The 142,861-nt window shown below is 42.1% G+C and overlaps 3 protein-coding genes and 3 pseudogenes across 13 annotated transcripts; 4 read left to right on the forward strand and 2 right to left on the reverse strand.

Annotated features, from left to right (window-relative positions):
• The first annotated feature begins 5,351 nt into the window (after positions 1-5,351).
• On the forward strand, positions 5,352-36,411 carry SMU1 (SMU1 DNA replication regulator and spliceosomal factor). Of its 2 annotated transcripts, XM_003830110.6 has the most exons (12): positions 5,352-6,634; positions 9,405-9,615; positions 11,318-11,470; positions 14,274-14,384; positions 21,068-21,196; positions 22,662-22,781; positions 25,529-25,645; positions 26,278-26,405; positions 27,003-27,129; positions 29,970-30,137; positions 34,704-34,856; positions 35,567-36,411. In XM_003830110.6, exons 1-12 carry the CDS (start codon positions 6,609-6,611, stop codon positions 35,663-35,665), a joined length of 1,542 nt encoding a protein of 513 aa, XP_003830158.1. In that variant the 5' UTR covers positions 5,352-6,608; the 3' UTR covers positions 35,666-36,411. The 2 variants fall into 2 exon arrangements, with proteins under 2 accessions (XP_003830158.1, XP_034823182.1); XM_034967291.3 differs by lacking the exons at positions 9,405-9,615; positions 11,318-11,470 and having other exon boundaries at positions 6,548-6,634.
• Positions 36,412-38,450: 2,039 nt separating this feature from the next.
• Positions 38,451-110,353, forward strand: APTX (aprataxin). 10 transcript variants are annotated; one of them, XM_063594452.1, is made up of 8 exons: positions 38,516-38,536; positions 93,054-93,190; positions 94,814-94,860; positions 95,097-95,399; positions 96,902-96,961; positions 98,095-98,321; positions 108,400-108,503; positions 109,317-110,353. In XM_063594452.1, exons 2-8 carry the CDS (start codon positions 93,058-93,060, stop codon positions 109,469-109,471), a joined length of 1,029 nt encoding a protein of 342 aa, XP_063450522.1. In that variant the 5' UTR covers positions 38,516-38,536; positions 93,054-93,057; the 3' UTR covers positions 109,472-110,353. The 10 variants fall into 10 exon arrangements, with proteins under 10 accessions (XP_063450524.1, XP_063450522.1, XP_003830163.1 ...); XM_003830115.3 differs by lacking the exon at positions 38,516-38,536 and adding an exon at positions 81,285-81,368 and having other exon boundaries at positions 109,281-110,353; XM_003830112.4 differs by lacking the exon at positions 38,516-38,536 and adding an exon at positions 81,285-81,368.
• On the reverse strand, positions 43,643-58,163 carry DNAJA1 (DnaJ heat shock protein family (Hsp40) member A1). Its single transcript, XM_003830111.5, has 9 exons — positions 57,563-58,163; positions 56,335-56,476; positions 55,961-56,138; positions 52,980-53,084; positions 52,303-52,530; positions 48,629-48,743; positions 46,261-46,376; positions 45,835-45,935; positions 43,643-44,274 (listed from the first exon to the last, which is right to left on the reverse strand). The coding sequence occupies exons 2-9, from the start codon at positions 56,464-56,466 to the stop codon at positions 44,056-44,058; spliced, it is 1,194 nt and encodes a 397-aa protein (XP_003830159.1). The 5' UTR covers positions 56,467-56,476; positions 57,563-58,163; the 3' UTR covers positions 43,643-44,055.
• Positions 62,821-66,740, forward strand: LOC106635103 (EKC/KEOPS complex subunit LAGE3-like; annotated as a pseudogene).
• Positions 102,054-104,942, forward strand: LOC117981668 (transcription elongation factor A protein 1-like; annotated as a pseudogene).
• A 25,035-nt stretch (positions 110,354-135,388) lies between the features above and the next one.
• On the reverse strand, positions 135,389-140,185 carry LOC100982721 (argininosuccinate synthase-like; annotated as a pseudogene).
• Between the last annotated feature and the right edge of the window lie 2,676 nt (positions 140,186-142,861).

Consider the following 142,861-nt stretch of genomic DNA (forward strand, 5'->3'; position numbering starts at 1 on the left):
GCAGGCTCTGTTTTCCTTGGCTGAGATCCCCTGGGGCACCATTTGAGCCAGAACTACAGTTCCAGGAGATGAAGGTAGGACAGGCATCCTGGACTGGTGAGCCAGGGCTGGGCTGTGCCAGGGCCTTTGTTTCTAACTTGGTAGAGGCTTTGTGCTTCTGTCCTTTTTCTAAGAACTGTGGATGTGCCACGTGGGCACCACAGTGACCAGAGTCAACAAGAAAAACAATACCCGGGGGAAAATCTTACTTCCTTAAGCCACAGGATTGTGGGGGTGTGTGTGTGTCTTTGTGTGCGTCAAAGTTTCCATGTCTGCCACATTATTTTATGTGTTTCTGTATAGGCATGTCTTACCTGTGTATGTGCACATGCCTATATGTGTATTTCTTACCTGTTCCTGTGTGTGTATCTTTAGTGACCACAGGGTGGGGTTGCCGAAAGCCACATTTTATCAAAGTACTTCTCTTCTCACTATACATGATAGGAAGGAAGAAAGGGGAACTGTGAGCTTGCCAGACACCCCCAAAACTGTTCATTGCAATTAGAGAATGGAGGATCCCAGACTGCTCCAAGGGTAGGGATAAAATGGGGAACGAGGCTGGAACCCTCCCCTCTGTCTTGTGAAAGAAAGATCAAGCATCCCAGGCATACAAATTTAAGACTTATTCTGTGCCCTAGAGTCCCTGGAAAGTAGAAAAGCAGTCTGAGTAGGGAGATGAGAGATGCTATTTTAAAAAAAGGACAACAGTGGGAAAGCACTTTCCCTGTGGGGAAAGTGCAGGTAGCTGCTGGCACTCTTGCAGCCTGGCCCTGTGTATTCTGTTTGTACAGATCCCAGATCAAAGGTGTGCTAAGGGAAGCCTCTGGAACCACAAATGCTAACAAGTCGTGATGTGGGAAACAGGCCCCCATTTGAGCCCCAGCCTTGAGGGAGGAACCCTTTCTGTGTAAATAAAGGAGATGCTGGCTACACACACCATAGCGGCTTTGCATCACAGAGGCTGAACTGGCCAGTGAGACATGGACAGGGATTTCAGGGGTCCAGACAAAGTGGACTACTGGAGACCAGCCAGCTTCCAGCTGGTGGAGCATGAGCAGGGTACAAGCCCATCTGTGACAGCAGTATCACACTAAAGAGAGGAGTTCCTCACTCCAAAACAGACCAGTTTTAGACTTTATTTTGACTTATAGTATTTATTTTCTTATTGTGGTAAGAAGCATAAATAATAGAAGGGCTTTGACATCTTAATATATAATAATAGGCCAGGTACGATGGCTCACACCTGCAATCCCAACACTTTGGGAAGCCGAGGAGGGAGAATGGCTTGAGGCCAGAAGTTCAAGACCAGCCTGGGCAACATAGCAAGACGCTATCTCTACAACAACAACAACAACAACAACAACAACAAACTCTTACTTAGTGCTCACTACATGCCAGGCACTGTTGTGTTTTGTATGAATTAACTCATTTAACTCTCATAACTTAAAATTCATGTTCTGCAAAAAGCACATAGAATTATGTGATTTTTTTCTCTGCTTTGCCTTATTATATCCTGTTAGAAGAAACTGGTCTAGTTTAATAGAAAATAAAACCAACCTTTTGCCCCATTTTGGCACTCAAATATTGACTTTCCCTTCTACAGTACTTCCTTTACCCACAGGACCAAGAATCTCTCCCCCCTCCACCTCTTTTCCTTAACCAGTTAGACATTTGGAGGCTAGGTTTACAATGGTAGTTTTTCTGTGACTGTCCTGCCCTCTGCTGGATTCAAGAGATAGATTGCTGATACACGGACTTATGGGAGGGGGCCCATTTACAGGAAAGCAGGGCGGATCAGGAGACCGGATTTCCCTCGGGGTTACTTTTGTTCACTAGAAATTTGGTCTAGGAGGTTGTGATCCAGCCTGTGAGTATGCGGTGGAAAGATTCTTGGTGAATACAACTGCCTGGTTTAGAGTTTAGAAGTTGTCTGTGTGCCTGCTTGTTTCTTTATTTATATATGGATGGAGAGATGTGAGAGACCTCATTTGTCTAGTGTTAAAAACAAAATTTCCTATACAAATTGATCTTTAGGAATTGGCAAAATTTATCAACTTGTGAACAAGAGATCAGCAAGGTGACAAAAGCTATACTTTTGGGTATGGGAAAAGCATGGAAATGGATGGATTGTTGGAATACAGAATACTTACATAAGCAACCAGTTCAGGAAGGAAAAAAATCCTCCCCAACTAGGTAAAGATTGTAATTTCTTATACATGGTAACAAAAACATCATATTCCACTTTTTTATTACAGAATAAACATGAATGAGGAGGGTTTGCAATGCCAGCAGCATCGACTGTCAATCAGGGGTTAAAAATCCAATATATCGAAGAAGCGAAGGATAGGTATACCTCTGTGGCTGCTTGCTAGTCATGATAAAGTTTCATTTCTCAAGAATGGTGCCCATGATCACATTGATGTGAATGCATAAACCACAGGCACAGCAGCAAATAACAAGTTCTGACTTGAAACAGGCTACTTGGCACCAGGGATTATCTCAAGCAGCATGTGATGCAGACAGAGTATAGTTTACACTCCCCACCCTCCACTGCCCCACGTTTTCTTTCTTTCTTTTTTATTTTTATTTTTATTTTTTGAGACGGAGTCTCACTGTGTCACCCAGGCTAAAGTGCAATGGTGCAATCTCGGCTCAGGCCAAACTCCGCCTTCCGGGCTCAAGCGAATCTCTTTCCTTAGCCTCCTGAGTAGCTGGGATTACAGGCATGTGCCACCATGCCCAGCTAATTTTTGTATTTTTGGTAGAGATGGGGGGGGTTTCACCATGTTGGCCAGGCTGGTCTCGAACTCCTGACCTCAGGTGATCCACCCACCTTGGCCTCCCAAAGTGCTGGGATTACAGGCGTGAGCCACCATGCCTAGCCTATTTTAATTTTATTATTATTATTTTCTTTAGAGACAGGGTCTCACTTTGTCTCCCAGGCTGGAGCGCAGTGGTGCGATCATGGCTCACTGCAGCCTCAAACTCCTGGGCTCAAGCCAATCCTCCCGCCTCAGCCTCCCAAGTTGCTGGAACTACGGGCGTGTGCCACCATGCCAGGCTAATTTTTCTGTGAAGAAGGGGTCTCTTGCTATGTTGTCCAGCCTTGTCTTGAGCTCCTGGTCTCAAGCAATTTTCCCACCTTGGCTTCCCAAAGTACTGGGATTATAGGTGTGAGCCACCACACCTGGCCAATATGTGCTATTTTTTAGAGAAAAATTAATCAATTTAATTGTACCTGTAATTGACTGAATAAAAGGAAACTGAAGTGAAACCAAAAGAATTGTTGAACTTATGTAAATGTTTCTTTATCACAAAATATATTATTTTCTAAAAGATCTTTCCAAGGTTAAAAAAGGAGAGTAAGAAAAGTATTAAGGGATTGGAGTTATTATTTTGGAACAATGGCTAATAGGCATCTCTTTAACATGTTCTTGTCAATACTATTAGGCTCAAGGACCTCCAAATCTCTTGTAACATCCCTTTTAGTGTTCTGAAATTCATAAGTAATATAATCTACTTACACATTGGGAGGCCAAGGCGGGCGGATCACTTGAGGTCAGGTGTTCGAGACCAGCCTGGCCAACATGGCAAAACCCGTCTCTACTAAAAATACAAAAATTTGCTGGGCATGGTGGTGCGTGCCTGTAATCGCAGCTACTTGGGAAGCTGAGGCAGCAGAATCACTTGAACCCAGGAGGCAGAGGTTGCAGTGAGCTGAGATGGTGCCACTGCACTCCAGCCTAGGCAACAGAGTGAGACTCTGTCTTAAAAAAGAAAGAAAAATCTACTTACGCAGATAATGAAAAAATCAATATAATGCTAAATATATAGGAAAAATAAAAATAAATTAATTTGTTATAAAATAAAGTAATATGTATTTCAATATCAAAATCCTAGGATGTTACTACAAAAGACATAATGAAGCAATAAGATGCTCACATCTATAAATAATGAACAACCTTGGATGTAATAGGAGTCATAAGAAGAGAAGCCATTCCATTCAAAATGAAAGCAGAGGTGTGGTGGATATTAGAATAAAACCTGGTGTTAAGTAATCATAGAGAAGATTTATTTGTATAAACAAAATAGAGAAGTAACCTGAATTTAAGAGTAACATGACAAGTACTAGGTAGAGAAAATGAGGACATATGCTATTGTTGTGATGAGCTGGGTCTTCTTTTCAAGGAAGAGGTTATAATAATTTTGTGCTGTTATGGGATAGAATAGTGAAGGAGTATCTCATAAACCGTATAACCCATGTTGATATCTCACTACATGTCAAGGCAAGCATGGAGACTCTAAAACATTTGAAACCTTGGAGACCATGTCCTTCAAGAATTGATAGGAAATAGAGGATGATTTGAAAAAAGAAGCAGTATTTAAGAGGTTATGGACAAGTTGCATGGCAGACCTTTAGGCACAGAATCAGATAAGACTGAAAGCCATCAGGAAATCTCCAAATACGTCATTTCAATATGTAATTTCGGAACACAGATTTATTTTATTTATTTATTTATTTATTTATTTATTTATTATTTTTTGGTCACTCGGTCACCCAGGGTGGAGTGCAGTGGTTCGATCTCTCCTCACTGCAAACTCTGCCTCCCGGGTTCAAGGGATTCTCCTGCCTCAGTCTCCCGAGTAGCTGGGATTACAGATGCACACCAATCTGCCCGGCAAATTTTCTTATTTTTAGTAGAGACGGGGTTTCACCATGTTGGCCAGGCTGGTCTCCAACTCCTGAACTCAGGTGATCCACCCGCCTCAGCCTCCCAAAGTGCTGAGATTACAGGAGTGAGCCACCACGCCTGGCCAGATTTATTATTATTGTGCTGCAAATAATTTTTACAATTTATATACAACGGCAATAAAATATTTTAAAATAGGTTTTATGTATGAAGTTCACAGATATCTCTACATTTCATTTGTCACTACAAATGTAATAATGTGTTTGACCTAAAGTCCCGTGACAGGGCGTGGTGGCTCACGCCAGTAATCCCAGCACTTTGGGTGGCTGAGGTGGGAGGATTGCTTGAGCCGGAGGGGTCGAGGCTGCAGTGTGCCACAATCGAGACACTGCACTCCAGCATGGGCAACAAAGCGAGTCCTTGATTCGGAAAAACGCAAAACCAACCAACCAACCAAAATCCTCAATTAACTCTTCCTATAAATTTTGGCTAGTGTTATGTTGGTTTTGAATGTATTAATATCCCATCAGGTATTGCATATTCAGCCTCATCTTAAATCTAATCAACTAATTACATCAAACGAAAGCAACATTGGCTGGGCGCAGTGACTCACGCCTGTAATCCCAGCACTTTGGGAGACCGAGGCGGGCGGATCATGAGGTCAGGAGTTCGAGAACAGCCTGACCAACATAGTGAAATCCCATCTCTACTAAAAATACAAAAAATTAGCCGGGCGTGATGGCAAGAAACCTGTAATCCCAGCTACTCTGGAGGCTGAGGCAAGAGAATCTCCTGAACCCGGGAGGCAGAGTTTGCAGTGAGCCGAGATCGCGCCATTGTGCTCTCCAGCCCGGGCGACAGTGCGAGATTCCGTCTCAAAAAAAAAGCAATCTTTCCAAACCAGTGCTCTTTCTTTTCTTTCTTTTCTTCTTTATTTCTTTTCTTTGCTTTTCTTACTACAATCTGATCACCACTACTTTTCTTTTCTTCTTTTGAGACGGAATTTTGCTCTCCTTGCCCAGGTTGGAGTGCAATGGTGTGATCTCGGCTCACCGCAACCTCCACCTCCCGAGGTGAAACGATTCTCCTGCCACAGATTCCGGAGTAGCTGAGATTACAGGCGCCCCCGCCACCACGCCCGGCTAATTTTTGTATTTTTAGTAGAGACGGGGCTTCACCATGTTGCCCAGGCTGGTCTCGAACTCGCGCGCTGGGAGTACAGGCGCGACCCACCGCGCTCCGCCCCAGCGCTTTTCTTTTCAGTACATTTGTGAGCTGTATGGCGCCCGGTGCTTTTTTTCTTTTTCTCTTCTATCTTTCTTTTTTTTTTTTTTTTTTTTTTGAGACGGAGTTGCGCTCTTGTTTTCCATGCTGGGGTGCAACGGCGCGATCTCGGCTCACCGCAACCTCCGCCTCCTGGGTTCAAGCGATTCTCCTGCCTCAGGCTCCCGAGTAGGGATTACAGGCATGCGCCACTACGCCCGGCTTATTTTGTATTTTTAGTAGAGACGGGGTTTCTCCATGTTGGTCAGGCTGGTCTCGAACTCATGACCTCAGGTGATCGCCCGCCTCGGCCTTCCAAAGTGTTGGGATTACAAGCGTGAGCCACCGCACCCGGCTCCGGCCTGCTTTTAAACAGTCTTCCTCCTGATGCGTATTTCTCTGGGGCAGGGGCATAAACTCCGCCCTCTGACAGCCCCTGAGGGCTCCGCCCCTACGCGAACCTCGCCCCTACTCTTCGTTCACTCTATCTCTAGAGCGGGAGCCAGACGCCGACCCAAGCGGAAGTGACGTTAGGTGTCCGCCGGAGGTGTCGTTGGTGTGTTGCGCGACTGGCCTTGAGGGAGAACTGGTGCCTGCTCCCGGAGAGATACAGCTATGTCGATCGAAATCGAATCTTCGGAGTGAGTCCTGCGGTGGGGATGTTCGCGCCTTGCCGGGGGCCTGGAGGTTAAGGGTGTGGGGCGGAGGGTACTCGGGAGAAGGCATCCGAGAGGCCAGGGAGTGGAGGGCCATTTCCATGCCCCCAAAAAAGCATCTTGGATCTCGCTACCTCGGAGGTGGGCCCACAGGAAAGTAGCAGCTCTCAGACGTGAAGCCCAAAACCTCGAGGGAGGTGGCACGGGTGGGGAAAACACACCTTGCAGACCTAAGTTCTGTCCTTGGCCGACTGCTGGCGCGCTGTGATTGACCAAATTAAGGATCCACTCTGGACTCCAGTCTAATTATCTGCGCAAGGGGATAGGTCTCTTTAAGCCTTGCTTCTCTCCCTGTCCAGCTTATGCAATGTGATTCGTTGTCTCTGTGCTTATACGGCCCCTTTGCTTTTCTCTGCCTAGCGTTTCTCACTCAGTATTGTCACTGTTTGATAACCTCACCCCAAACTAGCCTTTGTCGGTGCCTAGGAGCTCCTTTTCCTTGTGGTCTCAGTGTCTAGCATACCTTAGAGGAAGAGTTAATTGCTTTTGGAATAAATGAACAACTAGCTTTTGGAATGAATGAACAACTATCAGGCCCGATCTGGCACTGAATTTTGGGAGAGACAGACTGGAGACTGGGCTAGAAAGAAAAATTTTCAAGGAATAGGGGATGAGAATTAGTGACTAAAGAAGACCTTAGTGTGCTTTTCCAGAACTCCATCCTCCACCTGTCCTTGCCAACACTTAATAATAATTAAATTAACAGACATAAAAATTGTGTCTGAGTGTAAGGGAGGGAGAGGACCTTTTTTGGAGACTTTTCATAGGAGGAAGGGAGGTTTATGCATTCAGCAAATACTGAAATGATGTTAACCTACTTGTCCAAGGTCACATAACTTTGATTCAAATCCCAGACTATCTTCAAAGCTTCTAGCTCTTTATGTATTCATTTCTGTTTGAGGGTAGGGAATTTGATTTTGGCTATGTCAAATGTGAGCTGTTTGAGGAGAGAGATGACTTATTTTGGGAGTGTAAAATGGAAGTCAACGGACATGTGCTAAGGAAGATAGTATCATAGCAGAATAACAGGGGTCTAAGTCTGGATACCTGCATACCTCATAAAGGGGCCATGAGAGAAAAAGACTACTGCAAGTAGCAGCAATCAGTTCCCTTTTTTTTTTTTTTGAGACGGAGTCTCACTCTGTCACCCAGGCTGGAATGCAGTGGCGCGATCTCCGCTCACTGCAAGCACCGCCTCCCACGTTCACGCCATTCTCCTGCCTCAGCCTCCCGAGTAGCTGGGACTACAGGCGCCCACCACCATGCCCGGCTAATTTTTTTGTATTTTTAGTAGAGACGGGGTTTCACCGTGTTAGCCAGGATGGTCTCGATCTCCTGACCTTGTGATCTGCCCGCCTCAGCCTTCCAAAGTGGTGAGATTACAGGCGTGAGCCACCGCGGCCGGCCTATAGTTGTTTTTAAGAAGAGGGGCCAGGTGCGGTGGCTCACACCTGTCATCTCAACACTTTGGGAAGCTGAGGTGGATGGATTACTTGAGCCCAGAAGTTTGAGACCAGCATGGTCAACATGGCAAAACCACGTCTCTACAAAAAATACAACAATTAGCCAGTGTGGTGGTGCATGCCTGTGGTCTCAGCTACTTGGGAGGCTGAGGTGAGAGGATCACCTGATCCCAGGAGGCCGAGGCTGCAGTGAGCCACAATCATGCCACTATTCTGTCCAGCCTGAGCGATGCAAGTGACCGTTTCTCAAAAAAAAAAAAAAAAAAAAAAGAGGATGTTTGCTTTCTCCTCAGGAATACATGCTCTAGAGCCACACTGCCAGTTTGAGTCCTGATTTTTCCACTTATTATCTCTATTATCTGATCAAATCCTCATCTGTAAATTGGGGATAAAAGTAAACTTACCTCATAGGTTTTATTTTATTTATTTTTTTGAGACAAGGTCTTGCTCTCTTTCCCAGGCTAGAGTGCAGTGGCATGATCACGGCTCACTGCAGCCTCAACCTTATGGATACAAGCAATCCTCCCACCCCAGCTTCCCAGGTAGCTGGGACCACAAGCACACACTATCATGCCTAGCTAATTTTTTTTGTGTGTGTGTGTGTGTGTAGAGAAGGGGTCTCCTTATGTTGCCCATGCTGGTCTTGAACTCCTGGGCTCAAGGGATCCTCCCACATCAACATCCCAAGTAGCTGGGACTACAGGCACATGCCACCATGTTTGGCTAATTAAAAAAAAAATTTGTAGAGATGGGGTCTCACAGCTGCCTGATCTGGTCTCAAACCTTCTGGTTTCCGCAATCCTCCTGCCTCAGCCTCCCAAATTACTGAGATTACAGTCATGAGCCAGCATGCCCAGCCTCATTTAGATTATTTTGTATAAATAACTAGTCTAGTCATTTAAAGTATTTCAGTGAAGTGTGCTACAATATAATTACAAGAATGAATAGGAAACTAGGCTCTGGATTAGGAAATAAGATAGTCACCTTGATACCAACTCCCTTTCTAGCTGACTGAGACATTAGGCAAATGATTTCCCTTCCTTGAACCCCAGTTCTGTCTCTATGGTTGGGGGGGTCCCCTTATAGTTTAGATTCCGTGATTTTGGAAAATTTTATTCACATGATAAAGAAATAGTAGTGAAAGGAAGATGATTGAGTAGGAGCTTGGTAGGCTTTATTTTTTACCTCTGGTGAGTGAGAATCCCTGAGCTGAACGATTTGTTTTCTTTCAGTGTGATCCGCCTTATTATGCAGTACTTGAAGGAGAACAGTTTACATCGGGCGTTAGCCACCTTGCAGGAGGAGACTACTGTGTCTCTGAATACTGTGGACAGCATTGAGAGTTTTGTGGCTGACATTAACAGTGGCCATTGGGATACTGTGTTGCAGGCTATACAGTCTCTGAAATTGCCAGACAAAACCCTCATTGACCTCTATGAACAGGTAAGAGTGGTGGTGATGCTGATCCCCATGGGTTGGTTCGTTGTGGGCCAGCTCCCCAACTAAAAAGCGTCAGTGAGCATTCCTTCAAGCACTGTAGGGCTGCATCAGCCCATACAACAATGGCAAGGCTTGACATTGTATTTTTTCTCCCTTCTTGGAAAATCCAGGATTTCCCAAATTAAAATTCTTTCCTTTTTTTGAGACTGGATCTTGTTCTGTTACCCATTCTGGAGTGCAGTGGCAAGATCACAGCTTGCTGCATCCTCCATTTCCAGGATCAATCCTTCCTCCTGCCTCAGCCTCCTGAGTAGCTAGGAACACAGGCACGCACCACCACGCCTGCCTAATTTTTGCATTTTTCTGTAGAGACAGGATCTCACCATAATACCCAGGGTGGTCTCAAACTCCTGGGCTCAAGCAGTTCGCCAGCCTTGACTTTCCAAAGGGCTGGGATTACAGGCACGAGAGAGCCTCAACTTTCTAATCACATAGTTAGTCTTTCTGATAACTAGCTCCTACCTATCCTGAGCCATTTCCTTTGCACAAACCCAGGTGTGATTCAAGGGGCCCAGGAGTAACAAAGATACCCCTATCACTGGTCAAATTCCAAGAAGCTCCAAGCCAAGAACCTAGGACAAAGATCAGACAAATTTGTGATTATAAAACAGCAGAGTAGACTTTCTGGAAATAAGATTGTAATTTGAAGTAAAAGTAGTGAAATTGGTTTTTTGTTTTTGTTTACTGGTTGTTTTTTTTTTTTTTTTTGAGACAGAGTCTCACTCTGTTACCCAGGCTGGAGTGCGGTGGTGCGATCTCTGCTCACTGCAACCTCCATCTCCGGGGTTCAAGCGATTCTTCTGCCTCAGCCTCCCGAGTAGCTGGGATTACAGGCGTGCATCACCACGCCCAGCTAAGTTTTATATTTAGTAGAGACGGGGTTTCACCACATTGGCCAGGCTGGTCTCCAACTCCTGACCTCAAGTGATCCACCTGCCTCGGCCTCCCAAATGCTGGGATTACAGGTGTGAGCTGCCGTGTCTGGGCAGTTTGTTTCTTTACAATCTGTATGAGTTCAATAATTCCCAAAGAAAATTTTGGTAACTGGAGAAAGGTTTCTCTGGATCCCATGGGTATATTCCCATCTTTAGCTTTCTTTGGCATCTACATTCTGAGCAAGAAGCCTGAGAGGAGGGGAGATTGGTAGATAAAAATGAAGGATAGAGTTTGAAGGATTGAAATTATTATTTATTTATTTATTGAGACAGATCTTGCTCTGTCGCCCAGGCCAGTGTACAGTAGCATGAGCTTGGCTCACTGCACTCTCCGCCTCTCGGGTTCAAGCAATTCTCCTGCCTCAGCCTCCCAAGTAGCTGGGATTACAGGCATATACCACCACACCCAGCTAATTTTTTTTATATTTTTAGTAGAGAGTCGGTTTCACCACGTTGGCCAGGCTGGTTTCGAACTGCTGACCTCAAGTGATCCGCCCATCTTGGCCTCCCACAGTGTTAGGATTATAGGCATGAGCCACCAAGCCCACCAAGTCCACCTGAAATTGCTAGTGAAAATGGAAAGGGGCACTTCCTGGTATTGGAAATCCTTTGACAGGCCATATCTGTGTTAGATATTTTACCGAAAAATATTAATAAGACAATGTGTTGAAACATCTGGGGTTTTTTTTGTTTTTTTTTTAATTGTCCAGGTTGTTCTGGAATTGATAGAGCTCCGTGAATTGGGTGCTGCCAGGTCACTTTTGAGACAGACTGATCCCATGATCATGTTAAAACAAACACAGCCAGAGCGATATATTCATCTGGAGAACCTTTTGGCCAGGTCTTACTTTGATCCTCGTGAGGTATGACTGTGGTAATGAAAAGGAACTTTTTGTTAACTTTGGAAATGGAATAACATGATCTTTTTTTTTTTTTTTTTTTTTTACCATTTTATTGTATACTCTTTGTGATTTTAATTTTTTAGAATGATGCTTCTCTGTTTATATATGTTGGCTGAAATTTGCGTATGTTAAAGAGAATAATTTTGTTCAGTTTTCTGATTATTTGAGTCTTCTATACACCTCAGTTTAGAGGATTGCGTGTTGGTTAGTAAAAAAAGCAGAAAATTTTATTCTGATGTCATTTCCACATTAGCCCTCCCCGAAGTGCTGCCTAACTGCTGGTATGTTCACTGATCATTTGTGTGTCTTGTCCCTAACAATTGCAGTTTCCTTCTAGCCTTTTTAGTCCCTAGAAGCTTGTGCTTTTGTTTCTTAGCGGATTATGCTTACCAGTAGAGCATGATGATAGTCTTTTATTCTTCCAAAACCTTATTATCTGTATAGTTTCATTCTTCCTAAACCTTATTATCTGTATGGTTTCATTCTTCCTGCCCACCCCCCCAGCCTTTTACTAGAGGTTTGTCAAAATAGGAGGAAAAAGGATTAAAAAAAATTTTTTATGGGTACATAGTAGGTGTATATATTTATGGGGTACATGAGATATTTTGATATAGGCATGCAGTGCATAATGAGAGTAAATGGAGTATCCATCACCTCAAGCATGTATCCTTTGTGTTACAAACAATTCTTTCAGTTATTTTAAAATGTATAATTATTATTGGCTATAGTCACCCTGTTGTGCTATCAAATACTATTTCTTATTTATTCTTTATATTTTTTGTATCTATTAACCATCCCCACTTTCCTTCTTACCCCCGCCACCTCCACCCTTCCCAGCCTCTGACAACCATCCTTCTACTCTCTATCTCCATGTTTTAATTTTTAGTTCCTGCAAATAAATGAGAACATGCAAAGTCTGTCTTTCTGTGCCTGGCTTATTTCGCTTACCATAATGAGCTCTAGTTACATGCATGTTGTTGCAAATGACAGGATTTCATTCTTTTATATGTCCAGCTAGTACACCATTGTGTACATGTACCTCATTTTCTTTATTTATCTGTTAATGGTCACTTATCGTTGCTTCCAAATCTTGCCTATTGTGAACACTGCTGTAATAAACATGGGAGTGCAGATATCTCTTTGATATACTGATTTCCTTTTGGGTGTGTACCTAGCAGTGGGATTGCTGGATCATATGGTACCTCCATGTTTAATTTTTTGAGGAATCTCCAAACTATTCTCCATAGTGGTTGTACTAATTTACATTCCCACTAATAGTGTACGAGGGTTCCTTTTTCTCCACTTACTCACCAGCATTTGTTATTTCCTGTGTTTTTGTATAAAAGCCATTTTAACTGGAGTGAGATGATATCTCATTGTAGTTTGATTTGCATTTCTCTAATGATCAGTTGTGTTGAGCACCTTTAAATAAACCTGTTTGCCTTGTGTGTGTCTTTTTTTGAGAAATGTCTATTCAGATCTTTCACCCATTTTTAACATTGGATTATCAGATTTTTTTCCCGTAGAGTTGTTTGAGCTCCTTATATATTCTGGGTTTTGTTGTTGTTGTTGTTGTTGTTTTTGAGACAGAGCTCTGTTACCCAGGCTGGAGTGCAGTGGCGTGATCTCGGCTCACTGCAGCCTCCGCTTCCTGGGTCCAAGTAATTCTCGTGCCTCAGCCACCAAGTAGCTGGGATTACTGGTGTGTGCCACCACACTCAGCTAATTTTTGAGTTTTCAGTAGAGATGGGGTTTCGCCATGTTGGCCAGGTTGGTCTCAAAGTCCTGGCCTCAAGCAGTCCACCCGCCTCGGCCTCCCAAAGTGCTGGGATGACAGGCATGAGCCACCGCACTTGGCCCTGTATTCTGGTTGTTTATTTGTTTATTTATTTTTCTGAGACAGAGTCTTGCTGTTGTCTCCCTGGCTGGAGTGCAATGGCACGATCTTAGCTCACTGCAACCTCCGCCTCCCAGGTTGCAGGAATTCTCCTGCCTCAGCCTCCCGAGTAGCTGAGATTACAGGCACCCACCACTATGGCCTGGCTAGTTTTTCTATTTTTAGTAGCGACAGAGTTTCACCATGTTGGCCAGGCTGGTCACAAACTCCTGACCTCGGGTGATCTGCCAGCCTCAGCCCCCGAAAATGTTGGGATTACAGGCGTGACCCACCCTGCCCAGCCATATTCTGGTTATTAATCCCTTGTCAGATGGGTAGTTTGCAAGTATTTTCTCAGGAGGAAGAAGAACTTAATAGGCACTGGATAATAGAATGTTAGAGTAAACCTACAAAATCTATGAGGATAAAGGAAAGGATTTTAGATTACCAGGACAGGATTTAACTTATAGGTGGTGAAGCACTTCTGTGCTGGGAGCCATTTAAGAAATTACTAAAGAGTATAAAAGAATTCTTGGTTCTGCAAATTTTTCAAAAACTGGAAGAACAACTCTGGGTTTAATGTGGTTTACTTGGACTCTTTTCAGAAAAATAGCAGTGTGTCCTTTGGCCAGGAACTCAATGAAAAAATAATAATAGTGTGGATTGGCTGACCTCAGTTTTCTCCCAACTCATACTTTTGAAATGCAAGCGGGCAGAATTGGGAAGTCATTTTCAAAAACTAAATTAGTTCAACTAATCCCTTCTTTAACTGGGTAATTTCTTTTCACATTTTCCTCTGTGTATGCTTCTGCTTGTTTGTTTTAAATAAGCACACTCATATCTTGTTGTTGCTTCTTGGAAATGATGCTACACCCTCTCCTTTTTCAGGCATACCCAGATGGAAGTAGCAAAGAAAAGAGAAGAGCAGCAATTGCCCAGGCCTTAGCTGGCGAAGTCAGTGTGGTGCCTCCATCTCGTCTCATGGCATTGCTGGGACAGGTAATTCAATTCCTGTAGAGGCCAGGTGTGGTGGCTCACACCTGTCATCCTTGCACTTTGGGAGGCTGAGGCAGGAGAATCACTTGAGCCTAGTAGTTGGAGACCAGCCTAAGCAACATTGTGAGACCCTGTCTCTACAAAAAGTAAAAAAATCAGCGGGGTATGGTGGGGTGTGCCTGTGGTCTCAGTTACTTGGGAGGCTGAGGTGGGACGATCACTGGAGCCCAGAAGATTGAGATGACAGCTATGATCATGCCATTATACTCCAGCTTGGGCAACAGAGTGAGACCCTGTCTCCAAAAATAAAAATAAATTTAAAAAGTGAACTCCTGGTACAATTTCCTAATTTCCTATGTATAAACTATGTCTTAGCTGAAGAAATTGTACACCCTAAGAATTGGGGACTACCTACAGAGTTGCTTATTCCAGTAACTGTGCTGTTCCACTCTCCCTCTTTCCTGGGAGAGGCAATATAGATTAGTGGTTAAGAACAAGCTCTGGAGTCAGTTAGAATTAGGGTTACCATAGAATTTATCATCCTGTCTGGAATATCGTTGAGAGTACAGTTGATCCCTATGCCAGAACACCAAGTGCAAATAGTAACTGTCCTGGAAAGATTGGAACAAATGCCCACCCTAGTTAGAATCCAGGCTTTCTCATTTACCAGCTATATAGTCTTGGCAAATTACTTAACTTTTCTGGTCTCATTTACTCGTCACAGTATTGAGAGTAAGGATTAAGAGAAATAATGTTCATAAACACTTTATACATTTCCTGGCACCTTGTAAATAGTAAATGGTAGCTGCTGGTGATGATTTTTTAAAAAATTACTAATAGTGTTGCCAGCATGGTCATTATTATAAAGCTACTTAGAGTAATAGATATATTATAAATAACAAAGGGCACAAGTGATTAATAGGGATGTTAATAACCTTTTTGCACTAAATCTGCATTTAGAAAAGGACCAAAAAGCTATTTGTTGCAGGCCTGCAGTGACTCTGAGATTCAAAAGTAAGCTGCTTTTTGGCCTGGCGTGGTGGCCCATGCCTGTAATCCCAGCACTTTGGGAGGCCAAGGTGGGTGGATCACCTGAGATCAGGGGCTCGAGATCAGCCTGGCCAACATGGTGAAACCCCGTCTCTACTAAAAATACAAAAATTAGCTGGGCGTGGTGGCAGGAACCTGTAATCTCAGCTACTCGGGAGGCTGAGGCAGGAGAATCACATGAACCCAGGAGGCGGAGGTTGCAGTGAGCCGAGATCGAGCCATTGCACTCCAGCCTGGGAGACAAGAGCGAGACTTCATCTCAAAAAAAAAAAAAAAAAAGTAAGCTGCTTTTTGATTTTTTAATCAAACTAATAGCTGTGCATTGTTTAAGTAGTACTTCAGGGCTTACAGTGAAAAACAGTCCCATGTGCTTCCCTTCTCCACCTCTGATTCTTAACTTTCCTGACTTAGCTCCATAGCTGAATACCATGTTTATACTGTTATTACCTGATTTTTTTTTTTTTTTTTTTGGTCATTAGCAACTAACTTTCTTCAGCGAAAAATGATTTGTCTTATACCCACTCTCCTCAATACACACTTACTCTTCTTCTGGATTTTCAGTAGAGCCGTATCACAACTTTTGGTTCAATCTGTATTCAATGTTTACATAGTTATTTTTATATAGCTATTGTTCACAGCTAAAAAATAATTACATGTAATTTCTTACATAAATTTTTATGATTTGCAATAATTATTGCTTATTTTTTCTTTTGCCTAGTTTTCTATGCACTTCTGCTAGTCCAGCCTGAGTATTTCTAGTAGAACCGTCAAAAGTCCTTTTTTTTCCGCTTGCTGATATCTTTTCTGAGGCCCTTCTCTTTTTGTTCCCATCAGGACTAGTTCTCTTGCATTGCTGCACAGTTACTGTACCAGGACTTCTCTCATCTTCATACTGGGAATTTTGGGTCTCTTATTTTTTTTGTAGGTCTTATTTATAGATTCCTCATTTTTCTTTCTTTCATAGTTAGACCTTTTTTTTTTTTTTTTTTGAGACAGAGTCTCACTCTGTCGCCAGGCTGGAGTGCAGTGGCACGATCTTGGCTCACTGCAACCTCCACCTTCTGGGTTCGAGCAATTCTCCTGCCTCAGCCTCCCGAGTAGCTGGGACCACAGGTGCCCACCACCATGCCCAGCTAATTTTTGTATTTTTAGTAGAGACGGGGTTTCACCATGTTGGCCAGGATGGTCTCGATCTCTTGACCTCGTGATCTGCCCACCTCGGCCTCCCAAAGTGCTGGGATTACAGGCGTGAGCCACCGCACCCGGCCTTTTTTTTTTTTTTTTTTTTTTTTAATTAAATGGAGAACAGAGCCTTGCTGTGTTGCCCAGACTATCCTGCCTCTGCCTTCCTAAGTACTGGGATTACAGGTGTAAGCCGCTGAGCCCAGCCTAGACCCTCATTTTGTGGGAGTACTGAGTCCAGTAACTTCCTGAGAAAGGAAGCATAGAAATAAATTTTTGAGATTTTATTTGTGTCTGTAATACCGTGTATCTTTCTTTCTCTTTAAATGTTTAAAGTTTTATTATCCTTCCAGCATTGTCCCTGTATTCCTATTTTTTCTTTTTCTCTGAGTTTTCCCCTTCCCTGTTTGTTTTGCTGACCATATGTGGGAGTTTTCCTCAAATATTTAGAGCTCTCTGCTATGGTATGTCAGGTTGGGTGGTTGGAAAGAGGAGTTTGAGAACTGATAGACTTCAGCCTGGGATGATAGGATGGGGATCCTCATTTGTCATTCTCTGCAGAAATGTTCTCTTGGGCTGGTCAGCTTTTCCAGAGAGTAGTTCCTGCTTGGAGAATAGTTCTTGCCTAAACCATATCTTGAGAGTGAGCTGAGAGGATGCAGGTAGGAGTGGAGGATAGAGAAATCTCACTGTTCAGCATACCAGTGTACACTGAAGCCCCCAGTTTTCATTGTGGCTTCTCACCTCCACCCTGTCCTCAGCTCTACTGAGATTTTCAGAGCCTAGGGACCTCAACCTTTCCAGAATATACATCACCTGATTTCTCTTGAGGCTAAGGCGAGGTAGTTGCTCAGGGTTGGGAGAAGTCGTGGTAGCTAAATGCTCCTTGTACAGACTTTAATATTGCCCCTGTTTTCAGCCTTGAAGCATGCCTTGTCCTTGAAGGGTATGTGATTCCTCCAGTTCCTAAGCCTTTTTGGAGTTTTGCAAGGTAGTTTGGCTTGCTTCTTGTGGCTTCCCCTTCTTCACCTTGTACAATTAGGTTTCAGTTTTCTCTGTTTTTGGTTTCCACTAGTCCATTCACTTTTCACCTTCTAAAATTTAACAAACATTTTTTTCTTGCTGTTCTCCCATTCTCTTTGTCTTTTGGGGCATGTATCTTTTTTATTCCTTAATTACCATCACTCAGTGGATTTTCTAGAGACAGTGGAAATAAACTCATGTGTTCTACATTTAATTGGTTAGATGTGAAGAGCAAGTGAGGTTTTGGTTCTAGGTTTCGTTTCCCTTTAGTTTCTGGTTTGAGTGACTTGGTAGAAAATATAAGAAGGACAGATTTGTTGGGGGCTGGGGTAGAAACTAGGGATAGGGGAAATGATCCGTTTTTAGATGTTTTGAAGTTCCTGTGGGACATACAAGTGGAAACTTGCAGTATAGGCCCTTGGATCTGTGAATCTGGACCTTAACCTAGAGGTTTTGGCTAAAATTATAGATTTGGAAATTATAGTAGTAGTTGAAGCTGTAAATGTAATTACCTAGGGAAAGCATGTAGAAGAAGAAAAGTAAAATGTGGCCGGGTGTGGTGGTTCACATCTGTAATCCCAGCACTTTGGGAAGCCCAGGTGGGCGGATCAACCGAGGTCAGGAGTTGGAGACCAGCCTGGCCAACGTGGCGAAACCTCGTCTCTACTAAAAATAGAAAAATTAGCTGGCCATCATGGCGTGCGCCTGTAATCCCAGCTACCTGGGAGGCTGAGGCAGAAGAATCACTTGAACCCGGGAGGCAGAGTCTGCAGTGAGCCAAGATCGCGCCACTGCACTCCAGCCTGGGTGACAGAGTGAGACTCTGTCTCAATTAAAAAAAAAAAAAAGAAAAAATATATTTAGCAAAGAAACTTTGGAAAGGAAGAATGTTGAGAGCATACTAGTCTTAGAAATACTGCATTTAATAAAGACCTATAATTTGCATCATTTTGGTAGTGGACACAAGAATATCTGTTGGAACCAGTGCAACCACAGTGCAAAAACCCAATTCTGTTATTTATAATAATTCCACGGATGACAATGGAGAATACCACAAAACCTAGGAATAAGAGAAAAATACATTTAGTATATGATGTTGGGACACTGACTTTAGAATTGCGGGGGAGAGGTCAGATCAGAGCCTGCTCCCATATTTTATGTAGCATAATTTCAGATAGAAAGTTAGATATTTTAAGATAATAGAAAAACACTGGGAGATAATATAATCTATCAAACCTGATAGTCTTCCCAAGCTTAGAGATTAAACACCAAGGAAAAGGTAAACAGATTTCATCACTCGAGAACGGAACTTAAGATGAAAAGAAACCTATAAAGCTATAATCCAAAATAGACATAGTCACAGCTACTTGGAAGGCTGAGACAGAAGGACTGCTTGGGCCCAGGAGTTCAAGGCTGCAGTGAGTTGTGATCATGCCACTTTTCCAGCCTGACAGAATGAGAACCCCTCTCTTTAAAAAAAAAAAAGTTGGTAAAAGAATTCTTTGCAGCAAACATAAACAACAAATACCTTTATCACGTTAAAGCTCACAAATTGGTGAGAATGGTAAGACTATGATAGATAAGTGAGCAAATAACATGAATAAACAGTTAACAGAAGAGGAAATATATCTAATGAATACAGAGAAAAGTTCAACTCATTAATCAGAGAACTGACTAAAGTAGGGTATTCTATTTCTACTTATTAAATTAGCTAAAATTTTAAAATCAGTGGTCCCCAACATTTTTGGCACCAAAGACTGGTTTCGTGGAAGACGATTTTTCCACAGATGGTGGTGGGGGTGTCAGGGGGGTGGGTTTGGGACGAAACTCTTCCATCTAAGATCATCAGGCATTAGATTCTCATAATGTGCATGCATCCTAGATCCCTCGTATGCGCATTTCAAAATAGGGTTCATGCTCCTATGAGAATCTAATGCTGCGCAGATCTGACAGGAGGTGGAGCTCAGACTGTAATGCTTTTGCTCCCTGGCTACTCACCTCCTGCTGTACAGCTGGGTTCCTAACAGGCCATGGACCAGTACTGGTCTGCAGTTCAGGGGTTGGGGACCCCCGTTTTAAATGATACCAAAAATTATTGAGTTTTCTTGGAATAACAAAAGGAAAGGGGAATAAACATTGATTGTGTGCTTATTATGTGAACATGTGCTTATTATACAGGCTTCACTTATATTATTTTGTTTTATCCTCTATGAATTAGGCTTTTTTTTTTTTTTTTTTTTTTTTTTTTGGAGACAGTCTCACTCTGTTGCCCAGGCTGGGAGTGCAGTGGCGTGATCTTGGCTCACTGCAACCTCTGTGTCCCGGGTTCAAGCAATTTTCCTGCCTCAGTCTCCCAAGTAGCTGGGATTACAGGCATGCACCACCACGCCTGGCTAATTTTTGTATTTTTAGTAGAGATGGGGTTTCACCATGTTGACCAGGCTGGCCTGGAACTCCTGACCTCAGGTGATCTGCCCACCTTGGCCTCCCAAAGTGCTGGGATTACAGGCGTGAGCCACCATGCTTGGCCCCCGAATTAGGCTTTTTTTCCTGACTTTTTCAGTTGGCAAAACTGGGAGTCAAAATGACATAGCTGGTGAATGAGTTAGCCTAGGACCATCTGTCTCCAAAGTTCATTATTTCACCCCTCATAATGCAGTTGTGAACACTATTGCAACTGCAACTTTTTTTGGAAAGCAGCTCTTTTGGAAAGGAGTTTGGCAGTATATATCAAATATATCAAAAGCCTTAACCATTCATGTTCTTTTTTGGATTTGGTAATTTCTTTTCCAGGAATATACCCTAGGAGGGGAATATCCCCAAAATAGAAAAAGCTTTATGTCCAAAGATGTTCATTGCAGCATTATTTAGGTGATTGAAAAATTGGAAGCAGTGTAAATGTCCACTAATATATTGATTATGTTAACTGTGAGACATCTACTAGATGGGATATATTTTACAGCCATTAAAATGATAGCTGTGACTAATATGACCTGTTGATAGGTGAAAACAGGAGAAAATAAAATTTTACATATAGTATAATTACAACTAGGTTAATGAAACACATATGTGGGGGGGGAAGATTGGAAGGTAGTATATAAAATGTTAATAGTGGGTGTGTTTGAGTGTTAGAACTATGGGAGATTTTTGTTTTCCAAGTTTTGTTTATAACAAAAGAGCCACTCCTATAAGAAAATAGGTGGATGATAGACTTGTTGGCTCTCAGGTCCCCTTCACCCTTAGATCAGCCTGTGTTCTTGGACACACAGGGGAGCACAGATTACTTTATGTTTGGATGGCCAAAAATAGTTGGGGTCTAGATGGCTCACAGCTTTCTCTGAACCTCATCCTTTCGGGCTTGGTTTCTGAGCACTTATGACCAGATCTTAAAAGCACCTGAGCAGATTGCTATATATTTTTTTTCCTCATAGGCACTGAAGTGGCAGCAGCATCAGGGATTGCTTCCTCCTGGTATGACCATAGATTTGTTTCGAGGCAAGGCAGCTGTCAAAGATGTGGAAGAAGAAAAGTTTCCTACACAACTGAGCAGGCATATTAAGGTAGGATCCTAAGACATTCAGCCAGTCAGTAATCATTTGTTGAGGACTTGTCATGGGCTCAGCCAGGCCCTGTGCCAGGGGCTTGGATAATTGAGGGGGAGAACTCATTCTCCAGCTCTGACAATATTCAAGGTTGCTGCAGGTGTCCACTGGGATACTGCTGTGGCCTGGGAGTGGTACACCTCAGATGTGTCATCTAATGGATGGACATCTAGCTTGACATCTAGCCCACCATCTGCCCTTGCACTTCTTCCCAAGAAGCCTGCATTTGGAAGAATGGTTAGTTCTTTTTTGGTTACACCTGGGACTGTGAACTTTGTATGTACTTCTCCTGTTTACCATTTTTATTTTGCCTGCTATGTGTCAGGCAGAGTGCCAGTGAGGGATTACAAAGTGGGCTTATGTGATGTTTGAGGAAAATGATTTTATCTTCCTATGGTGTGGTTTTTAAAATTTTTTTATTTATTTTTTATTTTTTTAAATCTGAGAGTTTTCTAGGAAAAAGTGTTCTAGGTAATTCCCAGAATTACAAGTGTATTTGCTACTTTAGCATCTCTATATTACAGTTTCTCTGGATTTGTGCTCTAAATTCCTGGATTTTAAAATACTTCATATTCCTCAAATCTTTGACTTTGGGTTAACATTTTGGGTTTGCCTTTTCTGGATTATATATTCTAACTTGCAGATAAAGATATTTTTAAGCAGCACCTTTATTTACTCTGCCTGAAACCTTGAGACAAATAGAAATCCATCATTATTATGCTGCTGGGCTAAGATTTTCTGTTATAAACACTTTCCTTTTTTGGCATTTAAGGTGAAATCCACATTAGAGCTTTTCTTTGTTCTTTCTACCTAATTTTCTGTAGTTTTCATCTGTTATTGGGAGCGTCCTCACTAGCAAATGCTCAGAATGCATTTATCAGACAGTATATTAGCTTTAATTAGTTCTTCTAAGTTTGGTCAGCTACACATTATCACTTCATTAAATGAAGGTTATGAAACACTGATAGGAAGTTTATTTACAAAATAATATAGGGAAACATACATTTACTTTGAAAAAATGAGTTTTTTCCCCCTGAGATACACAACAGGAACATATTAGGCCATACTGAGTGTGAAAGTCACGCTAACAGTGGCTAATTCTAGCAAAACATTACAGTCTGAGCTAACAGGATTACTTGTTCTAAGTCCCATGTTAAAATAGCTTTTGTCCTTTCCTTTGGAAATATCAATCTCACATTCAAAAAACCAGCTTCAACTTAGTGCCTGGACTTAAAACTAAGTCAGAGAAAAATACATCCACCCAGCTCCCTGCGTCCAGGTACAGAAATACCCCTCCAATACTCTATAATATGGGCCAGCTATGACTTTATGCTAGGGCAGGGTTTCTCAAAAGGTTAAAAAAGGAATTGTTTTAAGTCCACTAGATAAAAATGCATCTGTTTCATTGTTTCATTTGAAACAGTTTGGTCAGAAATCACATGTGGAGTGTGCTCGATTTTCTCCAGATGGTCAGTATTTGGTCACTGGGTCTGTTGATGGATTCATTGAAGTATGGAACTTTACTACTGGAAAAATCAGAAAGGTAAAGTATTTTAAATGTGTTAACCTTCCTAGTGGAAAAATTACCTACTTTGAATTACTTACCTATGGCCTCTAAATCAGATTAGTTGAAAAAGGATCTGTATGTAATGAACATGTATTACTTTTGTAATTAAAAAACTCATTTAAAGCTAGGGACAGTGGTGCACACCTGTGGTCCTAGCTACTGAGGAGGCTGAGGCAGGAGGATCACTTAGTTGAACCCAGGAGTTCAACCCAGCCGGGGCAGCATAGTGAGACCGCGTCTCTACCAAAAAAAAATTTTTTTAAATTAACCATGCATGCTTGTGTGCACCTATAGTTTTAGCTGCCTGGGAGGCTGAAGTGGGAGGATCCCTCAAGCCAGGAGTTTGAGGTTGCAGTGAGCCATGATTATGCTACTGCATTCTAGCCTGGGCAGCAACGCTGTCTCAAAAACAAAAAGCAAAAAACGGTATGTTTAATTAAATTCCAATTTTATTAACCAAGGGAGGACCTTTATGATCTGTAATTGTTTTATTATCTATTATTTTTACAAGTAAAAAATTTTTTTTCAGGCTGGGCGTGATGGCTCAGGCCTGTAATCCCAGCACTTTAGGAGGCTGAGGCGGGTGGATCACCTGAGGTCAGGAGTTTGAGACAAGCCTGGCCAACATGGTGAAACCCCTTCTCTACTAAAAATAAACTAAAAAAAAATTAGCTGGGCCTGGTGGTGGGTGCCTGTAATCCCGGCTACTCGGGAGACTGAGGCAGGAAAATTGCTTGAACGTAGGAGGTGGAGGTTGCAGTGAGCCGAGATCATGCCACTGCACTCCAGCCTGGGCAACAAGAGCGAAACTCCATCTCGGGGGAAAAAACAAAACAAAACAAAACAAAACAGAGTTTCGCCCTTGTGGCCCAGGCTGGAGTGCAGGGGCACGATCTCGGCTCACTGCAACCTCCGCCTCCCGGGTTCAAGGGATTCTTCTGCCTCAGCCTCCAGAGTAGCTGGGATTACAGGGACGTGCAAAAAACAAATTTTTTTTTCAAGGGGTTATATGTACAACTGATACAAAGTTCAAAAAAACAGAAAAAGTTACTCAAGTAGTGTTTTGCTCCTACACTTGTACCTCAGCTAGTCATTTGCCTTCCTTGGGCCAGCCAGGATTACCAGTTTCTTATGTAACTTTCCTGGAATATCCTGTGTGTGTGTTACTTATTATGTATCCTTTTCAAAATTTTGTAATACAGATGATAGCATACTATATACCCTGTTATACTTCTTGCTTTTTATAGCGTATGTTGGAGATTATTGCTGTATTATATTACATTGCATGGATTGAACCATGATGTATTTAACCACCCATTTTATTTAAGATCATTTCCAATCTAACCTAATTGTAGTACTAATTCTATTTCTCTTATAAATGAAGTTAAACATCTTTTTCTATGTGAAAAGCCACCAATTTTTTTTTATTTTACCGAAGTCACTAATATTTCTTACACTATGAAGTCTCTTAATATCTTTTGCCCATTTTTCTGTTGGATTGTTCTTTATTGATTTGTAGGAGCTCTTTATATTTTAAGGAAATGAAGTTTTATAATATACATTACAAATATTTTAAAATTTTGACTTTTATCTCTTGATTTTGCTTGTTTTGTTTTACAGACTTGAAATTTTTTTATATCATCAAATTTATTCATCTTTTTTCCTACAGTTTCTTCTAGTACTTTAATCTTTTATTTTATGTTTAATTTTTGACCCTTCAAGAATTTGTTTAGCGGGATAAAGTTGGTATAGATCCAAGTTAGTTTTTTCCCCATATAGCTATTTACTAACTTTTATCCACTGATTTAAAATGTAATTTTTTACTGGGCGCAGTGGCTCATGCCTGTAATCCCAGCACTTTGGGAGGCTGAAGTTGGTAGGTCACTTGAGGTCAGGAGTTCGAGGCCGGCCTGGCTAACATGATGAAACCTTGTCTCTACTAAAAATGTAAAAATTAGCTGGGTGTTTTGGTGCGGACCTGTAATCCCGGCTACTTAGGAACCTGATGCAGGAGTATTGCTCGAACCCGGGAGGCAGAGGTTGTAGTGAGCTGAGATTGCATCACTGCACTGCAGCCTAGACGACAGAGCAAGACTCTGTCTCAAAAATAAATAAATAAAATGTAATTTTTATCGTAGAGTACCAAATTCCATTCTATGGGTAGTGGATTTATGAGTGATTTTTACTTTCTACTTTATATATTTCTTTATAGTTTGCTTTTATTTTTTAAACCAGGAAGCAGTCTCACTTTATAATTAGAAAAAAATAAGAAAGGTAATCCGTTTGAACAATAATGGATAATAAAAGAAGCATCACAAATAAATAGATTAGTCAGTAAACTGTTTCAGGAAAGGTAGCTGATCATTTGGAAAAAATATTAGTTTAGTTTCCCACATCATACAAAAATAGGTAAATTCAGGTTTATTAAAGATGTAAAATATGAAACTAGAGAAATTTTGCCTAGAAAAAAATCAGTAAGGAAAAGATCTATAGTAGTATGTGGGTATTTTTTATAATACCAATTTGAATTGTATAAAATTATTTATCCCCAGCAATATCACTGGGAACTAGTTACTTACTAGGAACGTGTATGCACGGCACTTCTGTTTACTTTGGGGGTTTAGAGTAGGTACAATCCATTGCCCCTGGTTTTTGTGAGTTTGTAGAGAACTGGGGTCTTGGCTTTGTGTTATTTTGATAACTGCTAACCATTGTTTCTTTAGGATCTTAAGTACCAGGCCCAAGATAACTTTATGATGATGGATGATGCTGTCCTCTGCATGTGTTTCAGCAGAGATACAGAAATGTTAGCAACTGGGGCCCAAGATGGAAAAATCAAGGTATGGATTAGTGCCACAGCCTCTCATATGTAGACATTTTGAATGTTCTGCTATGGGGTAGTGTCCTACATATGATATTCAGCATAATAATAGCTACTGATTATTGAGCATCAGCTTTATGCTAATCACTTTACTTTTTCTTATGTAATCTTAGTAACTCTGTCTGGGTGATCCAATAACATATTTAAGGTCACATACTTGGTAAGTGATAGATCTGGGACTTTAGTTCATATCTGCTTATGCCCTTTCTATTGTACCACCCTGGCTTGCTGTATAAAAATCAAAATAACTAACTTTTTTTTTAAGGGGATGGTCTAATAGCCAATTTGTTGTGGTTTGTATTTAATGCTAGAAATACATCCTGGGCTACAGAAATTGCAGAAATGGTCTCTGCTAAGTGAACTTAGAGTCTATATTTTTGTTTTAATAATTTACAAGGAAAGAGTTTTAAGTTTCAAAGGATTCAGTTACCATTGTACTATGTGAACCAGACATCATATTCAGCTATTAGCATGCATTTTTAATGCTGTTTCAGTACATTAGTGAGCATTGCATCTTGCTTGGCTCTGTGGGCTATTAATAGTAGGACACTTAACAAGGTTTTTTTAATTCTTTTTTTTTTTCAAATAAAGGTATGGAAGATTCAGAGTGGACAATGTTTAAGGAGATTTGAGAGGGCACACAGTAAGGGTGTCACCTGTCTAAGCTTTTCTAAGGATAGCAGTCAGATCCTTAGTGCTTCTTTTGACCAGACAATTAGGTAAGTAAAAATCCCAAAACTGCTCTCACTTGAGTTTGATATAATGAGGCCATGGAGGGAGGTACTAGTGATTCCTTACGCTTTTACCATGATGCTTTTACCATGATGATGTGATATGGAGAGGGAAGGTATGTGAGACCTTATGTCCCCAAAGTACAACTGACACTTGTTGTTGTGTCATTTGAGTTTTTACCCAGAAGAGACATTTGAAAGGGGGTAGCAGTGCTTCATGTTTCTCAGAGTATGGTCTTATGGACCTACCTGCATCATAATCACTTTAGAGGGTCTGTTATACTCTAAAGGACCCAGCTGAGACCCACTGATCTCAATCTCCTGCTAACCTGTTTTTTAGAGGTCTATCCCTGAACAGAAGCTTGTGGTATTACTGGCATATTTTCTTCCAGCCTCTTTCTTTGCAAAGCTTTTGTTTGATTGTTTGATATAGTGAAAATTACACCGTATACACAATCACATAGCCCTCATCACTTAATATTATAACATGAGCTTCTGTAATTTATCTAAAATGCATTCAATCATTGGTCACAACCATAAGATATTAAATATTTATTGTTCTTTTCATTTACTTTCATTTGGTAGAATTCATGGTTTAAAATCTGGGAAAACCCTGAAGGAATTTCGTGGCCATTCCTCCTTTGTTAACGAAGCAACATTTACACAAGATGGACATTACATTATTAGTGCATCCTCTGATGGCACTGTAAAGGTTAAGTATTTGCTATCAGTTTATTTTGGGTTGTCTACCCCATCTTTGTCCTTTGAGGAGTTTTCAGTGGTGATAATGGGAATGATTGTGCTGTAGTAAACCTCTTTCCTGGCTATTTTAGCCGTAATTGAGGTGAGTCTGAGACAACAACAGTATTCTGTGGGTAATTCCCATTGGCCTTGGGACCCCAATCTCAAACCTTTTCAATCCAAACAAACTTTATCATGTGTAGGAAAAGAAGAAGGGTGAAGAGTCCTAAACTTAAGCCATCCCCCATTCACAGATACACATGGTGGTTAAATCTGTTTTGCCATAGGTATGGTCCACCTGCTAACAGTCAAATTCACGAAAGTCTCAGTGGCCTAATAAATAGATCTCTTTTTTGTTGCACAGCCTCACTGCACTCCTGGTCCCCAGATTTAGGGCCTTCCTAGTAGCATTTATAGAGGAATAGAAGAGGTGTTGAGTAAAACTAAGCCTTCTCCTAGATAGTTATTTAATAAGTAATTTGCTGAAAGTAATGGATCTTCAGTACCTTTAAAGATTTAGTTATTTGAAGAGAGGTTCTCATTTCCTAGAAAAGATATGAGAAACCCAAATGGAAAATTATTAGAGATCTTTGAGACACTCTATTTACATTCTGGACCTAATCTTTTTGAATTGTCTTATATGAGTGAGTACTTTGTGGCAGAAGATCTAGACATTTTAATAAAACATTTTAATACAAATATCTAGATATTTTAGATACATATTTAAGTATCTAAAATTCAGACAGCCAGGGGTGGTGGCGTATACCTGTATTCCTAGCTACTTGGGAGGCTGAGGTGAAAGGATCACTCGAACCCAGGAGTTTGAGGCTGCATTGAGCAATTTTCTTACCACTGTACTTCAGCCTGGGCAACAGAGCAAGAACCTGTCTCACTCAATCAATAAATGTATGTATATATATATATATATATATATATATATATATGTATATATGTCAGACCACTGTCTGAAATTGCTGTTCATGATTGGAAATCGAACTGGAAACCCGAAGGCAGGAGATGTATGCTCTCTTGGGATGTATGGGGAAATCACACAGAGCTGTTAGTACTTCAGTCATGGGATTTGCTCTCATGCTATGCATATGGGCCTCACAACTTGTAAATGCCACTGGAAGATGGCTTATCTAAGGTTCCTTACTTTGTGGTCTTTCCCCCTTAGTTCTGCAGTGAGTGGGGCAAAGCGTGTCACTGACCTTTTGAATGGAAAACACTGGAAGCCTTAGCGTTCTTAATTCCTGAAATGTTCATTTTTTCTTCTAAGCAACTGGGCTTCAGAGGAGATTAGGGCAGGCAATAACAGTGTCGACACCAGGGCAACTGTTTTCTCCTGTTTATGGGTATTTATTCAACATCTGCTTTGTGCCAAGCTCCATGGAAGGCACAGAGGAAACACAGCAGAGTCCATGCCTTAGAGACTTTGTACCTGATGAATTGAGTGGTATCAGGACAATGCTATTTAATGTTTGATCCATCCCTTCTCTAAGCACATCTCAGATTTCTGTGCTACCTGATTTAACCCTTTCAGTTCATAGAACCCAGAAGGATAAGGTGAAAAGATAGACCGGGAAGAGTCATACAAGTGGCCAAGAGTAGCTTCCACTTCAAAGTTCCTCATGTGTGTGCTAACATCGTGACTTCTGTTCAGTCATTGTCAGTATAAACTGTACATTGGAATCATTTGTAGCTTTTTAAAAAATGCCTATGCCTCACCCTAGACCTGCCACATCAAAATCTCAGGATAGAGTCTCAAGCTAAAAAGCCTCTATTTGAGCCAGGCTTATTGGCACCTGCCTGTAGTCCCGTACTCAGGAGGCTGAAGTGAGAGGATCGCTTGAACTCAGGAGTTTAACGCCAGCAGAGGCAATAGGGCAAAATAGCGAGATCTCATCTCTTTAAAAAAAAAAAAAAAAAAAAAAAGCAGTTTTTGTTTTGTTTGTTTGTATTTTATTTTAATTATTTTAAATAGAGACAAGATCGCACTATATTGCCCAGGCTGGTCTTGAACTCCTGGCCTCAAGTGATCCACCCGCCTTGGCTTCCCAAAGTGCCGACATTACAGGCGTGAGCCACCATGGCCGACCCCCTGTTTGGTTTTGATATCCAGACAAGGGTAGCTTTCTGGTTGTTTATGACAGTAGCAGTGTTGACAAACAACTAATTTTAAAGAGAGAGAGCTCTATTGGCTAAGGAAAAATGTATGAGAAAAGATCATAGATTTTTAAAAGTTTTTAAGTTTTAGTTTGTGACTTTGGCTTTGCCAATAAATCAACAAATACATGATGAATGCTTACTCTATTACAGTTGGTCCTCTGTATCCGGAACATGGATTCAACCAATCACAAATTGAAAATATTTGGGGAAAAAAAAGAAAATTCCACAAAATTCTAAAAAGCAAAACTTAAATCTGCCCCATGCCAAGTACTACATTGAATCCATACAAAGGAAGTGGGGTGCGGGCATTGTATTAGGTATTATAAGTAATCTAGAGATGATTTAAAGCATACAGGAGGATGTGCATAGGTTATATGCAAATACATCATTTTATGTATGGGACTTGAGTATCCTTGGATTTTGGTATCTAAAGGGGATCCTGGAACCAATTCCTCACAGATACCGAGGGAAAACTGTATATGGCAGTGCTGGGTATTTGATTGGACCTAAAATCAAGTAAGAAACTTTTTTCCCCTGAATCATTTCTATTCTTTTTTAGTAAACTGTTAATATTTTAAACCCTAAAACTTTAGAAATTTTTATACCTAAAAAAGGTTTATAACTTAAATTTCTGTGTGGTAGATCTGGAATATGAAGACCACAGAATGTTCAAATACCTTTAAATCCCTGGGCAGCACCGCAGGGACAGATATTACCGTCAACAGTGTGATTCTACTTCCTAAAAACCCCGAGCACTTTGTGGTGTGCAACAGATCAAACACGGTGGTCATCATGAACATGCAGGGGCAGGTGAGTATTCAGAACGTACCCTTGCACAGGACCTGTGGGCCATTCCCAAATCAGCACTTCCTGGTCCAGGCCCACCCTCCCAATAACCAAATTTGGGTTCATTTCTCTGTAAACCGTGTAAGCTGTATTTGTTTTTCAGATTTATTTATAGCTCCATAAAACATCTGTTTGGTATTTCAAAAGTGATCTCCTTTCCCCTGGATGTTTGTATATTAAGCACTTTCATCCTTTGGATAAATGAAGCTCCTATCTGTCTGTAAGCCTCCTTCAGAACCTCACTGAAGATTTTAAGATAACAGTGTTTGTCTGAGTTAGGGGGATACAGTGTAGTATGGATTACCAACTCAGGACATCTCCTAGCTACCACGATCTAAAGTGGAACACTAATAGGAGAAAGGCAGCAGCAGTGTCCTCAGTGCATTTTTAATCAGAAAACCTGCAAGGTTCTCAAGGAATCTCACTTTTGTGGACTGTGAAGTAGCACTGGGGGTGTCAGAAGCATCAAGTTTGAGGACTCAAGCCCTAGGTATGTATGGTAGTGCTATTGGATTATTGGCCTGGACACTTGGGGATCTTGCTGACCATAGAGAAGACCCAGGGGCTGGTGTGTAGTACTCTCTTTCCATTCTTTGAGTTCTGTAACTGATGGAGTAGTAGTTGAGAATCCATAGCTGAGATGGCTGGTCCGCAGTATCTTTTGGGCCACTGCATAATAGCTACAGCTGCCCAGTGCATCTGCTGAGCACACTTCACAGTTCTGTGCTTGACTTTTAAAAATACTTTATTTTGAAAAAATAATTTTAGATTCACATAGAGTTGCAAAAATAGTACAGAAGAGTTCCTGTGTTTCACTCTTCAAATTCCTCCAATGATAACATCTTATATAATGATAATACAATGATCAGAACTAGGAAATTGACATTGGTACAGTTATTAACTCTATTACAGATCTTATTTAGATATAACCAGTTTTTACATGCATTATTTTTATTTATTTATTTATTTTTAAGCAGGGATATAATCATTCTGTAAAGTTTCATTACATATATAGAGTCATGTAACCACCATTACAATCAGGATACAGAACTGGTTTGTTTTTTTTTTTTTTTTTGAGATGGAGTTTTGCTCTTGTTGCCCAGGCTGAAGTGCAATGGCGTGATCTCGGCTCACTGTAACCTCCGCCTGCCGGGTTCAAGCAATTCTCCTGCCTCAGCCTCCCGAGTAGCTGGGATTTCTAGTAGAGACGGGGTCACTCCAAGTTGGTCAGGCTGGTCTCGAACTCCTGACCTCAGGTGATCCACCTGCCTCGGCCTCCGAAAGTGCTGGGATTACAGGCGTGAGCCACTGCGCCTGGCCAGGATACAGAATGGTTTTATTCCCAAAGAAACTCTCATGCTACATCTTTATAGTCACGTCTTCCCCATAACCCTAGCCCCTGGCAACTACTGATCAGTTTTCCATTGTCATAATTTGTTGTTTTTTAAAAAATAGACTTTTAAGAGTAGTTTTAGGTTCACAGCAAAATTGAGCAGAAAATACGGACGGTTCCCATATTTCCTCTGTCCCTCCCATGGGCACAGCCTTCCCCACTCTCAGTATCTCGTGCCAGAGTGGTACGTTTGTTACAACTGATGAACCTGCATTTGGTACATCATTAACACACAAAGGCCATAGTTTACATTAGGATTCACTCTTGGTGTTGTATGTTCTGTAGTTTTGGACAAATGTATAATGGCAGGTGTCTACCATTAGAGAATTGTACAGAGTAGTTTCACTTCCCAGAAATTCTCTGTGCCCTTTCTATTCTTCCTCCTTCCGGCAACCACTGATCTTTTTCTGTCTCCATAGTTTTGCCTTTTCTAGGAAGTTATGTAGTTGGAAACATAAAGTATGTAACTTCTTCATTTTGACTTCTTAATAAGATGCATTTTTCTCCTTGTTTTTTCATGGTTTGATAGCTTATTTTTTATTTTTATTTTTTGAAATGGAGTCTCATCTTCTCCCCCAGGCTGGAGTGCAGTGGCGCGATCTCAGCTCACTGCAACCTCCGGCCCCCGGGTTCGAGCGATTCTCCTGCCTCAGCCTCCCGAGTAGCTGGGATTACAGGCGCCTCCCACTGCACCCTGCTAATTTTTGTATTTTTAGTAGAGACAGGGTTGCACCATCTTGGCCAGGCTGGTCTTGAACTCCTGACCTCGTGATGCACTCGCCTCAGCTTCCCAAAGTGCTGGGATTACAGGCCTGAGCCACCACACCCGGCGTTTTTTTTTTTTTTTTTAAGTGTTTAATAACATTTATTTATCCAGTCATCTACCGAAGGACATCTTGGTTGCTTCCAAGTTTTGGCAATTATGAGTAAAGCTGCTATAAACATCCATGTGCAGATTTTTGTGTGAATATGTTTTCTATTTCTTTGGGTAAATGCTAAGTAGTGTGATAACTGGATTGTATGGTAAAGTATGTTTAGTTGTAAGAAACTATCAAACTGTTCCAAAATGGATGTATCCTTTTGTATTCTCACCCTTGGTGAATGAGAGTTCCTGTTACTCCACATCCTCACCAGCATTGAGTGTGGTCAGTGTTCTGGATGTTGGCCATTCAAATAATAGGTGTGTAGTGGTATCTCATTTTAATTTACATTTCCACATGTAGCAATCTTTTCATATGCTCATTTGTCATCTCTATACTTCTGGTGAGGTGTCTGTTTCAGGTATTTGACTCATTTTTCAATTGGGTTGTTGTCTTACTGTTGAGTTTTAAGAGTTTTTTGTATATTTTGGATAATAGTTCTTTATCAAATCTAGTTTTTACAGATATTTTCTCCCAGTCCATGGCTTGTCTTTTCATTTTCTTCCTTTTTTGTTTTTGAGGCAGGGTCTTGCTCCATGGCCCAGGCTGGAGTGCAGTGGCATGATCATAGCTCACTGCATCCTTGAGCTCCTGGGCTCAAGAAATCTTCCGGCCTCAGTCTTCTAAGTGGCTGGGACTACAGGCACGTGCCACCATGCCCGACTTTTGTGTGTGTGTGTGTGTGTGTGTGTGTGTGTGTGTGTGTGTGTGGAAATGGGGTCATGCCATGTTGCTGAGGCTGGTCTCAAACTCCTGGCCTCAAGTGATCCTCCCACCTTAGCCTCCCAGAGTGCTGGGATTACAGGCATGAGCCACTGCATCTGGCCTCATTTTCTTGACAGTGGCTTTTACAGAGTAGAAAATTTTAATTTTAATGAAGTCTAGCTTATCAGTTATTTCATGGATCATGTCTTAGGAGTTGTATCTAAAAAGTCATCAAACTCAAGATCATCTAGATTTTCTTTTTTGTTATCCTCTAAGAGTTTTATATACAGTTTTGAGTTTTACATTTAGGTCTGTGATCCATTTTGAGTTAATTTTTGTGAAGACTGTAAGGTCTTTATTTTATTGTGTCTAGATACATTTTCTTGCATGTAAGTGTCGAATTATGGCATCTCTTGTTGAAAACACTATCTTTTCTCTATTACATTGCTTTTGCTACTTTGTCAAAAATCAGTTGAGTGTATTTCTGGGCTTTGTATCCTGTTCCATTGATCCAATACCACACTGTCTTCATTACTGTAGATTTGTAGTAAATCTTGAAGTTGGGTATTGTGAGCCCTCCAACTTTGTCCTTCTCTTTCAACATTGAGTTCACTATTCTGGGTCTTTTGCCTCTTTGCGTAAGCTTTAGAATTGGGTTGTCAATATCCACAAAATAATTTGCTGGGATTTTGATTGGGATTGTATGAAATCTATAGATTAAGTTGGGAAGAACTGACGTCTTTACCACATTGAGTCTTCCTGTTCATGAACACAGAATATCTCTGTGTAGTTCTTTGATATCCTTCATCAGAATTTTGTAATTTTCCTCATTTAAATATTGTATGTATTTTGTTAGATTTATACCTAAGTATTTTCACTTTGGGGCTGCTAATGTAAATGGTATCATGTTTTAAATTTCAAGTTAATCCCAAGCCCTAACCCTTGGCAACCAGTGATCTGTTTTCCATTATTATAATTTTGTCATTTTGAAAATGGTATAGAAATGGAAGCATATAGTACGTAAACTGTTCGCCTTTTCAGATTGGTTTCTCTCAGCTTGGTTTATGATGATTTTAATGTATCAATAGAGCAAGCGAAGTCTTAGAGACTGAGTGTCATCCTGCATGGGGAAAGCTTCTCATTCTGTTAGAGGAAACTGGAGAGCAGACATCCAGAAAGCTTTGAGAAATACTGGTATATTGATTTAGAAAATTGTTTTTTGTATGGCAATGAAATTTGCTTAAGGGTAATATGTCTCTTTAGGGCATGATTGGTGACGTGGGATGTATGAATTCTAAATTTTTGTCTGCCACTTAGTTTAGATTACTTATCTATTGAATATTTCCCAGGCAAGGGGAGTTAGCACATGATGAACAGGACTGGAGATCTAATTACAAATGATAGTAAACCAAAGTGCAAAATAACAACGTAAAAATGTCAGTTTAAAATGCTGCACATGGTTGAGCTGCTACTAATCCTGATGTTTTTGTCTTGGGGTGTGGTGTGATCTAGATTGTCAGAAGCTTCAGTTCTGGTAAAAGAGAAGGTGGGGACTTTGTTTGCTGTGCCCTCTCTCCCCGTGGTGAATGGATCTACTGTGTAGGGGAGGACTTTGTGCTCTACTGTTTCAGTACAGTCACTGGCAAACTGGAGAGAACTTTGACAGTGAGTATTACTTACTAAGTTCATCTAAAGAAATATGGTAAGACTTGTGTCTTTCTGAACTCTGAAGTATGTGCCTTTTCCAGAGCTATCAATGTGACCCTCAGTATAAAATATGTTGTTTTAAAACATTTAGCTCCATGTCAAATTCAAGAAGTAAAATTAATGTCAGCTGCTATGATGATCCCCAAATCTCAGTGGCTTAACACTATATAAGTTTATTTTTATTTTATTTTATTTTATTTTGAGAGGGAGTCTCACTGTGTCACCCAGGCTGGAGTGCAGTGGTGTGATCTCGGCTCACTACAACCTCTGCCTCCTGGTTTCAAGTGATTCTCCTGCCTCAGCCTCCCAAGTAACTGGGACTACAGGCACATGCCACCACTCCTGGCTAATTTTTTATATCTTTAGTGGAGACGGGGTTTCACCCTGTTGGCCAGGCTGGTCTTGAACTCCTGACCTCAAGTGATCCACCCGCCTCTGCCTCCCAAAGTACTGGGATTGCAGACATGAGCCACTGCGCCCAGCCTAAAGTTTATTATTATGTCACAATGTGATGTGAGTTGGAAAACCCTCCTCCATCTTTCTCCTATGCCATTTGGAATATGTGGCCTCCCAAGATCTCTTTTTCCCTTCCACCCACCTCTGGAAGCCTCATCAGAGTGATTTATTGCAGATCTGTACACCCTAACCCTGTGCTTTACGTGTTCCAGGTGCACGAGAAGGATGTGATTGGTATTGCACATCACCCTCATCAGAACCTGATTGCTACCTACAGTGAAGATGGACTCCTAAAGCTCTGGAAACCATAATTCAACTTTTCTTTTTAAATGAGCTTGAAAGCACGTACTTAAATGAAGGCATATTCATGTAATGTGCTTTTTTTTTTTTTTTTTTGCCAGCTTTTCTAAGCAAATAGATTGTCTGAATTAGTCACAGAATAATTTTGTGAAAATTCATGTTTAAGTAGCAACTACCCTTTCTTTTTTTATATATTTTTAAGGTATTAGTTTATCTTCTTCTAACTGGTGCAGTCACTTAATGTTTTCATTAATCTTCGACCTGGAGAGTGAAATACTGATATTTCTAGAAAAAAATTCTACTCCTTTGATTATTTGAAATGCTGAGGAAAATGTCCCTCCCATAGTAAAACTTGTAAATAAGGAACTATATCATATTCAGTAGCTGTGTTCTGTTCCATCTTTTTTTTTTTTTTTTGAGATGGAGTTTTGCTTGTTGCCCAGGCTGGAGTGCAGCGGCACGATCTTGGTTCACTGCAACCTCCGCCTCCCAGGTTCAAGCGATTCTCTTGCCTCAGCCTCCTGAGTAGCTGGGGACTACAGGTGTGCGACACCATGCCTGGCTAATTTTTTTGTATTTTTAGTAGAGATGGGGTTTCACCATGTTGGCCAGGCTGGTCTCAAACTCCTGACCTCAGAGGATCCACCCGCCTTGGCCTCCCAAAGTGCTGGGATCACAGGCGTGAGCCACCATGCCCGGCCCATCTTTTTTTTTTTTTTTTTTTTAAAGATGTTAATAAACTTTATACCTTTCTGGAGACTTTGTTCTAAAATGTACATAAATGCTCATCTAGTTAACATATTTACTTAGAATGTGGGAGGAGGAGTGACATTATTATCCCTGAATCTCAAGTACAGCAGAAGTGAATTCCTGGGATAGTAGGATAGACTAACATGTAAAAAGGCCAGGTGATGCATAGGTTCTCATTTCACTGCCCTCAGCCTTCCTCTCCTTCTGAGCTGTGCCTTCTCACATGTTCAGTCAACTCCAGGGAATATTGTCTCCATCTTCTGGATAGAACTAGTTGCAGGATCCGTTACAAGAATTCAGAGTTTTGGCATCTCCCCTTTGTATGTTGTAGGAGAAGGTTTGGCATTGAAAATGTGCTGTTGTTCCAAAGAAAAATTAGCAAAGGACTTGAGATTTAGAAAAGTCTCCTTTGTAATGTGCATCATTACCAGTTATCTAAAGAAAAACATGTAAAAGCCAACAAAACCCTTGAAAATATTTTGCATATGGATGTCTGTTTCACGTTTCAACTGAAGATGTATAGAGCACCTCTGATGATGAGGAAGATACCATGCTAGGCAGTACTTTCAAGAACGTGAGTTCTTATTTCTGCAGGCCTTTTGTGCCCCCTTTTAAATGTTAGCATTTATTAGGTACAAACTAGTGGGGAAGGTTTTTTAAAAAAGTTTTGCAGTCTTGTAATTTACCTTTTCAAAAAATTTATTTTATTTTTCTGAGATGGAGTCTTGCTCTGTTGCCCAGGCTGGAGTGCAGTGGTGCCATCTCAGCTAACTGCAACTTCCACTTCCCAGGTTCAAGCGATTCTCCTGCCTTAGCCTCCCAAGTAGCTGGGACTACAGGCGCATGCCAGCATGCCTGGCTAATTTTTGTATTTTTAGTAGAGGGGGGGTTTCGCCATGTTGGCCAGGCTGGTCTTGAACTCCTGACCTCAGGTGATCCGCCTGTCCTGGCCTCCCAAAGTGCTGGGATTACAGGCATGAGCCACTGCGCCCAGCCTTGTAATTTACCTTTGATGGTGACCTGAAATGCAGTATGATCCTATATGTGGCACGTAGTAATGTTCAGTGTTTGCTGAATTAATTCTGGGCAGCACTAAGAAATCCCTCTTTCCCAGTCATATTCTATAACACATTTCCCATTTGCCACAAAACCTGCAGCTTTTTGGTCCAGGTAATGACATTTGCTGCCATTTTGATTATTTAAAAATGGTCGTGGGAGTTGAACATAGTCATGGATTCAGGATTCCTGAGCATGTAGACAGTCATCCCAGTGGAAAGACACGTTCACTTAAGAGAAGTTTAAGTTAGAGGAAACAGTTTATGCTAAAAAAATTTTTAGAAAAGTCCTTGAGAATTTTTGATTTAGTCTTGACCTCATGAAGCTGGTAGTTATGATGTGCATAGTTCGTACCACCGTTTATGAAGATGGAGAATCTAGTCAGCACGTGTTGGTTTATTCTAGGAATTTTTATGGAACACTTCTGTTGCTGGCACCAGGTGCTGAATATGGTTAAAAAAAAGACTCGTTTCTGCCTAAACATAGGGAAGAAGAGCAAATTAAAAGGAGTAATTAAAACTGATAAAAGCTCCAGTTACCTTTGTGATGATGAGAGGCGGGGCAGTTAACGCGAAAGGGTTGGGAAAGGCTTCCTGGAGGGACTAGGGGGCGGTCTAAGCACAGGGAACCTAACCGGGGACTCCACTGTGGCACAGCGGCAAGGTATGTGCTGGGCAAAATGATAGGTGTCTTGGGAGACCAGGCAAAGAGAGCTGGATTAGGAGCCGTTAGGTATATATTTTTCTTCTTTTTAAATAAAATAATGCACTGGGTGAACATGTAAACGCTAAGTTGAAAATCTGCCTTTCCCAGGTAACCCTTGTTAATCTTTCTACAACTTCATTTCGTACAAACCTGAAAAACACACTGATTTTGTCTTTAAATGGGCACACGCTGCTTACACTCCTCGGCGCCTAGCCTTTCTGAGCCCCACGCGGCCGTCCCTCCAGCACTGAAGGCTGGGACAGCCCAGCTCCCCTCCAGCGCCCTCACAGCCAGACCGCGGCGGGGTCGGGCCGCGCACGCGCAGGGCGGACGGCCGGATCTGGGGCGCCGCTGCTCCGGGTGGTCGCGAGGTAGGAATCCCATCTTGGGTCCAGGGCCGGTAGAGCCCCTTACCGGGGGTAGGGAGACTGCGCATCCGCTAGAGCCAACTGTCAGGGCCTGCAGACGTCGGGTGACGTCACTGTTACAAAATTGGCCCTCACATCGTCTTAAGGGCCGGGGGCAGCGGCTGCGCGAACGGGAGTTGGCTGCCGGGAATCAGTGCGCACTTCCTTCTGAATTGGGCGTGTGCAGTCGGTTCCTAGGGAAGTGCTCTGCTGCAGCCACCAGATTTAACGGATGCTGTTCTCTAGCACTTAACATAGAAGCTAAACTACCGGGCGTTAAAATTAATTCCATGAGCATAAGGACATTTGTCCTATCCCCTATTCTGCTGTTGAATTAATGACTGGAAAACATTGCGCGGAGGTATTTGGGAGTAGTATGGCTTTTTTTTTTTTTTTTAACAGCAAATGGTATAAATCTCAGGTACAATTCAGTATCTTCTTCACCAGTTGTTTTTTTTCAGCATGTATTATTACTACCACTAACAGCCTCTGTTGAGCCCTTCCTTGCTATGTAAGCAGCCATATTTAATTCTCAGAACAATGTAATGAGGGTGCGCAAATGCACATGAAGAAACAGGTTTCCAGACGTGAGGCACCTAACTCAGTCCAACTTGCACGAAGCTCGCATTGAAAACCAGATGTGACTCCGAAGCTAGGTTTTTTTCTCTCTTGCCTCACTCTCAATATTGCTGTCAGTTCCTCCTAAATCTTTAGGTTTGGGCAGGGACAAAGAATACATGGGTTGTTCCTCCACATGCTGCAAACACATTCACCTAAACAGAGCACAGGTAGTGAGATGAGTAGAGAGAACTGAATTAGAGGATTCTGGATGTCAGTCTTTGCTGTCACTTCTTTTGGCTTGTGCTAGAACAGTGGTTCTTAAAGTGTCACCTGATAGACACGTTCTAAGGTCCTATCCGAGACCTACAGAATCAGAAATTGGTGGTGGGGCCCAGCAAGCGTGCTCAAATTTGAGAGCAGGTAGACTACAGGGTAGTTTCCGCATATACAAAAGGTGTTTTAATTCTTGCTGTCAGTCTCAGAAGTTTCATGCTGAGATAACCAAATTTAAATGATAAAGGTGCAAGACTGACTCTTAAAATCACATTTTTTCAAATTGCCATAGCTTGCTAGTGTTCTCATTCACTGTGCTTTTACAGCTTCATTTTCCACTATTTTAAGAGAAGAAATTGCTATGAAGTATATGTCCAAGTGAGGAAGTTCCCTGGTCTGAGGTTGTTTAAAACTTACAATAGGCCGGGCACGGTGGCTCAAGCCTGTAATCCCAGCACTTTGGGAGGCCGAGGTGGGTGGATCACGAGGTCAGGAGTTCAAGACCACCCTGGCCAACATGGTGACACCCTGTCTCTACTAAGGATACAAAATTAGCCGGGCATGGTGGCACACGCCTGTAGTCCCAGCTACCTAGGAGGCTGAGGCAGGAGAATAGCTGGAACCCGGGAGGCAGAGGTTGCAGTGAGCTGAGACTGTGCTACTGCACTCCAGCCTGGGTGACAGAGCAAGACTTGGTCTCAAAAACAAAAAACAAAAAAACCAAACTTGGAATAGCAAGGGCTGCCCATTATTTAACCTTCCACGGCAATTTTAACAGTGGTATTCTGTTCCAAGTGGTTAATATTAAATCCATGTGTCAGTGTTGGTGGCTTTCAACCTTGGCTGCGCATAATCATTTTGATGCTTAGGCTACACCCAGCCGAGTTATACAGAATCCCTGGAGGGTGGGACCTGATGAGTGTTTTAATGTTTCCCGGGTAATTCCAATGGTAGCCAAGGTTAAGAACCAGTACCGTATGTACAAAAAAGTTGAGAAGCTAATTTCACGTACAGAAAATTTGCCGCTGTTCCAAGAGCACTCTCAAGCGACATAATTGGCCTCTACTCCTATTCCCTACAAGTATGAATGGGCAGGAGAAGCATCACAGAGAAAGCAGAGTATTTTTGTGGATGATGACCTTGGTTAATGTTTTTTCATAGGCTCTGTTTCATAGGCTTTGTTTTTTCATAGGCTCTCCCTCATTACATTGTTCTGAGAATTAAATATGGCTGCTTACATAGTAATGAAGGGTTCAACAGAGGCTGTTAGTGGTAGTAATAATACAAGCTGAAAAACTACACAGACAAACCTATCAGTTTCTGCCTCTTCAGGATATAATTATTAGGTTAGTGCAAAAGTAATTGCGGTTTTTGCCATTAAAAGTAATGGCACATTACTTTTGCACCAACCGACCTAATATGACTTTCTTTTAGTGTTCTTAGGATTTTTAATTGTAAAACATGTAACAAATTTTCCTAAACAATTGTGCAATTCAGTGGCATTATTTACGATGTTACGCAACCACTATTGTATTTCCAAAATGTCATCACCCTAAACAGAAGCCCTGTAACATTGTCAATTAACTTCTCCTTCCCTTCCCCTCAGCCTTTGGTACTGTTTCTGCCTCAATACATTTGTCTAGTTTAGTTCATATAAGTGAAATTATACAATACTTGTCCTTTTTTATCTGGCTTATTTCATTTAGCATGTTTTAAAGGTTCATCCATGTATCAAACAGTGAAGTGCTTCATATTTGGGGGAAGTATAAAAAGTATTCCTTTTAATGGCTGTGTATTTCACAGTGTATGTACACATGTATATTGAGAATTGAGAGATTTGTAGGTACACATTAACCATTTGTTGGTGGACAGTCAGGTTTCCACTTTGGGCTGTTGAGAATGCACAGTAAACACTGACCATACGAGTTTTTTTTTTTTTTTTTTTTTTTTTTTTTGAGACAGTCTCCCTCTTGTCGCCCAGGCTGGAGTACAATGATACAATCTCGGCTCACTGCAACCTCCACCTCCTGGGTTCAAGCGTTTCTCCTGCCTCAGCCTCCCAAGTAGCTGGGATTACAGGCGCCCACCACCACACCCGGCTAATTTTTGTCTTTTTAGTGGAGACGGCGTTTCACCATGTTGGCCAGGCTGGTCTTCAACTCCTGACCTTAGGTGATCAGCCCGCCTAGGCTGCCCAAAGTGCTGAGATTAGAGGTATGAGCCACCGCGCCCGGCCTTCATTCGTTTTTAATTCCTTTTGTATAGTCATCCCTCAGTATCCATGGGGGTACTGGTTCCAGGACTTTCCATGGATACCAGAATCCGAGGGTACTCAAGTCCCTGATATAAAACAAGATGGTTATTTGCATGTAACCTACACATCCTGCGTAATTTAGCCATCTAGCTCTAGGTTACTGGTAATACCTAATACAATGTAAGTACTATGTAAACAGCTGTTATACTTTTAACAGCTGAAGTCTGTACATGGTCAGGAAACAATTTTTCCCAATTGTTTTTGATCCAAAGTTGACTAAATCCATGGATGTGAAACCCAAAAAGGAGGGCCAGCTCTGGGTCATGTGGTAATTCCATGTTTAGCTTTTTAAGCAGCTGCCAGACTTTTCTACAGCAACTGCAACATTTTACATTACCACCAACAAAGTACAGAGGGTTCCAATTTCTCCATATTCTTATTTTCCATTTTTTGGATTAGAGCTATCCTATTAGGTATGAAGTGGTATCTGGTTTTTATGTGCATTTCCCTTATGACTGACAAACGCTGAAAACCTTGTGTGAGATTTGTAAAAATTTTTAAGCGTCCTATAAACAATGCTTTTTTTTTTTTTTTTTTTTTTTTTGAGACGGAGTCTTGCTGTCACCCAGGCTGGAGCGCAATGGTGCGATCTTGGTTCACTGCAACCTCCGAACTGGGTTTGAGCAATTCTGCCTCAGCCTCCCGAGTAGCTGGGACTACAGGTGAGTGCTACCACACCTGGCTAATTTTTGTACTTTTAGTAAAGTACACCACGTTTTCACCAAGTTGGCCAGGCTGGTCTCAAACTCCTGACCTCAGGTGATCTGCCTGCCTTGTCCTCCCAAAGTGCTGGGATCACAGGTGTGAGCCACCATGCCCGGCCTAAACAATGCTCTTAAATGCATTAAAATACAGGTTGAGAGATTTTTAGAATTTGTACATAAACCCAGTGAAAAGTGAAATCTGTCACAAAGCACTTTTTTGAACACCGATCAATTATACTTTCCTGAACATCTGCTTCACATCTCTAACTTTAGGGTAGCTGTGGGTGGCTGGCACAGACTAAAAGGAAGTTGACAAACACTGATGGTTTGGGAACCTTATTTTTTAAAGTTTTTCTCCTTTTTAAACTTGTATTCTTTATGAGAACTTGTTCTCTCATGCTCACTCCAATGTTTGCAGTTTTCTAAGTCCCCTTCTTCTTGGCTCATTACCCAGTCCTCCACTTTTACTCTCCATCCTATTTAATATTATTTAACTATAGTTCAATAGTATTTTTGTATCACTCATTCAGACTAGCTAAAATCAAGCTATGTATCTTAGTTAAAAGCCAAAATTTGATGATCTGGGAAAAAAAAGCCTGTAGTGACACACATTGGAGATGCTTTGTAATTAGTATATTAAGGAGACAATACATTTCAAGAATTGCTTAAATTCTGATACCCAGATTTAAGCATGTGAACATATGAGACTTTTAAACATACAATTAAAGCTATTCATCATAATTTGCTATACTACCAACATAACTTTGGAGCGAAAGTCAAATGGTTTAAAGTAATCCTGTAACATACCTAAAGAACACCTTCCTATATTACGCATGCAAATTCTCCACGTAAAGGTCTTTTCACTTTAATTTCTGTTACCCAGCTCTGAAGTCACTACTTGGGCTTATCATGGTCCACAGACAAGGAGGGGGGCAAATGACCAGGACTGGTCAAGATATATATGGATATATATATATATATATATATATATATATATATATGAATGGCACAGCAGAAGGAAACACAATTCTGGAAGTGCAAGCCTTCAAGAAGCAGCATATTATGATAAACCCCTCCTACAGAAAGGTATTTTTATCACTGATACCACAGGATAAATTATATATTACGCCATCTTCAAGTAACAGTTGAGGCAACAGAATAAATGCAGAGGCATTACAATGAATCCCACTTAATATAAAGAACTATACAGACCAACACTTCTCTACAAAATTTTTTTTTCCTCATTGCCAGTTAAATACAGAGTTTTACTTTCATAGCTTAACAATGAAGGGTCATACACTGAAGCCAATACATATACCTAGCATTTCAGTCTAAGCTTGTCCACGTACATAGCTGAAGTCAATTACAAGGTTTGGCCTAGAAATGCTAGGGGAACTTCTTTGTAGTTTTTACAGGTATTAAACTTCATCTTGCACACTGAAGTCATCATACATACAGGGCAAAGTCAGAGCTTTTATATTTGCGTTTATTCTTCATTTAACTTTTTAAAACACTACTATAGTTTATTAAAACAAAAACAAGAGCAAGTAGTGAGCATATTATGATTACAGTCCTTCACTCATTCACTACTGCACATTAAATGCCAGCAGTGAGTGTTATTCACTGGCCCATTAAGAGGTCTGACACTGAACACCACCTCTGGGATGATGTTCATCATCCTCATATGCTTCTCCATTGTAGTGGCGCCGTCTTTCCTGATTTGGATCAAAGTCCACCAGTTCTACTTGATCCATCTCATCAGTCTCTTCCACTTCCTTCCTCTCGGGTAGGAGTTTTTCCAGCAAAGACAGTTTATCAGGAGAGAGAAAGCCATTCTCAGGAAAGTTTACCTTCAAAAGAAACTTTCACTGTTCAATCTGATTTCATCATTAGCTCCCTTAGAGTATCATGGACCCATTTTCCCCAGAAAAACACATGTAAACACGTAATATTTAGGTGAATCTGCCAATCTCAGGTTAGAACAGGCTCTTAAAAGGCACAGTGCATAGCACACTCTGAACTAGAGTTCAAGGATTATGACCAGAAGTCAGGCTTTATTAAAAATGATTGTATTAAATAAAACTGCACTTTAACAACCATTGTTCTATCCAGCAAACTGACTTTTTAATACCAAAACCCATCCTGCAACAGCCTAACCCTTCTTACAACATATTTAAACAAAGCTATTCTTACTCTCAAAAGGGTAGTTCTTCCTTACCAAAGATGTTTTTAGGCCAGGCGCAGTGGCTCATACAATTGGGATTACAAATCCCAACACTTTGGGAAGCTGAGATGGGCAGATCACCTGAGGTCAGGAGTTTGAGACCAGCCTGGCCAATATGGTGAAACCCCATCTCTACTAAAAAGCCCAGCGTGGTGGCGGGCACCTGTATTCCCAGCTACTCAGGAGGCTGAGGCAGGAGAATTGCTTGAACCCAGGAGGTGGAGGTTACAGTGATCCAGGATCGCACCACTGCACTCCAGCTTGGGTGACAGAACAAGACTCCTGTCTCAAAAAGGAAAAAAAAAAAAGTTTTAATTAATATTTTTATGGTGACAGGCCAATTTAAGACTCAGGAAAATGACTGGATTGCTTTATACCTATTAACAAATCAAGCATTACACGATTTTGCCAAGAAATCTGCAATTTTTATAAAGCACCTCTCAACTTTAAGATGCCAGTTACAACCTTTCATTAGTAAAATACCCACTTGTCCCACACACCCTTCCCACAACCTATCTTTAAATATCCAATTAATGATGCAAAAAACCCCATCCTCAACTTGTTAACAAAGAATGCTCAACATGACAGGAGTAAGTAGTTATTAGGTAAATTTTCTTTTTTCTTTTTTTGAGACAGGGTCTCATTCTGTCACCCAGGTTGAAGTACAGTGACACGATCTTGATTCACTGCAGCCTTGACCACCTAGGCTCAAGCAATCCTCCCACCTCCTCAGCCTCCCGAGTAGCTGGGACTACAGGTGTGTGCCACCATGCCTGGCTACTTTTTGTAGAGATGGGGTTTTGCCATGTTGCCCAGGCCGGCCTTGAACTCCTGAGCTCAAGCGATCCACCTGTCTCGGCCTCCCAAAGCACTGGGATTATAGGCGTGTGACAGTGGCACGTGGCCAGATCCATATATTTCTTGCTGTGGAAAGATGTAAGTTTCAGGTTCTTTGGCATTCAGAAATTTTATTTTATTTATTTTTATTTTTTAAAGAGACAGGGTTTCACTATGTTGTCCAGGCTGTTCTCAAAACTCCAGGGCTCAAGGGATCCTCCTGCCTCAGCCTCTCAAAATGCGGGGATTACAGGCATGAGCTACTTGCACCTGGCTGAAATTTTACTTTTTTATCAGATTTTAGTAAGCCAATTGTTCTCAAGTATTCTTAAAGTACATTACAGCTTACCTTAAATTCGATGATTAGGCGACCCTTTTCATATGGTCTACGATAAATTGGCATGCCTTCATTTAGTACACACTTGATATCTCCATGCTTGACAATCTGACCTAAAAACATTGAAGCCAAGTTCTTCCTTAAGTATGGTCACATTTTTATGAGGCAGGGAATATAAAGAACAGAGCACTGTCCTAGCTCATTGGCAAGAGTAAAACTTACATGGCAAAGCAATCCTGTTACCTTTCACTTATGGGTTTTCCAAGGGCTGACAAGAGAGCCAAGACCTTATAACTTCATCTAAGCCCAGAGAAGGATATGTAACCGAGAAAGAAAAACAATGGGTTTCCCTCAGTGCCTATACTACACTTTCTTATCAGGAGACAAGGAAAATACTAGAATAGAAAAGAGAAGCTTAAGCTTGCCTAGTTCCCATACCTGGATGAGAGGTGATGACGATGGTTCGGTTGTCAAGAGTAGATATTGGCTTCTGGAAGCCACACAATGCTTCAACGAGCTGTATGTCCATACACATGAAAAGGTCTTCTCCTCGTCTGCATAAAATATGACACATATTTATATTTTTCAAATCACCAATCAGTAGATGTACCAAAGCAGGCTGTTTTTTTGTTTAATAAAAGCAAAGAGTCTTTTACAAAGACACCCTTTTCTTCCCCCATTGTAAAAATCAAGCAGAGCAAAGATCTGGGAAGGGCAAACATGTGGAACCTGCCAGCCCCTTTTCCTAGATAAGGATTCAAAGTCATTCCACACACTCTAGGCAGCCTTTACCATTTACCATCAGTGAATTGTTTCATTACCTAGTTTTAAATCTGGTTTCTCAGAGGGGGAAAAAAAAAAAAAAACAACTCACAAGAGTGAGGGTTAGGCCAGCCACTGTGGTTCGCATCTGTAATTCCAGCAGTTTGGGAGGCTGAGGAGGGTGGATCACCTAAGGTCTGAAGTTCAAGACCAGCCTGGCCAACATGGTGAAACCCCATCTCTACTAAAAATACAAAAAATCAGCCAGGCATGTTGGCGCGCACCTGTAGTTCCAGCTACTCGGGAGGCTGAGGCAGGAGAATCACTTGAATCTGGAGGCAGAGGTTGCAGTGAGTTGAGATCGTGCCACTGCACTCTAGCCTGGGCAGGGTCCTAGATAATTTAGGCTGTATGAAATTAAACAATGAGGATATGTCCCATTTAAAGGGACTCTAACAATTTCCTCATTGATGAACCTGAAATATTATTTCCTGGCATATTGTGAGTGAACACAGCCTTTCATATTTAACGTTAACAGCCCACTTCCTCCTTCTCATGCTTAGACTTTCCTTTTCCAACCCACATTAATAAAACATCTTTAGGCTGGGCGCGGTGGCTCATGCCTGTAATCCCAGCACTTTGGGAGGCCGAGGCAGGTGGATTGCCTAAGGTCAGGAGTTCGATACCAGCCTGGCCAACATGGTGAAACCCGTCTCTACTAAAAATACAAAAATCAGCTGGGCGTGGTAGTGGGCGCCTGTAATCCCAGCTACTCGGGAGGCTGAGGTGAGAGAATTGCTTGAACCTGGGAGTTGGAGGTTGCAGTGAGCCAAGATCTCACCATCGCAATCCAGCCTGGGCCTGTTGAGCGAAACTCCATCTCAAAAAAAAAAATAAATAAAACATCTTTAATACCCTTATCAAATGACAGCATCAAAAGCCTGAGCTTGACAACATTTCCCATTATCTTCAGACATTTGTAAAATATTAGTCTTTTTTTTTTTTTTTTTTTGAGACCAAGTTTTGCTCTTTTTGCCCAGGCTGGAGTGCAATGGCGCCATCTCAACTCACCGCGACCTCTGCCTCCTGGGTTCAAGTGATTCTCCTGCCTCAGCGCCTGCCACCACGCCTGTCTAATTTTTAAATTTTTAACAGAGATGGCATTTCACCATGTTGGCTAGGCTGGTCTTGAACTCCTGACCATCCACCTCGGCCTCCCAAAGTGTTGGGATTACAGGTGTAAGCCACCAAACCAAGCCGAAATATTAATTAATCCTAAACTAGTTTAAGATGTTCCCAATTTCACCTCCACTCCATTTAAAAAAAAAAAAAAAAGGTGGGTTCTTACTGTCACCCAGGCTAGAATGCAGTGGCATGATCATAACCTTGAACTCCTGAGTTCAAGCCACTCTTCTGCCTCAGCCTCCCCAGTAGCTAGGACTCCTGGCCTCAAGTGATCCTCCCACCTCAGCCTCCCAAGTTGCTGGGAATATAGCATGCACAGAGGGTGTTATGTTAGCCATGGATCACAAACATTTGCTGTTAATCATCCATCTTTCTTGTGCTTCAGTGTTCATCATACTTGTTATTTAGCTCAAAATGGTAGACCTGAATTTATACTTAGTATTGAGTTCCAATTTAAATTTCCTACAGAGATGCTTTTGGGTATTTATAATTAAAAGCAATTCAATTTATCATAAATGAGATTGAAAACTGGTGAGAGCTTTAAGGCACTTAAATTGCTTTACAAAGATTGAGGGCAAATTTTTGTCCAGGGATGTTTTCCCCACCCATCTGCTGCTTAGGTTCACACAAAACATCTAATTGAAACACATTTTCAACGTTCCATACTTAAGAGACAAAAAGCTAAAAATCTGATCCTATGTATTCAACCTCTTATGATCTGAACAATGGTTAACAATCTTCCTGAGAAATAGGTTCTAAGAGTAATGGAAAACACTTTAAAAAAAACAAAAAAACAAAAAACAAAACCAACAACCCAAATATGTAAGATATCAATTTGAGTGGTTGATAAAGTCTTTACCGAGTAAAAACAGCATGGTCCTTCTGATCTAACACAATGATAATATCGCCTGGCTCCAGTCCTGGTTCTTGGTCTCCTTCACCATGGAATGTTATCTTCTGGCCATCTTTCATGCCTAAAAACAAAACATTAATTTTGTACTTTTATTAAATATCCAACTAAGGTCAGAATCATAAAATCTATACATAGATGTTTGTTTATGCATAAAAATCACAGAAATGACTAAGAAAGCCCACTTAAGTAGTTCAGTCCAATTTGCTCCTGAAGAAAGGTATCATAGTGGAGAACACAAACTCCAGAGGCAAAGAGACTAGCCTTCAAATCTCAGAGCTGCTATTCACTGGCTGGATTACCCTGGGGAAGTAAGCTGCATATCCTTTCCAAGTTTCAACTTTCCCACAGACACCTACACCTCATTAGCAATATTTAGAGTATTAACTCAACAGGTATATGCTGGTACTAAACCATGACTGGCAAACACTGGTTATAACCAAAAAATGTTAATTAAGTATTTCAGTTTCATTACTTCTATCAAATTACTTCTATTAAAAGTCTAACAGCAATGTAAATCAAGACCCTTCTATTGTAGTATTTATATACAAAACTAAAAAAATTTTAAATCTATTATCTTCTCTTGAGATAGGATCTTGCTCTGTTGCCTAGGCTGGAGTGCAGTGGCACAAACATGGCTCATTGCAGCCTCCATCTCCTGGGCTCAAGTGATCCTCCCACCTCAGCCTCCCGAGTAGCCAGGACCACAGACCAGCTAATTTTTGAATTTTTTTTTTTTTAATAGAGACGGGGGTTCTCATGTCGCTCAGGCTGGTCTTGAACTACTGGGCTCAAGGGATCCTGCCTCAGCATCCTATAGTGTTAGGATTACAGACCTGAGCCCCTGTGCCTGAAAATCCGTATTTTAAAGAACTATTCAGTATAGTCCCCTTAAAAAAAGGGTAATTATACTTTGAGAGGCCGAGTCAGGAGGATACCCTGAGGATAGCACCCTGGAGCACAGGAGTTCGAGACCTTGTCTCATTTAAATTAAAACAAACAAGCAAACAAAACAATCAGTGCTAGACACTCCCTTAGCCCATATGGTCCGTAAAATACAAGGGGAGGAGTATTTTCTAACAGGGCAAAAAAACACGCCTTTTTTTTTTTTTTTTTTAAACTGAGACTTCATGCCCCTCACCTCTGACCCACATATTTTAGTTCAGTAAGGGTTTGGGCAACGTCTCTTAGAACATAACTCATGTAAGAAAACCTGTGTTTGTAGAGTATTACACCAAAGCAGTTATCTCCTGATTACTTCCCAAGATCACTCTGGTTACCTAACAGAGCAATCATGTTTCACCTTTACGTATGGAAAATATTAATCCTGTATAAACAAAGCCAACAGTACAATGAATTCCTACATATCCATCCAATTTGGCTTCAGCAGTTACTAACTCATGACTAATATTTCATGTATTACACCCCTACGCATGCCCCCCACATATACTTTCAAGCAAACTCCAACTATATCCATTAACCCACAAATACTTCAGTACGTACCTCTTAAATAAGGACTTAAAGCGCTATCAGTATCATACACTGACAAAATTAAACAATCTGTCTTTAATCATGTATTGAGGCAAAATAACTTGTTGTGCTAGGGAAGCAATTAAACTCAGCTAGGTTTTCCTGAATAAAGAGCAAGGGTAGGCATAGCACAAATGCCTTCACTTGCTATATAGTTAGGGCATTAATTTCAAGTTCTCACTTACAGTCCATTGTTGATAGGTTCTTGGAAATTGCTTTAAATGAAATGACACATAACAAGACCAATTTTTTTCCCCTCAGCTGTGTTATAGTGACATGACATTATTTGAGGACCTGCATGACATTATTTGAGGTCATTCTGCTAGAAGTCCCAGTTTCCAAGAACCTATCAACAACGTTAAGACTTACTCTATATGCTATCGGTATCAAGAACACCTCAAAGTATAAACCTTAGGCATGGGCCCACTAAGGGGGAAACACAGATTTATTAAGTTCAACAACTGGCCAAGGAAACTTATTTTTACCTTTCAATGTACTACATTCTTGGGTGGAACCCTGGGGGTCAGAGAGGCCAGTATCATGAGTCACATGATAGAATCCTATTGCAGCCACTTATGTTAATGTAGATTTGTATATTAATATGGAAATATGTTCAAATATTAACAGTTCCAGATTGGTATCATACCATAGTACAGTATAATAGTAGACCCATTTATAAACAGCAAAATCTGAAAAGAGATTACCATAATGTTGATTTAAGTTTCCTTCTGGGGTTATATACATTTCTTAAAATTTCTGCAGTGTATTGCTGTAATACATTTTAAAATGTTTTTGCAAGTTGACAAGAGTAAAATTTAAAAATTGACAAATCAATCAAATCCCGAGAATACAAAAAAAAGGTTATATAGTTATTTCTAAATGTGGAGCCCAATGGGTAGGGAAGTGTCAAGTCTAAAAAAAGGAAAGGTAGTCTAAATTATTTCAAATCAATTAACGGAGCATTTAAATATAATAGATGGGCAAGTAAGCCAATTAAGTGGGCCAATACGCTTATTTAAACTAGCCCAGGCCAGGTATGGTGGCACACACCTGTAATCCCAGCATTTTAGGAGGCCAAGGCAGGCAGATCATTTGAGGTCAAGAGTTTGAGACCAGCCTAACATGGTGAAACCCCATCTCTACTAAAAATACAAAAAAAATTAGCCAGGTGTGGTGGTGCACACCTGTAGTCCCAGCTACCTGGGAAGCTGGGGCAGGAGAATCGCTTGAACCCAGGAGGCAGAGGTTAGAGTGAGCCAAGATCGCATCACTGCACTCAAGCCTGGGCAACAGAGCAAGACTCTACCTCAGAAAAAAACAAAAACAAAAACATGCCCATTGGTTTAAAAAATAAACATGAGGCGGGGTGCGGTAGCTCATGCCTGTAATCCCAGCACTTTGGGAGGCCGAGGCAGGTCATCACCTGAGGTCAAGTGTTCGAGATCAGCCTGGCCAACATGGTGAAACCCCGTCTCTACTAAAAATACAAAACATTAGCCGGGCATGGTGCTGGGTGACTGTAATCCCAGGTACTTGGGAGGCTGAGGCAGAAGAACTGCTTGAACCCGGGAGGCAGAGGTTGCAATGAGCTGAGATCGTGCCACTGCACACTCCAGCCTGGGAAACAAGAGCGAAACTCCGTCTCCAAAAAAACCATGAATTTTAATGAGACCCAATTCTTCACCTAACTCCCCTTTCGAATCCTTAAAAGTATGCCTATCCCTTGATCTAGTAACTCCTAATTAAGAATGTGTACAATTAATTCTAATTTTTTAAAAGATGGAAGAACTGTGGTTTAACAGGAGAGAATTAAGTTTGGAACACTATTCAATCATTTACAGGACCACAGATTTCAAAAGATGATCCTGTTATATTAAATGAGGAGATTTCTAATATATTCTGTATCAGTAATATACCAATGTGCAAAATTATGTCTGGATAAAAGAACATTATTTACTAAGCTGCTAAGAGTTATTTCTGATTGATAGGATCATATATAACCTAATTAAGAATGATTTTTAAACAATTATAAAATGTTAATAATAAATCTGCCACAGCATTCAAGACTTCAGAATAAGTAACTCAGAACTCACCTTTGTCAATATGAACTTCTAAAATTTTCTTCTCTCGAACTATCTTCCTTCCGTTGCAGCTTTTACATCTATCTTTAGGACTGATCCGCTCCCCATGGCCCTGGCACTCCATGCACACAGACTGAATTTGCTGAACCATTCCAGGTCCTATCTGATGAATTCTTATTTGCATTCCAGTACCTCGGCAATTGGGACAGCACTCTACTGCTCCTTTCTTACCTCCTCTACCTAAATTTAAAAAGAAAATTAAATAATGTATGAATTAGTAGTGTATACAGTAGTAAATGTTTTAAGAAGACAATTCCTAAATGCTATACTTTTAATATTTTCGAAGTCTGATGGAATGCTACCCTCTGAATGTACAACTGATGAGATCATTCCAATGAGTTTCATTCTTATTAGAACACACTTTCCAATAAATAACTTTTACTTATTACAAAAAAGATACCAAACTAGCTTGATCCCAACTGTATTTAAAATATACACAGAAAAAAGTGCTGATATTTCTTTAGGTGGGAGGTTTTCAGTTGGTTTTCTTCATATCTGCCCTCCCCTCCCCCAAAATCTAGGTAGTGTACATGAGTCAATTTTACATATCTATCTAGAAGTCTTAGCTCCATTTTCAGGTGTCATATTAAAGGTGCTTAAAAACAAAACAAAACAAAAAAACACCGTACCTTCACATTTGTCACAAATCACATTCTTTTGCAGAGCCAGTTTTCTTGTTGCACCATTATATAAGTCTTCTAGGGTTACTGAGAGCTGATGTACAACATTTTTACCTAAAACAAAATATTTCTCATTGCAAATCTGTTTAAGATGCTGGATCTTACTTGTGCTAAAGGCACTATAAAGAATGTGGCAAAGAATAATAAAAGATGAGCCTCACAGGGTACATCTGTTGACTACCTACTATATACACAGAATGTTCACGTTATCACAGATGATCCTCAAACTGTGATGTAATCACAGATGAGGGAAAATCAGGTCAGAGATTAAATATTTGCTTAAGGGCACAGACGTGGCCATCTTGGAAATATGGTAAGCAAAAGCATTACCTTCAAAGTCACTTGAGAAAAACCAGTGTTATTTAAAAGGGCACATTTCACAATAATCCAAACATTCATTTCTGTCACAATATATTTTTTGAAGCTTTCACTTCGTACCGTATTGAGCAACATGGCCAATTACTTCATCCAAAAATTCTGTAGCACAGTAAATTCTCATTAATCAAGATTGGCCAGGGAAGCTGATGTATTTATTGAGTCACCACAGAAGAGTATCAATTTCTACTTCTTCCTGATTTAGTAGAAAACAGCCCATTTACTGCTGGGCCAGCACTGGTTGTTTTGAAGGCCAAATTTCTCATACCTTTTATAATAGCATTGCCCAACAGAACTTTCTGCAGTGATAAATGTTTTATATCTGTTCTGTCCAACATAGCAGCCACCAATCACATGTGCTTATTGAGCATGTAAATGTGGCCATTTAGACTAAGAAACCGTATTTTTGTTTTTGTCTTAAATTAATGGAGCCACACATGGCCAGTGGCTACTAAGGAGTGCCTTACTTCACTTAAATCAGAATAGGAAATGGAAGGTCAAGACCTCATAAGGACACTGAGGTTAGAAGTATGAAGTCACCTGCTAATAAGTTAGTAAGTTCCTAACTAGTGATCCTTCCACAAGGACTTATTCACAACAATATTATTGCCTTTCCACCAACTGAAAAAAGTTCTCAAACTCGTTTCTGTACAATATGCCTAATGAACATTTTAACTTTCTAATCAAGCATGAAATACCATTAATTATGTCCTTCTGCTTATAGTTCCACCTTTAGTTTTGGCACGCTAAAATCTAGCTGCCCTTATTTTGAACAGTGTTGAGTATAAGGAAGGAAAAATAAAGCTTCTAGAGCTTGATGAAGCGCATTTCCCCAAAAATAACCTCTCAGTATGATCATAAGCCACATAAAAGAGCTTGCCAATGTTAACCTGCAGGTTCTTTGTAAGGTAAGTGAAAAACCACCACTACTTTTTTGTGGACAAATTCTAACAATTTACTAAGCAAGTCATTTGGATTGTGGACTTTCTTTTTAAGAAGTTTAAGTATCTTAATAAAAACATAATCCTTTCCTTGAAGATCTTTAAAGAAAAACTGAATAAACAATTTCCCAGATCTTTCTGAACCTTAAGAAGCTCAAAGTGAAATTTAATGGCTTGGCCATTCATTCTAAAACTGGTTCTGCTCATCAGCCCTTATTTGTATACACTATACTGGAAATAAAGTGAGACTGATTTCTCTTGAACATTTTACTCCTATAAGCAGTATTTCTAGAGCCCATAGGCCACTTTCCTGATAAACATATTAAATACATAATTTTGACACAATAAAGCTGAAACAAGATTAGATAAATGGCAGGCAACGAACCAGTTTTCAGCCCTGGCTCTGTTGGCTTGCTATATGAGCTTGAAGAAGTTTTAGGTTTCTGAACTTTAACTTACTCCCATTTGAAAAAGGCCACTGTACCTACCATCAAATTCCTTTGGGAAGTGAGGGAACACCAAATAAGATCTGTAAAAAGGGCTTGGAAAATTATATTGCTATATACTTTGTCCTTTTTTTTTTTTGAGACAAGAGTCTCGCTGTGTTGCTCAGGCTGGAATGTAATTGGGCGATCTCAGCTCACTGCAACCTCCACCTCCCGGGTTCAAGCGACTCTCCTGCATCAGCCCTCCTGAGTAACTGGGATTACAGGCACGCACCACCATGCTTGGCTAATTTTTGGATTTTTTTGGTTTTTTTGTGACAGAGATTCACTCTTCTTGCCCAGGCTGGAGTGCAGTGGCGTGACCTCCGTTCACTGCAACCTCTGCCTCCAGGGTTCAAGCGATTCTCCTGCCTCAGCCTCCAGAGGAGCTGGGATTGCAGACGCCCACCACCACGCCCAGCTAATTCTGTAGTTTTGTAGAGATGGGGTTTCACCATCTTGGCCAGGCTGGTCTCGAACCGTGACCTCAGGTGATCCACCCACCTCGGCCTCCCAAAGTGCTGGGATTACAGTATGAGCCACAGCACGCGGCTGTTCTCATAATTTGTTTGATAATATCTAAGATTTTTGGAAGCAGTCATTTGCTACCACTCTGTTGGCTATTTTTTAGGCCCCTTAAATCTCATTTTAAAAAAAGCGACACCACTGGCTGGGCATGGTGGCTCACACCTGTAATCCCAGCACTCTGGGAGGCCAAGGCAGGTGGATCACCTGAGGTTTGCAGTTCAAGACCAGCGTGACCAACATGGTGAAACCCCATCTCTACTAAAAATACAAAATTAGCCAGGTTTGGTGGCGCATGCCTGTAATCCCAGCTACTTGGGAGGCTGAGGCAGGAGAATCGCTTGAACCCGGGAAGTGGAGGTTGCTGTGAGCTGAGACCACGCCGTGGCTCTCCAGCCTGGGCAATAAGAGGGAAACTCCGTCTCAAGAAAAAAAAAACAAAAAAAAAACTACAACAAAAAAACACGACACCATAAATCAGAGGCAATTTGTGGTCAGTTTGCAACATTATACTAACAAGCATTTAAAATGGGTGATTTCTCAAAGATCTGCTCTGACCAACAGCTAACTTTAGTTAGCTGCACAAAGACTAGATTCTTCTTACCTCTCCTTTCTCTCTGCATCCTTCCTCCTCCTCCAAAAAACATATCAAAGATGTCCATGGGGGAGCCAAAACCGCCACCTGCTCCACCCTCTTTAATTGCCTGTTCTCCTCCTTTGTCATATAATTCCCTTTTCTTTGCATCAGAGAGAACTTCGTAAGCTTGAGAAATCTGTTTAAACTGTTTGAGAAAAGAGGAGTGAATTTCATTTTTTAAAAAACAAGTGTTACCAAACTACATTACACTTGATCTTAGCTAAAAAGGCCGAGAAGTGATCATAGTTACTATATTAGATACTCGATTTCAGGCCATAATAGAAATACCATACGTCTGGCAAAGAACTATTCAGATATGTTTAAGAGTAGATACTATTCACCTTCTCTCCTTCATTTGGATTCTTATCAGGATGGTACTTCAAGGCCAGTTTCCTATAAGCCTTTTTCAATTCTTCCTGAGTAGCATTGGGTTTGACCCCCAAAACATCGTAGTAAGTTGTTTCTTTCACCATCTTCTACTGCCTGAAATAAGAAAATGCAACTTTAACCGGCTTTCAACTGGTAGCTTTTAATAAAAAAGAGAGCTAAGGCCGAGCAATCTCTTCGCAAAATCCGATAAGAACACCACCTTCCCTAAATTTCACCAAAAAGGTAACAATTCCTGCGATAATTCAGCTATAAACTCGAACAGACAAAACAAATAATCATTATCGAGAAATAATCTGAGAGCCGCCTTCTAGCAGCTGGTTCCAATTTTCCTACACCAAAGCTTCCATACTAATATAACACAACTATTATCTGGATTCTTCACGTTTGCCCTAGAGGCGGTGACAGTTGTAACCAAAAGAAACACTGATATGTTCAGTCTATCGGTCATTACACTATCACTGTCTTTGGCAAATGTGATAAACTCCATATACTCTCCAGAAAAAGACGTCTGGGCACACAGTGGTGGGGGGGAGTGGTTTATAGAACAGGTTACTGGCTCCACACAGCAAGCCCTCCACCGCCCACGGCTTACAGCTTCTCCAGCCGAATCCCTCTCGCCCCTCAGGCTGGCAGAGTTTACCTGCCAGGTTTCCCCTTGCATTTGGCGCTGACCGGTTTCCTTCCTTTCTCCCTCCCACCCTGGACCCAAGTGGCGGTGGGGAAAGCCCAGCCCTCAACAAACAAAGGGAGGGGAAACAGAGAAAGCGAAACCAAAAGCCGCAGTCTCCGCCCGGCTCCCCCCGCAGCCCCTCGCCCCTGCCTCCCTGTGCGCGTGCGCAGGGTCGCCAACCCCACTCCCCCCCAACCCCGAGCGAGCACGGACGGGGAGGGGGGCCGCGGGGGCGCGCACGGAGGGGCAGCCGAAGACAGTAGCTCCTTGGAGATCCCAGGCTGGGGAAGGAGGGAGGGCTAGAAAAGGTCTCGGGCCCATTCACTGTGCGTGCCGGGGATGGGTTGCCAGGGCACCACACCAGCCCTCCAAAAGGGAAATCGTGGGCCCAGGAACTGACAGCGGTCCTACCCACGCGGCCAACTGCCTCCCGACCGCGGCTCCATCGGTTTCCCGGCGCCAATGGCGCCAGCCAGGGGACTAGGGGCAGCGCGAAGGCTCAAACTCACCGGTGCGGGCTGAGGCCGGTGTGTGAGGGAGCGGGAAGGAGCGCGGAACTGTGCGCAGCTGGGGTAGTTACCGCTCCTCCGCCTCTCACCGAGCGTTCTGGAAAGTTCCGCCCGGCGCGCCGCAGCCGTCGTCTTTTGTAGCCGAACCCGGGCGCGTCACCCGCCGGAAGTCCCGCCCTTCTCGGCCGCTGCCACCGCCCCGCCGTTACCTGGGCAACGGCGCGGGGGCGCACGGGTCGGGAGGAGCTGCGCCGAAAGGCCTTGTGGGGGTTGGTGCTAGCGCGGCTTCCCGGCGCTCGTGGAATCTTCTGGAGCCCTTTTCCTCCACTCAGCGAGCCTGAGAGTGCGGAAGTCTCCGGCTGGTGGGGCATGGCCCAGGAGCAGTGCAAGTCCTAGGGTTCCCAAACCTGTGGGGTGGCCGCCTCGGCCCGCGAGGGCGGGAAGGGCTCATGTACAGTGACCCAGCGGGAGCTGTGTGTGAACGGGAAAGCTCTTGGAACAGTCTTGCCACCACCCCCCCCCTTACGGGCGCCTTTTCTCTTTTTGGGAACGTGGCGAGCAAAAAATGCTTGAGCCAGGTGGGTCTAGTCCCCAGACCAATAGCATAGGCCTTGGGTCTTGCTGTTTTTCACGCGTGGTCCAAGGCGGCATAATTAATCAAATTGTGAAGTTGTTAAGGCTTTTTGTGCAAGTCCAGGCCCCTAGACACATGTTATCTGCCCTGGACCTCGCAGATTCCTGCAGATTGAGCTCAGTGTGTCTGGGACTGAGCTAAACAGTGAGACGTTTGGACCGTGTTTGATGTACAGAGGGCCGTGGACTCCTCTGGTCAGGTTTTCACCCAGTTTGGCTACAGAGTAGCAGCAAGAGTGTCTAACTAAAACAATTTGTTTAATTATTTGACCTAATTTTTAAATCCTACGGGTCAGGGAACCTGGATGTACAATCTGCAACGTAAGACCTCGGACTTGAAAATGGTACCACGGGGGCTTCATGGGAATTGGGGTCCGCTTCTTTATCCAGGGACACAGCAGGTATGTCAGTATCTAGCACCAAGAAAGATGGAGTTTGCCACGCTTGGTGGCTCACGTGTGTAATCCCAGCACTTTGGGACGCCGGCGTGGGCTGATTGCATGAGCTCAGAAGTTTGATACCAGCCCAAGCAACATGGTGAAACCCCGTCTCGATTTAAAACAAAAACAGAACTGGAGATGCAGAGTTGAAAAGCCCCAGTTAGACTTTAGTGAGAAGCCAAACAAGTCAACAGACTACCAGAGAAACCATGAGGTAGAAGTCAGTAGGGGAGAGCCTCCTATATTAACCTGATAGATCAGAGAGAGTTTCTTTGGGAAAGTGGCAATTGAGCTGAGTTTTGAAAATGGGAGGAGAGCAGTGGACAAAGCACAGGGGAAGGCTATGCTAAGGTGTGGAAGAATATGATGTTTTTAGGAAATTGCAACTAATTGGATATAGCCATAGCTAAGGGAGCTAGAATAGCCGGAGGTGAGGCTTCAAAGCTAGTTAGGGCATGCCTTTGTCTGTTGGTATATATGGTACCCTAAGAATTTTGAACTTTATCCTTGGAAGCATCCTCATGCTGCCTCTTCAGCCTTTTCTCTTTCATTAATTTTAACTGTGCATTCCAGTCACAGAACTATCCGCAGTTTCCCATATACACCTTTTCACCTTTGTATGCTTTTGCATTGGCTGACAGACACCTGATTTTTTTCAATCTTAGGTGTTGCCTTCTCAAGTATCACCTCTGGTATAAAGTTTTTTGTTTAAACCAACCGTTAATAAACGTCTAATATTACCAGGCAGTGTACTAGGGCTTTGTAATACAAAAATCACGTGAGTCAGGCCGGGCGCCGTGCCTCACACCTGTAATCCCAGCACTTTGGGAGGCCAAGGTGGGCAGATCACCTGAGATCCGGAGTTCTAGACCAGCCTGGCCAACTTGGTGAAACCCTTCTCTACTAAAAATAGAAACAATTAGCCAGGTATGGTGGCACGTGCCTGCAGTCCCACCTTCTCGGGAGGCTGTGGCAGGAGAATCGCTTGAACCTGGGAGGCGGAGGTTGCAGTGAACAGAGATGGTGCTGCTATACTCCAGCCTGGTTGACAGAGCAAGACTCTGTCGAGTCTCAGAAAAAAAAAAAAATCACATAAGTCGTGGTCCCTGCCTTCAAGGAGCTCACAGCATAGGGAACCAGAAACAAACAGTTGAGTGTTAAATGCTAATAAAGGAAGAGCAGGGGGTGCATGGTGGCTCAAGCCTGTAATCCCAGCACTTTGGGAGGCCAAGGCAGGCGGATCCCTTGAGTCCCGGAGTTTGAGACCAGCCTGAGCAACATAATAAGACCTCGTTTCTACAAAAATTAGAGTTAGTGTGGTGGTGTGGGCATGTACTCCCAGCTACTTGGGAGGCTGAGGCAGGAGGATGGACCTGGGAGGTCAAGGCTGCAGTGAGTGGTGATTGCACCACTGAACCTCAGCCTGGACGACAGAGCAATACCTTGTCTAAAAACGAAACTAACAAAAAAGTTAACACTTTTAAGAAGCATTCTTACGTAAAATAAAATAAACTAGCAATAACTTTGTATGTGGTCTTCGTTTGTACAGAAATGGGATCATTATACAAGCTGTTTACAGCTTGCCCTTTTCACTTTGTCATCTTACTATGTCAGGATAAATAACTAATCTGCCTTGTTATTTTTAATGGCATAGTATGTAGGCACCGTAATTTATTCTCCTACTGATGAATATTTCAGCAATTTCCAGTGATTTACAAACTGCTGCAGAGAAATTAGCAAATACAGCTTTGAGTACTCATGCAAGTATTTCTGTTGGATGGACAGCTAGAATTGAAATTGCTGAGTCAACATGAATGTAGATTTAAAATTGTAATAAATAAGTTTCCATACTGGTTTGTAACTGCTTCCAGCAGTGTGTGAGTGGGCCTTGCCAATATGAGGGCCTTTTGTTGTTAAATCTTTGCTAAGCTTGGAGATAAAAAGTGATATCTTATTGTTTCGAGTTTCTTTGTTAGTAAGTTTAACCGTGTTTTAAATGTTTACTGACTCTCCTGTCAACTGTTCATATTATTTTACCATTTTTCTGTGGTGTAATTCCACTATTTTAATAATAGCCCTTTTAGGGGTAGATATTAGTCTGTCATGTGTTACAATTGTTTTCTTTAGTATATTCTTCGCTTTTTACTTAGTGTCTATATATATTTTTTTCGGCCATATAAAGATTTTAATTTTTATGTAGATAAATTGTGACTCTTCCTTTTTGGCCTTTTTCTTCTCTCCACCTTCCCCTTCATCAGTCCAGCATTATAAATATAAATCTGTTGTCCCAGGTTTAACAGGTTACGTCTAGTACTTTCATTGTTTCCCTTTTTTTTTTTTTTTTTTTTTTTAAATTAACAGCCTTGATGTGTTGCCCAGGCTGGCCTCGAACTCCTAGGCTCAAGTGATTCTCCTGCCTCAGCCTCTTCAGTACTTGGGACTACAGACACCTGCCACTGCATCTGGAATCATTGTTCCATTTTAAACTTAAATTTTTTATTCCATCTGAAAGTTATTTTGGTGTAAGGACTGAGGATTATTTGTAAGTAACTGATCTTTATTTTTCTCCAAATGGCAAACTAGTTTGTCTAACACTAATCTTATTTTTCCTGACTAATGTGAAATCCGCCCCCCAACCTTCTTTTTGTATGTGCAGAGATAGGGTCTTCCTATGTTGCCCAGGCTGTTCTTGAACTCCTGGGCTCAAGCAGTTGTCCTGCCTTGGCGTCCCAAAGTGCTGGTATTATAGGCGTGAGCCACCACACCTGGCCACCACTTTTAATGTATACTTAATTTCCACTGAAATACATGGTACTACTTCCCTTCATTGTTCTTGCTTTTTAGAATATTCCTTGTATTTTTTTAATATGTTTATTCTTCCAGAGGAACTTAGGAATATTTCTGGCAGATTCCCCCCAAATCCCATTGTGAGTTTTATTGTGATTACAGTGATTTTATATATCAGTTTGGAGAGAATTAACACATTTAAAATGTCGAATCTTCCTACTCATGAACATATAACTGTATATTTATTTTCTTCATTTTTTAAACTAGGTCTTCATCATTTCTTCTTAAATGTGTTACTAGGCATTTTTTGTTGTTGCTGTCATGGATGGCCTCTTTTCTTACCATTATATTTTATTTCAGTGGGATATTTCATACTTACTTTTTTTTTTTTTTGAGACAGAGTTTCTCTCTTTTTGCCCAGGCTGGAGTGCAATGGAGCCATCTCGGCTCACTGCAGCCTCCGCCTCCCAGGTTCAAGCGATTCTCCTGCCTCAGCTTCCCAAGTAGCTGGGATTACAGGCATGTTCCACCACGCCTGGCTAATTTTGTATTTTTTAGTAGAGACAGGGTTTCTCCATGTTGGCCAGGCTGTCTTGAACTCCCAACCTCAGGTGATCTGCCCGCCTCAGCCTCCCAAAGTGCTGGGATTACAGGCGTGAGCCACCACGCCTGGCCAATAACTCAATAACCACATGGCCGTAAGTGTTCATAGAGGTAGCTGGAGATGGCTGGAGGCCTGGCAGGAGCAAAGTAATAAGGGCTTGGGCATTATGCTAAAAAGTTTGAATTTTGTTTTGAAGGCTCTTGAGAGACACTGGAGGATTTTAGGGATGGGGTGATGTAACCTGTGACAGCTGACTTTTTGTTTCTTTTCTCTTTCCTCATCTGTTCTTTCTTTTGTGAGGACCTGCCAGGCACTGCGCTAAACACTCTACAAACGTTGCCATATTGTTATCCTCACAGTAACCTTGTTTTAGAGCTGATTTGATTACATTTAAATTTCACAATAATCACTTGGGTGCTAATGCGAAGGTTGGATTCTTAGCAGGTTGTTATGGTGAGCGATCAGATCAGAAATGATGAGGCCTAGATAGAAGAAATGGAGAGGGAGAAAAATAAATACAAATATAAAAACATGTAAAGTCTTCAGGTAGAGTCATGGTGACTTGATGCAGAGGTAGGGAGGAGGAATGACTTCCAGCTTTCTGGCTTGAGCAACAGGATGGTTGGAGATGCCCTTCCTGGGGTAGAGAGCCCAGAAGGAGGAAGAGGAGGAAGAAGCCAGGGTAGGAGCAAAATTGGGTGAAGGAAAAGGTGAGTCCAGGTTTGAATGAGTACAACTACAGCTATACTTTTTTCTTTAGTTTACAAAGAAAAGGAGTCGGAGCCAGGGCGGTCATGTGGGACGTGGATGCAGACGCAGGCGGAGGCGCCAACTGCGGGGATGGCTAGGGTGATCACAGCTGCCCCGGGGGCGCGGACACCCCGGCAGCTCCAGCCAGCGGAGCTCCCCCACCGCACGTGTCAGGTCCTAGCAGAAACGCAGCGTCTGTGGCCAGGGGCCAGGAATGCGGCCGCACATAGTCACCCTCAGCGTGCCTTTCCCGACCCCCTTAGAGGCGGAAATTGCCCATGGGTCCCTGGCTCCAGATGCCGAACCCCACCAAAGGGTGGTTGGGAAGGATCTCACAGTGAGCGGCAGGATCCTGGCCGTCCGCTGGAAAGCTGAAGACTGTCGCCTGCTCCGAATTTCCCTTATCAACTTTCTCGACCATCTTTCTCTGGTGGTGCGGACCCTGCAGCACTTTGGGCCCCCAGTTTCCCGCTAAGCCTGGCCTGGGAAAATGGGGCGAGGTCTAACCTTGCGTCTCCTCCTAGGCAGTGCATCCATCCTCCCTAGGGCAGGGAATTCCCACAGTTGCTACTTTCCCGGGAGGGCCTCATGGTCGGCCTGTACTGCCTTTGTGTGCTCAGGGGTCCCTTGTTTTCTCTGGTTCTTAAATGTTTGTTACCACAGAAAATAAAACTGAGCTACTATTAAAAAGAAAAAAGAAAAATTTTTATCGGCACAAAGTGGAAAGTAAATCCTAACTAAAATGCTATTTTTTATGTTTGTATAAATTAATTTAAATTTCTTGGAATATTTAGTTTTTAATTAACTGGGGCCAGATTTTTATTTATTTATTTATTTTTTGAGTAGCACCAATTTGTTGTGGTTCTTCTCTTCTGACTACGTACAATTTCAGTCTTTTTTATGAACTCTCTCCTTCATTCCTACCTCCACTCACCACCCCTCATTTTTTTAAACTGAACTTTATATTTAAGAATAGTTTTAGATTTGCGGAAAAGTTGTCAGGATAGTAGAGTTCCTGTTATTCCGCACTCAGTCTTAACCTATTGTTAAAATTTACATTAAAATGGTACAGTTCCCACAACTAATGAATCAACGTTGATACATTATTATTAACTAAAGTTCGTTCTTTATTTGGGTTTCCTTAATTTTTCCCTTTTCTGTTCCAGGATCCCACCAAGGACACCACATTACTTTGAGTTGTCATATCTCTTTAGTCTCATCTTGACTGTGACAGTTTCTCAGACTTTACTTATTTTTAAGGACCTTGACAGTTTTGAGTACATATCTTTCTTTTTGAGACGGAGTCTCGCACTGTTGCCTGGGCTGGAGCGCAATGGCGTGATGTTGGGTCACTGCAACCTCCGCCTCCCAGGTTCCAGCAATTCTCCTGCCTCAGCCTCCCCAGTAGCTGGGATTACAGGTGCCTGCCACCACGCCTGGCTAAGTTTTTGTATTTTTAGTAGAGACGGGGTTTCACTATGTTGGCCAGGCTGGTGTTGAACTCCTGACCTCGTGATCCACCCGCCTCGGCCTGCCAAAGTGCTGGGATTACTGGCATAAGCCACAGTACCTGGGGAAGTACAGTCTTTTTTTTTTTTTTTTTTTTTTTTTTTTTTTGAGACGAAGTCTTGCTCTTGTCCCCCAGGCTGGAGTGCAATGGCGCAATCTCGGCTCACTGCAACCTCCGCCTCCTGGGTTCAAGCGATTCTCTTGCCTCAGCCTCCCGAGTAGCTGGGATTACAGGTACCTGCCACCACGTCCGGCTAATTTTTGTATTTTTAGTAGAGATGGGGTTTCACCATGTTGGCCAGGCTGGTCTCAAACTCCTGACCTCAGGTGATCCGCCCACCTCGGCCTTCCATCGTAGTAGAGATGGTGAAACCTCATCTCTACTAAAAATACAAACATTATCCAAGGTGTAGTGGCACGTGCCTGTAGTCCCAGCTACTCGGGAGGCTGAGGCAGGAGAATCACTTGAACCCAGCAGGCAGAGGTTGCAGTAAGCTGAGATCGTGCCACCGCGCTCCAGCCTGGGTGACAGAGTGAGTCGTCTCAAAAAAAAAAAAAATTAAATAAAAAATAAAATTTTGGTTTTCATTTCTGACTCCTGGCCAGAGGTCCTAAAACCGTTGAAATTTCCTAAGTGATAAGAGTGAAAGTGGTATCTTGTTATTCATAACAAGCCCCTTTCAATCACATCTGAGATTATATTAATGAAGTGACTTTTGGAGAGCCCGAAAATGGGAGGGGTGGGGGGGCGCTGGTTGCTAGGGCAACTAACCAAGTGATAGAGGGTTGGAACTTTCAGCCTCACACTATGACCTCCAGGGAGGAGAAAGGGGCTGGATATTACCAGTGGGCAATGGCCTAATCAATCATGCTTACATAATGAAGCCTCAATAAAAAAAACCCTAACCAAAGGGGTTTGGAGAGCTTCCAGGTTGGTGTTGGAAGGATTGAGCTCCCGGAGAGGGCCTTGAAGGTCCGTATCCCTTCCCCAAACTGAGAAATGTAAAAATTATTTCTAAGTTCTGTGAGCTGTTCTAGCAAATTATTGACTCTAAGGCGGTTGTGAGAACCTCTGTGCTGTGGTCTGAATGTTTGTGTCCTATCAGAATTCATAAATTGGAAATCCCCAAGTTGATGGTATTCAGAGATGGGGCCTTTGGGAAGTGACTACGTCATGGGATTAGTGCCCTTACAAAAGAAACCCAGGAGAGCTTGTGAGTCCCTTCTGCCATGTGAGGACACAGCTCTGTCTACAAACCAGGAAACAGGCCCTCACCAGACACCCATTCAGCTGGTGCCTTGATCCTGGACTTTCCAGCTTACACAAATGAGAAATAAGTTTCTGGTGTTTGTAAGCTACCCAGTTAATGGCATGTTATAGCAGCTCAAATAGTTGAAGACACCCCGATTCATAGCCAGTCTATCAGAAGAAGTACAGGAGACCCTGGACTTGCTATTGGTATCTTAAATTGGAGGTAGTCTTGTGAGACTGAACCCTTAACCTGTGGGATGTGCAATAATGTTGGATAATTAGTGTCCACATTGAATTAAATTGTAGGATACCCAGTTGGTATCTGCAGAGAATTAGAGAATTGTTTGGTTTGAAGCCCCTCCACCCCCAACATTTGGTTCAAAGTATTATGAATAGAGGAACAGTTTTATTTTTAGGCAAAGATTTTTGTCTGTTTTGTTTTATAATATATCCCAAGCATCTAGAACACTGCCTGGTACAGAGTTGGTACTCAATAAATTATGAATGAATATGCATTTTGCCAGAATTTGTGCCAGGTACTGGGCATATAGTTGTGAAAAAGTGGAGATGGTTCCTGGCCTCTTAGAACGTCCAGCCCAGCACTACACAGTCTGGTGATTTTTCTGCCTGCCTGGGCTGCCCTCCTCTAACATCAGAGTGCCTAATTGCTGAGCTCAGAGTAGACTTTCCTCTGAGCAGTGAGTACTTTTCAGATAGTTTTGTTTTTCTGCTTCTTTTAATTCTAAAAAAATGGGGGGGGAGTGTAATGCATTCTATTTAGTCACTCTAAGTTAAAAGTCCACAATTTTCCTCAATACAGAGACAAAATAGTGTTGTCTTTAAAGCTCCAGCCTGGTAGAAAGCCAAAAGAAGTCGCGAGGTACATTCAGTTTACTTTTTCTTTCCTTTATTTTTTTAAACCTAAAGGAAGATGGTTGTAATGTTTTATACTACCGAAGAGTGAAAGGATATGCAGTAAACATGTTTATTGCTGTCTTTTTTGTAAACTGGATTGCCCATTTATGAGATCCTGACCTATTTCTTGAGATCTTCTGTGTGCTGTTTGTTGAAATGAATTTTTACATGGCTAAAACGCTTAAGAAAAAAAGCTAAAATTGAGTGTATTGAGAGAGTATCTGCTGGTTCAGCACACTTCAGATGTTGTGTCAGCAACAATACTTTCTCTCACCCTATTCTCACACAGGCAATCACACCATCACGGGAAACTCCAAGGTTGGGAATATACCTGAAAAGTGGAAAGAATTCGGGAAGAATACTGCTGCACAGATATGAGACTGAACAAAATGACTTTTAATAGCCCTTCAAAATCTCAGACTCTTGGTCTAGATAATACGAACTCCTAGATACCATTTGGCATCGTTTATTTAAAAAAATTTAGTTGATAACATTTTGTGTATATACATCTTCTAGATAATTATTTTAATTCTTCACCTCACCTTGTTGTCAAATGTATTCTAACTTAAGTTTGATATTTCATCTGAATTTCCTTCCCTGCACAAAAATTCAGATGCGGATATGAATTGTTTTGCCCCATAATCTTGTTGTCAGAAAAAAATTGATGAAAGGAAACTCTCATGGAAATAGCTTTGATTAGTTATAAACAACTTCAGTGTGTCCTATAAGCCCATGATATGACACCAAGATCTACTCTGTAAGATTAAAAAAAAGTTTTCTTGCATGCATGTGGCAGCAACCTTGTTTTAAGATTGGTGTATTGTGACATTCTCAACAAAACACAGAACAAAAGAAAATACAGGCCGGGCGTGGTGGCTCACACCTGTAATCCCAGCACTTTGGGAGACTGAGGCAGGCAGATCATGAGGTCAGGAGTTCAAGGCCAGCCTGGCCAACATGGTGAAACCCTGTCTCTACTAAAAATACAAAAATTAGCGGGGCATGATGGTGTGCGGCTGTAATCCCAGCTACTCGGGAGGCTGAGGCAGGAGAATCACTCGAACCCGGGAGGTGGAGGTTCAGTGAGCTGAGATCGCGCCATTGCACTCCAGCCTGGGCAATAGAGTGAGGCTCCGTCTCAAAAAAAGAAAAGAAAAAATACAACTCAGGCAATGACCCTTATGCAAGATTTCTCTAATGCCTTTGATAATTTATAAGGCGTTATTATTTGTGTTCCCACATCACGCAGTGTACACACTTCCATCATAGCATTTGTGCAGATGTGTATAATGTATTATAAACATTGAAGGCAATGCTTTCTTCCAGAAGGGTTTACAGCCACTTCCGAGGATACAACAAACAGAGACAATATACCCCAAGATGCCATACATTAAAAGTGTGGAGAATGAAAAAAATAAAAACATGGGTAGTAACAAAATGGAACCAGAGACAAAGCTAAAATGCATACAAGAATGACCTTCACATTTGATACAGCTGGGCCATGAATTTGTCTCTAAACTGACAACCTCATTGGTCCCACAATTCATGGTATCTGAAGATAAAACATCAATCCAGTACTCTGGAGAAGTAAAACTATTCCTAGAATGGAGATCAGATTGGAATGTCTCCCAGGGATGCTTATAAAGAGCACATTGTGTTATGTGAGGAGCAGTGTCCTTGACAGTATCCCTGACCAGGTGACCAGTGTAGAGGGATGCCTTTGATGGCAGCACAACAAAGGGCAATTTGCTGAGCTACAGCAGTACTTCTAGGGTGGAGGACTGTCTTGGTGATCGTGGCTTAGCAATGTTTTATCTCCAGCACCTAGTAAAGTAATTGGCATATAGCAAGTGTCAAGAAGTGTTTGTTGAGTGAATGTCTAACGGACAAGACCCAGTTTAAGGGCCCCCTTTAGGGCGGCTCCCCTGATTACCAAGACCTGATGTCCTGCTCCCCAGCTATGCATCCTTTTGTTAAGGATGTCCTGCTGCTCCCCAGCTATGCATCCTTTTGTTAAGCTGTTAAGTGGTACAGCTATGGAATATTTATTCTACTGTTGGGTTAAACTGCCATTTTCTACCACCTACCATGATTTCTAATAAACTGCCCTTTAGATATTTTTGTGTTAAATTTCCCACATCTTCTCCAAATATGGGAGTGAGGCCAGGGGTGTTTGTTCATACACACTTGCTGGTGGTGTAGTGGTGGTTCATCAAGAAAGTCCTGTACTTACCAGACTGAGAGGTCAGTCCTCAGGTAACCTTATGAGTGCTATTGGCTTAGATTCCTACATCCAGGTTGTCCCTCAGAGCGGAGGCAGGGCTGGTAATGGTGCCAGAGTAGGCCTTTGCCATCAGTTTCTATACTGAGCATTGGGAAGACCTAGGCATAAGCCACAGTGGTATCAGCATTAAAAGGGACTCTGCACTGAATTAGCAGCTACTGACTAGGGTCTCTTTACACTCCTGTTGGGATATTGGAGTTGGGTTGAGTGCATAGGTTGGAGTTCAGTTATTTTTAGCTGCCAGAGTTAGAGCCCTAGGGGTGAGGCCTGATGTAAAAGTCTTTCTTCCTGGTGGTTGCCCTCACCTGTCATTTCTTTCATCTCCTGTTATCATTGACATTGAAAAGGCATTTTAGAGCAGGAGCTTGGTCTTGTTTTTGTTTTGTTTTTTAGACGGAGTCTTGCACTGTCGCCCAGGCTGGAGTGCAGTGGCGCAATCTCGGCTCACTGCAAGCTCCGCCTCCCGGGTTCACACCATTCTGTCTCAGCCTCCTGAGTAGCTGTGACTACAGGCACCTGCCACCATGCCTGGCTAATTTTTTTGTATTTTTAGTAGAGACAGGGTTTCACCATGTCAGCCAGGATGGTCTCGATCTCCTGACCTTGTGATCTGCCCGCCTTGGCCTCCCAAAGTGCTGGGATTACAGGCATGAGCCACCACGCCTGGCCCTCCATGAGCAGCTTCCTACCTGCCTAGTCATGATGTTGTCTTCATCGTGAAGAAGTTGTGATGAAGATAACTGTTCATCTGCTGTGTAACTTTACCTTTTTCTTTTTTTCAACAGCAATGGCACTGTCAGATCTAGGACGGGAAACTGGGAAAGGCATTGTAGTGGCTAACAATACAAATTCTGGAAACTGAATCCTGGCCACGCCACAAACAAGTTACTTATTTTTTCTGTGCCTCAATTTCCTTGTCTGTAAAAGTGGATAATAATAGTATCTAGCTCATAGAGTTATTGTGAAGAGTAAATGAGTTAACATGTACAAGGTGTGCAGAAGAGTATCCACATGTAAATAAACATTAGTAAATGTTTGCTAATAGTAATGGTCATAGAAATTATCCTATTCAAACAGAGGAAATAGTAGAGCTAGTAAATCAATATTACATTGATTTACTAAAATATTGATTGAGTACCTACTATATGTCAGGGTCTTTTCTAGGTCAGTAAAACAATGTTGACTGTGACAGACACAATCCCTTTTCTCATGGAGCTTACGAATGATTGGGGCACAGACATTAACATTTACACAAGTATATAAGGCAACTCTTCTATTAGGAAGTTGAGCCTTGACCCAGATTTCAGACAATCTTATGACTTCCAGAACGTGGTAGGAATAGTGCCCCCACCCTTCTTTTAAAAGGGAGTGTTCTGGTTATCTAATGCTGTTTAGCAAGCTGCCCTCAAAATTGGTGACTTAAGGTAGCAATCATTTATTTAATCAGAATTCCGCAGTTGGGGCAGGGCTTAGCAGGGATAGTGCATCTCTGTTCTGTGTAGCAACTGCTAGGGTGGCTTCCCTAGGGCTGGAGGACCCACTTCCAAGCTGGGTCACTCATATACTGGCTGTTACTGGCTGGGAGCTCCGCTGGGACCTCTCCTTCATGTGGCTAAGTTGGGCTTCTTACAGCATGGCAGCTGGATCCTTTGAACAGGAGCACCCCAAGAGGATAGGCCACAATGTGTAAGCAGTTATTAAGGTTCTGCTTGCATTGTACTTGGTAATGTCCCATTGGCAAAAGCCAGTCACTCAGCCAAGTCCAGTCAATGTGGAAGGGGACTATGCAAGGGTAGGAATTCTGAAAGGTGAGAATCAATTAGGTCTACTAAAGTAATTGGCTACCACAGAGAGAAAGGCTAAGTATACATTTTCTAAAAAATTTTGCGTTCTTTTTTTTTCTTTAATCATGTATGCTATATCCTCTCTCTCTAAAATATCCAAGAAGTCATACAGGTGAAAAGTAAGGTCTCTTGTGAATCAAAGCCCTTTGGAGGGTGGTTAAAATTTTTGTTACAGGGCTCATAATTTAGGAGCAATATTATTCTATGAAAGCAGAAGTTTTACTGTGGTTAAACGTATGGTGAAGACAGTTGTTGAAATAGTATTATTTTCACATAGACAGCTGGAGCTTTGCTTGTGAAAAGAATGACAAAGTAGAAGTGTCTCGGGGTTGTCTGAATGGTGTAAATGTGTAGACATTCAAATTTGTTGTCAAGAGGGACCAAACCATGCTCAGGAAAATGCCACTGGACGTCCAGTCTGAAGTGCAGTAAGAAAGACAAGTGGGAGAAAGAGCAGCAATGCAATATTGGAAAGACTAGCAGTAAGGAGACTGCAGGTTCAGGAGAGTGGGCTCAGCACTGAGGCTGTGAAAGGTGAGCGTGTGCTGCAGCTGTCCTCAGTAGACTGAAAGCTCCTTAAGGGGAAGGGCTGTGTCTGGCTTGTTGACTCAACATGGACCCCACTGCGTGACACAGAGAAGGCACTCTTAAGTGTTTGATGAATGGATACATTTAAAGAAACGCAGAATTGGAAACCATTCCCTCTCTTTAAGATTCTGGTGCCATAAAATAATTAGAGTAACCTTTTAAAAAATATGGCACTTCGGGCGGGCGCGGTGGCTCACGCCTGTAATCCCAGCACTTTGGGAGGCCGAGGCGGGTGGATCACAAGGTCAGGAGTTCGAGACCAGCCTGGCCAAGATGGTGAAACCCCGTCTCTACTAAAAATAAAAAATTAGCCGGGCGTGGTGGCAGGCGCCTGTAATCCCAGCTACTCGGGAGGCTGAGGCAGGAGAATTCCTTGAACCTGGGAGGCGGAGGTTGCAGTGAGCCAAGATCGTGCCACTGCACTCTAGCCTGGGTGACAGAGCAAGACTCCATCTCAAAAAAAAAAAAAAAAAATGGTGCTCCACTGATTAAAATCCTTTAATGGTTTCTCATTTCACCCAGATATCCACATGACTTTTTTCTTCTTTCAGGTCTGTGCTCAAGAGAGGCCTCCCACACTACCAAGACATCCTCACCACTTTTTTTTTTCTTTTTTTTTGAGACGGAGTCTCACTCTGTCACGCAGGCTGTAGTGCAGTGGCACGATCTCAGCTCACTACAACCTCTGCCTCTCAGGTTCAAGCAATTTTCATGCCTCAGCTTCCCAAGTAACTGGGATTACAGGCGTGCACCACCACGCTCTGTTAATTTTTGTACTTTTTAGTAAAGATGGGGTTTCACTATGTTGGCCAGGCTGGTCTCAAACTCCTGAGCTCAGGCAATCCACCTGCCTTGGCCTCCCAACGTGCTGGGATTACAGGCGTTAGTCACCACGCCCGGCCATCCTCACCACTTTCTATATCCCACTTGTTTTTTCTTTATAGCATTTATCCTCACATGACCTGTATCTTTCTTTTCTTATGATCTGCCTCACCCATTTAGACTGTAAGATCCTTGAAAGCAGGAACTTTTTTTTTTTTTGGAACGAAGTTTCACTCTTGTTGCCCAGGCTGGAGTGCAATGGCATGATCTTGGCTCACTGCAACCTCTGCCTCCCGGGTTCAAGCGATTCTCCTGCCTCAGCCTCCTGAGTAGCTGGGGTTACAGGCACCCGCCACCACGCCTGGCTAATTTTTGTATATTTAGTAGAGACGGGGTTTCACCATGTTGACCAGGCTGGTCTTGAACTTCTTACCTCAAGTGATCCACCCGCCTCAGCCTCCCAAAGTGCTGGGATTACAGGTGTGAGCCACCACGCCTGGCGAACGCAGGAACTTTGTTTTGTTCACTGTGGTAGCCCCAGCTCCTAGAGTGATTCCTGACATGTAGAAGTTGCTCAGAGTTGAATGAATGAATGAATGCACCAGCCAATGGAGAGCTAGAGTTGCTTTGGTTTCATCTGACTGGAGGCCAAGACCCTGAGACTGTGGGATGTGGGTATCCGTGTGGGCTCCTATAGCCATGTCTCTCCCACTTGACTAGTAAGAGGAGCTGGTCTGACGGTGCCAAGAGCCCAGGCCCTCCTGTTCTGGGAACTACTATTGCCTGTTTGTGATTGTGAGATTGAGGGCCCGGATACCGTAAGGTTCTTATGGTTTGGAGATGGTGCAGAAGGCAGCCCCATCAGTCTTTAAAGTAGCCAGAGAAGTTTTCTAAGTTTCAACCCAGGACTCTTGACTGAATGGGTTCAAGAAATTGAAGGAAAGGGCCTGTGTTTGGGCAAATAGGCGAGGAGAGAGTGGTAGATGAGATTAGACAGATGGACAAGAACTTCTGTAAAACTGACCAAACAAGGGAGTTTATTCTTAATTTGATGAGCATTGGTAAAAGATTTAAGCAGGGGAGTGACATGATCAGGTTTGTTTGTGTTTTGAATTTTTTTTCCCTTTTCTTTTCTTTATTATTATTTTTTTTAGAGACAGGGTATCGCCCTGTTACCTGGGCTGGAGGGCTGGAGTGCAGTGGCATAATCATGGTTTACTGCAGCCTTGGACTTCTGGGCTCAAGCAGTCCTCTTTCCTCAGTCTCTCAAGTAGCTGGGATCACGGGCACATACCACCATGCCCGGCTAAGTTATTTATTTTTTATAGAGACAGGGTCTCACTTTGTTGCCCAGCCTGGTCTCAAACTTCTGGTCTCAAGCAGTCTTCCTGCCTCGGCCTCCTAAAATGCTGGGATTACAGGGATGTGAAATATTTTCTCTAGTTGCAGTGTGATTGGATTGGAGGGGACAAGAGTGAATTAGGGAGAAAAGAAAGAATAACATTCCAGAAAGAATAGCACGAACATCAAGGAACTCAATATACTGATGTATTGGGGTGGGGGAAAGGGTAGGAAGTTCAATATTGCTGGTACAAGGCTGGGACTAAAGAGGTGGTGGAAGGCAAGGCAGGTTAAGTAAGTTAGAAGGCATTCCTGTGCCTTTCTTCTTAATGTTTATAAGAAATTTCAGGATAGACCACTATAAGATCTGTGATTTACACAGATCAGCATTGCTGAATTGAAATAAAATTTTCCACAAACCACCAATGATATGAATGTCAGTGCTTGGGATTACAGTAATCATCTCCTAAACTCTTAAAAATTAGATCCTTGAAAGTGTTAAGAGTTAATTAGATTCAAGAAATCAGCACATAGTGGGAGAAGTTAACCAGTCCTAAAAGCAGGAGTTGAAAATAATAGAGGGTAAATTATAGTTGGAAGATTTTAAAGTGAATTTACAGGGTGTAGTTTATGAATACCTCATCATGTTTACACTGTAATGTATAGAACAGAACTGCTCAACTGGTGTCCCAATTACAGGTATGATTACCAAGAATTTGAAAAGATTATCATTAAAAAAATCTTAATCAGGCCAACGCGGTGGCGCACGTCTGTAATCCCAGCACTTTGGGAAGTAGAGGCGGGTGGGTCACCTGAGGTCAGGAGTTCGATACCAGCCTTGCCAACATGGCAAAACTCCATCTCTACTAAAAATACAAAAATTAGCCGGGCATGGTGGCACATGCCTGTAATCCCAGCTACTGGGGAGGCTGAGGCAGGAGAATTGCTTGAACCAGGGAGGTGGAGGTTGCAGTGAGCCAAGATTGTGCCACTGCACTCCAGCCTGGGTGACAGAGTGAGACTCCATCTCAAAAAAAAAAAAAAAAAAATCTTAATCAGAAGCTGTGTGTGGTGGTTCACACCTGTAATTCCAGCACTTTGGGAGGCCGAGTTTGGAGGACTGCTTGAGGCCAACAGTTTGAGACCAGCCTGGGTAACACAGTGAGACCCTGTCTCTAATTAAAAAAAAAAATCTTAGTCAGAAATTGTATAGCTATTTTATCATGAAACCTTAATATCATAAAGGTTATATTTACAGAAATATGCTCAATTTCCTCATCAAAAAAATCTAAAAATATTTTACTTGGATATGTAGCCAAAATCAATGTTATTTTCCCCAATACTTTGTTGTTTATTTATATTATTATATATAATTATAAAGAAAAAATAAGGAAATTTTTTTCACCAAGCTCCTCATAGGCCTCCCCTCAGATTTACCCCCATGTGTTCTGCAAATATTAGAATTTTATCTTTGTGCCATGACATAACGAAGTTGGGAAGCAGTAGGAGGTTAACTTATCTAAAAATAAATAAAATGATATCATTAGAAAATAGGAGGAGTGCATTAGGTTGGATTCCCCCAGAGCAGACAGTGTCACAAGGATTTGGAATGCTGGTACTTTTGAGATGATCCCAAGAATTACCAGCAGGGGAGTGAAGAAGTGAGACAGGGATGGGAAGGAAACCAGCAGAGGACGGGTTGATAGGCAGAGTACCCCTCTGGGCAGCCTGGGCTCAGTCTTGGTGGGGAGCGTTGGGGAGACAGTGTAGTACACACATCAAAGTTGTTTCACCCTAGGGGTGAGAAAACATGTTTACCTACTTTTTTTTTAAATATCGTTTTCATTATGCTTAGTAGCATAAATCCCCTCACTTTAGACCTGTGTATGGTCAGAGAAGGCAGTGTCGCAGTTCTTGCAGTAAGAAGTTTTTGGATATATGAAACATGCAACTAAATTTATGTTTCGCTAGATTTTCATTCTATCACCACTAAATAACTTTTATGATTTGGCATCAGACCTAGGACTGCCTATAGAAAAGAGTATGTTTTGTCTTGTCCAGTTGATGCTGCCCCCAAATATCCCTTGAGTCAGTGAACTTCTGTCCCTTTGTTCATGGCTGCCAACGTCCTTTGCACTGCATCAGTAAACTGCTAACTGCTTTCCACTTTTCTGCTTTTGCCTTCCCCACTAGTCCATTCTTGCTCACAGCAGCCACAATGACCTTCATAAAATGAACATCAAATATGTCACTTCCTAACTAACTCTTCAGGGGTTTTTCAATGAATGATGAATCCACATACGGTTCTTAAATGGTTTACTATTGTCCTTGCTCAGGCCTCCTTATCTTCCTTTCACTAACTCCATTGGATTTTCACCTCCACTGGACTTCTAGCAATTCTAAAAGAATAATCTAAAAGCCCTGCTATTGGGCCTTTGTACATGCTCTTTCCTCAGTTTGGATCACAGACCTAGAATATTTTTCCATCAAGTCTTCATGTGTTTGTTTCCTTTCTGTCTTTCTGGACTCAGTCTAATTGTCTTTTCCTCAGATAGGCCTTTCTTTCTTTCTTTTTTTTTTTTTTTTTTTTTTTTTTTTGAGACAGAGTCTTGCTCTGTCGCCCAGGCTAGAGTGTAGTGGCGCAATCTAGGCTTACTGCAAGCTCCGCCTCCTGGGTTCACACCTTTCTCCTGCCTCAGCCTCCCAAGTAGCTGGGACTACAGGCACCTGCCACCTTGCCCGGCTAATTTTTTGTATTTTTAGTAGAGACGGGGTTTCACCATGTTAGCCAGGATGGTCTCGATCTCCTGACCTCGTGATTCGCCTGCCTCGGCCTCCCAAAGTGTTGGGATTACAGGTGTGAGCCACCGCACCCGGCCAGATAGGTCTTTCTTGACGCCCTCACAACCCTCTCCCTCTCTACTGTTTCTCTGGAGAACTCTGACTAATACAGCTTTCCCCAAATGCCAAAACAAAATGAGGTGTCCCAGCTATACTCTCTCTCAGAATTTCATATTTTTCCTTCTGAGCAAGTCTCTGGAGCAGGCAACCACAGCCTCTGGCTTCACCTGCTTTTCCCTTAGATCAGGTAGGTACTCTGCCTCCAACTGCTTTTCCCTTAGAGCAGGAGTCTCAAAATCTTAAAGAAAGAAGGGCTTTCAGAGGGCCAGACAGGTTATATAAGTGAGTGGGTGGAAACAGTGGCAAACTGGAGAGCACATGGCAGCTATTCACAATTCTAGCTATTTGTTGTTAGACTTGGCTAGATTTATTGATTTTTCCCCCAAGAGATCAGGAATCCTGATTTTTAAAAAAAATTCTTTTTATTAAATTTTTTTTTATAGAGAGAGGGTCTTGCTATGTTGGCTGGGCTGATCTTGAACTCCTGGCCTCAAGCAATCCTCCTGACTCATCTTCCCAAATGCTGGGATTACAGACATGAGCCACTGAGCCCAGCCAGAATCCGGGTTTTCATGTGAGATCTCATTTCTAACTGTTGGAATTAAAACAAACAAACAAACAAACAAACAACAAAACCCTGAGCAGAGTAGCCAAAAACAATCTTGAAAAAAAAAAAGAATAAAGTTCTTATACTTCCTGATTTCAAAAAGTATTACAAAGCTATAGTAATCAAAACAGTGCAGTACTAGTGTAAAGACAGACATACAGACTGATGGAATACAATAGAAATCCCAGAAGTAAATCCTTGCATAAATGATTAAATGATATTCAGTAAGTATGTCAATACCATTCAGTGAGGAAAGGGCAGTCTTTTCAACAAATGATATTGCTAAAATCTGGGTATCCACATGCAAAAAATTGAAGTTGGAGCCTTACCTTACATAGTACAGAAAATGAACTCAAGGCCAGGCACAGTGTCTCACACCTGTAATGTCAGCACTTTGGGAGGCTGAGGCAGGAGGATTGCTTGAGCCCAGGAGTTCAAGATCAGCCTGGGCAACATAGCAAGACCTCTGTCTCTATTAAAAAAAAATTAGCCAGGCTTGGTGGGACATGCTTGTAGTCCCAGCTACTTGGGAGGCTGAGGTGGGAGGATTGTTTGAGTCTGGGTGGTCAAGGCTGCAGTAAGCTGTGATTGAATCACTGCACTCCAGCCTGGGCGACAGAGCAAGACTCTGTCTCACAGAAACAAAAACAAAAACAAAAAACAAAAAAATAAAACCACACCTCAAAAATGGATCAAAGACCTAAACATAAGACCTAAAACTATAAAACTCTTAGAAGAAAACATAAGGGAAAAGTTTCATGACAGATTTGGCAATGTTTTCTTGGATATAACACCAAAAGACAGGCAGCAAAAGTAAAAATAGGTAAATTGAAGTACTTCAAAATTAAGTTTTGTGCATCCAGGGATACAGCCAGCAAGCAGAGTGAAAAGCACCCTATGAAATGGGAATCTTATATTTGATCAGAGGTCAATATCCAGAATATATAAAGAACTCCTACAACAAAACAAAAAAAAAACCCCATTAAAAAATGGACGAAGTACTTGAATAGACATTTCTCCAAATACATACAAATAGACAGGAAGCTTATGAAAAGATCAACATCACTAATCATTAGGGAAATACAAAGCAAAACCACAATGAGATACCATTTCACACCCATTAGGATGGCTGCTATCAAAAAAAAGTAACAAGCGTCTGGGCGCAGTGGCTCACACCTGTAATCCCAGCACTTTGGGAGGCCGAGGTGGGTGGATCACAAGGTCAGGAGTTTGAGACCAGCCTGGCCAATATGGTGAAACCCCATCTCTTCTAAAAAAAAAAAAAATACAAAAATTACCCGGGTGTGGTGGCAGGCACCTGTAGTCCCAGCTACTCAGGAGGCTGAGGCAGGAGAATCGCCTTAAGCCGCGAGGTGGAGGTTGCAGGGAGCCGAGATTGCACCACTGCACTCCAGCCTGGGTGACAGAGCGAGACTCCGTCTCAAAAAAAAAAAAAAAAAAAAAGTGTTGGCAAGAATGTGGAGAAATTGGAACTCTTGTACACTACTGGTAGAAATGTAAAATCATCCAGCTGCTATGGAAAACAGTGTGACAGTTCCTCAAAATATTAAAAATGGAATTACCATATAATCCAGCAATTTCACTTCTGAGTATATATTCAAAATAATTGAAAGAAGAATTTTTAAAAATTGTTTCACATTAAAAGCAAATTTCAATGGCTTTAGGGGTACAAATGGTTTTTGGTTTCATGGATGAATTGTATAATGGTGAAGTCTGAAATTTTAGTGTACCTATCACCCGAGTAATAGTTACACCCAATATGTAGTTTTTTAAAATCTCTCATCTTCCTCCCACTCTCTCCACTTCTGAATCTCCAATGTCCATTATACCACTCTGTATGCCTTTACATACCCAAAGCTTAGCTGCCAATTATAAGTGAGAACATGTGGTATTTGGTTTTCCATTCCTGAGTTACTTCACTTAGAAAAATGGCCTCCAGTTCCATTCAAGTTGCTTCAAAAGACATTATTTCATTCTTCTTTATGGCTGAGTAGTATTCTGTGGTGTATATGTACGACATTTTCTTTATGCATTCATCAGTTCATGGGCATTTAGGTTGGTTCCATGTTCTTGCAATTGCAAATTGTGAAAACGGGATCTCAAAGAGATATTTATACACTCATGTTCATAGCAGCATTATTCACAATAGCCAAATGGTGGAATATCCATGGGTGGATGAATGGATAAAGTATGGTGTGTACATGCAATGGAGTGTTATTCAGCTTAAAAAGGAACTTTTTACACATGATACAATGTGGATGAAACTTGAGGACATTATATTAAGTGAAATAAGCCAGTCGCAAATGGGCAAATACTGTCTGATTTTACTTATATGAGGTACCTAGAGTGGTCAGACTCATGAAAACTGTAAGTAGAATGGTGGTTGCCAGGTGGGGGAGGGAAAATAGGGAGCTATTTAATCGATACGGAGTTTTTTTTTTTTGAGGCAGAGTCTTGCTCTATCGCCCAGGCTGGAGTGCAGTGGAGTGATCTTGGCTCACTGCAACCTCTACCTCCCGGGTTCAAGCAATTCTTCTGCTTCAGCCTCCCAAGTAGCTGGGACTACAGGCGAGTTCCGCCACGCCAGGCTGGTCTCGAACTCCTGACCTCAGGTAATCCACCTGCCTTGGCCTCCCAAAGTGCTGGGATTACAGGTGTGAGCCACCATGCCTGGCCGAGTTTCAGTTTTTCAAGATGAAAAAGTTCTGGTGATTAGCATGGCAATATGAAGTGCCTGAAAGTCTTCACTGCCTGCCATACCTTTAGCTATGCATTGTGCCATGTGATCTTGCTTTTCTGGCCACTAATACACTATAGACAATGGACTAGGCCTAACAAGCAGGACATGGAAACTCTGCCCAATTTTGCACATTATATAGTGAATGATGTAATTAGAATGATCCAATCCAACTTTTGGATGCAAGACACACAAAGGCAGGTCAAAGAAGCACCCTTAACCGAGAGGGATGCTTAATTGAGGGAACAACAAAACTGGTCAGGTCACCAGAGTTGCCTCTTTTTATCTTGGGCAGTTGTGAACAACATTCCTCAGCTGTAAGGCCTGTGTGGCTGCTGAGATGCTGCTTGTGTTTTCCCACTTCCTTATATGACCCTAATATAAACCTGCATCTTCTCTGCTGACAAAAGCAAGCCTGTCCTCTGTGTTTCTTGGAAGATCCTCCCACCTTCTGTCTTGAAGGCTCTGATAGCTTCATCATACCATTAAGTCTCTGCTTTTCCATGGAAGGAAACAATACTCCACCTTGATGAAGAATGTGACTCCTTAAGTCTCAAATTTGTTAAAGAAAAGATTATTCAATGATACTTGCTGAAGCATGGTAAGGAAGACTTTATTCAGGAACTTCATGATAGGTATATAGAGCTCACTGCAACAGGGTTTTGCAGTGGAAGAGAGATTAGGCTCAACTCCAAACAGCAGCATGGGCAAGTGGGCATTTATGGCCAAGGAGCTGTGTAGGGGTCAGTGGATGGAAAATTACTAAGAGGAAACATCGGGGTAAAGGAGTTTCTGGCTAAATATACCTAACAGGATTCTTGCTGGAGACAGGCCGAGGTAATCAGACATCATCTGGGGGATAGTGGAGAATAAGGAACCTGATCAGATATTGAGAATAACCACATAAGGCGAGGTGGTGGTGGTGGTTCTTGGTAAACTGACTTAGCCAGGGTCTGTGCTAAAACTGGATTTTACAGGGAAGTGCACAGATGGGCCTAGCAGAAAATTCAGAAACCTAATTCAACCAAAGAATTTTTGCCAGTGTGTTGTACTTGAGAAAAATTATAAACTATACTTTTACCCCCGAGATAGGGATTGTTCCTTCTGCCAAAATGCCTTTGAATAACTGCAATATGATTCTTAGGGAACTTTCTGGAATTGCTGTAAAAAATCAGTACAGGCATCTTATGCCTGCATCTTGCTTTTTTTCTCCCGGATTGCCCCTCAGTTCATTTAGTGTACACAGCACTACAAAAAACAGGTTTCCCTGCCTCTTACCCCTCCATTCTTTCCTCCCTGCACAAAGGAGAAAGCGGACTGTAGTTTAAAAAGCAAGTGGCAGTGCTACAGCAGGTTGTCTGCAGCAGGAGAGATGGCCTTAAAGGTTGTGAACGTCTCCTTATGGAGTATCGAGAAGCTGCACAGCCACCTAGAAACGTCCACAGAGGGATTGGGTCTGAAATGTCACCCAATTCAGAGACTGTGAGGCAGTGACAGGCGAGTGGCCCTCAGGCAGAGAGATGCTGAGAGAGCTGGTCCCCACAGGCATAACTGCCAGGATCCTCAGTTGGACCACGGCCCAGAGAGAACCCAATTGGGGCGCACGCTTTTTGATCTGGGAACTGGGCAAGATTCTTTCAGCCAATCCGTTAGAGAAGTGCTGGTGACGTTACTGGTCGCGATACAGCCGGCCTCTGACGTCATCCCGCAGCGCCGGAAGCGGTGAGGCACAGATGAGTAACGTGAATTTGTCCGTCTCCGACTTCTGGAGGTAAGGCGGTCGTCAGCCTATCTCTTCTGCTGGCTGGGCTCAATGCCGCGGGTGAGCGTTCGGCCGAGGCTGCTCCTACCCTTGAGTGATGTGCCTTGAATGACGCTGCTTTCATTCGCTGCTCTCACGGCTGCTTTCTCCGTCCTCCCCTGTTACTACCTTGGGCTGTTTCAGCGGGCGCTCGCGTTGGTCTTCGACCCACTTTGCGTTTGTTCACGTGTGCTCCCGACACCTGTATGTACCTTGGTCGCAACACAAGCCGAAAAAATATTAGAGAATGGGCCCTGTCCAACCAAGGAGGCGGCCCAGCTTGTCGGGAAGGACAGCGTTTCCGCCAGAAATGCTTCGTGAAAGGCACTTGAGGGACCTTAGCAGCATCCTCAACAGGCCTTGTAGGGAATGCCAGAAGAAGCAGTCCTTGGCCGGGCGGGGTGGCTCATGCCTGTAATCCCAGCACTTTGGGAGGCCGAGGCGGGCGGATCACCTGAGATCAGGAGTTCCAGACCAGCCTGACCGACATGGAGAAACCCCGTCTCTACTAAAAATACAAAACTAGCCAGGTGTGGTGGCGCATGCCTGTAATCCCAGCTACTCGGGAGGGTGAGGCAGGAGACGTTCTTGAACCCGGGAGGCGGAGTTTGTGGTGAGCTGAGATCGCGCCATTGCACTCCAGCCTGGACATGCCAAGAGCGAAACTCCGTCTCAAAAAAAAAAAAAAAAAAGAAAAAAAAAAAAGCCTTTCCCCATACATACCAGTGATAGTGGCTTAACAAAGCAGGGATAAAATTTCTATTTGGAATTGCTGTGGTCTAGGTTTGGAACTTTTGGGGATTGTTCATATGTGAGACAATACAGATTTGTGCTCGTTCTTCTTAGTTACACAGTTATTACTTTCTTTTTTTCTTTTTATTTTCTTTTTTTTTTTTTTTTTTTTTTTTTTTTAGACAGAGTCTCACTCTGTTACCCAGGCTGGAGAGCAACGGCGTGATCTCGCCTCACTGCAACCTCCGTCTCCCGGGTTCAAGCTATCTCTGCCTCAGCCTCCCAAGGAGCTGGGATTACAGGCGTGTGCCACGACGCCTGGCTAATTTTTTGTATTTTTAGTAGAGATGGGGTTTCACCATGTTGGCCAGGCTGGTCTCAAACTCCTGACCTCAGGTGATTGGCCCCCCTCGGCCTCCCAAAGTGTTGGGATTACAGGCGTGAGCCACTGTGCCCAGCCGCAGTTATTGCTTTCAAATGATCTTTTTATATGTCCACAGCTCCTGCTTGCCCTACCTTCACTATTAACAAGAGTGATAATAGTGTTGAATGCTTTTTATCAGACACTGAGCTTTACATACTTTGTCCTTTAGCTCTTGTGACAACCCCATGGTGTAGAGCATTTGTTAATACCGCTTGACACTTGAGGGAATGAAGGCTTGGAGAGGTTAAATAACTTGCCTCAAGTCACACAGCGAGTAGGTGGTAGAACCAATGTTTGAATTCAGGCAATCCAACTTCAGAGACCTTGATCTTCGCCACTGTTCTATATTGTTTTTCTTCGACTGTCCATTAAGCTCCCAGACACCTACTCTTTGTTACCTTTTATTTTTATTTTTATATTTTTTTGAGACGGAGTCTCTCTCTGTCGCCCAGGCTGGAGTGCAGTGGCGCGATCTCGGCTCACTGCAAGCTCCGCCTCCCGGGTTCACGCCATTCTCCTGGCTCAGGACTACAGGCGTCTACCACCACGCCCGGCTAATTTTTTTTATTTTTTAGTAGAGACGGGGTTTCACCGTGTTAGCCAGGATGGTCTCGATCTCCTGACCTCGTAATCTGCCTGCCTCGGCCTCCCAAAGTGCTGGGATTACAGGCTTGAGCCACCGCACCCGGCCTGTTTGTTACCTTTTATTTTATGGAGAAAATTAGGGTCATGAGATGTGCTTTCCCTCACATTTCTGCCTCTGCTTTCCCTTTTAAAGTCATCAAGATTTATACCCTTTTCCTTTTGTCTCAGAGGATGAATTGTCTCTCTAATCAGAGCAGTTTCTTTATGTTTGCTTCTGATATTTTATGCTGTCACTTATGAGACCTTGTTTTCATTTGTCATTTCTGTTTCCCAGTCGTGTATAAACAAGGCCAGGTTTCTCAGATCTCTGACACTTCCCCTTGCCGAAGAAAGAAAAACTCCTTGGTGATCCATTATAACTTTAGCTGTCATCCAATAACTTTCTTTCTCTTTATATCCAAACTGTTTTAGTGAGTATTCTGAACTCTGCCTCCATTTCCTCACCTTTTGTTTCCTTCTGTATCTAGCTCTCAGACCCATCATTCCCCTGAAATTTCACCCCAAGGTCACCAGTGACTATCGTCAAACCAGATAAAAATTTTTTGATTATTACTGGATCTCTTTGCTGCTTTTGGAACTTGGTCATCCCTTTACTCCCTTCTTCTTTGCTTTATGTGTCAGTGCTCTCAGATGATTTATTCAACAAGTATTGATTGGGATACAGAGATGAACAAGACAGATAAATTGTTTTCTCTTAAGGAATTTACATTCTAGCTGTTCTCCATGTGCCTTTCTTACCAGTCATTTCTGCTATGGGTAGTCATTTTCCTCCTTCCCTAAAATGTTGGGTGTTTCTGTTGTTTGTGACTTTGGCATATGAACAATGAAAAACTGGTCTTTTTTTTTTTTTTTTAGCTTGACCAATTTTTTTTTTATACTTTAAGTTCTGGGATACATGTGCAGAACGTGCATGTTTGTTACATAGGTGTATACTAAGTGCCATAGTGGTTTGCTGCACCCGTCAACCTGTCATCTACATTAGGTATTTCTCCTAATGCTATCCCTCCCCTAGCCCCTCACCCCCTGACAGGCCCCAGTGTGTGATGTTCCCCTCCCTCTGCCCATGTGTTCTCATTGTTCAACTCCCACTTATGAGTGAGAACATGTGGTGTTTGGTTTTCTGTTCCTGTGTTAGTTTGCTGAGAATGATGGTTTCCAGCTTCATCCATGTCTCTGCAAAGGACATGAACTCATTCTTTTTTATGGCTGCATAATATTCCATGGTATATATGTGCCACATTTTCTTTATCCAGTCTATCATTGATGGGCATTTGGGTTGGTTCCAACTCTTTGCTATTGTTAATAGTGCTGCAATAAACATACATGTGGATGTGAAGCTTGACCAGTTTTTATAAAATGATTATACCTATGTGACCACCATCCAGATTAGGATACAGATACATAATATTACCAGCATTCAGAATGAAAACTGTTCTTTTCATTCTGTACACATTGCCTGAGTGAACCCATCAGCTGGCTTGGTTTTAACTACCTCCTACATGCTCCCAAATTGAAATTGTCAGCTTAGACCTCTCTGAGCTTTACCCTCACATCTGACTATCCTCCTGGACAGCTCTGCCTGCAAGTCCCACAGACACTTCAAATTCAGATGACTGAAACTGAACTCAGTGTCTTTCCTGGACTTAACTCTTATCACATTCATCACTAAGTCCTGATAGTTTTACCCCCTAAACATCTCTCAAATCTGTGCAGTCTTTTCCATCTCTACTGTTGTCCTTTTACCTGCAATATCATGGCCTTCTAACTGATTTCCCTGCTTCTAGGCCTGTTCCCCCATATCTTTTCTTCACATTACTCCCCTCCACCCCCAGATGGTCTTTGGAAACAAGTCTGTATCAAATTCCTGCTTAATCTTTAAAGATCTGTCCATGCATTCATCCATTCTTTTCTCTAATTCATTCAGCAAACATTCATTGTCTACTGGCTTGCAAAATCCATTGAAAGTTCTAAAGTTTGAGCTTCTCAGCCAGGGCTCTGCCTGTTCTGAACCCTGCCTGTATCTCCAGCCTCTTCTCTGCCTCATGCTTTAGGTTCCAGCAACACTGAATGGCATCTTCATGGATACTGTGCTATTTCTTCTTTGTGTACTTGCCCTTGTTGTTCTCTTTGCTTGGAATCTTCTCCCTGTTTCCTTTCTCCACCTCCTGCTCCTCACCTAATTAGGCTGCTCCTTTTCACCTAATTAACCCAGTTTATAAATGGGACTCAGTTATAAAGTTTAGGTCCACCTCCTCCAGGAAATTTTTTCCTGACACCTCCTTTCTCCCAATCTCGGTTGGGTACTCTAGCATTGTGCTTCCACCCTTTGCACAGAGCAATCATCATGTTTACCACATCTACTATTAATATAATTGTTTCTGTGTTTTTCTCCTCTACAAGATTTATTTTTTTTAGATGAGGTCTTGCTGTGTTGCCCAAGCTGGACTTGAACCCCTAGGCTCAAGCAATCCTTCCACCTCAGTCTCCCAAGTAGCAGGGACTACAGGTACGTGCCACCATGCCTGGCTAAGGCTGAGTTTTTTGAAGGCTGGGCTCATGTATTATCTCTTTATTCCCAGTACTAGAATGGCACAAGATACACAGGAGTGTAGTAATTTTGACTGAATGATCAAATGAGTGAAGCCAAAAGTTATATGATGCAGTGGTTAAGAACCCATTCTTTGGAATTCAAATCGTAGTTCTGGCACATATTGGCTATGTGACTTGAACATGTTACTTATCTTCTCATCCTGAATTTTCTCTTCTCAGAATGGAGTTGTGAGTGTTAAAATGAGACCATGTAAGTAAGACATTTAGCATAGTGCCTAGCACATAGTATGCACTTGATAAAGGTGCTGAAAACCGGGGGATCCTGGAGTAAAGACCAGGCCTGGCCCAGGACAGTGATCTCCCGAAACTCCTCCTCATTGTTTTGTGAATGTGTAGGCAGTGATGCAGTCTGTTAGTAGGGAGATTATAATCTTGTTTGGAAAGTAGAATTACATCCATGTTAAACAGTCAGAGAACTGTGAAGGTAGTTTGACCACATCCAATAATAAGATGTAGAGAAGAGAAGACAGCTCAATGAAGGCTTTAGGGAGGAGGTGAGGCTTGAAAGTTAAATAGGATTTGGGTTTCAGGAGAAAGGAATACCAGGAGACCATATTAAGAATGACTTAGGCCAGGCGTGGCTCCTACCTGTAATCCGTGCACTTTGGGAGGTCAAGACAGGAGGATTGCTTGAGGCCAGGAGTTTCAGACCAGTGTAGGCAACATAGTGAGAACCCCATCTCAAAATAAAATAAATTAGCAAGGCATGGTGGTGTGTGTCTGTAGTCCGAGCTACTCCGGAGGCTGAGGCTGGAGGACCACTTTAGCCCAAGGAAGTTGAGGCTGCAGTGAGCTGTGATGACGCCCTGCACCCAATCTGGGCAACAGAGTGAGACCCTGTCTCAGAAAAAAAAAAAAAAAGAGCGATTTATTTGGGAGATGCTGTTCAGTATATTATACTTGAAGGGTATACATACAGGCATACCTCAGAGACGTGGGTTTGGTTCTAGACAACTGCAATAAAGTGAACATATGAATGTTTTGGTTTCTTAGTGCATATAAAAGTTATGTTTATACTATACTGTAGTCTGTTAAGTGTGCAATAGCATTATGGCTGAACAAACAATGTACATACCTTAATTAAAAGTACTTTGCTAAAAATTGCTAATAGTCACCTGAGCCTTCAGTGAGTTGTGATCTTTTTGCTGATGTAGGGGGGGTCTTGCCTTGACGTTGGTGGCTGCTGACTGATCAGGGTCATGGTTGCTGAAGGTTTGGATGTCTGTGGCAATTTCTTTTTTTTTTTTTTTGAGACGGAGTCTCGCTCTGTCGCCCAGGCTGGAGTGCAGTGGCGCGATCTCGGCTCACTGCAAGCTCCGCCTCCCGGGTTCACACCATTCTCCTGCCTCAGTCTCCAGAGTAGCTGGGACTACAGGTGCCCGCCACCACGCCTGGCTAATTTTTTTGTATTTTTAGTAGAGACGGGGTTTCACCGTGTTAGCCAGGATGGTCTTGATCTCCTGACCTCGTGATCCACCCGCCTTGGCCTCCCAAAGTGCTGGGATTACAGGTGTGAGCCATAACACCCAGCCCTTTGTTGGCGTTTTGGTAATGTTCATTACATCTTCATCAGGAATAGATTTCATCTCAAGAGACCGTTTTCTTTGCACATCCATAAGAAGCAACTCCTCATCCATTAAAGTATGATCATGAGATTGCAGCATTTCAGTCACATCTTCAGGTTCTACTTATAATTTTAGTTCTCTTTATTTCTGCTATATTGGGAGTGACTTCCTCCATTGAAGTCTTGAACCCCTGAAGGTCATCCATAAGGGTTGGAATCAACTTTTTCCAAACTCCTGTTTATGTTAATATTTTGACCTCCTCCCATAAATTACAGATGTTCTTAAGGGCATCTAGAATGGTTGAATCCTTTTCAGAAGGTTTTCAATTTACTTTTTCCAGGTCCATCAGAAGAATCACAGTTGATAGCAGCTATACCCTTATGAAATGTATTTCTTAATTAATAACACTTGAAAGTCAGAATTACTCCTTGATCCATGGGCTGCAGCATGGATGTTGTTTTATCAAGCACGAAAACAATATTTATCTCCCTGTGTAATATATCTCCATCAGGGATCTTGGGTGCATTGTCAATGAGCAGTAATATTTTGAAAGGAATCTTTTTTTTATAAGCAGTAGTTCTTAACAGAGATCTTAAAATATTCAGTCAGTCATGCTGTCGTCCAGGCTTTGTTGTTCCATTTATAGAGCACAGGCAGAGTGGACTGAGTATAATTCTTAAGGGCCTTAGGATTTCTGAAATGGTAAATGAGCGTTGGCTTCAGTTTAAAGTCTCCAGCTGCATTAGTCCCTAACAAGACAGCCTGTCCTTGAAGCTTTGAAGTCAGGCATTGACTTCTCTCTACCTGTGAAAGTCCTAGATGGCATTTTCTTCCAGTAGCATCAAAGATCAAAGATCACTGATCACAAATCATTGTAACAGATATAATAATAATGAAAAAGTTTGAAATATTGTGAGAATTACTAAAATGTGACACAGAGACCTGAAGTGAGCACATGCTGTTGGAAAAATGGCACTGAAAGACTTGCTTGACACAGATTTGCCACAAACTGTCAATTTGTAAAAAATGCAATATCTTTCAAATATAATAGAGCAGAGCACAAAGCAGGTATGCCAGTATGTATGTGTTTCTTGGGGAAGAGAGGAGAGAGAGGGATGGGCAAGTGGGACTAGTTCTGTGAAGAGGAACGGGAGGTGAAATACGTAAGCACTGTGGAGTTACAGTATGATGAGCTTAACTTCAGGCCTGAGGGACTTGAGATGGATCAGGGCAGGGCAAGTTTCCAGGACTGTGGTGGATATTATGGTAGCCCCTCAGCCACGTGGAGTTATTTAACTATTAAGTAAAAAATGTAGTTTCTCTGTTGTACTAGCTACATTTTAGATGCTCGATTGTCACGTGGTGGGTAATTTATTGGACAGTTCAGGTTTAGAACATTTCCGTCATTGCAGAAAATTCTATTGGACAGCACTATTTGAGGTTACCTGATTTCTGGCCTTGTGTGGTCTATCAGATCACTTGAGTTCTTTAAGGAATAATCAGAATTTCTTTCTGATGGATCCCCTCAACTCTAGAATGAAAGATATAGAGCTGGGCCGGGCGCGGTGGCTCACGCCTGTAATCCCAGCACTTTGGGAGGCCGAGGTGGGCAGATCGCCTGACATCAGGAGTTCGAGACCAGCCTGGCCAACATGGTGAAACCCCGTCTCTATTAAAAATACAAAAAGTAGTCAGGTGTGGTAATGCACCCCTGTAATCCCAGCTGCTCAGGAGGCTGAGGCAGGAGAATCGCTTGAACCCATGAGGTGGAGTTTGCAGTGAGCTGAGATTGCGCCACTGCATTCCAGCCTGGGCAACAGCAAAACTCCGTCTCAAAAAAAAAAAAAAAAAAAGATATAGAGGTGAAAAATAGAGAATTGGGATTTATCCACCTAGATGTGAGAATGGATGGGATTGCCCAAAGAGAGGAACAGAGCATTCCATCGTAAGAAGAGCCATAGAAGGAAGGGAGAGAGAAGGCAGGAGAGAAAACTGGGATAATTATTACTCTCATGCAGAGAGTAAATAGCATTTGATAATTCACTTGTAAATATTTATTGTATGCCCGCTGTATGTCAAGTGTTAGATTAGGTGCTAGAGATATATTGATAAGCGAAAATGGACATGACCTCTATTGTCATAGTTTTCAGTTTATGGAGTTTTACTGGAGGGACTGGGTTGAAGATTCAGGAACACCCATCCTTCTGCACTTGCCATATTGTAAAACACTCCATTTCTAAAAGTTGGAATTGGAGGCTGAAACGGGTGAAGTTACTGTTTAAGGTTGGTTACATAACCGTTGTGCAGTCACTACTTCAGCTTCTCAGGAAGTAGTAAAAAGGAACACCATAACTTGAGAACTTTGGGGGAATAAAGTATCTGTATTGATGGAGGGCAGAAAGGGTAGTTCTTATTATCCTGCATCTGCCAGCCATGCTCTCTGCTGCTCACTGGATTCCTCTCTTGCCCTGCTCTCAAAATCTGTTCTCTTCTGGCTTCTCTTATTGTCAGTATGAGTAGTCAGTCACCACATATTTCCCAATGCCTAGTGAAGACATATTTCACTCCTCAGTCTGTTACCTGCTCATTCATCTGTTTCCAGCAAGTGCAAACAGAGGCCCCTTGGAACGCATAGCATTTAAAAGTGGGACCTGCCGATAACACCATCATCATTTGAGGCTCCAGGTTTAGGATTTTAGATTTATAGCTGACTCTTCATGCACCTGCATCAGCTCCTTCACAGAGACTTGCTGAACTGCCTTTTTGACCTCTCTGGCCCACGTTATATTAACAGCCTCCTCACTAATCTCTGACTCTGGATTTCTCCATGCTAGACTGCCTACACACAGCTGTTAAGTGTTCTTTGGATGCTGTTGTTTTATCTTACTGTGAAGCTCAAAACCTGGCAGTTGTCTCCTCATGATTATGGTAAATGTAAACTTTTCAGCCTAGTATTCTTTCAACACCTCTGTCTTTTTTTGTGGCTCTCCGAGGCAGCTCCTCTGGTTCAGCCAACTAAGTCTGCTTTTACCCCGACCTATGGCTTGCCCTTGCCGAAATCTGTGTTGTCACTTGTGCTTTTTAAAATGGAATGGCCCCTCCCACCCCATTTCTTCTTTATCAGTCCCCTTGGCTCCTAGCCATCTCTAACCAGGAGGTTTCTGGAAGCCTGTACTGGCTAATACAGGACTTTTTACCTCCTCAGTACTCATATACTCGCACTAATCTTATTCATTTGAATTTGCATCTCCTCAGCTGTCATTTGCTCACTTTGCCTTGCATTGTCTTGTCTTTGCAGATGGTAATGAAACTGATTTTTAAAAATCGGGTTTCTTTTTTCTTTGCTTATGGACATGAAACTTGTGCAGAGGGCATACGTGCTGCCTTGACTATAGGCAGGTTTCCAGGAGAGGCGTGTTAGAGGCTTGAGCACTGATAAGAGTCTGGAGTCTAGAGAGGCATCCTCTCTCTGCCCATAATTCCCTGTTTCACCTCATTGGGTGATCTCATCCTCTCTCTCTTTGCCTCAGCCTCTGTGACATGTTGATGCCTCTCAAATATATGCATTTAGTCCATTCCCCTCTCTTGAGCTTCATACCCACATATCACAGCTTGAGTCTTGGATCTTCCACAGGCAACTTAAACTAATTACATTTCAATATGAAATTGGTCCTTCTCTCTTCACTTTCCTTTTTATCCCCAAATTATGTCTCCTTGTGTATTTTTCATTTTTGTTAATGGGCATCTTCCAAATTTGAAGTCTTTGGTGAGTGTCTCGCCTTTTTTTTTTTTTTTCTTGAGATGGAGCCTTGCCCTATTGCCCAGGCTGGAATACAATGGTGCGATCTCTGCTCACTGCAACCTCCGCCTCCTGGGTTCAAGCAATTTTCCTGCCTCAGCCTCCCGAGTAGGTGGGAGGCACCTGCCACCACGCCTGGCTAATTTTTGTATTTTTAGTAGAGATAGGGTTTTACCACGTTGGCTAGGCTGGTCACAAACTCCTGACCTCGTGATCCGCCTGCCTTGGGCTCCCAAAGTGCTGGGATTACAGGCCTGAGTCACCGCACCTGGCCAGTGTGTCCTTTTATTCCTTTGTCATTCCCCAAATGTCATCAGTAATTAAGTATATCTTCCAGATTTCTCCTGGCTCTTCTTGCTCTCCATCCCCTTTGCTTCGGCCATTGTTGAGGCCTCATCTCTCTTCTGAATTTCTTGTCTCTTTCTCTTTTACTGATAGTCCACATGGCCATAAGGGTTGTTTTTCAAAAGAATATCAGCACTTCCATTGTTTTGCGCGTTGTGTATTGCACAAAATTGCCACATTCACACTTTAGAAATTGTAGGTTTGCGGCCGGGCACGGTGGCTCATGCCTGTAATCCCAGCACTTCGGGAGGCCGAGGCAGGCGGATCACCTGAGGCCAGGAGGTCGAGACCAGACTGACCAACATGGAGAAACCTAGTCTCTACTAAAAATATAAAATTAGCTGACTGTGGTGACACATGCCCATAATCCCAGCTACTCGGGAGGCTGAGGCAGGAGAATCGCTTGAACCCAGGAGGCAGAGGTTGCGGTGAGCCAAGATTGTGCCATTGCACTCCAGCCTGGGCAACAAGAGTGAAGCTCCGTCTCAGAAAAAAAAAAAGTAAAGAAATTGTAGATTTGCATATTTATTATGACTGTCTCCTGGCAGATGGGAGTGAAATATATTGTTCTAACATCAGTATGTCATGACAGGGAAGGAAAACCTATGACACATAAAGACACCTAAGCACTAGAGAACATCTTTTTTATGTCCTTAGTTCTCTGGCAGGCAAACTCCTTCTCATCCTTTAAAACCGCACATTAATATCCCTTCCTCGTGAAGCCTTTTAAAATATTCTCCACAAGAGTCAGTCAGTCCTTTTACTGGGCTAATGCCATATTTGGTTACTGTCTTCTTGTAGTGTTTATCACATTATATTGTATATATTGGTATACGATTCTGTCTGTCCTACTGCACTCCAGGCTCCTCAAGGACAGGGACAATGTCCCTGTTTTATTCATCCTTTGACTTTCAATATGTAGCCTAATGTCCAGCACATATCAATACATGTGTAACAGGCCAGGTGTGATGGCTTATGCTTGTAATCCCAGCACTTTGGGAGGCAGAGGCGGGTGGATCACCTGAGGTCAGAAGTTTGAGACCAGCCTGGCCAAGATGGTGAAACCCTGTCTCCACTAAAAATACAAAAATTAGCCAGGTGTGGTGGCGGGTGCCTGTAATCCCAGCTACTCAGGAGGCTAAGGCAGGAGAATTGCTTGAACCCGGAAGGTGGAGGTTGCCGTGAGCCGAGATTGCGCCACTGCATGCCAGCATGGGGGACACAGCGAGACTCTTGTCTCAAAATAAATAAAATAAATAAATAAATAAATGTGTAATAAATATTTGATTGCCTAGCATGATTCAGGCAGGGAGGTAAATACTTACTCACATTATCTCATTTAATTTTCACAACAGCCTCCTGAGTCCCGTCATTATCATGGTTTATAGGTGAGGAAATTGAGACTAGGGTGGTGAAGTCACTTGCCTCAAGATGAACAGCTGGTAGATCACATGCGTGGTGGCACCAGGTGTGGCCCTGGAGGACTCATGCTAGTGGATCTGTTTTTCTAGTGATTCTTTTGTTTTGTCCCTTAGAGTGATGATGCGGGTGTGCTGGTTGGTGAGACAGGACAGCCGGCACCAGCGAATCAGACTTCCACATTTGGAAGCAGTTGTGATTGGGCGTGGCCCAGAGACCAAGATCACTGATAAGAAATGTTCTCGACAGCAAGGTAACTGGTCATAGAAATGTGGAGATTACTATGGTTATGTGGGATAGTGATAACCAAAGATGCATATTTTCTGGGTGATCTTGATGGAAAATCTATTGTCTGCCAAAAATACAGCTCAGGAACTGAGCTCTTTTAGCCAACACCAGGGCCCTATTTATTCCTGATTCTGCCCTCCCAATGTGATAATGTTCAAGGCAGGGTGGGTGAAGGTTGGGAGCAGTCAAGTTCATACTGTTACCATGGGATGGTGGAATTGAGTCCTGCCCTCCTTTCCCCAGGGACATTGCTCAATGGGCAGCAAGATGTAAACTCTGGAGTCTACAGGTGAAACCATGTCTTTCTGAGAAGTAATGGGGTAGTGCCATCCTTTACATATTGCTTCACACAGAGTATTATGAGACAGTGGCATCTAGCACTTGTCTTAGGGTTTAATAACATGAAAGTCCTTGCCCTCAGAAAAAAATCCTTACCATGTACCTTGTTTTTTCCTGTAAACATGCACACTGCTGGCTGGAGTGTAACCCCCCCACAGCAAGGTTTCCCAAGGGTTCTGAACTTAGAGAGTTGGCATCTGCAGCACTGATTATGATCTTTCCTATATGAGTTAATCTAAGTGGAGAGATACAAAGCCATGCTTGAGCTGAGTAGGCCCAAGATGCAGAAGCAGTGGCTGCTTCTCTCTCTGTTCCCTTCCTTACAACAGCAACTGAAGGGGCATGTATGTGGCACCCTGTCCTCTCTGGGGAGCAGCTGTGGTGGTTCTTCTTTCCTCCCTGTCTCAACTCCAGATACCTTGTTCATTTATCAGAACAGGAATGCTTAATGTTACCACTTCTCACACATGCTCAGATTGTTCTGTCTCTGCAATCATCTTTCTAGAACATTCTTTCCACTCCTTCTACCCAAAGCCACCGAGTTTCTGTTTTCCAGGAATGTGTCTTTTACTGTTTTATCTTTTAAAGGCATCTAATAGTTGTTGTTTTTCCAAAATAATAGTGGAAGCCTGATTTAATCCTTGATCAAGAGTTTGTGTGAGAAATGGGTCTTTTTTTTTTTTTTTTTTTTTTCTCCTGAGACAGAGTCTCACTCTGTTGCCCAGGCTGGAGTGTAGTGGTGCGATCTTGACTCTCTGCAACCTCCACCTCCTGGGGCTCAAGTGATTCTCCCACCTCAGTCTCCCAAGTAGCTGGGACTACAGGCATGTGCCACCACACCTGGCTAATTTTTGTATTTTTTTGTAGAGACGGGGTTTTGCCATGCTGCCCAGGCTGGGAGAAACGGGTCTTCTTTTCTGGCGGCGGAGTCTGTGATCATGAGCAGGCCAGGGGTTCTGGAATAGGGAAACTTGTGGGAATTAATTGAAGCTGCCTCATAGGGATCTTGGCAATAGCTAAGGGAGTATGTACGCTGTTGGACATTTTATGGAAGGATTTAAACCTTTAGAAATTGGTAGGATTTGGAGCTCCAGCCACCTGCAATAACAGGTGATTGCTAATAGGCCTTTAAGGAAACACCACCTGTTCAGCTGCCGCCTGTAGTGAAGCTTGTTTTCTTTAGGGAAGATAGGAGCAAGTGCCTGGTTCTTTGTTGCATTTGTGTTTAACTTTTTCCAATCTCTTTCAGTACAGTTGAAAGCAGAGTGTAACAAGGGATATGTCAAGGTAAAGCAGGTAGGTGTATTTATAACTTGGAATTTTATACTCGATGATTTTCTTATGCTGTTGACTTTAGAGTGTCTGTGCCAGCCAGTGAAGGCTTCTCTGTCATGTATGGAAGTGATGGAGTAATATAGGTGAACATAAGGCAAGGTGCTTGGCATATAGTAAGTGGTTAACATAGCAGTGGCTATCTTACTGTAGGTGCTGTTGCTATTATTATAATTATTTTCTGATTGTTTATTCCATAGGTAGGAGTCAATCCCACCAGCATTGACTCAGTCGTAATTGGGAAGGACCAAGAGGTGAAGCTGCAGCCTGGCCAGGTTCTCCACATGGTGAATGAACTTTATCCATATATTGTAGAGTTTGAGGAAGAGGCAAAGAACCCTGGCCTGGAAACACACAGGAAGAGAAAGAGATCAGGCAACAGTGATTCTATAGAAAGGGATGCTGCTCAGGAAGCTGAGGCTGGGACAGGGCTGGAACCTGGGAGCAACTCTGGCCAATGCTCTGTGCCCCTAAAGAAGGGAAAAGATGCACCTATCAAAAAGGTGAGGGTAGTGTGATTGGTAGATGATGTGGAGAAGAAATGAAATATAATGACTGCTTAATTGTTTTGTACACTTTAAAGTTCAGAAATGCGTGAGGGGTTATTAACCATGATGAAAGAGTCACTTGTTTGTGGCGTGAAAATCATTTGGATGAATGTTCCTTTATGTGCTTTTTTCTTAAATTCCTGAGGTAAGCCACCTGAAGGTAGAACAATAATGGCAGTGTGTACTTAACATTGAACAACTAAAGTGGATCAGTTGTTTATGCATCTATTGAAGGTTTTCATAGATCATGTAATTCATATGCTGATGTCAAAGTGGAGAATTGGTCAGGCTGTAGCTGCAGTGAGAGAGGGCAAAGAAGGTATGACTCATACTCTGGCATTTCTCGCCTTCATTTAGAACAGCCAGCTGTGAATATAGGAAGGCTGGCTGGGTGCAGTGGTTCACGCCTGTAATCTCAGCGCTTTGGGAGGCCGAGGTGGGCAGATAGATCACTTGAGGGTCAGGAGTTTGAGACCTGCCTGGCAAACATTGTGAAACTCCATGTCTACTAAAAATACAAAAATTAGCTGGGCCTGGTGGTACACACATGCTTGTAATCCCAGCTACTCGGGAGGCTGAGGCGGGAGGATTGCTTGAACCTGGAAGGCGGAGGTTGCAGTGAGCTGAGATGGCACCACTGCACTCCAGCCTGGGCGACAGAGCGAGACTCCATCTCAAAAAACAACAACAATAATAAAAAACAGCTGGGTGTGCTGGCTCACACCTGTAATCCCAGCACTTTGGGAGGCCGAGATGGGCAGATCACCTGAGGTCAGGAGTTCGAGACCAGCCTGACCAACGTGGCAAAACCTAATCTCTACTAAAAATACAAAATTAGCTGGGCGTGGTGGTGCATGCCTATAATCCCAGCAACTCCAGAGGCTGGGCAGGAGCATCGCTTGAACCCGGGAGGCAGAGGTTGCAGTGAGCCGAGATCACGCCATTGTACTCCAGCCTGGGCAACAAGAGCGAAACCCCATCTCAAAAAAAAAAAGAAAGAATATAGGGTCGGGTGTGGTGGCTCACACCTGTAATCCCAGCACTTGGGGAGGTGGAGGCCAGTGGATCACCTGAGGTGAGGAGTTCAAGACCAGCCTGGCCAACCTGGTGAAACTCCATCTCTACTAAAAAATACAAAAGTTAGCTGGGCGTGGTGGTGGGCACCTGTAATCCCAGCTACTTGGGAGGCTGAGGCAGGAGAATCACTTCAGAGGTTGCAGTGATCACGCCACTGCACTCCAGCTTGGGTGAGACAGAGTGAGACTTTGTCTCAAAAAAAAAAGAGAGAATATAGGAAGGCAATGGAGTGAAGCAGAGTCAAGTGAATCTTGTTTAATTCTCAAAAACTAAGCTTATTTCCAAGTTTAGTTGTGTTATCACACAGTATTAACTGTTGCCAAATTTAATTATTGGCATTTGTAATTTACATTGCTTGTTTTTTGTTTTTTTTTTTTTAGGAATCCCTGGGCCACTGGAGTCAAGGCTTGAAGATTTCTATGCAGGACCCCAAAATGCAGGTCAGAATACAATTTTGGAATTTCAGTACATTTCATGTTGTAAATGACCACTCCACAGAGGTCTTAATTACAAATGAAATCAAAGGATATCAGTCTTTCTGAATGAGATTCATTTTATTGGGCTGTTCTGTGAGAACAAGAGGCTTTTCACATTGGCAATAAAGTAGCAGCTGTCATTGTTTGGAGAGAAAGCTGAGTTCTTCAAATGAATATCCCCTCTGCCTTGTGCCTTTTAAACTTCTGGGTACTTTAAGGGAAGTTGCATTAACCTTAGTATGCTTCCTTTCAAGGGAGCATCAGAGATAATACACTGTGACGGTAGTACTGTGCTGCCCTGGCATTAACAGTCAGACATCCCTGTAATCTCAGCACTTTGGGAGGCCGAGACGGGAGGATCACCTGAGGTCAGGAGTTCGAGATCAGCCTGACCAACATAGAGAAACCCCGTCTCTACTAAAAATACAAAAAATTAGCTGGGCATGGTGGTGCATGCCTGTAATCCCAGCTACTCAAGAGGCTGAGGCAGGAGAATCACTTGAATCCGGGAGGTGGAGGTTGCGGTGAGCTGAGATTGCGCCATTGCACTCCAGCCTGGGCAACAAGAGCGAAACTCCATCTCAAAAAAAAAAAAAAAAACAAAAAAACAAAAAAACAAAAAAAAAAACAGGCATCATCCTTGAGGAGCCTTTGAGTCCCACTTCAATTACATTCCTTGTTGACAAGGGGCAGGTCTAATAGGGCTCACTGGAACCCACGTGTACGTGTCACACAGTCTGCCATGTTGGAGTGGAGAAGGATGCTTTTGAATTTATGTCTACGGAGATTTTACATCACATTCTTGGGAACTATTTTGTACTGTGCATCTTCTGTGTATTCTGTGTAGTGTGGTGGTTGAAAACAGACTCTGGAGTCAACCACATCTGAGTTGGAATCCTAGATTTCCCTCTTAGGAACTATGACTTGTGCAAGACACTCAACCTATCTGAATTTCAGTGCTCTCCTCTCTCAAAACTGGGCTATTAAAACCATTTGCACAAGACTGTGGGAATTAAGTGACTTAGTGAATATAACAACCAGGCACACAGAAGATTCTTAGTAGATGTCTGTTTCCTTCTCTTGTATCCCTCTGCTAGGTTTACAAAGATGAGCAGGTGGTGGTGATAAAGGATAAATACCCAAAGGCCCGTTACCATTGGCTGGTCTTACCATGGACCTCCATTTCCAATCTGAAGGCTGTGACCAGGGAACACCTTGAACTCCTTAAGCATATGCACACTGTGGGGGAAAAGGTGATTGTAGATTTTGCTGGGTCCAGCAAACTCCGCTTCCGATTGGGCTACCACGCCATTCCGAGTATGAGGTAAGCCAGGTGGGTAGTGCTGCTGGCTCCTGGTTCTGTCCAGGTGGGCAGATAGATTCAGCCTGGGCTTGCTGAGGGCACATATTGCACTGAGACCCAGGGAAGTGGGATGGAGTTTTTCCAAAGCAGGTGGGCTGAAGCTTCCACCTCTCTGCCTGACTTGCATGCAAGCTTTGAGTTCCCACTTCTGCCTATAATTCAGTCATATTTGGTTCTTTGTTCCTCTCAAAATATAAACCTTCGAGAGCCTAATATATGAACTAGATGAAGCAGCTTCATTATCCTCAGATAAAGAATTGTGGTCAGTGGCTTTTATCAGATTCTTCAAAAGCATCTATAACCCCAGAATGATTAAGGACCATTACTCTGAAGGAAACAAACATCATAGACTTCTGTAATGACAGCTTAGTAGATCCAGGATTTGAAAATAAAATGAGAGAAAAGTATAGAATTTGTTTTCCTGTGGCTTATGCCCAGAAGGATTCAGAAAGGAATGACTGATTTCTTTCAAAGAATACGAGCAAGGTGGATCTCCGTGATTTCTTTGATTTAAGCAATAAGATGATAAGTCTAGATTTTAGAGTTTTTATTTTGTTTTTAAAAAACTGTGATAGAATATACATAACAAAATTTACATTTTAGTCATCTTTAAGTGTACAATTCATTGGCATTACTATATTCATATTACTATGCAAACATTACTACCATCCATCTCCAGAACTGTTTTCTCTTCCCAAATTGAAACTCTGTACCTTAAATAATAACTCTCCATTTCCCCCTCCCACTCCTGGCAACCACCATTGTACTTTCCTTCCCTATGAATTTGACTACTCTAGGTACCTCATATTAGAGGAATCATACAAAGACATATTTGTCCTTTTGTGACTGGCTTATTTTACTTATTTACTTACTTATTTTACTTTACATAATGTCTTCAAGGCTTATCCATGTTGTAGCATGTGACAAGATTTTCTCTGCTTATTTTTTTTTAACTACCAACAGTCACATTTTATTTAGGTGAATAATTATGACTTAGGTTACTGGCCACTTGAACCAAATGAAATCTTTGTGCCAGATTTTTCCCTAGTCAGTACTGATTCTTTTAAGTTGAGGCATAACTTACATACCATAAAGTGCATAATAAGATGCATAGTTTGATCAGTTTTCATAAGCGTGTATAATCTTGCCACTATCATTCTGATTAAGATACAGAAGATGTCTGTCCTTTCATCCCAGAAAGTTCCCTTGTGCCCCTTTCCAGTTAATCCTCCCTCAAGCATTGCTTTTATTTCCTTCAGCATAGATAGTTTTTGTCTCTTCTAGAGCTACCATGTATAAATGGAATCATACATTGCATACTGTTTTTTGGTCTGGCTTTTTTGGGTCAGCATAATTTTGAGATTCATGTGTGTTATTGTGTATATCATAGACATATGTACTTTATTTATTTTTTTCCCCTTGAGCAAATATTTAGGGATCCCAGTCTGGGCAACATGGCAAAACCTGTCTCTACAAAAAATACAAAAAATTAGCCGAGGGTGGTGGTGCACACCTGCTACTTGGGAGGTTGAGTTGGAAGGATCACTTGAGCCCAGGAGGTTGAGGCTACAGTAAGCTATGATCACGCCATTGTACTCCAGCCTGGGCAACAGAGTGAGACTCTGTCTCAAAAAAGAAGAAGAAAAAAAAAGAATAAATATTTGGAGATGGAATTGTTAGGTCATAGGGTGGATGTATGTTGTACCTCACTTTAAAAATATAAATATATTTTTATTGTTAAAGGCTGATTTGAAAATTTAGGAGGGAAAGTCACCCATAATCCTGTTTCCCTAATGCAGAGCCCCTGACTAACAGAGCCCTTGGCCACTGAGCCCTTTTCACGTAGTGATCATGATGCCCATACCTTTTTCCTACAATGAATGTTGTCGTGCTAAGGAGAATGCTCACAGCAAGAGCTGTGGTAGGTATATATGGGAGGCAAAATGAGCCAATAAGCAAAGTTGCTATTTATATACCCTTTTATATTACTCTGTATGATGTAGTTTTGAATAAATGAACATATTAGAAAGGAAAAGGTGATAAACAAGTAAAATTATTTTTTCTATTGTAAAAGTAATGTTTTCAATTAAGAAAATATAAAAAATTAAGTATGAAAAAGAACAAAGACCTTTCATAATACTAACTGTAGATAACTAAACTATAGACCTTATTTTAGATAACTTACTAAACTGTAGACCTTATTCGAATTTCACCCATTTTTCTTGTATTGTTCTTTTTCTACTCCAGAATCCAATCTCACATTTCATTTATTTGTTCTCTCTTCTTAGTCTCCCTCAATCTGTGACAATTCCTACTTTCCTGGCTTTCATGACCTTGACACTTTTGATGAATACTGGCTAATTGTCTTTAGGACGTCTTTTAATTTGGGTTTGTCTAATTTTGTTTTTCATGATTAGGTTGACGTTATGCATTTTTTTAATCACTGAAGTGATATTTCTGATTGTGTCCTTCTCAATATGTCATATGGCGGGGCATGATGTTGAGATGGTTTATTACTGGTGATGTTAACCTTGATCATTTTGTTAAGGTGGTGTCTGCCAGGTTTTCACCTTCAAAATTACTGTTGTTTTTTTTTTAATTCATGAATATTTTGGGTTAGATATTTTGAGACTATACTACTATTTCTCCTCAAACTTGCACCCAATGATTTTAGCATCTATTGGTGCATCTTGCCTGTAATAGTTATTGTATTGGTATTTACTCTATGGTGACTTTATACTTCCTTCACCTAACTTATTAGTTGAAATTATTCTGTGTGAAAGCGCTGTTCTGTCTTTCTCATTAGTTCTTTATTCAATCATTTAATGGTATGGACTCATGGATGTTTATTCTATAGGTTATAATTCAATACTATAATTATTTTGTTGCTCAAATTGTTCAGCTTTGGTTATTGAAAGCCCCTTTAGATCAGCTCTTGTGTCACTTAGATACGCCTTCAACATCTTTTGGGCAATTTATTTTCTGGCCCCACAAGATGTTCCAGGCTTATCTGGAATGAACCACTTCTCCAAAGAGCCCTAGGTCTTCTTGGGCACTAGGTTTCTGTGAGAGAAGTGGTTGATTCCAGGGTGTCCTTGCTTTCTAGGTCCTCTCAGCCATAGAGCCAGAAATGCATGTATGAATCCTAAGCCATACACATACACACACATACACACCCCTATAATTCTGTGTTTATCTACCTTTATTTGTATGTGAAAAACCATGAGTTCATACTGATATCTCTGACACCATTCCAACTCTGTAAGTTTCATTCTTGTTTCCCTTTTCCTTTTTTGTAACTGCTTTCTCCAACAGTGAGAAACCTGGCTCTCATTAGTTACAATAAATTCATTTACTTGTTCAGTCCTAGTGTACCCATAAAATAGTTACAGGATTCCTAACCCATACCCCTGTGAGAAGGACATTTACTAACTAGAGTACAGTACTTGTCTATAGTTCTTTTTGTTTTTAGCCTTATCGTATCTAGTCAAAACACTGTTCTCCAAAGCTAGGTTACTATAGTATAGTAAATATAGTTACTATATTTTCTTCCTCAATCCATTTAGTGTGGTTTCCTCATTCATTTGTAATACAGCTATGCTTATTTATTAGTGCTTATATTTCATTTTGGATTCTGCACACATGTTGATTGATTTTGATTATTTATTGGGAGAATGTGAAATATTACCGATTATAAGAGTGAAAGCTGTTATACAAAAAGGCATTCTACTTGGTTTAACAAGTCCAAAAGAGAATTCCTGATTTTCTTCCCCAAACCTGCATTTTCACCTAACCTTCTTTATCTCAGTAAGTAACACTCTCCCAAAGCAACATGCAGCCCATTAATAAGTTCTGTTTGTTCTATTCCAAAATGCATTCAAAGTAGGATTGCTTGTTGACATCTCAGCTGCTACAGCTCAGCTCTAGTGTAGGCTGTGATTTTCTGGCCTAGACTGCTGTAGCAGCCTCCTTAACTGGTTTCTCCATGTTCCTCCCTATCCGTCCTTTCTTCACACAACAGTCAGAGTGATCATTTAAACGTGTAAATCAGGTTGCCCCTATGGGCTTGGTTTGTGAGGAAGAGCCTGGCCCAGCCTGTCAGGACCACTGAGGCTTGTTTCTTGCCATCCTTTCCACCTCAGTTTTACACACTTCTCACCTCCAGCTGGCTGGGTGTGGGGAAGACCTGCCAGAGCCACATTGGACAAGGTGGTTCCCATGGCCAAGTAGATGGACAAGATTGTGCAGAAGAATACAGCTGGAGCATTGGATTTGCCAAAGGAGCTTAAAAATATTCCCATGACCATGGAATTATTACAGCCCCCAGAAGAATCAGAATATCAGTTAATGCTAATGGCAAGCAGCATAAAGATGAAGAAGTTACATCTTTAACAGTCTGTCATGAAATCTGGGAAAAAGTTACTATCAACCGAGAAAGACCCTGAAGAAAAGAAAAAAGAACCTGCAGTTACATTGCAGAATAACTCTGAAGCGAGAGAAGAAAGTAGCTCCAGTGGCAGTGCAAGCGGCAGAGAGGGTGAGACAAATGCTCTAGATACTCGTGTTTCATCTTTTATTCAGGAACGAAGCACTTCTGACTCTCTTTGGTTAAAGTGTTGCGAGGTGCTTGCTGCAGCTCTCCAAACAGGAGATGGCTACACTGCTATTGGAGCTGGTGAGGAAGAATTAGGATCTCAAATTGAGGAGGCTGTATATCAAGAAATTAAGGAATATAGATACGAAATGCAAAAGTAGAGTATGAAGTAGGATATCAAATCTTAAAGAGCAAAGAATCCAAATTTAAGGGAAAATGTACCATGTGAGAATATTCCTCCTGTCTTATTTGCTAGAATGATGGCACAGGAAATGGCTAGTGATGGGCTCAGAGAGATATGGAAAAACTTGACCAAAGAAGCCATCAGAGAGCATTAGGTGGCCAAGGCAGGTGGAACCCAGAGTGGCTTGTTCACATGTGCAAATGTAGTGCTGATGGACTGATAACATTCGTTGTCTGTAATGAATGTGGACGTCAGTGGAAGTTCTGTTGAGTTGGAATAACTACCAAAATATCTGGACTATTAAGAAATTAGATTTTGTATGTTCACTGCAGCACTATTCACAGTAGCAAAGACATGGGATCAACCATGATTGATGCCCGTCAGTAGTAGACTGGATGAAGAAAATGTGGTACATATACACCATGGAATACTACACAGCCATAGAAAAGAACGAGAACATGTCCTCTGCAGCAACATGGATGGAGCTGTAGGCCGTTATCCTAAGTGAACCAACACAGGAGCAGAAAACCAAATACTACATGTTCTCACTTATAAATGGGAGCTAAATACAGAGCACACATGGACACAAAGCAGGGAACGACGGACACTAGGGCCTATTTGACAGTGGCGGGAGGGAGGTGGGGAAGGATTGAAAAACTACCTATGGGGTACTATGCTTATTACCTGGGTGGCGAAATAATCTGTATAGCAAACTCCTGTGACATACAATTTACCTATATAACAAACCTGCACATGGATCCCTGAACCTAAAAGTTTTAAAAAGTTACCTATATTAAATATATTAATGATAGAAAAAAAAGAGAACCAACTTGGTAGTTAGCAAAACATAAGTTATATCCAAAAAAATATGCTTTTAGTAGTGTGATGGGACAGAAGCCCAATCATAGTAAATGGATCAAAAAGTGAATATCAACAATAGAGCTTTAGGGTTTGCGAACCACTGGTGTAAGAAAGTGGGTCATGGAAGTGGAGTCAGCAGAAACAGTGCTCATCTGGCTTGTAGTTAAGGGAGAATTGTAGCCTTTTCCTGTCCTGCTCTCCTGTCCCCCACCATGGATATTGAAGGTGGGAGGATACATACCATAAATGTTTATGGGACAGGTGATACCTCATTTAAAATCTGCTGTCTATTATTTATCAGAAATTGCACTTGAGCTTTATTTCTTTCATTTCATCATCTTAGCAACCCTGTAAAGTAGGTATCTTCACTTCCATTTCACAGATAGTGTTGTTGGGGCTTAGAAAATGATAACCCCAAATAAAGGCCTCAGAAGCAAAATTTCTCCTTGACCTTCTCCTGCCCCCTTTCTCTTGCCCCTCATTCTCCCCCTAAGCAAGCCATAGAAACTATAATTCCTCTTTCTCAAGGCAGGTTATAGAAACTAGAACCTTCTTTCTCAAAGCCAACCAAAAACCCCAAAATATTACTCTAACCTTCTTTTCTATGTAGACCTGGCTATAAAGAAATTCCCTGCTCTACCTTGTTTGATGGTAGGTCATAAGACTGCCATTCCCATACCTGGGAAGAAGGAATGCTGCACAAAGAGGTTAAGAAGAATCTGGACAGACAGGCCTTGCTGGGTTTCCCCACTTAGTCTATTCTCATTAAGTCGTATACCCTTTTGAAGCAGTAGTGGTTCTACATGGCTTTCCATTCTTCAGCAAACCCAAGTGTAAAAATGGATAGTTTTCCCCATATCTTTGCATCTTCATTTGGAAGGCTCCTATGTCACATAAAACTTGGATTAAATAAATTTGTTATGCTTTTCAAAAAACAAAAAAAGATGGATTTTGTAATTAGATTTAAAACTGACCAAGCAACTAGTTTTCCTACAAATTAGATTTTTAAAGCAACACACTTGGGTTAGTCCTTGTTTTTGACCTAATGCCCCTTCTTTAAATACCTTCTTATATCAGAGACCATATGATAATTATATGGTATCTGTTTCAGTTGTTTTTTTTCTTTTTCTTTTTTGAGACAGAGTCTCACTCTGTTGCCCAGGCTGGAGTGCAGTGGTGCAATCTCAGCTCCCTGAAACCCCTGCCTCCTGGGTTCAAGCTAGTCTCATGCCTCAGCTGTCCGAGTAGCTGGGATTACAGGCATGCGCCACCATGCCCAGCTAATTTTTGTATTTTTAGTAGAGATGGGGTTTTGTCATATTGGCCAGGCTGGTCTTGAACTCCTGGCCTCAAATGATCCACCTGCCTTGGCCCCCCAAAGTACTGGGATTACAGGCGTGAGCCACTGCACCCAGGTTTTTTCCCCCCCCCATTTTTATAAATGAATTTTTTTATTCATTTTTTTGTTTTCGTTTTTGTTTTAAGAGATGGGAGTCTCACCCTCTCTCCCAGTCTGGAGTACAGTGTCAAGATCATAGCTCACTGCGGCCTTGAACTCCTAGGCTCCAGGTATCCTTTTGCCTCAGCCTCCCGAGTAGCTGGGGCTATGGGTGTGCCACCATGCCTGGCTGATTAAAACAATTTTTTAGAGATGAGGGTCTCACTATGTTGCTCAGGCCAATGTTGAACTCCTGACCTCAAGTGATCCACCTGCGTCAGCCTCCTGAGTAGCTGGGATTACAGGTATGAGCCACGTGCTTGGGTCATTTTTATAAATTGATATGAAACTTTTATCAATTAAAATTCTGGTAATTTATTTTTATCTCTTAAGTGAAAATGTACCTTGACTTTTTTATTTTTTAATGGTTTAAAACATGTGCAGTAGAAATTCTCTGTTAATACATAAATGGAAATTACATTTTTTTTCATATTGGCGTGTATCTACAAATATTAAAGGACAAGAAAAGGTAATATAATTTTAGGTCTAACAAATATGGTGTATATTCAAATACTTGACCAGCTTATCTAAATTGTACATAATATTTGGACTAGCATATGAATTTGATTTTAATTATTATGTTCACAAGCCTGGGATAATTAGATGTTATTTTGCATCTGTAACTGTAATCATTTCTTGTAATTTCATGTGCAGGTGTATTGTACTTAATAGATTTTACTTTTGGAAATATGACTGTTGAAATTAGCTTAGCTTTTATTTACTGTTTGTAGAGTATTTTTGTTTTGGAGAAGAACACTTTTAGTTTAGGACGCTTTTCAAGAGTGAAAGCTTCTGATGATTTTTTTTCCCTCATAGGAAGAAATACTGGAAAGAAAATGTTAGTATAATGCAGTTATTGTAACAGCTTATGACTTGATTTTGATTTGGAAACCTATACTGACCAGATATTAAGCTTAAGGATTGTATAAATCATTAAAGCTGTGGTCTTTTCATATGGAGGTTGATAGATAATTTTTTTGTCTTGAGTCTTATTTGGTGACTTTCTATTCATGTAATTCATCATGTGTGAGTGAGGTTGTTGAACAAACTGAACACATGGGCTACAGCAAGTAGTTTTTATTTTTTTTAATTATACTCAAGTTCTAGGGTCCATGTGCACAACAGGCAGGTTTGATACATAGGTATACATGTGCCATGTTGGTTTGCTGCGCCCATCAACTCATCATTTACATTAGGTATTTCTCCTAATGCTGTCCCTCCTCGAGCCCCCCACCCCCCTGACAGGCCCCGGTATGTGATGTTCCCTGCCCTGTGTCCAAGTGATCTCATTGTTTAGTTCCCACCTATGAGTGAGAACATGCAGTGTTTGGTTTTCTGTCCTTGTGATAGTTTATAGCAAGTAGTTTTACAGTACAGATCTTTCCATTACATTTTATTGTTTAAACAAAACAAAATTTGTTTTTCTGTTAGGAATAAGAAAAAAATGGTTTTTACATAGGTTCTTATGGTACGCTTGGAGTACACTTACAGGCCACTGCTGCAGTCCACATTTTATTGTGCTGAATCTGCATTCTATCAGATACCCATGGAAAGACCTCAGTATATGCTTTGCACTCTGCTTTGCTCCCCTTTTCCAATTTCCTATTGCAAATCATTTTGATGTAATACAGAAAAAACAGCATTAAAATATCTACATGAAGAGTTGACCCACTAGTGTCAGCCGACCTCTACTTTGTCAGTTCATAGTTAAATCTTTTATCATTTCAAAAATAAAGTGCATTTTCTTTTTCTTTTTCTTCTTTTTTTAGCGATGGAGTCTAACTTTGTCACCCAGGTTGGAGTGCAGTAGCATGATCTCAGCTCACTGCAACCTCCACCTCCTAGGTTCAAGTGATTCTCCTGCCTCAGCCTCCCAAGTAGCTGGGATTACAGGCACCTGCCACCACGCCCAGTTAGTTTTTTGTATTTTTAGTAGTTAGTTTCACCATGTTGGGCAGGCTGTTCTTGAACTCCTGACCTCAAGTGATCCACCTGCCTCGGCCTCCCAAAGTGCTGGGATTACAGGCGTGAGCCGCCGCACCTGGTTGCATTTTCAAAAGAATGAATTTAAGAATAATAAAATTAAAATAGGCCCACTTTTAAATTGTGGTCCATTTTATAATTCAATTTTTATTGTTAACAAAAAAAAGTATAAATCAGATAGTAGCACTCTTCGGCTGAAAATCCTTCAGTGGCTTCCCAGTAGATTCAGAATAGAATGCAAACCCTTTGTCACCTTTAAGAGGCTTTATGACCTGGCTCCTGCCTCGTTTCTGCTGCTTGGCTCCAACAATTCAGGCCATACATTTGGGCCATATTACCTTCTTTCTCTTTCTTGGTTGCACTGAGCTTTTCCTCATCTCAGGGCCCCTGCTCTTGGCCTCCTCACTTTCTGAGACACTCTTCCCACAGACCTAGCTTGCTTGGGTGCTGTCTCAGTTCAAATCACTTCCTGGGAGATGCTTTCCCTGAACACTGTTAACTAAAGAGGGCAGCTTCTACCCCTGGGCACTCTATCCCATTTTCCTTGTTTATTTTTTCTTGGCAATGTTAATTCTTTAAGTTTTTTTTTGTTTGTTTATTTGTTTGCTTATTTATTATTTGTCTTTCCTCATTAGCATACAATTTCTATAAGGGCAGAGGCTTTTCCCATTTTGTTTCTTGCTAAAGTCTCAGTGCCTGGAACAGTGTTTGGCCATAGTACATACTTATTGAGCATTAAATATTCTTAAGTAAATGAATGAATCAATTGAATTAAATGGACACACTATCAATTCAATAGTATGAATATTCAAAGAGTATTCAATAGTATGAATATACAATGTACTCATACTCTTTGTCATTTTGATTAAGCCATAGTTGTTAAAGAGTTTAATGCTCAGTTTTTTTTTCTTTCAACTAGCCATGTACATCTTCATGTGATCAGCCAGGATTTTGATTCTCCTTGCCTTAAAAACAAAAAACATTGGAATTCTTTCAATACAGAATACTTCCTAGAATCACAAGGTAAACAGTGTTCCTTGGTTTTCACATTTGTTTCATTTTCTGAGCTGTTCTTATATTTGATTTGGTTGTTTCCCTGAATAACAATCTGACCTCAAAAACCTATGTACAACTTTGTGTTCCCTATAAAGCGAGCCCTGTGAAAAGAAACTGGATTATTTGGATTGTAGTATTATTGCCACTTTGCTGTGAGTTGTCTTCTTGGGGGACCTAGAAAGCTATTATGTCAGGGTCAGTGTTTTATTGTGACAAAAGGGGACTTAAAGGCTGCCGTGAGAATTAGTGGAGTTCATGGATAAGAAAGCTGTGGACAATTCTTTGTCTCTTCTGCCATCAGTTGGGTGGGAGCTTTGGGGCTGCCTCCTGTCAGGAGTGGTGAATTAGCAGGGGGAAGCCTGTGTATATGTAGAAGAAAGCATTTTCTGGTGTGTGATGCTTTCTTACACACCAGGAAAGCATTTCCTGGTGTGTAAGAACTTAAGCATTGCTGGGGTGTTCACAGTGGCAGCTGGCATTTACCAAGGGCCAACCAGAGGTAAAGCACTCTGATGAGCTCTTGACAGAGTAACATGGATTGCCTAGAGTGTGTCCTGAAGGAGTGTATTATTTCAAAGGTGGGTTGCTCATATTTATAATCTGATTAAGCTCATTTTGCCTGAGGGAAGTCTAAACTAAGCTTACGGAGCTGTAGAATACCTGGCCTGGCATACTGATTGGAGTCACGTTTTTGATTTTTTTTTTTTTTTTTTTTTTTTTTGGTATCTCATATTGGTTTTCCAGAGTAGCTGGGATTTGACTTTTCTTCCTTGCCTGCAGCTGTGATCGAGATGGTACAAGAGGCTGGTAGAGTAACTGTCCGAGATGGGATGCCTGAGCTCTTGAAGCTGCCCCTTCGTTGTCATGAGTGCCAGCAGCTGCTGCCTTCCATTCCTCAGCTGAAAGAACATCTCAGGAAGCACTGGACACAGTGATTCTGCAGAGCCTGAGCTGCTGCTGTGGTGTGGCCCACTGGAGCAAACTGCTGGCACCTATTCCGGGTTGCTTGTGAACTTCTACTCATTTCCTAAATTAAAACATGCAGCTTTTTCACAAATTTATTCTATTATTGAGTGGCCACAATGTAGAGTGGCTCAAAGTACTTCAGGATTAGGAATTTGGGTTTGTCATAGATGTATTCTCTGGTGAGGGTGGCTGGGATATACCTGACCCACCATCTTCAGAAGGACCCATGTCAGGTCTGACCATTGGGAGCAAAGCCATGTTCACACTGACCTAATGCAGAGTATGGAAGCAGTGGGCTGGTTATACATTTCTGTTTCTTAGATTTATCCTCCGCCTCTGTAGGCATGGACAACCTTTAATCAGAGCATCTAGAGTGGCCTCTTGTTTATCCTGAAGATACTGATGGGTCTTGTTTTCTGTTAGTCTATTTTGTAATATTCTTTTCCCTTCCTTCAAGGGGAGGCTTAGTTTGTCCAGTCCTTCCATGCCCTTCTATCCCAGATTACCTAAATGTTCCCTTCTCAGGAATTCTGTCTCATCAGTTCTTCACAGTGAGAAAAGAGGCTAGATGATGGTGTGGGGGGTTGGAGTTTTCTTCTAATACCGAGGGTTCCTGGCTGTGAGGAAACAGCCACATGTTCATCATGATTGAGCTGTGAAGTCTTCTTGGACCTGTTGTCTGAAAATAAAGTTAATTTGTTTGAGGCATCTCTCTTAAGTAGGTGGAAACTATTGAAGTTCAGCTGACAATCACAGCATAGGTTCTGATGCATGAAAAGGTGGTTGGTGAATGCAAAAGTTGCGTAGAGCCACTACTTTCTTTTTCCCTGAGAATAAATTTGGATAAAACAGTTGTATTCAGTTGTTTTTTGGGATAATATTAGAACTAAAGGTGAAGGGAAAACTAAAAAGTTGGTTTTGATGAAATTGTGGATATCTTTGGGGATGTGACTTTTCACTCAAGTTGTGAGAAAAAAGGAAACACGCTTAACAAAAGCTTCTTCTGGAGAGAAAAAGCCACAGTCCATAGAGACATTTGACCTCAATGTCTTTCACAAACAAACAAGATGCCACAGTGGTTACTTAGTGAACATAGGTATAGTAATAATTATATAATTAATGATCATAGCAGCTCACATTTGTCTGACTCCTGTGTGTCCTGCATTATGCTAAACACTGTACTCAAGTGATCTCATTGAATTCTCACTGTACATAACTCCATGAGGTTACGTGCTATTGTTATGCCCCTTTAATGGATGAGCATCTAATATTCTATAATGGTTCCTGGGCACTATCCAAAGTTGGTATTGATTCTGATGTGTCAACTCATTATTTTTCTTATCAATTGAACAGTATAAATGCAAGACTAACAGCAGAAGCCATAGAACCCAGGGGCCTTGGACCTGTGCTGATCAAAAGCTTTCCGTGGCATTTCATTGATTTCCCTGAGATCAGCCAGTTCCTTTAGCCCTTTTTGTCCATCTCTCATTCCCAACATCTTTCATCTCTTTTCTCTGCTCCTTCTGCACTCCAGGATTGTACTCCTTACGTCATTAGTCCATCCATCCATAGTTCTTCTATCTGGCTTGATGCTGGACCTTTGGGCCTGCTTGATTGTCTGCTTCGTCTCCTGAGGTGGTTGTCTACATACACTGTGGCTCCTGGAGGTTCTTCCCCAACCCAGCTGCAGAGGGCATGTGGCTTCATAGCCTTTTATTTGCTGTCATCAGGTACCAGGCACAGAAACTCTTGAAAATTGTCTGGGCATGGTGGCTCACGCCTGTAATCTCAGCACTTTGGGAGGCCGAGGTGGGCAGATCACAAGGTCAGGAGATCGAGACCATCCTGGCTAACACGGTGAAACACCGCCTCTACTAAAAATACAAAAAAAAAAAATTAGCCGGGCATGGTGGCGGGCGCCTGTAGTCCCAGCTACTTGTGAGGCTGAGGCAGGAGAATGGTGTGAACCCAGGAGGCGGAGCTTGCAGTGAGCCGAGATTGTGCCACTGCACTCCAGCCTGGGTGACAGAGTGAGACCCCATCTCAAAAAAAAAAAAAAAAAAAAAAAATCATGGGCATATTAGTTAAAAACAGGCTCTGGATTCAGACCTGGGTTCCAGTCCTGGCTCTGCTACTCACAGCTGAGGGATCTTGGGCAAGTTACTTATTTTCTCTGAACTTTGGAATTCACATATGTAAATGAGCATAACAGAGTTGAGTTATAAGGATTAAATAATCTATGTAAAGGGTTTAGCATAGTATCTTGCATAGAGAAAGACTCAATAAATGGTAACTGGAAGCCTCTGCTTTTATCTCAGTGGAGGCTGGGAAAGAGGAATTCACCTGATCCATGCCTCTCTCTGCATCTGAAGCCTTACTGCCCCTGGAAACTTTCTAAATATGTACTCCATGGACTCCTTAGATCAGAATTACTGGTTTCCCTTTAAAAAAATGTAAGCACTTGGGCTTTACCAAATAATTACTGAATCACAATCCTGAGGGCCTAAGAATCTTCATTTTAAACCATTCAGGATGAACTTGATTTTATTGATGTTTGAGAACCACAATATAAATGAACCTTTGGCTTCAAAGCACCTTGCATTTCTGAAGCTTATGGATTTGGCTGTTCCCTGCCAGGACAGAAATAGCATTTTCTGGTTAGCTGCCTGGGCCTGTCATAGGTCTGCCTTCCCTCTGCTGTGTCAGGGTTATTTCAGAGTCTGGGGAGACCTCCGGCATTAGCTGAAGGGGAGTCCCTCAATACAGGGATCAGCCCTTCCTTTCTTCAGGAGTTTGGCAGAGCTCCTTTGGCCCCAGGCTCTTAGGAGCCATGTCTGGAGATGACTTCCCCTCAGTTGCTCCCGTTCCCTCTTCATGCCCAGAGATCAGTCCAGTGGCTTGGTCTGGGACCTGTAATGAACATTGCCAGCCTTAGGCTCAGAGCGTAAGTATTTTTCCTTCTCTGGGCCTGTCTCTGAGATACCCAGGTACAAATGGTCCTTGTAGGGACTAGATCATACTTGAGATAGTAGTTAAGGATGTCTTTAGATTCAGGGATATTTTCTAGAGCCTGGCATCTGACAGTCACACAGACTGGACATGGCTGGATATCAGAGAGTCAGGACTCATCTGTCAGTGTTGGCCTAAATGCTTCCCTCTGCTTCCAACAACTCCAACTTGGAGGGAGACTTTCGCAGGGCTCTGAAGATTCTACCATAGACTAATTTTTAAAAATGTGATGAAAGCCGTGAAACCTCTTCAGCATAATGAATATTTACACATTTTGTATATGTTATCAGGGAATTTATGGAGCCACTGAAGTGCTTCCATAGGGTCTGTGGACCCCAGTTTAAGAATCTCAAGAGAAAAGGGTCATCACCATGCATCTGGGATATACAGGAGGGGTCTCAGGTCACTGTGGAGGACTGGCGCCCACCACCATGCCTGGTTAATTTTTGTATTTTTAATAGAGATGAGGTTTCACCATGTTGGCCAAGCTGATCTCAAACTCCTGAGCTCAAGTGATCTTCCCACCTCGGCCTCTCAAAGTGCTGGGATTACAGGCGTGAGCCACTGCGCCAGGCTTTTTTTTTTTTTTTTTTTTTTTTTTTTTTAATATTTTACCAACCAAGAAGAAGCATTGTAGTTCTGGCAGCCACAAGTTGAAAGCTGACACAACCCACTGCCCCCACCCCCAACTAGTACTGTTTGACATTTATTGGAGGAAAAAAACTATCATTTATTCACATTGAAGAATTAGTTACTGGCCAAAGACCTTTTGTAGAATCTTCTCCAGAAACTGTGGGAGGTCCTCCTAGAATGCTAGTTGGAGTTGCCAGGGTCCAGAGGCACCTCCATGTCCTGGATCACCAGACCACCAGCCTTTGCGGCTCTTTCCCCAGCTGCATTCTGGAGGTAGGAAGCTGGGCCCAGGGCAGAGGAGGGGGCATCTGGGGATGTCTGAAGAGCCAGTTGAGCAGCTGAATCACAAGCATTCTCTAGGTTACAAATACATTGCTCAGAGACTAGGACTGCTTTCGAGAACCCACAAAGTGGAAGATGTTCATGACAAAGCAAGAGGGTCAATAGGTCAAATACTAAAATGTGTTCCCTCCAGCTGGCCAGGCATTAGGAAAGAGACCCAAGATGTGGGAGGGAGGCCCCAATAGGTATCTGAATCCCCCACATCCCCGCAGTAGCTCAAAGCCTCTATGTCCCCTTTATGTGAATGAGAAAAGGCATGCCCTGCAAGCAGAAGCTTTTAGCTCACACTCACTTGAGACTGAGGGCCACATAGGGTGCAACCGTACAATCTTACGGTGTGGGGTCCCTGTTTCTCATGAGGTTCTCTAGGAAAGGTAGTTTTTTTGGTTCTCCATCATGTACCCAACAAAATTAAAAGAATATGGAACAAAACAGCCTTGCAATAAAATTTCGTTGAGTGAATGACACCTGTGTCAATACACTTGGAATGGATGTAGAAAAGATAACTTTTTCTGTTACATCTGAATTTGATTGGCAAGCATGTTGTCCAGTGAGTCTGCATCTTTGTCCTTAGAAACAGTTATTTTTATTTTTTAATCCCTTTTTTTCACAGGTCAACGTTGATCTTTAATTTTTTTTATTTAAACATTTTTTCTTGCCTTCTTCATTTTTCCTTCATATGACTTTGGGAACATTCTGATAAACATCTTACTGCCATTGTTTATGGGAAAAAAGTATATCTTACAGGTTAGAATTAGTGGAACATAAGCATGTTAATATATTTCCACAGAATTTTCCAAATCTTTGCTAACAAAGCAAGTGATTAGGGAAACTGGGGTTTTCCGTATCTTTTCTGTGAATGGTCTATTTTCGGGGCTTGCCATGTTTGGCCACCAGATGGCAGCATTTGAACAATAAATTTTTAATTGTCTTCCACAAGACAAAGCTGTTTTTGAAGCCCTTTTATAAAGTATCTTATGTTTCAGAATCAATGCTTCAAAATAAAATATATAAGGGGCTTTTAAAATAAGACTGATGTGTGTTTAACGTATCTCCTAATTAAGATAGAAGTTTGAGGGAAAACCACTGTGTGGGTCAAAATACAAAACATACACAATTGATTGACTGGGAGGCTGTTTGGCTGAGAGGTGAAATAGACTCTAAAGTTGGCTGGAAGCTGGGCGCGATGGCTCACGCCTATAATCCCAGCACTTTGGGAGGCTGAGGCTGGCGGATCATTTGAGGTCAGGAGTTCGAGAACAGCCTAGCCCCTAGCCAACATGGCAAAACCCTGTCTCCACCAAAAATACAAAAATTAGCCAGGTGTGGTGGCACGTGCCTGTAATCCCAGCTACTTGGCTGGCTGAGGCACGACAATCGCTTCAACCCAGGAGGCAGAGATTGCTGTGAGCTGAGATCGTGCCATTGCACTCCAGCCTGGGTGATAGATCAAGACTGTGTCTCAACAAACGAACCCCAAAAAACATTCTTTCTATTAAAAAAATAATAAGTTGGCTAGAGCCAAGGTTGAAGCCTGATTCTGGCACTCATGAAATGGGTCTTGGGGCATGTCAATGCATGGTAGGCATTGAAAATATGCTGGCAAATTTTCTTAATTTGACCCCAAGTTAGTGACTGTTGTTCACATCACAAGAATACCTGGGAGTAGCACTGGAAGCAGACACTTCTTTTGGTCATATTCTTCAAAAATGGCATCATTTTTACGTCGACAATTGCTAAGTCGCTGGTGGTCAGATATTAGAGGAAGCACTGTCAAAGCAGGATGGTTAATATACAGAGAAGGTAAAGGGCTGTGTCTGCATTTTCCATGGGCCAGCTTCCCCGCAAACCTCCTTTTGATAGAAGAACCTAGCTTCATCTGTCTTCCATCTCTTCCAAGCCTTCTGTCTTTTAAGCAGGCAGAATAAAAGCTCCAATGCCAAATAGTACCAGAATATTAAAATTGAAAAGGACTTTATGTACCAGGGGTCCTGACATTTTGAGGGAGTCATAGATCCAAAATTTGGTGAAGATGATAGCCCCTTTCCCATATGTTTTGCATGTAATTTCAAGGGAAGCGCCCCAAAAATCAATAATCCATGGATTTTCTAGGGCAGGTCTTCTCAGCTGGTGTGTGTGTGTGTGTGTGTGTGTGTGTGTGTGTGTGTGTGTGTGTGTGTGTATCCCCTAGATTCTAATTATTTTGAACCAACTGGCAGTCCTTTTTTCCAAACTACACACAGAAAGTCACTCTGCTACCACTGGGCATCTAATCTCTCTGGTGCTTTGGGGCAAAGTTTAATCTCTTGCCTGGAGAATCTATCAGAACTCTTTATTCTAGTAGCCTCTGATGTTCCATTGAGGGATTTGAAACATAGAAGTGACTGTTATAATATCAGCAACCAACTTATGTCCTAATTAAACATCAAGAGTGCTTGCATTCCCAAATTCATGCTGGGAGAGAATATACTAAAACGTTAATTAGCGGTCCTCTCTTGGTAAGAATGTGGATAATTTAAATTGTGTTATATTGTTGTGCACGCTTCTAAATTAGCTACAGTGAATACATATTTGGGAGTGTGAAAAAAGCCTCAAATTTTATTTTTAAAAAGTGATAGGTCACAAAGGAATGTAATCAACATTCAATTATTTATATTAATAGCTGATAAAACAAAAAGTGGCTAATTTTTTTTTTTTTTACAAATAATGCCAGTTCCATTCGAGTGTTCTATGGCCCTCCAGAGACAGGCATCCTGCAAGGCCAGATTTCAAGACCAAATTTGCTTGAGTCTGAGAATGACACACGTGAAGGTAATTCATTTGATCTGATGGATCTGATATTCCTAACACTAGATCTAGAAAAATAGTGGCTTTTTCTCTGTTTGCCCCTAACCTCAATGTCTGCGAGACACTAACTACGTTTTAGTTATTCAAAATTGCTGTCCATAGCAACTTTCTGTTTGTACTTACAAATGCCTTTCACCACCCATTGAGATCCCATGATTTCCCTTGTAAATTATGTTGATATGAAATGTTACATTCGGTTTCCAAATACTGAACCACCTTGAATTCTGGGGGTGAATCCTCTTGGTTCCCTAGGGCTTCTCTTTCAGTATTGACTTTGACTCTGAAACATTCGTGATGGGATGGGTTTGGTGAATAAGATTTATACATTGATTTATGTATTTGGCCTGGTCCCCAGATTTTAACAAAAGTATCAGGAAAAGGGGAAGAAAAGATGGAAAATGAGAAGAATGGTTAGAATTTTGGCTTGTTGGATCAGTTCCCAGAACATCCTTTGTGTTAGAGAAATCAAGTAATGGGAGAAGTGGAAAGAAAACAAAAAAGTTAGTGAAGCTAAACCAATCTACATAGTGAAGACAGAAGGGGGAGAAGGACTGAAAAAGATAGGTGAATATTTGGGGCAGACTTTGAGGCATCTGGGAAGTGGGAGCTTTGGAGGGCTCTGGGAGATTTGGGGAAAAGAAGGGGATTTGAAGAAGGGTTGGTCTCTCTGGGTATAAATGAGTCCCTTTTAATATATTTTTGAGAGACACAAAGATTATATACTTGATTAATTTTTTTTTTCTTTTTTTGGTAGAGACAGGGTCTCGCCATGTTGCCCAGGCTGATCTTGAACTCCTGGCCTCAAGGGATCCTCCCATCAGCCTTCCAAAGTGTTGGGATTATAGGCATAAGCCACTGCACCTGGCCTTTTTGGCCACATTTTGACTTTTGTTGTTCCTATTCCAATTTATCATTTCTTGCATTTTGTATTTCTTCTTTTTTTCTTGATAATATTTGCTAGATGTTTGCTTATAAAATGCTGTTTTTTAGAAAAGTAGGTCTTCTTTATAACTCTTATTTTTGCCTTTTCTTTTGCTTTTAAAAAAACGTTTGAGTCAAAGTTCATATACTTTAATATTAAGAATTTTCTTTTGGCTGGGTATGGTGACTTACACCTGTAATCCCAGCACTTTGGGAGGCTGAAGCAGGCAGATTGCTTGAGCCCAGGAGTTTGAGATCAGCCTGGGCAAGATGGTGAGACTCCGTCTCTAAAAAAAAAAGTTAAAAAATTAGCTGGGTGTGGTGGCAAACACCTGTAGTCCCAGCTACTCAGGAGGCTGAGGTGAGGATTGCTTGAGTCTGGGAGGTCAAGTCTGCAGTGAGCCGTGGTCATGCCACTGCACTCCAGCTTGGGTGACAAGCTGGAGTCTCTTTTGGGTCTCAAAAAGAAAAAAAAAAGAATTTTATTTTTATGATGAAATAAATTTTTAAAAATAATGAAAATATTTATGGCTATAAATTGAATGTTGGGTTGGACCTGAGATTTACAGAGACTGCCTTGGCTGTTGATAAGAAGAAAATACTTACTCTAGTTTCAAGACCTGAACCATCAGGTTTTCTTGTTTCCATCAGAGAAGTCACATGTCAGGATGCTTAAGTGTAGGATAAGGCTTTGCTCCTTGTATATTTCACAATTTTTTTTTTCTTTTTTATTTTTTTGAGATGGGTTCTAACTCTGTCACCTAGGTTGGAGTGCAGTGGCATGATTATAACTCACTGCAGCCTTGAACTCCTGGGTTCAAGTGATCCTTCCACCTTAGCCCACAAATATTGTTTCTTCCTATTTTCTTATACATGAGTAGCCTTCTACCCCCGAGCACAGAAACACAGGATCTGCTATTAGTCTTTTATACTTCAGCATGATTTTACAGATCACTATTATCTTTTCCAGACAGGAATTTGCATTTCAATTCTTTTTGTACAACAAAAAGCTTTGTCCTCAATTGAAGGATTTTTAATTTTAACGAAGTCCAATTTTTACATTTTATCTTTTGTAAATTGTATTTTGGTGTTGTAAAGTCATTGCTAAACTCAAGGTCACCTAGATACCTAGATTTTCTCCTATATTATCTTCTAGGAGTTTTATACTTTTATGTTTTATATTTATGTCTGTGATCCATTATGTCTATGAGTTAATTTTTGTGAAAGGGGTAAGATTGTTATTTAGATTCATTTCCGTGAATGTCCAGTTGAAGCATTTTTAAGCATTACCAGATGGGGAATTTTTTTTTTTTTAGTGAGAAAAGACATTTATTTTCTTATGTAAAACATATATTGCATATAACAGTAATAATGACATAAGCTGATTTATAAAGAAGGCAAAAATAAACAATATTCAGAATAAAAAGCTGATAGCAGTAGAAATTTAAAAATTGAAAACTTTTTTTTTGTTTTTTTGAGACGAAGTCTCACTCTTGTCCCCCTGGCTGGAGTGTGATGGCACAATCTTGGCTAACTGCAACCTCCACCTCCCAGGTTCAAGCAATTCTCCTGCCTCAGCCCCGCGAGTAGCTGGGATTACAGGCACCTGCCACCATGCCCGGCTAATTTTCGTGTGTGTGTGTATATATATATATATATACACACACATATATGTATATACACACACACATGCATATATATATACACATATATATACACACACATATGTCTCTACACATACATACACACACATATATATACATTTATTACACTTTAAGTTCTAGGGTACATATGCACAACGTGCAGGTTTATTACATAGGTATACATGTGCCAAGTTGGTTTGCTGCACCCATTAATGTCATTTACATTAGGTATTTCTCCTAATGCTATCCCTCCCCCAGCCCCCTACCCCACGACAGGCCCTGGTGTGTGATGTTCCCCACCCTGTGTCCAAGTGTTCTTATTGTTCAATTCCCACCCATGAGTGAGAACGTGGTGTTTGGTTTTCTGTCCTTGTGATAGTTTGCTGAGAATGATGGTTGCCAGCTTCATCCATATCCCTGCAAAGGACATGAACTCATCGTTTTTTATGGCTGCATAGTACTCCATGGTGTATCTGTGCCACATTTTCTTAATCCAGTCTATCATTGATGGACATTTGGGTTGGTTCCAAGTCTTTGCTATTGTGAATAGTCCTGCAATAAACATATGTGTGCATGTGTCTTTATAGTAGCATGATTTATAATCCTTTGGGTATATACCCAGTAATAGGATCACTGGGTCAAATGGTATTTCTAGTTCTAGATCCTTGAGGAATCACCACACTGTCTTCCACAATGGTTGAACTAGTTTACACTCTCACCAACAGTGTAAAAGCATTCCTATTTCTCCATATCCTCTCCAGCATCTGTTGTTTCCTGACTTTTTAATGATCGCCATTCTAACTGGTGTGAGATGGTATCTCATTGTGGTTTTGATTTGCATTTCTCTGATGACCAGTGATGATGAGCATTTTTTCATGTGTCTGTTGGCTGCATAAATGTTTTCTTTTGAGAAGTGTCTATTCATATCCTTTGCCCACTTTTTGATGGGGTTGTTTTTTTCTTCAAAATTTGTTTAAGTTCTTTGTAGATTCTGGATATTAGCCCTTTGTCAGATGAGTAGATGGCAAAATTTTTCTCCCATTCTGTAGGTTGCCTGTTCATTCTGATGGTAGTTTCTTTTGCTGTGCAGAAGCTGTTTAGTTTAATTAGATCGCATTTGTCTATTTTGACTTTTGTTGCCATTGCTTTTGGTGTTTTAGTCATGAAGTCCTTGCCCATGCCTATGTCCTGAATGATATTGCCTAGGTTTTCTTCTAGGGTTTTTATGGTTTTTAGGTCTTACATTTAAGTCTTTAATCCATCTTGAATTAATTTTTGTATAAGGTGTAAGGAAGGGATCCAGTTTCAGCTTTCTACATATGGCTAGCCAGTTTTCCCAGCACCATTTATTAAATAGGGAATCCTTTCCCCATTTCTTGTTTTTGTCAGGTTTGTCAAAGATCAGATGGTTGTAGATGTGTGGTGTTATTTCTGAAGCCTCTGTTCTGTTCCATTGGTCTATATCTCTGTTTTGGTACCAGTACCATGCTGTTTTGGTTACTGTAGCCTTGTAGTATAGTTTGAAGTCAGGTAGCATGATGCCTCTAGCTTTGTTCTCTTTGCTTAGGATTGTCTTGGCAATGCAGGCTCTTTTTTGGTTCCATATGAACTTTAAAGAAGTTTTTCCCAATTCCGTGAAGAAAGTCATTGGTAGCTTGATGGGGATGGCATTGAATCTATAAATTACATTGGGCAGTATGGCCATTTTCATGATATTGATTCTTCCTATCCATGAGCATGGAATGTTCTTCCATTTGTTTGTGTCCTCCTTTATTTCATTGAGCAGTGGTTTGTAGTTCTCCTTGAAGAGGTCCTTCACATCCCTTGTAAGTTGGATTCCTAGGTATTTTATTCTCTTTGTGGCAATTGTGAATGGGAGTTCACTCATGATTTGGTTCTCTGTTTGTCTGTTATTGGTGTGTAGGAATGCTTGTGATTTTTGCACATTGATTTTGTATCCTGAGACTTTGCTGAAGTTGCTTATCAGCTTAAGGAGATTTTGGGCTGAGATGATGGGGTTTTCTAAATATACAATCATGTCATATGCAAACAGGGACGATTTGACTTCTTCTTTTCCTAATTGAATACCCTTTATTTCTTTCCCTTGCCTGATTGCCCTGGCCAGAACTTCCAACTCTATGTTGAATAGGAGTGGTGAGAGAGGGCATCCCTGTCTAGTGCCAGTTTTCAAAGGGAATGCTTCCAGTTTTTGCCCATTCACTATGATATTGGCTGTGGGTTTGTCATAAATAGCTCTTATTATTTTGAGATACATTCCATCAATACCTAGTTTATTGAGAGTTTTTAGCATGAAGGGCTGTTGAATTTTGTCAAAGGACTTTTCTGCATCTATTGAGATAATCATGTGGTTTTTGTTGTTGGTTCTGTTTATGTGATGGATTATGTTTATTGATTTTCGTATGTTGAACCAGCCTTGCATCCCAGGGATGAAGCCAACTTGATCATGGTGGATAAGGTTTTTGATGTGCTGCTGGATTCAGTTTGCCAGTATTGAGGATTTTTGCATCGATGTTCATCAGGGATATTGGTCTAAAATTCTCTTTTTTGTTGTGTCTCTGCCAGGCTTTGGTATCAGGATGATGCTGGCCTCATAAAATGAGTTAGGGAGGATTCCCTCTTTTTCTGCTGATTGGAATAGTTTCAGAAGGAATGGTATCAGCTCCTCTTTGTACTTCTGGTAGAATTTGGTTATGAATCCGTCTGATCCTGGACTTTTTTGGTTGGTAGGCTATTGATTATTGCCTCAATTTCATACCCTGTTATTGGTCTATTCAGAGATTCCACTTCTTCCTGGTTTAGTCTTGGGAGGGTGTACATGTCCAGGAATTTATCCATTTCTTCTAGATTTTCTAGTTTATTTGCGTAGAGGTGTTTATAGTATTCTCTGATGGTAGTTTGTATTTCTGTGGGATCAGTGGTGATATCCCCTTTATCATTTTCTATTGTGTCTGTTTGATTCTTCTCTCTTTTCTTCTTTATTAGTCTTGCTAGTGGTCTATCAATTTTGTTGATCTTTTCAAAAAACCAGCTCCTGGATTCATTGATTTTTGGAAGGGTTTTTTGTGTCTCTATCTCCTTCAATTCTGCTCTGATCTTAGTTATTTCTTGCCTTCTGCTAGCTTTTGAATTTGTTTGCTCTTGCTTCTCTAGTTCTTTGAATTGTGATGTTAGGGTGTTGATTTTAGATCTTTCCTGCTTTCCCTTGTGGGCATTTAGTGCTATAAATTTCCCTCTACACACTGCTTTAAATATGTCCCAGAGATTCTGGTATGTTGTGTCTTTGTCCTCATTGGTTTCAAAGAACATCTTTGTTTCTGCCTTCATTTCATTATTTGCCCAGTAGTCATTCAGGAGCAGGTTGTTCAGTTTCCATGTAGTTGTGCAGTTTTGAGTGAGTTTCTTAATCCTGAGTTTTAATTTGATTGCACTGTGGTCTGAGAGACAGTTTGTTGTGATTTCTGTTCTTTTACCTTTGCTGAGGGGTGCTTTACTTCCAACTATGTGGTCAATTTTGGAATAAGTGTGATGTGGTGCTGAGAAAAATGTATATTCTGTTGATTTGGGGTGGAGAGTTCTGTAGATGTCTATTACGTCTGCTTGGTGCAGAGCTGAGTTCAATTCCTGGATATCCTTCTTAACTTTCTGTCTCGTTGATCTGTCTAATATTGACAGTGGGGTGTTAAAGTCTCCCATTATTATTGTGTGGGAGTCTTAGTCTCTTTGTAGGTCTCTAAGGATTTGCTTTATGAATCTGGGTGCTCCTGTATTGGGTGCATATATATTTAGGATAGTTAGCTCTTCTTGTTGAATTGATCCCTTTACCATTATGTAATGGCCTTCTTTGTCTCTTGATCTTTGTTGGTTTAAAGTCTGTTTTATCAGAGACTAGGATTGCAACCCCTGCTTTTTTTTTTTTTTTTTTTTTTTTTTTTGCTTTCCATTTGCTTGGTAGATCTTCCTCCATGCCTTTATTTTGAGGCTATGTTTGTCTCTGCATGTGAGTGGGTCTCCTGAATACAGCACACTGATGGATCTTGACTCTTTATCCAATTTGCCAGTCTGTATCTTTTAATTGGGGCATTTAGCCCATTTACATTTAAGGTTAATGTTGTTATGTGTTTATTTGATCCTGTCATTATGATGTTAGCTGGTTATTTTGCTCGTTAGTTGATGCAGTTTCTTCCTAGCATTGATGGTGTTTACAATATGGCATGTTTTTGCAGTGGCTGGTACCAGTTGTTCCTTTCCATGTTTAGTGCTTCCTTCAGGGGCTCTTGCAAGGCAGGCCTGGTGGTGACAAAATCTCTCAGCATTTGCTTGTTTGTAAAGGATATTATTTCTCCTTCACTTATGAAGCTTAGTTTGGCTGGATATGAAATTCTGGGCTGAAAATTCTTCTCTTTAAGAATGTTGAATATTGGCCCCCACTCTCTTCAGCCTTGTAGAGTTTCTGCCGAGAGATCTGCTGTTAGTCTGATGGGCTTCCCTTTGTGGGTAACCTGACCTTTCTGGCTGCCCTTAGCATTTTTTCCTTCATTTCAACCTTGGTGAATCTGACAATTATGTCTTGGAGTTGCTCTTCTCAAGGAGTATCTTTGTGGTGTTCTCTGTATTTCCTGAATTTGAATGTCAGCCTACCTTGCTAGGTTGGGGAATTTCTCCTGGATAATATCCTGAAGAGTGTTTTCCAACTTGGTTCCACTCTCCCTGTCACTTTCAGGTACACCAATCAGATGTCGATTTGGTCTTTTCACATAGTCCCATATTTCTTGGAGGCTTTGTTTGTTTCTTTTTACTCTTTTTTCTCTAAACTTCTCTTCTCGCTTCATTTCATTCATTTGATCTTCAATCACTGATACCCTTTATTCCACTTGATCGAATTGGCTACTGAAGCTTGTGCATGCGTCACGTAGTTCTCGTGCCATGGTTTTCAGCTCCATCAGGTCATTTAAGGTCTTCTCTATGCTGTTTATTCTAGTTAGCCATTCATCTAACCTTTTTTCAAGGTTTTTAGCTTCCTTGCTATGGGTTCAAACATCCTCTTTTAGCTCGGAGAAGTTTGTTATTACCGACCTTCTGAAGCCTACTTCTGTCAACTCGTGAAAGTCATTCTCCATCCAGCTTTGTTCTGTTGCTGGCGTGGAGCTGTGATGCTTTGGGGAGTATAGGCGCTTTGGTTTTTAGAATTTTCAGCTTTTCTTCTCTGGTTTCTCCCCATCTTTGTGGTTTTATCTACCTTTGGTCTTTGATGTCGGTGACCTACAGATGGGGTTTTGGTGTGGATGTCCATTTTGTTGATGTTGATGCTATTCCTTTCTGTTTGTTAGTTTTCCTTCTAACAGTCAGGTCCCTCAGCTGCAGGTCTGTTGGAATTTGCTGGAGGTTCACTCCAGACCCTATTTGCCTGGGTATCACCAGCGGAGGCTGCAGAACAGCAAATATTACAGAACAGCAAATATTGATGCCTTATCCTTCCTCTGGAAGCTTCGTCCCAGAGGGGTACCTGCCTGTATGAAGTGTCAGTCAGCCCCTACTGGGAGATGTCTCCTAGTTAGGCTACATGGGGGTCAGGGACCCACTTGAGGAGGCAGTCTGTCTGTTCTCAGAGCTCAAACGCCATGTTGGGAGAACACAGCTCTCCAGAGCTGTCAGACAGGGACGTTTAAGTCTGCAGAAGTTTCTGCTGCCTTTTGTTCAGCTATGCCCTGCCCCCAGAGGTGGAGCCAACAGAGGCAGCAGGCCTTGCTGAGCTGCGGTGGGCTCCACCCAGTTCAAGCTTCCCCAGCTGCTTTGTTTACCTACTCAAGCCTCAGCAATGGCGGACGCCCCTGCCGCTGCCAGGCTGCTGCCTCACAGGTCGATCTCAGACTGCTGCGCTAGCAGTGAGCAAGGCTCCATGGGCGTGGGACCCGCCGAGCCGTGGGCGTGGGACCCACCGAGCCATGCGCGGGATATAATCTCCTGGTGTGCCATTTGCTAAGACCATTGGAAAAGTGTAGTATTTAGGCGGGAGTGTCCCATTTTTCCAGGCACAGTCTGTCATGGCTGCCCTTGGCTAGGAAAGGGAAATCCCCTGACCCCTTGGGCTTCCTGGGTGAGGTGATGCCCTGCCCTGCTTTGGCTCACCCTCCGTGGGCTGCACCCACTGTCCAACCAGTCCCAGTGAGATGAACCAGGTACCTCAGTTGGAAATGCAGAAATCACCCGTCTTCTGTGTCGATCACGCTGGGAGCTGCAGACTGGAGCTGTTCTTATTCGGCCATCTTGGAACCAAGCGGAAATTTTTTAATATAAAGTGTTTCCTCCTCTCCCAATGTCCCATGTCCCTAATAATGAGAATTTGTGATTACAATAATTTTAAGAGGAAAGAATACAGTTGCTAGCAGAAAGCCATGCAAATTAGGGAGACTGGAGTGTGAGATCTCCCCCCTCCTCCAGCTGTTTTTCTTCTACTGACAGCTGGCAGCAGGGTGGGGTTACAGGAGCCTCTGCCTTCTCTGGGCTGGATGTGTCAAACCTTTCTAACTCCAAGGAAACCATCAGCAGAGGCCCCCTACTTCCTGCCTGTGTCTGTCTGCCAGTATGCAGACACCATGAGATAGGAGCAGTGCTCAAAGAACTATGCATTTGCTTTGGTATCTTAATCCCAAATCCACTTCAAGATTTGGGGGAAAATGAGCAACCTCCAGTGTTAAGTGTGAAAAGTCAGTTCTTTGTGGAAAGCATGATTGAATTTTCACAATTGAGGAACTTGTCACAGTGTGTGATCTGCCCAGAGGCACTCTCCAAAACACCAAAAATTCTCCAGGAATGTTTTCATCTTTTTGAAACTCCAGTTTGCATTTCCAGGAGCCAGGCTGACCTGTGTGCACAGTGTTCTGTAAAGGCAGTTTGTTTTTTCAGTTAAAGGTGGTGGGAGGAACACTGGAGTGGTGTCCACTGTTGAGAAAGAGATGGGAACTCATTCCTGAAGGGAAGATGGGCGTAGAGAGCATTAGGCTGCCCAGGCATGTGGGCAAGCAGTGAGAACAGAAGTCTTTGGGGACAAAAGTCCTGTGCTAGATTTGCCAAGAGAACTATCAACTGATCTCTTTAAAATGAGATCCCTCCCACCCCCTACTTGGGGCCTGGAAAATGTGGTCTGCTAGGTATGGAGACACCAAATAAACAGTGCTGAGGCTCCCTGTGTGTCAGTCACCACCCCTGGCAAATGCCAAAATGCCTCACTTTGCTTGAGGAATTTACAACTCAAGGTGTTTGTGTCACAGGCCAAGACGGGAGTGGAGGATCTGGCCATCAGAGGACAGAATGCTTCCCCTATGCCAAGGCGCCTCCTCTTGTATTCACGCACAGCATTTTCCTGAAACTGGTTACTGAGCCTGGAATTTCTGTTAACGTTCAAAGGCAAATGAGAATTACAAAGCTGAGACGAGGGCTGGGGGTATGCTATCTTCCTTTAGTCCCTTTCATAAAAGCCCTTGTGCTGTCCAGCTGCCTTTCTTTCCAGAAGATGGTGGTCCAGTTTTAATTATGTTAACAGAGGGAGTATAGCTAAAAAACGACTTACTCCATCAAAATCTCTTCCGCTACCAAGAGCACGGAGACCAGCAGGTTTGGCTGTTTGAATCCTCCCTGCTCTGCATGGCTTTTCGGAACCTCGGATCCTTCGCCTTAAACTCAGGGGTTAAAACCCTAAGAATTAAACGAAATAAAGTATCTAAAGTGAGCACAGAGCCTGGCCTAGAGGGTTGAGTTTCCTCCTCCTCCCGGGTAAGGGAAGCGGTGATGAGGCCAGGTGGAGCCCGAGGGCCTTCCTCGGAGGCGGTGCGGCAGGAGGTGAGGGCTGCGCCCGGGAGGGTCCGGGAAGGGTCCCTGGGTGGGGGAGGGGGAAAGGGGCTGCGGCTCCGGCCAGCGGGGAGCCCTGGCCCGCCCTCTCCCTTTTCGGACCTCCGAGGGAGACCGGCCGAGAGCTGGGCCAGGTGGGCTGCACCGAATGGGGAGAAGCGGCTGCGGGAGCCGCTGCGGAATCCTCAGCTGGAGGGCGCCCCAGAGGTCTCCGGGATCCTTGTCTCCCTGGCTCCTTGGTAGGCGCGGGAGGCGCCCATGGGGCTCCAGCCGGGGCCTAGGAGGCGGTGACAGATGGCTGGGGATGGAGGAGGCCAAGCCCCGGGCTTTCTCCCCGGCGCCCGCAGGGGACTTCCAGGCACCCTCGACGGCGGACCGAGCTAGGGCGCGGGGCCGATGGTGCAGGGACCTCCCTGGGCTTTGGGGTCATGAAAGGCTCCCAGACGCTCTGGCCCCGCAGGCGCTGCTCGTCACTGGGACCGGGCTTGGTTCGATCTGGGCAACAGCAGTTACACTGCGGCCGCTGCTCCGCCCAGGCCAGGGCAGTGTGGGGGCGGGGAGGAAGGGGACGCATAGTTTCCTTGGGGCTCCTGTGTGGCCAGCCTAAAAGTGGGGTTTTCGTCGCCTGTGGTGAAATATCTGCGCCTCTTCCATCCTCGGTAACCAGTACTGATTTTCCTTAGCGTCTCCTGTTATCCAAAGCGACCACAACCTAGATGACAGCCCCACTAGAAGCTTTGAGGTGACATTCTCTGGAATCTCCACTTAGCTGTGCAACACTTGGCAAATTGACTTCCTGTTCCTCGGATTTCTCACTTGTAAAACAGACACTGTAATATCATCTACTTTGTAGGGTGAATGTCAATATTACATGAAATCATGGGAGTAAAGCATTTGGTAGATGGTCACTCAATGAATGTGATGATTATGGCAAGGAGTTGTTTTTCAAGGGAAACTTGCCTGTGAAATTGGTTTAATACATTTATTCATCTACATTCTTTGTTTCTTTTCTGTCCTAAGTAACTACACAACAATGAGCAGGCTTAAGAAAATATCAACTTTGGTAGATGCTCAATACTGCTTAGGACGAAGTAAGACATCCTTGACAAGGCAAGTCACTTTTAATTCAAAAGAATTTTGAGAAAAAATAATTTAGCCCCCCTTCCAAAGATAAGAGATTACAGTGGTAGTTTCTATATTCATTAAAAAACTTATGTTTTTAAAATAGAAAAAATGCTCTGACCGGTGACAGGTTTAGGGGAGTTCATTTCACAAGTGTCTGGAGCAACAGTTAACTTCAAGGTCAACGTCCAGACATTTGGCCAGGTAAAGAATCATTTCCCAATCATTTGCTGTGCCAGTGTGGAAAGTAAACATGCTGAATAATTGAAAACAGCTGTTGTTACTGTAATAGTCACCCTCTGCGTCCTTTCCTGCTGTTTTCCACGTGCTCTATCCCCCAAATCTAAAAGGCTGTAAGCCAATATCACTAATAGCAAAGGTGGTCATGAGGGCATTTTTCCTCCTTCTGTGACTCATTTCTTTTTGTGTGAGACGACTCCGTAGACACAACACAATTGAGTCTTGCATGTTATCTACCCCTTTATTTAAAACCCAAAGAGGACTTACAAAAAGAGAAGAAATCTCTTTAGAGGTGAACAATGCAGTCAAGTTACTTGCTCACAATCATATTTGTAGGCTAGCTTAAGAGGACTTTGTATTATAATAAAAAGTGTTTCTGAATTGCTTTTTAGTTCATCATCACTGTATTCATTATATATAGCTCTGTTTCTGGAGAAAAACCTAATATATATATATATTTTTAAATGGCATTATCTAATTGCACAGTCATTTTCAGCCATACAAAAGCCAACATTAAAAATGAGCAAAGGGAAATAATTACGACTTGCAGGCTGGGAAGAGGTAAATAATCTGATGTGTAGTTCTTGTGCGTGAGGGATTTAATTAGACATCAACAGAAAAATATTTTTTTTCTGAAAAAAATATATAATTTAATCCACAATGTGTTTAGCTATAGAGAGTTTTATTGACAGAATTCCTTTAATGTTTTTCTGATTCATTTGGTGCTTAACAAAGGGATTACTTTAGCTCTTGTGTCTTGATTGACTATTGTATGATTCTTTAATCTTTTATTGACTAGTGAAACAAACAAAATAATTATAGTGAGAGATTTTAATATGTGTATATCAAACTTGGACATCTCTGTTAGGGAAGCAGGAGCCTAGAGGAGCCAGGATGATACCATTTTAAAATCACCTCCATCTTGAAACTAGCAAGGCACATTCCTTGCCAGTCATGACCCATGGTCCTTAGATGTTTACAGCTAAAGTAGCAGCTTGTTAACGCCTGCAAGGACACACTCCTACAATAACAGAAAGTCCAGATGTCCTGATATCCATAACAGTATGTGCTTTGAATATAATTGTAGTTATGGTTTGAGGTACTCACACACTAGAATGTCAAGGATAGTTTTATTTAAATCAGTATTACACATTTTGTCATGCTGTCTGCTCACCCTCATGTAGACTCAGCTTAGCTTAGTCTTTATATACATAAGACCCCCTACATAAGAAAAACTTAAAGCAAAGATGGTGCGTTCCTCTGCTTGCCTTCTGAGGGTGCTGTACTCTGGAAGGGAGTAGCTTCTAAATAACTTGCTTCTTTCACTGCACTCTGTGACTCACCTTGAATTCCTTCCTGCGTGAGACCCAAGAACCCTCTCTTGGGGTCTGGATCAAGACTCCTTTTCCGGTAATGAATCCAGGAGGCAAAAAAATAAGGATATTTAGGAATTGAGCAATTCAGTAAACATTTGTGTGTGTGTGTGCACCCACGTGCATACATACACTTACGTGTAGAGGATCTAGAAAGATCTTTATATTCTTTGAATAGAGAAGATACACATTTCCCATATGATCATAGTACCTTTAAAATAGTTGATCCCATATTTGGCCACAAAGAAATTCTTTTTCTTTTCTTCCCCTGGAGATAGGGTCTCCCTCTGTCACCCAAGCTGGAGTGCAGTGTCACAATCATAGCTCACTGTAACTTCAAACTCCTGGACCCAAGCAATTCTCCCGCCTCAGCCTCCTGAGTAGCTAGGACTATAGGTGCATGGCACCATGTCCAGCTAATTTCAATTTTTAAATTTTTTGTCGAGATGAGGTCTCACTATGTTACCCAAGCTGGTCTCAAACTCCTAGTGTAAAGTGATTCTGATCCTTCCCCACCCCACCAGCCTCCCAAAGTGTTGGGATTACAAGTTTGAGCCACCACACCTGGCCTAAGCAATTCTTGATACATTAAAAAATAGAAGAGGTATACCACAGGCCATGATATGGCTTGGATCTGTGTCCCCACCCAAATCTCATGTTGAATTGTAATCCCCAGTGTTGGCAGTAGGGCCTGGTGGGAGGTGGTTGGACATGGGGGCAGTTTCTCACGAATGGCTTAGCACCATTCCTCTAGTGCTGTTCTGCTGATAGAGTTATCATGAGATCTGGTTGTTTAAAAGTGTGTAACACCTCCCACCCTGCTCCTGCTCCAGCTGTGTAAGGCGTGCCTGTGTCCCCTTTACCTTCTGACATGATTGAAAGTTTCCTGAGGCCTCCCAAGAAGCTGAACAGGTGCCAGCATCATGTTTCCTTTACAGCCTGCAGAACTGGGAGCAAGTGAAGCCTCTTCTCTTTATAAATTACCCGGTCTCATGTAGTTCTTTTTTTTTTTTTTTTTTTTTTTTGGAGATGGAGTTTTCGTTCTTGTTGCCCAGGCTGTAGTGCAATGGCACAATCTCAGCTCACTGCAACCTCTGCCTCCCAGATTCAAGCGATTCTCCTGCCTCAGCCTCCCGAGTAGCTGGGATTACAGGGGCATGCCACCAGGCTGGCTAATTTTATTTATTTATTTATTTTTTGTATTTTTAGTAGAGACAGGGTTTCACCCATGTTGACCAGGCTGGTCTCGAACTCCTGACCTCAGGTGATCTGCCCACCTCGGCCTCCCAAAGTGCTGGGATTACAGGCATGAACCACTGCTCCCGACCATCAGGTAGTTCTTTATTAGCAGTGTGAGAATGGACTAATACAGGCCACAGTATTTGAACATAATTAAAATTATAAATTAATAATTTAAAAAGTATCTAAAAATCTTGACCAATTGGATGTTAAGAATTACACTGCCAGATAACTTTTGGATTATTAAAGAAATCAATGCTGAACTTGCACGCTTAGTAATGTAAAGTCTAACATTTTATACAAGAATCTGTAGGATATAGCAAAAGCTATTTTCAGAATAAAGTAGATTGATTTAAATAGCTTTCATTGTACAGACAAGAGACTGAAGATAAATTCATCTTAAGAACTTAGAAAAAATATGTAAAAAATAAAGAGAAATTTAACCAAGAGAAATTAGGAAAAGGGAAGTTACAAAATTAAGGCCAAAATTAACAAAATAGAAAGCAAAAACTATGTACCAAAAGGTCATATAGGCCGGGCGCAGTGGCTCATGCTGGTAATTCTCGCACTTTGGGAGGCCAAGGCGGGCGGATCACGAGGTCAGGAATTCCAGACTAGCCTGACCAACATGGTGAAACCTTGTCTGTACTAAAAATACAAAAATTAGCTGGGCGTGGTGGCACGCGCCTGTAATCCCAGCTACTCGAGAGGCCGAGACAGGAGAATCGCTTGAACCCAGGAGGCGGAGGTTGCAGTGAGCTGAGATTGCGCCACTGCACTCCAGCTTGGGCAGAGCAAGACTCTGTCTCAAAAAAAAAAAAAAGTTATTTAAATTCAGAAGTTGGTTTTTTTGAAAAGAGCAATAAAGTAAATAAACTCATCACTAACCAGGTTAAAGAAAAAAGAAAGCACAATTATATGATATTTTGAGTAAGAAAGAGACATAACTGAAGGGGGCCTGCCCCTCCACACGTGTGGGTATTTCCCGTCAGGTGGGACGAGAGACTGAGAAAAGAAATAGGACACAGAGACAAAGTATAGAGAAAGAACAGTGGGCCCAGGGGACCGGCATGCTCAGCATGCGAGGACCTGCACCGGCACTGGTCTCTGAGTTCCCTCAGTATTTATTGATCATTATTTTTACTGTCTTAGCAAGGCGAGTGTAGCAGGGCAACAGGTGAAGGTCAGCAGGGAAACATGTAAGCAAAGGAATCTGTATCATGAATAATTTCATGGAAAGGTACTGTGCCTGGATGTGCACGTAGGCCACATTTATGTTTCACTTTACACAAACATCTCAGTGTAGCAAAGAGTAACAGAGCAGTATTGCTGCCAGCATATCTCGTCTCCAGCCACAGGGTGGTTTTCTCCTATCTCAGAATAGAACGAATGGGAATGGTCGGCTTTAAACCGAGACATTCCATTCCCAGGTATGCGCAGGAGACAGAAGCCTTCCTCTTATCTCAACTGCAAAGAGGCCTCCCTCTTTCACTACTCCTCCTCAGCACAGACCCTTCAGGGATGTCGGGCTGGGGGATGGTAAGGTCTTTCCCACAAGGCCATATCTCAGGCCGTCTCAGTTGGGGGAGACCTTGGACAATACCCAGGCTTTCTTGGGCAGAGGTCCCTGCGGCTTTCCGCAGTGCATTGTGTCCCTGGTTAATCGAGAATGGAGAATGGTGATGAATTTTACCAAGCACACTGCCTGCAAACATATTGTTAACAAGAAACATCCTGCACAGCCCTAAATCCGTTAAAGTTTGATTCAATACAGCACATGTTTCTGTGAGCACAGGGTTGGGGCTAAAGTTACAGGTTAATGGCATCTCAAAGCAAAACAATTTTTCTTCGTACAGATCAAAATGGAGTTTCTTATGTCTTCCTTTTCTACATAGACACAGTAACAATCTGATCTGTCTTTCTTTTCCCCACGCATAACCACAGAAATAGAAAAGGTTAAAAATGATTTAAAGAGAATGTTGGTTGGGCATAGTGGCTCACATCTGTAATCCCAACACTTGGTGAGGCTGAGGTGGGCAGATTGCTTCAGCCCAGGAGTTTGAGACCAGCCTGGGCAACATAGGGAGAACCCCCATCTCTATAAAAAATTTAAAAATTAGCTGGGTTTAGATGGCATACACCTGTAGTCCCAGCTACTTGGGAGGCTGAGGTGGGAGGATTGCTTGAGCCCAGCAGGTCAAGGCTGCAGTGAGCTGTGATCACACCACTGCACTCCAGCCCGGGCAACAAAACTGTCTCAAAAAAAAAAAAAAAAAAAAGAGAGAGAGAGTGTGTTAACTTGAACTCTAACTATTTGGAAATCTTGAGGATTTCCTAGCAAAATATAAATGAATAAAAGTGACATGAAGAGAAGCTGAAAACTTGAACAGACTCATTACCATAAGAGGTTGGAGAAATGATTATAGCTCTATCCTTAAAAAAGAGCTGGTGCCAGGTGATTTCCCAGCTCAATGTGACCTGACTATTTTTTAAAAAGCAGGTAATACAGTGTTATTTAAACCAGTACGTATCAAACATCAATAGGAATCACCTGGAAATCTTGTTAAACTGCACACTGTGATTCAATAGGTCTGAGGTGGAACCTGAAATTCTGTATTTCTTAAAAGCTGTCAGGTGATGCTGATGTTACTGGTCCATGCTCTTTGCACTGCAAGGATTTAAATGACTCAAGACCATAAAACAGGCCGGGCGGTGGTTCACACCTGTAATCCCAGCACTTTGGGAGGCTGAGGTGGGTGGATCACTTGAGGTCAGGACTTCCTAACCAGCCTGGCCAACATGGTGAAACCCTGTCTCTACTAAAAATACAAAAATTAGCAGGGCATTGTGGCTGTGCACCTGTAATCCCAGCTCCTTGGGAGGCTAAGGCGAGAGAATCCCTTGAACCTGGGAGGTGGAGGTTTCAGTGAGCCAAGATCACACCATCGCACTCCAGCCTGGGCGACAGAGCGAGACTCCATCTGAAAAAACAAACAAAACAACAACAACAACAACCCATAAAACAGGATGGAAAGCTCCTTTAATAAAGCCAGCACAGCTTTCATAGTTCAATCAGGTACAAGGGATGCAAAGAAAAGGGTATCATAGACTAATTTCACTTGCACATGCATTCAGCAAATGTTTATTGAGCACCTACTAAGAATGTCTGTTACTGTTCTAGGGGCAGGGAATATAGCAGGGAACAAAACAGGTTAAGTCCCTGTTCTCTTGAGATTACTTATTGTGATACTGGCAAAAAGCTCCCTTGGCATCTCTGGAGTAATAAGAATATCTTTTATATGCCAATGAGGTGACTGGTGGCTGGGAGCCCCTAGAGATCTTCAGGATGAGGGCTGGTCACTGGAAAGGCCAAGGCATGATTAGAGGGCTCCAACTTCCAGCCCCACCCTCCAGCCTCTAGGGAGAGAAGAGGGGCTGAAAGTTGAGTTGATCACCAATGGGTAGTAATGTAATCAGGTATGAAGCCTTCATAAAAACGAAAGGACAGGGTTCAGAAGACCTTCTGGATAGCTGAACATATGGAGTTTCCTGGAGGGTGGCACCCCAGAAGGGCATGGAATCTCTGCTTCCCTTCCCACATGCCTTGTGGTATGCATCTCTTCCAGCTGGCTGTTCATCTGTATGCTTTATAATAAATGGGTCAATGTAAGTAAGTGTTTCCCTGAGTTCTGTAAGCTGCTCTAGCAAATTAATTGAATCCCAGGAGGGAGTTGTAGAAACCCTGACTTAGAGGTGGTTGGTCAGAAGCACAGGCCACAATCTGTGCTTGCAACCAGCATCTGCAGTGGTGAGGGCAGTCTTGTGGGACTGAGCCCTCACCTGTGGGATGCAATCTCCAGGTGGATAGTGTCAGAGTTAAATTGAATTGGCAGCCACCTAGCTGGTGTCAACTGGAGAATCATCTGCAGAACTGTCTTGGTGTGTGGGGAAAAACCCACACATCCGGTGTCAGAAATGTTGAGTGACTCTGTGGGAGTAGAGAGTAGAAAAAACACTTTGGTTATTTATGTAACCTTACACTTATTAATACAGATGCAAAAATTCTAAATAAAGTATTAATAAAAATCAAGTTATATAATAATAATATACTGTTATAGAGTATTTTAATTATGCCCTATTCTATATATTTCAGGTGTACAGGCTGGTTCACTATCAAGACATCTATTACCGTTAGTAATGAATTATGATAATACTATAAAGGAAAAACCATATGATCCTGTCAATATACACTGGAGGAACATTTTATAAAATTTAATAGCCATTCCTAATAAAAATTCTAAGCTAATAGGGTGTGATGACTTTTCTATTAAAAACAAGTCTAAGTAACAATACAAGGAAACTACTTATCTAGGATAAGGACTGTATCTCTAAACCCAATAGCAAACATTGTTCTAAATAGCAAAACTCTGAAATCATTTCATTGAAATCAGAAATTAGAAAAGGATGTCCATGTGCTATTATTATGTTACATTGTCAAAGTAAGGTAAGAAAATAATTGCCATAAACTTTGAAGAAGACGAAATAAAACTATTTATGTTTGTCTATGTGACTTCATTATTTGCCTAGAAAACTCGAGGGACTTTAGTAATAAACTATTTGAATTGTAGGTCATTTTGGAAAAGTGGGCAGATGCAAGATAAATATACAAAAAGCACCAACTTCTCTCCGTATTAGCAGTAAGTACTTTGAAAGGAAATTAGAAAACTATTTTATTTTCTACAGTTTTATACAAGCTTAAAATACTTAGGAGTGTAATTTAAAAAAATCTTTTAATTGTCATTTTATAGCTCCCCACCGCAGCTGCCCCCACCCTTCCCTTCGATGACGACGTTTGCAGGGTTCAGGGCGACCAGGGAACAAAGCTGGGGCCTGGCAGACCCACTATGCTGCCAGCTGGAGAAAACAAGTCACAATGACAAATTATCACAATTAGCGCCTGTACTTGGGGGAAATCTGCAAATTGGGGAAGCCCCAGCTCCTCATTGTACAGGGGTCTCTTTGGCAGTGACCTTGCTCTGGAGATGACATTCCTTCAGCCTGAGGGAATTGACGTTGATGAACCCGTGGCATCAGTTGGCTCATAATCCCCCTGCACGTTCATGCTCACCAGCTCCTCGTTGTAGAGAGACAGTGGGGACTCCCGACCGAGGATATACACCTGGCCCTTGAGGACGGACACCTGCACTTTCCCTTCCACTCATTCCTGGGACTTGGCGTTACAGTGGCGGACAAATTCACACTCAGGGCTATGCCAGAAACCGGTATACACCAGTTCAGCAAATTTCAAGCCCAGGCCTTGTTTGATTTTGCGCACTTCTCGGTACATGGTGAAGGCCTTGATGTCTAAATGAGTGTGGTGAAGGATGGTGCCTGCTGGGGCCTCGCAGATACCTCAGGACTTCATTCCAATGAAGCGGTTCTCCACGATGTCAATACGGCCCACGCCGTGCTTGCCTGCAACTTCATTCAGGTACACGAAGAGCTCCAAGGAGGTCTGGTGGGTGGTGCCATCCTTGATGTTGGTCACCTTCACGGGGACCCCTTTTTTGAACTCGATCTCGAGAATGTCAGGGGTGTTGAGGGCTTTGGCTGGGTCCTGGGTCTTTGTGTAGAGACCTGGAGGCACTTGGTTCTTGGGGTTCCAGGATTCCAGCCTCATAGCTGATGTGCATGAGGTTCTCGTCTGTGCTTCACGGGCTCTGGGGAGTGACTGGAATGGGAACCCGATGTTGCTTTGCCTATTTCATCAGGTCATTGCAGCCCTTGAACCGGTTGTAGAACTCGGGCATCCTCCAGGGAGCAGTGACCTTTATCTGGGGGGCCAGCAAGTAGCAGGTGAGCTCAAACCGGACCTGATCATTTCCCTTTCCCATGGTGCCGTGGAACACATACTTGGCCTCCTCCCGCTGGGCGATTTCCACTTGTTTGCCGGCGATGCTGGGCCTGGCCAGAGAGGTGCCCAGCAGGTAGCGGTTCTCATACAGTGCGCTGGACTGGATGGCCGGCCAGATGAACTCCTCCACTAACTCCCTGCTGGCATCCTCAATGAACACCTTTTTGGTCCCAAGCTTCAGTGCCTTCTTCCAGGCTTCCTCGAAGTCTTCCTTCTGGCCAGTGTTGTCCAGGTAGGCAATGATGTCATAGCCTTGTTCCTTCAGCCACACAAGGATGCAGGAGGTGTCCAGGCTGCCAGTGTAGGCCAGAACCACTGAGCCTTTGCTGGACATAGCATCTGGGATTGGAGGCTCGAGTTCCTGGCATCTGCCATCTGTCTTCATGGTGCGGTGAACCACTCAGGCTCAGGGAGCGGTGGCAGGCGACAGAGCAGGGAGTATAATTTCAAAATACCAAACCATCCACAAAAACCCAGAGAATAGTACCCATAACCAGCTTCAACAATTGTCAATATTCTGCCCTTCTTGTTTCATCCTGCCTCTCCACCTTACCTACTGTAGTACTACTTTAAAGCAAATTTCAGAAATCAAAATAATTTCACCTTGACAGTAAAATTAATAAGATATAAGACCTATTTAAAGTTATACACGCTCAATTAAAATTATAAATGTTATCTGAACAAATGGAAAGACATCTCATGTTCTTTAATGACTTGGAATCATAAAATCTGTTTAAAGATTTTTAAAAATTTATTTATTTATTTATTTTCAGAGACAGGGCCTTGCTCTGTTGCCCAGGCTGGAGTGCAGTGGCAGGAGCATAGCTGTACTGCAGCCTCATACTCCTGGGCTCAAGGGATCCTCCTGCCTTAGTTTCCCAAGTAATAAGGAATACAGGCACGCACCACTATACCCAGCTAATTTTTTTTAAAGACGAGGCCTTGCTATGTTGCCCAGGATGGTCTCAAACTCCTGGCCTCAAGAGATCCTCCTGCCTTGGCCTCCTGAAGTGTTAGGATTAGAGGCATGAGCCACAGTACCCAGGCCTGAATTTTTAAATATAAACCCAAAAGCACAGGCAACAAAAGTAATAATAGACAAATGGGATTGTATCAAACTAAAAAGCTTCTGCACAGCCAAGGAAATAATCTACAGAGTTAAGAGACAACCTACAGAATGGGAGAAAATATTTGCAAACCATACATCTGATAAGGGATTAATATCTAAAATAATAAGGAACTGAAACAACTCAATTGTAAGAAAACAAATAATGCAATTAAAAAATGGTCAAAGGATTTGAATAGACATTTGTCAAAAAAAGACAAACAAGTGACCAAGCACAGTTATCTTTTGGGATCTGTAGGGGATTAATTCCAGAACACCCTGCGGATACCCAAATCTGCCGATGCTCAAGTCCCTGATATAAAATGATAACAGTATTTGCATATAACCTACACACATCCTCTCATATACTTTTATTTTTTATATAAAGACGGGGCTTCACCATGTTGGCCAGGCTGGTCTTGAACTCCTAGTCCCAAGTGATCCTCCCGTCTCGGCCTCCCAAAATGCAGTGATTACAGGTGTGAGACATCATGCCCAGCCCCCTCCCATATACTTTAAATCATCTCTGGATTACTTATAATACCTAATAAAATGTAAATGCTATATATGAATACTATCCAGCTTCAAGAAAGAAGGAAATCCTGCCATTTGTGACACCCTGGATGAACCCAGAGGACATTATATTAAGTGAAATAAGTCAGATACAGAGAGACAAATACTGCATAATCTCGTTTGTACGTGAATTCTAAAGAAGTTGAACTCATAGAAGCAGAGAGTGGAATAGTGGTTATCAGGCTGAGAATTGGGCGTTGGGGAGATGTTCGTCAAAGGATACAAAATTTCAGTTAGGAGGAATAAATTCAGGAGATCTGTTGTACGGTATGGTGAATACAGTTAATATCAATGCATTGTGTTCTTGAAAATTGCTAAAAGATTAGATTTTAAGTGTTCTTACCTCAAAAAAAGATAGGTATGTGAAGTAATACATTAATAAGCTCAATTTAGCTATCCCACAGTGTATACATATTTCAAAACAATATATTGTACACAATAAATTATATAATTTTTGTCAATTAAAAATATTAGAAAAAAATACATTGGGCCAGGCATGATGGTTTATGCTTGTAATCCCGGCACCTTGAGAGGCGGAGGCAAGAGGAACTCTTGAGGCCAGGAGTTCAAGTCCAGCCTGGGCAACATAGATCCAGTCTCTACAAAAATTAAAAAACTAGGTGAGTGTGATGGCACGTGCCTATAGTCCCAGCTTACTCAGGAGGTTGAAGTGGGAGGATCACTTGAACCCAGGCGATCAAGGCTGCAGTGAGCCATGTTCATGCCACTCCACTTTAGCCTGGGCAATAGAGCCAGAGCCTGTCTCAAAAAACAAAAACAAAAGTAATTGGTTACCTCAGGGGTAGGTTTGGAAGATGTGGGGTATGGATGGGGCTGATTAGGTTTTTTTTTTTTTTTTTTAATATATCTCTGTATTGCTTCATTTTGTGCACAATCTTTAATACTTTTATAATACAAAAAAGAGAAATTTTAAAAATGTGTTTGCTCTATCTCCAATGTCTAGAACAGTGTTTGGCACATATTTGGCATTCAATAAATGTTGGTTGCATAAATAAACAAATGGATTTTGTTAACATTTGTTGAGTACCTGCAGTGTGGTAGGCATTGGACAGCAGGTACTGCCTCGTATTTGTGTGGTCTATAAGCCATTTGAGTTAACTGGATTCTGGTATATCAGAGAGCAAACTACATGCCTTCAAACATAACAAACGGAGACAAAGTTACAGCTACTCCTCTAGCCAAAGACACTACCCCTGCTCTCTGAGTGCATCTTAAGGATCCTACTGATGTTTATTTCATATCTTTGATATACAGGCACACACCGTCCACACTTCAGGCAATCATTTACACACTGAGTGGGAGTGTGATAAGGGCATATGGAGTAGGAGAAGTTTTCTGATCCGGACTTTACTGACTGCGCTAGAAAACCCTGATGATATCCTTTCCAGTGTTTCTAAGAACAATTCTTCCATTTCTAAGCATGATTCTTCCATTTCTAAGCAGCATGTTGTCTGTTTACTTATGGTTATTTTTTACTTGTTATCTGTAAACGTTGGGGTGATCAGACCCAACACCAGGTCGTGGGGGCGACGAAGTCCTGCTGAGTCAAAGGAATGAGAAAAAGAGTTTGAGAGAGAAAGTCGGACCAGGGGGCCATCCTGAGTGTGGAGCCTGTGAAGGCCCAGAGCTTTGGGAGCCCACACTATTTAGTGGTGCTCAAAGAAACAGGTGGTGAGGATGTGGGGGTTGAAAGGAAACAGTGTATCAAGTGAATGAAAAACATATGGCGGCTTGAGATAATGGGAGTGCTAGAAGCAAGGAGCCAGCAAGTCTAGCAGACATGCAAGCCCTGCCTCAGCTTCTCTCCGGACACTCAGCTTTTTCTCCCAACAGTAAATAAGGTTCTTTTTTATTTAAAAATAAATAACAATTTATTTTCTTTTCAGAAATTTGGCTCAGTTGACGGGGTTGAGTTTCTGCAGTGATTGCTGAATTAATTATTAATTCATATTATTATTTGAGACAGAGTCACTCTGTCACCCAGGCTGGAGTGCAGTGGTGTGATCTCAGCTCACTGCAACCTCTGCCTCCCCAGTTCAAGTGATTCCCCTGCCTCAGCCTCCCGAGTAGCTGGGATTACAGACGTGTGTCACCATGCCCAGCTAATTTTTGTATTTTTAGTAGAGACAGGGGTTTCACCATGTTGGCCAGGCTGGTCTCGAACTTCTGACCTCAGGTGATCCACCCACTGTGGCCTCCCAAAGTGCTGGGATTGCAGGCATGAGCCACCATGCCTGGCCCAGCTTCTTATCTGGTCTTTTTGTCTCCCTGCTGTTGCCACCTTCTACCCCCTTCAAATCCACACTCTACAGCTTCTAGGGATTATTTTTTTGAAAACGCAAATCTAACCATGTATATGAGACACATCTTCCCTACCTCTGTAGATTCTCTCAGCTTGATCAGTTTCACAGACCCTTGGATTATTGTTCTATGCAGGCCCCTGCAATTCCACTTGAGGCAGACCAACCATACTCTTGGCTTCTCCCCTACTTCTGGGTAAAGAAGTCAGGGTTAAATCCTCTGGGGCAACTTTGACGAGCAGGAGAAAGGAGTCCCTTCCATGGACTTGTCCGGGGCATGGTTTTCCCACATACCCTGTCCAGGGACATCTTGTGTGGCCAAGCAGTGTACTTTTTAGCTTTCGAGTAAAGCTAAAATTGGCTTTGCCTCTTTATGGCTTGTCATAAAGCAGTAAGCAGTTGCATTTGTTTTCAATTCTTCCTTCACTTCACTGCTCTGAGGCTTTACTTCCCAATAAAATTTTAGCACCTTAATCCTACCCTTAAGCTCTGTTTTCTAGGGAACTTGGGCTAAGATATGAAGTTATTTTCTGCTTGAAAAGCTTTCCTTGGCTCTTTATTGCTTCCAGAAGTGTTTATGGGGATGGGGACAGCAGTTTGGAGATTAGTAGGATTTCTTTTCTAGTAGGTATGGGTGTGTCTGAGCATAGTATTTTATTTAATTACTTTGCTTTTTTTCCTTTATATTATAGTTAAGATATTGTATTATTAAAAATTAGGAGTGCAGATAGGTTATGTGATCCATGATTTTCACTTCAGGATAGTAAAAGGCAAGCTACAGAATCTTTCAATAGAAAGGGGACATTGGTAGAGACAGGGTTTCACCATGTTGGCCAGGCTGGTCTCAAACTCCTGATCTCAGGTGATTCACCTGCCTTGGCCTCCCAAAGTGCTGGGATTACAGGCATGAACCACAACCACCATGCCCAGCCTTGTCTCTGCTAAAAATACAAAAATTAGCTGGGTGTGGTTGTAGGCATCTGTAATCCCAGCTACTTGGGAGGCCGAGGCAGGAGAATCTCTTGAACCTGGGAGGCAGAGGTTGCAGTGAGCTGAGATTGTGCCACTGCACTCCAGCCTGGGTGACAAGAGCGAAACTCGGTCTCAAAAAAAAAAAAAAAAAAAAAAGGAGACATTGGGTGTAACAGGATTGAGTGAGACTTCTGATTACAGGGTCTGGTCCGAATCGCTCAATTTGACATACCTGGTCTCCCTGGTCTACTGTTGCCCCCTCTGCAGCCTTGTATCCTACTGCATTCTTCTTCCAGCCCTCAAGGTCCAAGACAGAAGCATCTGCCCTCTGGGTAGCAGGACGAATGAACAGATGAAGGGCGTCAAGGGCTCACACAGATTATCTGTTAAGAAGGTTCTTGGAAATTCCGCATGACTCTCTCCTTACATTTCTGTGGGCAGAAAGCCCATGTGACTCCACATGGCCTCATGTGACTAAGCTTTATGGGAGGCTGTGAAATATGCACTTTATTTTGGGCAACTACATGTCCAATTAAAATTTTTATTATTATGGAAGGAGGACAAAATGAAAATTGGAGATGTTGAAAAGTCTCTGCCAATGTTCCTTTGCACAAGAAAAAAAATCGAGTTGCCTCTCTTTTTCTTTTTGACTTATTTATTACTTATGTTGCAAATATGTTACAGATTTAGATGTTTCAATCTTTTAACTTCGTTTGAAGATTTCTCTCATTATACAAAGTTTAACAATTATGCAACTCTGTGGTCCCCAACCTTTTTGGTACCAGGAACCAGTTTTGTGGAAGACAGTTTTTCCATGGACTGGTGGTGATGGTTGGTGGGGTATGGATGGTTTCAGAATAAAACTGTTCCACCTCAGATCATCAGATATTAGGTTCTCATGAGGAACACACAACCTAGATCCCTCGCATGCACAGTTCACAATAGGGTTCACACTCTCATGAGAATCTAATGTGGCTGCTGATCTGACATCAGGCAGTAATGCTCCATTGCCTCACCTCTTGCTGTGAGACCCAGTTCCTGATAGGCCACAGACCCACAGTCCGGGGGTTGGGGACCCCGATGTAGCTAAATTAGGCATTCTTTTCTTTTTTTCTTCATTGTTTCTGGATGTTTGTGTTTTGCTTAAATAGGCCTTTCCTGTCCATATGTTCTTACATTTTTTTCTGGTAATTTTATACTTTTGTCTTTTGACTTTAAGTCTTTATCATATCTGGCTTT

Source organism: Pan paniscus, chromosome 11 (genome assembly GCF_029289425.2).
Source record: "Pan paniscus chromosome 11, NHGRI_mPanPan1-v2.0_pri, whole genome shotgun sequence".
NCBI classification, from domain to species: Eukaryota; Metazoa; Chordata; class Mammalia; order Primates; family Hominidae; genus Pan; species Pan paniscus.

What these genes read in the sequence shown, in the direction of transcription:
- SMU1 (XM_003830110.6), top strand. Translation starts at nt 6,609, where the DNA reads ATGTCGATCGAAATCGAATCTTCGGA. An exon ending in CCTCTGATGGCACTGTAAAG is followed by an intron (nt 27,130 to 29,969) that starts GTTAAGTATTTG and finishes TCTGTGTGGTAG; the next exon opens with ATCTGGAATATGAAGACCAC. An exon ending in AACTGGAGAGAACTTTGACA is followed by an intron (nt 34,857 to 35,566) that starts GTGAGTATTACT and finishes TACGTGTTCCAG; the next exon opens with GTGCACGAGAAGGATGTGAT.
- DNAJA1 (XM_003830111.5), bottom strand. Translation starts at nt 56,466, where the DNA reads ATGGTGAAAGAAACAACTTACTACGATGTTTTGGGGGTCAAACCCAAT. An exon ending in GATTTGTGACAAATGTGAAG is followed by an intron (nt 52,531 to 52,979) that starts GTACGGTGTTTT and finishes TTTTAAATTTAG; the next exon opens with GTAGAGGAGGTAAGAAAGGA. An exon ending in GCCTAATCATCGAATTTAAG is followed by an intron (nt 44,275 to 45,834) that starts GTAAGCTGTAAT and finishes TTTCTTTTGAAG; the next exon opens with GTAAACTTTCCTGAGAATGG.
- APTX (XM_055117326.2), top strand. Translation starts at nt 81,331, where the DNA reads ATGAGTAACGTGAATTTGTCCGTCTCCGACTTCTGGAG. An exon ending in GAAATGTTCTCGACAGCAAG is followed by an intron (nt 93,191 to 94,813) that starts GTAACTGGTCAT and finishes AATCTCTTTCAG; the next exon opens with TACAGTTGAAAGCAGAGTGT. An exon ending in CACGCCATTCCGAGTATGAG is followed by an intron (nt 98,322 to 108,399) that starts GTAAGCCAGGTG and finishes TCTTTCAACTAG; the next exon opens with CCATGTACATCTTCATGTGA.